This window comes from Hypanus sabinus, chromosome 1 (assembly GCF_030144855.1).
Source record: "Hypanus sabinus isolate sHypSab1 chromosome 1, sHypSab1.hap1, whole genome shotgun sequence".
NCBI lineage: Eukaryota > Metazoa > Chordata > Chondrichthyes > Myliobatiformes > Dasyatidae > Hypanus > Hypanus sabinus.
Genome location: NC_082706.1, coordinates 30,089,567 through 30,233,745, shown reverse-complemented (window position 1 = coordinate 30,233,745; position 144,179 = coordinate 30,089,567). Strand labels below are relative to the sequence as shown.

The 144,179-nt window shown below is 40.6% G+C and overlaps 1 protein-coding gene, 1 long non-coding RNA gene and 1 pseudogene across 2 annotated transcripts; all 3 read right to left on the bottom strand.

Moving 5' to 3' along the window:
* Window positions 1-34,238: 34,238 nt before the first annotated feature.
* On the bottom strand, window positions 34,239-90,887 carry LOC132397529 (scavenger receptor cysteine-rich domain-containing group B protein-like). Its single transcript, XM_059976378.1, has 6 exons — window positions 90,877-90,887; window positions 89,430-89,479; window positions 88,268-88,579; window positions 45,301-45,314; window positions 37,731-38,034; window positions 34,239-34,372 (listed from the first exon to the last, which is right to left on the bottom strand). The coding sequence occupies exons 1-6, from the start codon at window positions 90,885-90,887 to the stop codon at window positions 34,239-34,241; spliced, it is 825 nt and encodes a 274-aa protein (XP_059832361.1).
* A 415-nt stretch (window positions 90,888-91,302) lies between these two features.
* Window positions 91,303-94,711, bottom strand: LOC132397451 (deleted in malignant brain tumors 1 protein-like; annotated as a pseudogene).
* A 74-nt stretch (window positions 94,712-94,785) lies between these two features.
* Window positions 94,786-98,150, bottom strand: LOC132392644 (uncharacterized). Its single transcript, XR_009511612.1, has 3 exons — window positions 98,021-98,150; window positions 97,439-97,545; window positions 94,786-94,996 (listed from the first exon to the last, which is right to left on the bottom strand). It is a non-coding gene; the product is annotated as an uncharacterized LOC132392644 (long non-coding RNA).
* Window positions 98,151-144,179: the final 46,029 nt, after the last annotated feature.

The following is a 144,179-nucleotide window of genomic DNA, read 5'->3' as shown; positions in this document are numbered from 1 at the left end:
GGCCCACAAGACAGAGCAACAATCCCCTGAATGGCTAACATGCATACCACAATCCTGTTATCTACAGCTATAACCCAAATACTGCAGCTACATAGAAACCGTTAACCTAGCAGTGAATTTTACAGAGAAGCTATTTTATTAGCTTTAGCAGTAAAACATTACAGAGAAGCCATTACATTAGAAATTAATCCTTACAGCGCTTTACAGTATGATGCAGTTGGTAGAGAATTACATTTCATTTATGTTTTTAATAATTCACCAATCCATGATCATATTAATAACAGCATCATAAGTATATCAAACGATATTCTGCCGAACACTTATCAATATAAAGAGAAAATTGCTCAAGTGTAATATGTGATACAACAATCTGCTGATTATACACATACATTTATTCAAGAATGTTATACTTTTAATAGCTTTATTGCTTACAGGTATAGATAACTGAGATAGGTTTGCTGGAGATCAACCACCAATAACTTTCATATATGGATATTTGGATTCATAAATGGGTAGATAGATATCTATAGAGGTGGATAGATAGATAGGTAGGTAGGTAGATAGATAGACAGACAAGCATACATAAAAACACATACACATGCACAGCAAGATTGATAGTAAGTGGGGGAGAGACAAAATGAGCGAGATGGATGACAGGTGGTGTAGAAAAACTATTCATTATCACCGTATTTTTTTCATGTGGCCACGGTTACTGATGAGTGTTGTTATTGAGATGACATTAGAAAGCAGCAGCACAATAAATAAACTGCTTGAAATTGGCAACTGGCCAGGCAAAATTTGGTGAGAGGAAGAATATTTGAGGTTGCACGTCTAATTTCTTTGTTCATGAAAGGCAATAGACACATCCTTTGAAATTGTAAACGAGCGATCTTAGTGGATGTGTATTCAAAATATTGCTAAGTAGTTTTAGAGGGTTTTACTTCACTGGAGCACACTTTAAATATTCAGTTGAGTTCTGGTTAACTCGTGGTAGGAAGAATGCGGAAGCTTGAGATGGGACGCCGGGGAGATTTAAGGGATCATGCCTGGAAAATATAACATTGCGTATGGAGATAGGCAGAGACTTGGCGTTCCCAGGATGCAAATAATGTTTTGATGAAGCATAATTTTAAAGGCATTCGACTATGTATCTCACTGGAGGAGGCAGGACTGTCAGAGCACATTTTATTCTTCAGAGTGGTTGGTGTAACAAAGGCCGGGCAATAAACAGCGGAGTCATATATGTTTGGGGTACGTAAGGTACATTTTTCATATTGTCACATGGAAGATTAAAAAAAAATCAAACAAGATATCTGTATTGGGCAAAATAACCAGTTTCATCTTCGAGTCGATTAAAATCTCATCACAGCAACGTGAAACGAAGCAGTTGTACTCTTATGTATTGTTCAATGTTTGATACTCCATGTTGGCGTTTGTTTCGTTGGTGACAGAACAGCTGACAGTGAAGGTCATTTAAAATAGTTGAGAAGCGTTGCCGATCTTTATGGAAAGAGAATGCTTGTGAACTGTGAGGAAGTAGAGATTGCAGCAGTGGTTCTCTCCTCACTAACGTCCAGCCATTTCCTTTCTACCAAATTCACGTAATTTCAAATAACTCATAGCAGTTAACTATCAACGAACTGGTAGCTTTCCAGGTCATTACGTCATTCCATCTCTGACTCATAATTTCTTTCCCCATTACCAGGACTCGCCTATCACCAGCCAGCTTGTCCTCCTTTCCCATGCCCCCAATCCTCCATTTTGGCTTCTGCTTGTCCCTTTGCAATCCTGAGGAAATGGCTCGAGCAGAAAAGTTGATTGAATATTCACGTTCGCAAGCTTCGCCTGACATGCTCTATACCTCCAGCATATATTCCTCAACATTTTCAGCTTTCTCAGACTATGTGGTTTCCAAGTATCTACTGTATATCTTTTTGTATTGTTATATCAATATTCAATGGATAACATTTGCATCAATCTGTTATAAAAGGGATTGTAAGTGTAAATATACATCTGAATCCCGTGCCTCGCTGCACCGTGAAAGATTCTTAATCACCATAATGGACTCATAAATTTTCAACAACAGAGTCCATGCACTCATCAGTATACTAGCCAAAGAGGGAGTTGGGGTGAACATCTTGAGCCATGAATTTTGACATGAAAGGTTAAATCATTGTGATTAAGCTCTAAACAGAAAACAGAGAAAAAAAGATGGTAATCAAAGTAATTATTCGGTGAGTGTGATTGCTGAATATCGGCGCTGCGTTAATTAATGGCAATTTAATGGTTATTGTGAGCAATATTTTGCATTAAAAAAACAAAATTGTGTGCCTGAGTAGGAGTGCGTTGTCATTTGTCGTTTTGGCATGTATAGACAACACAGCTCTATCGATGGAAAGGTGAATATAATTGCCAGATAGGCGTGTCGTGATTACATTCAATTTTGACTGAAGGCGTAGACTGGGTGAATGTTCCCGAAGCTGGTCACTCACTTTAGCATCTGCAGAGAAAGGTTTTGTCACATTGACTACTTGTTATATGAATCCAAAGTAAGAAATTCCATGTTGGCATATGGTGAGCAATATGCCTCATCTTAATGCAAATTAGCATTTATAATAGAATGACGTGCATTCCTGAACAGGATAATTCTTCTTTCTAAATATCATTTCGACTTGAAATCAGCCTCCCCAAAGAAGAGGTGAAACTTTATTTAAATTTACTCGTAGTTAAGTAAACTGCATTCGGAAAAATGCGGCAAATAAATCCTTATGAATAATAATTCAATATAAAGAAAAATCATGACCACTTCTTGGTAACCGGATTCGCATTATCTTCATCAGAACGAATAACTCAATGATAATAATAATCCCAAGGGTGATGCAGACAGGACCCATAATGGAGGAGATCCGGTTTTCCAAATCTTCTAAAAAAAACGTTCATGTATAAATTATAAACAACCACTGCAGATCAATTGTTAACATATTTGCCGCTTGGTTTATCGCTTTTTTACACCCAAATTGTGATTTTCATCAATAATCTTTGCATTCATTTATCAACAAGAACATCCCAGTCATGTCTCCGATGTCAAGTGTATTTCTGTGAAACATTACTATTGACTGTACCTCACGTGATATCACAACAGCATAAACACGCCCAAAACTACGTTGTCTTTAGAAACGGATAGCAAGTGCAATATTGCAAGTGTAACGTTTGAGGAGGGGTTTTGTGGTTTGATATAGAAATCCTTCACAGAAGAACACTCAAGAAATTGAGGAATAACTAACACTTCTATACTTGTTCTTTTCACTCTATGCTTCTTCTCACAGTACAGCATTAATGGTTCCTGTGAACGCCACTCATGCAAAAGACATAAAACAATAAAATGGTGCTCGCATGATGATGAATATCAATGGAGTCGTGTATGTAACCAACAATTGCGAAATTATTTTCATGCATAATTTGTGTTTGCGGGCCAGGCGCACACTACAATTTTGCTGATATGAATTCAGATGACTACACAGGAATGGAACAACATATCGTAAATATTTCTGCTCGGCATTAGCAATATTACATAACTTCTAGAAATTTCAAATATCATCATTTCCAAAAGTGATGCAGCTTCAACAATATTTCAATTGGGCAGTGGGGCAACTGACTTCATCAAATAGCCGAGCCATTCACGTCATGCTCTCTTGCTATTGCTGCATCAGAAAGGAGGTATAGCTTTCGGTGTCACAACATATTGCTTACTAATACCTTGTACCTCTAACATCAGGCTGCGGAACAAGAGTCGATAACGTTACTGAACGGATTCCCTATGCTTAAACCCCTTTCAAGGTCTCTACAATAGATTTCCATGTATATGTAAGTATATGCATGATGCATGTTGAACTGGAGTACTCTAAGTACTTGTTATCATTAAGAATAAATTTAAGCAGAGCATTAGCACTATACACACACACGCACGCACGCACGCACGCACGCACGCACGCACGCACGCACGCACGCACACACACACACACACACACACACACACACACACACACACACAGTGCATTCGACAGGGTCTGTAAACTGTGTTAATACCTACTTAAATGCATTTCTAATTATAGCAATATTCTGCTATACACGAAGAATACTTACTCCAGGTCTAGACTATCAGTGAGTTGCTCACTCACTAGTGGATAAAGTGAAGTAACTATACATCGTGCTCCTGCCTGATTCAATGAGGTCTTAAATCTAATAGCGAATGGCTGTCTAAGTTTGCTGTTCTTGTGATCGTACTGCTTTTCCGGACATTGTAATCTGATATGCCACAGATTTTATTTAGGGGGACAGGGACAGGATACAAGCAGAAGATCAACACCTGTAGCATTAGAGGTTGTGCATCCTAACACTCTTGCAAAAGTGTTGAAAAGTTGAGAGTAAGTACATTTCATTGAATATGAGGTGAATTGAGTCGTAGTTTAATTGTCAGTCAACCATATATGAATACTCATAATAGAGCCAAACAAAACAACATTGCTCCTGGGTTGAGGTGAAAAACACGGTACCAGCCGGCACACTCAGCACAAACACTTAAAGGATTGGAAGGACAAATAGCTACTCAATTAATAAATAGATTTCAAAAACACGAGCTAACAATTCACTATCGTATCTACATAAGTGCTTTTCCCTTGCTGAGCGAACACGAGGATTCGATGACGTGGAGGGGGCAGCAACTCACAGGCCATATCACAATATCATTTAAATAGAACCACTCAAAATAGTTACATATATTCAAGATCTTTCAGTACATTGAAATATGTAGTCGTACACAACAGGCTGTATTGTGCTTAGAGTTGCCTCCTGATGACAGAATGCCACTGAGTGTTGCGATAATCTGTACTTGGCCACATGGTTTTCAAGGGATATTAGAAATTTGGTTCGGAAAAAGAGGGATGTCTACAATAGATATAGGCAGCATGGAGTAAGGGATTTGCTCGAGGAATATAAAGAATGTAAAAGGAATCTTAAGAAAGTGATTAGAAAAGCTAAAAGAAGATACAAGGTTGGTTTGGCAAATAAGGTGAAAGTAAATCCGAAAGGTTTCTACAGTTATAGTAAAAGCAAGAGCATAGTGAGGGATAAAATTGGCCCCTTAGAGAATCAGAGTGGTCAGCTATGTGTGGAGCCGAGGGAGATGGGAGATATTTTGAACGATTTCTTCTCTTCGGTATTCACTAAGGAGAAGGATATTGAATTGTGTAAGGTGTGGGAACCAAGTAAGGAAGTCATGGAACCTATGACAATTAAAGAGGTGGAAGTACTGGCGCTTTTAATAAATTTAAAAGTGGATAAATCTCCGGATCCTGACAGGATATTCCCCAGAACCATGAGGGAAGTTTGTGTAGAAATAGCAGGAGCTCTGACGGAGATCTTTAGGATGTCATTAGAAACGGGAATTGTGCCGGAGGATTGGCGTATTGCTCATGTGGTTCCATTGTTTAAAACGGGTTCTAGAAGTAAGCCTAGAAATTATAGACCTGTCAGTTTGACATCAGTGGTGGGTAAATTAATGGAAAGTATTCTTAGAGATAGTATTAATAATTATCTGGATAGACAGGATCTGATTAGGACTAGACAGCATGGATTTGTGCATGGAAGGCCATATTTGACAAACCTTATTGAATTTTTTGAACAAGTTACGAGGAATGTTGTCGAGGGTAAGGCAGTGGATGTAGTCTATATGGACTTCAGCAAAGCCTTTGACAAAGTTCCACATGGAAGGTTAGTTAAGAAGGTTCAGTCGTTAGGTATTAATGCTGGAGTAATAAAATTGATTCAACAGTGGATAGATGGGAGATGCCAGAGAGTAGTGGTGGATAATTGTTTATCGGGATGGAGGCCAGTGACTAGCGGGGTGCCTCAGGGATCTGTTTTGGGCCCAATGTTGTTTGTAATATACATAAATGATCTGGATGATGGGGTGGTAAATTGGATTAGTAAGTATGCCGATGATACTAAGGTAGGAGGTGTTGTGGATAATGAGGTGGGTTTTCAAAGCTTGCAGGGAGATTTATGCCGGTTAGAAGAATGGGCTGAATGTTGGCAGATGGAGTTTAATGCTGAGAAGTGTGAGGTTCTACATTTTGGCAGGAATAATCCAAATAGAACATACAGGGTAAATGGTAGGGCATTGAGGAATACAGTGGAACAGAGAGATCTAGGAATAACAGTGCATAGTTCCCTGAAAGTGTAGTTTCGTGTAGATAGGGTGGTGAAGAAGGCTTTTGGAACGCTGGCCTTTATAAATCAAATCATTGAGTACAGAAGTTGGAATGCAATGTTAAAATTGTAAAAGGCATTGGTAAGGCCAAATTTAGAATATTGTGTGCAGTTCTGGTCACCGAATTATAGGAAAGATATCAATAAATTAGAGAGAGTGCAGAGACGATTTACTAGGATTTTACCTGGCTTTCAGCACGTAAGTTACAGAGAAAGGTTGAACAAGTTAGGTCTCTATTCATTGGAGCGTAGAAGGTTGAGGGGGGATTTGATCGAGGTATTTAAAATTTTGAGAGGGTTAGATAGAATAGATGTGAATCGGCTGTTTCCATTGAGAGTAGGGGAGATTCAAACGAGAGGATATGATTTGAGAGTTAGGGGGCAGAAGTTTAAGGGAAACACGAGGGGGTATTTCTTTACTCAGAGAGTGATAGCTGTGTGGAATGAGCTTCCTGTAGAAGGAGTAGAGGCCAGTTCAGTTGTGTCATTTAAGGTAAAATTGGATAGGTATATGGACAGGAAAGGAGTGGAGAGTTATGGGCTGAGTGCCTGTAGGTGGGACTAGGTGAGATTAAGAGTTCGGCACGGACTAGGAGTGCCGAGATGGCCTGTTTCCTTGCTGTGATTGTTATATGGTTATATGGTTATAAGAGAGGTTGTCTTCTTCCAAGCGACACTGAAAGGCGAGCACTGACTCCGTCTTAGATGCACAACTGGTAATGCTACAGAGTCGTTTGTATGCAGTTGGATATCATTCGTTAAAGTGCTGCTTAACATACTTAGCGAGGAAATTAGGATCCCAGACAATCTGTAAACTTGCACTGTATCCTTATTAATTAGGAAATTCCAATAACTGTAAGTTTGTATGGACATCCGAGATTTCTGATCTAACTGTCAGAGCAATATTAACAGTAAATACCTGAATTTTGGTGGCCGGTAGAAAGCAATCCGGAACCTGTGGACATATTGCAAACAGCTTTCAGAAAACTATTTATTTTTCATTTGATCTCAAGATCTCCCTAGTTACGAATTTAACGAATAAGTTGAAGAAAGGGTTGAATATAACAAAAAAATGCATACCTGAACATATAACAATTACATCTTCTTTGTGATTGCAGTCATGTTGACCGAGTGGTGAGGAGGAACAAATGGACAAAAGTGATTCACTTCCCCTGCATTTTACTTCATCCAGCCAGATGACACCGGATCCCTGGGTAATATTAGATGTATCTGAAGCCCAACGTGGGGGTCCGCACTCTAGCTGTCTGCAGACAACCTGGGAGTCAGCCAGATTCCAGGAGTCATCACACACGGTACCCCAGCTGTTATTGAAAAACATCTCCAGCCGTCCGGTGCAGTTGTCAGTGCCGGCAAAAAGACGCAATGGGAGGTCTACGTATAGTATAATAAAATACATGAAATAACCACTTCTTCAGAATTGATGCACTGCATAGAAAAAGTAAAACGACGTAACCATGGGACGCAAGAACAAAAACTGCTGTACATCATGTTTATGTCGAAAACGATGCCAAACTACCTCTCCTCTGCCTACATAATCCATATTCAAACATTGTCTACAGTTTTTATTGAACCCCAATCTGAAAACCATTTAAACACTGCCCTAATACTTCTATCATTATACCTGATGACACGTTCCAGGCGACAATCTTTCTCCTTTCAAAGAAACAAAGAAAATATAAACGCTTTTAAATATATAACTCTTTTATCCTTCCCTCTCTCACGTGTGAAGTTCTTATTGTGCATGATTTTCCGTTCCTGGCATTGACTCCGACTCTGCACCCTATCTATCCGTCTCATAGTGCCAAACATTTCATTCTGTACACACCCAAAGTTGCAGAAAATAACATAGGTTTTTCCTACACCTCCATCAAGTTTGTACGTTTTCACGTAGCATAATTCTGTATAACATTTTTCTCTAGGTTCCATGTACTTCCGAAAATGTGACGACCAGGATTGTAAACTATGTAAAACCGGTCTTGTGTGTGACCAAAGCATACTTGTATTATTGTTGTAATAATAATGATGATGATGATGATGGTAATAATAATAATAATAATAATAATAATAATAATAATAATAATAATAATAATAATAATAATAATAATAATAATAATAATAATAATAATAATAATAATAATAATAATAATAATAATAATAATAATAATAATAATAATAATAATAATAATAATAACCTAACTAACGAAGACTAGCGTGCCATGGATTTTCACAACAATACGTTATTAATGAACACATACCCGGTCATTTAAGAAGGAGTAATAATAATCTCACTGTCACCCATGTCCTTATCCTCAGTAAATAAGAATGAAAAATACTCGTTCTGCACATCATGCTGTTCTTCCAACAGCATGCTCAAATTCCATTCTTGACTCATATGGTGCCATATGCTCCTTTTAGTTTTCAATGTGTTTCTTTTTTCTTCAATATGTGTATAAAATGCTTTGACATTTTTTTCTCCTATTAATAATTACACGTCCGAATTATTTCCCCTCCCTCAGCAGCCTCATGATGTCTCTGTAGTCCCGTACATTATGTTAGGGAGACAATTGCTTTATTCCCCCAGCCAAGGATATCTATCTCCATTCAAGCTTCCCGTACTTTTCATTCCTGTTTTACCTCCTGACGGGAAAATACCGTTTTAGATCTCCAAATCACTTTCTCTTCAGCCGACTCCCACATATCAAGTGTAGTCTTGTATGATTACACTTAGCTTGATTGCTATTAACTTCCTGGATCTTCTGTCTAACAATGGAATGTCCAAACCTGCTACATCGCTTTGGCAGCGTTGATAAGACACACAGTAAAAATCACGACTCGTAATCATGCTGCCATAATCCATTAGTGGGCAAATGCAGCGAAATATAACCTTTACTGCAGCTGTAACGGCAACATTAATACAAGTTTTCTTAATCTATTAAAGAAGTTTCAGTTTGTCATGTTAATTACCTGTTATCGAGTCAAAGGGCAAATCATTTATTTGTTTGCAGGGCTCCTCATTGATTCGTTCCGGCATGTTGGGTTCTGTTGATAAATTAATTATGTCGGCGGTTTCATGTATGAGTTTTAAAATACAAATAGATGAACTAAAAGCTAAATAAACTTCCATATTTACCTTGGCATGCAACACCTAAATCATCTGAATGGTCACATTTGTGCTTTCCCCACGGCTGCAGTGCACACTGCCAAAGGGTCGACTCGTGCGAGGCACATTCGATGCCATCCAACCATATGGGTCCATCTCCCTTTCCATATTTATATGAGCCAGGATAAACATACTTTAATGGTCCACATTTCATTTGTTTACAGATCACTTCTGCTGACTTGGCATCGGGTTCCGTGGAGCACACTGTTCCCCAGGTCCCATTGTACCAGATTTCTACTCTTCCTTCACATGGATTATTACCGTTCTCCAGGCGCATTTGTTTATACCCTGATTAAGAGCATATGGTACAACGGTCATCAACACATTTCCTTTCACCCAAAAGCAAGATTTTTCTTTTCAGGAAACAAAATGGCAGTTATACTCAGGTTAATCAAAGAAAAACAATTACCGTTGGGAAGTGTCGGTAGTGACCTGTTCATGAGTAGGAACGCACAAACACGGCAAGGTAATGTGGTATATTCTACTGAATTTCTAAAAGTCGGGGCGCTGGTGATGGGAAATTATCGTGGTATAGAGAAATGCATATCTGAAACTGGAATTTTCTTAGGGTTCACAAAAGGGCAAATAATTGAATACGGGGCTCGGTTGGGTGGATGATTTGGACCAAAGAAACATCGTTTTGCCTCTGTTACATGACGGTATGTTACATTAAATAGCATTATGACAAACATTAAGATGTTCGACGTCAGTACTGTAGTAAGGTGGAATATGGAAGAACTGCTTCAGGAGTTCAGACTGAAAGCCAGAGATGTCAACTTTCAAGAAGTGAATCTTCGAACAAGAAAAGAAGAAATGAGGGGTCACTAACTTGACACTTAAATTGCAGTTTGGAGACATTGCAGAAAAAAAATCGAATGGTGTTTGAACGTGAGGCAATAGTGTTACTCTTTTCCAATATACTAAGGTTGTTTTGATGGGTATGGAGGGGAATGAGTTACTCCATTAATTAAGATTTAAAATAAATGTAACTAACGTGAGCCAGTTACTGCACACCACAACCCTGAGTTTTGCAAGAAATTCCTCTTGAAGTATGTTCGACCTGCAAATCTAGATAATCGGTGGAGAAGCCAGGAACAGGAATATACATGGAACGAACATGCTGTTCCTGAGTAACTGAATGGTGATATAAATTGCACAGATCATTCGGAGTCAGCCGTCTCCTTCGATTGAAAATAATACTCTCTGCCTGCTTTGATTATAGCAGATTTTTTAAAAAGTATCCTTACCAGAGCACGTGACTGTCACGTCTTCTTTATGACTGCAGTCCTGTTTGCCAAATGGTTCTGAAGGACAGTCCCAGAGATATGACTCTTTACCTGAACATCTCAATTCATCCAACCAAATTGGGATTGTACATTTTCCGTTGTACTCAGAAGTTTTATCCTCCAAAGCAAATCCACAAGCTAGTTGCCTGCAGACCACGTTAGCGTCACTGATATCCCAAGAGTCATCACAAACCGTGCCCCAAGACCCACTGTAATAAATCTCAAGTCTTCCCGCACAGGGATCCTCACTTCCAGTTAGTCGTATTTGCAAGTGTCCTGAGCAGCAAAAACACTGGAAGTTAATCACAGCACATAGACTGGAGGCATCACACAGTTATCGTTTCTAAGGTTGTCTCTAGAATTAAAAAAAAAATACAGTGATGGCATCGAAAGTATGACATCTTTTTGTTTATTACATATAACCAAAAAGATATAATGAATAGAGCGCGTCTAGAACCATCTGTTTATTTCGTCATCAATTTAGGAGGTATATCAGCATCTGGTGTACGTTGGAACGCAGATGTTGGCAGCCCACCTGCATGACTTTCATAGATAAATGTACGTCGAGGCCCATTCATGGTAGGATGGACGGAAAGCTTTATACATTAGCCATGTTATTGTATCAAGGATCATACATGGTTCTCATTGCCAAACAATGGGTGCTCCGTTCTGAAGGTGCTGCATAAGTTTGAATGAGATATGGTTGCCTCAATATAGAGTGTCTTTGCGATTAAATGCTAGATCACTCCATTTTTTTTCGCAGCTAAATATCTGGTTCAAATGGTGAGGTAGAGAACGTGAACTTCATATGGCTTGCGGCCGAAATCCCGCCTACAGGCATCTTATATGTTTCGGTAGAAATGTAAGATTAGTGAGACCCAGAGGAGGTGATCCCAGCTCAGCTATTGCTCATAAAGGAATCAGATTCCAAAGACCTCCTCAGAGGCTAGCGCAAAACAACATGAACTATCTGTGTTAGTCACATAGTTAACCAATTTGTTGTGCGAGCTGAACGTACTAGCTGAATGTAATTCTCTTGCAGTTTATTAACTGTAGCCACATTTAGTCTTGTTCAAAAAGACTCCGACATGGATTTGCCTGGCAGAGATTTTAACAGTCTCGTTGCTCTTCAATTTTGGCATCAACAGTCGTACGACATTAAGAATATTTCCTTACAGAATCTTTTCCTATCAAACTTTCCCTTCCTGATTGCTTCCTTGCTCAGTTAGATGTTCGATTTCCCTTTTCCACCTTGATATGATATTCGTATTAGTTTACCACCACATAATGAGAGCCGCCTGGAAATTACGTGATAGGTTAATTTAATCGAAAATGTCTATGTTGCAATTTTAGACAGTTTCAATTAATGGAATATATTTCTGCGATACTGTTAGATTGAATAGAATTGGATCATCCTGGTTTTTTTCTGCATTCAGTTTTCCAATCGACGCCCACGTTTTGCAGCCTCGTAGATTAATTGCATTCTGTAAAGTCCCACTGATATCGTAATAAGTTGTGGAATCTGTGGGGCACAACTTCATAACCATTGGGGATGAAGGTATATAATAATATATAAATTGGGCAGAAACGGTATGCATTGCCAGTGCCAACTTGGTGGAAAAAAAATGACTGGATGCCTGTCTGCATGTCTCAGTGACACTGAAATGCTCATTATAATGTTAATGGCCACGCCAAAGTGCCAGTTCCATTTCACGTTTTTAACAATGTTTACCTGAACACAGTACACCAACTCCGGTGGCGCCAGAGGAATACAGATTGACCATGGAATTTCTGCAGTCTCGGAGGTGCGACTCGCTTCCTTCGCATTGAACGTCAATTACCCAGACAGGCTGTTCACTGTCTCTGAGCCTTGAGGAGTTGTAGGCGTATGCAGCGTTGCCACAACGCATTTGTTGACAGACAACATTTGCATCATTGATGTTCCAAAATCTGTCTTGTACTCTGCTCCAAGTGCCATTCGCATAAATCTCCACTCGTCCGTCGCAACGGCTTCCCCCATCGGACAATCTCACTGACCAAGCATCTTCTATAACATGGAAGAAGATGGGTAAAACACTTAATATGAAGCTAAAGTACATCAATTCGACAAATGGTTTTCTGTGCCAACTGCCCGTATGTTACATCGGAGCCAGCAGATTAGTAAACTTCATCACGATACTACACTTATACGAGGAATTTTTGTACCTCAGGAAGCTGGACTTTATGCACGAGGTGGATAGTTAAATTTCATTTCCAAACTTTTTATCATACTGATTAATACTGAGCTTATTCCGCATCCTGACATCTGACGAGTGTTGTTCTATTCTGTTCAAACATACCAGGAGGAATTTACTGTGACGAGGAAAATATTAGCCCACTTCGCTTTCCGCAGGAAAAAAAGAATAAAATAAAATAAACAATGGGATTGCATAGGAAATTGAATTTCTACCCTTGCAAATTCAATTTAAAGTGAGACCTTAATTTCTAATTGCCTTTCATCATCTATTTAATACATCCTGTAACTCGATTCATCTGTGGCAAATATGATATCTCTAACTATTTGGATTTAACGTCGTGCCGCTAAAGATGCTATGATCAAAGAGCCGTTTGTTTCAATCCAATATTCTTTGCGACTCACCAGAACAGATGAGACTAGCGTCATTCCCATGAGAACAGCTGATATGACCCAAGGCGGAGACTGGACAATCAGCTAGTCTCGACTCGCTTCCCAAGCAACGGTAGTTATCATTCCATACCGGCCCGTTTCCTTTGCCAAAATATGCACTTCTGGGAACTGACTTTACTGCACCACACTTCAGCTGTTCACAGATCACGCCAGCATCTTCCAAGCTGAAGTACTCATCACAAAGTGTCCCCCACTGGTCTCCATGCTGGACCTCCACACGGCCTGAGCATCTGCTTTTCGCACCAACAAGTCTTGGACCGTGCTTCCCTGTGTTCGAAATAATTTAAAATAGTTATCTATTATCAGTTAAATAAAGTGCAACCAATACACCGGAAAAATAGTTTCATTTTTTTTTTCACCGTCTGCACGGCTGGACCTCCTTTCAGGCGCATTTCTGCACTAAAGTTCTGCGGATCGTATGATGTGCTCGTTGAGTCCGTATCATTGGGTTATATTACATTACATTTAAGTGCTGTGAAAATCCATTAAGATCCAAATTGGAATCTAGTGCTTTTGGAGGTCATAACAAAATGACCTCCGAAATATCGACCTCCAAAAACAAAATAGCAATGGCTGCTTGAACTTTTCTTTTTTGCCGAGTACGCTTGAAATAAATGATGGTTTCTATTTTCAAATCCAACAATAGAAAACCTTATATCAATATCACAAACTATTAGAAATGTTGCTGACATTTAGATTTTGATATTTTGACATTTTGATATTAGAAATGTTGGAAATTTTGTTAATTAAATTCCTTTGACACTACGTTTGCTTCGTGCAATGACAAAGACAAGAAGTGCTAACTTTAGTTACTTTATTAGCAACTAACCTCTCACGTATGAGTTTTCTGATGCTCTGCTAGACGGACTGGCAGTCTGAGAGTGAAGTATCCATATATTGCCCTTTGTGTTACTCTGTTAGCAATCTGTTATCTCCATGCCTGTCGAGTATTTGCAGATTTCGTGATTCTGAGATGACAGCAAGCTCTTCCGAGCATCTTTATCAAAAATGCGAATTGCGTTACGAAACCATTTAATCACTCCCATCCGACATTCTACTGTGATCAAATTCGCAATGTAGTACATTTCATTTATCGAGTAGGACATCACTTTAGACAATCCAAAGTAACTTTGCTCATTCTACAGTACTCTAAGTGATTCACAGTACATATGGTTATAGATGCAATTGTTCATCCATTTGTTAATGTCAGATGAATAACTAGGCCTTTCTCTGCATTATCTGTGTTCCTATCTCTAAGAGTTAAACAAATGAAGTAACCCTCTTCTCAAAACTCTCAGAGCCATAGTCCTATTGGAATCTGATACCAGCACATCAATTGCAATCGAAGCAAGCGAACTTATGTATATCAATATCTGCATGGAAAATGAGTGTCCTCAGGAACATGTCTCCTGCAGTATTACTTGGAGTATAATTGCATTTGCACCTATTCAATGTGCATTGATTATTCGATATTTTTACAAACCTTGTTTTATTCTTTAGGAAGATATATCTACAAAATTCTTATTCAAATTTCCAGTTTGATCATTGACAATGGCCCGGAAAGTTTAATAAGATACACCCCTTTGCCAGGCTATTATTTTCATTTTCACTTACATCCGCTTTCTTGAAAATCGCTGTTTAAATTCCTCATGACAACTGCTTCTTCTATCAACTTTAATGGTACCCATCCAATTATACGCTTTTAAAATTCAAGAGAAACCGTGTTTCTGACCAACGAACTCAAAATGCCACTACAATCTTTAATTTCTGCTAGCAGACTATTCAGAAGCAAACTTTCTGACAGCCTCTTTGTTGTCATACGGAAGAATTGAAACTAACCTAGCGCTCTTCATTTTGTCTTCTACTTCCGATATGCCGAACGATATGGCATATTCAGATCCCAGCACCGGACGTTTTGGGGTAGTGGCAAAGTGATAATATCCACATACGCGAATAACTGCCTTTACTATAATCCTATTCTTTTTTATCTGCAGCATTCACTCAGAGGTTCGCTCGTTATGTGCCGTATGCTTGGGCAAAAAAAGTATTTCCATGAGCAACTCAGGGACGGCAGTGGTCCAAGATGGCAGCTTATTCCCGCTTTCTCATGGGCAACTAGGAATGGTCAATAAATGCTAGCTTATCTGGCGAAGCCGGCGTCCCGTAAATTAATAAATAAAAGTAATTCTAGAAAGATTGTTCGTGGCATTTCTTTCGAGAGAAGAGGTATGCCATTACTCTGATTGATTGCATTTTGAAGGCGTTTGGCACTCATCCATTATCAATATTCTTCAGACAGTTTTTTTTGGTGTCAGTGGTCGCATAACCAGTATTTCTGACATGCACCACCTGCTCCAATGGTTTCACCAGATCCTGATGCAGGTGTTAAGCAGACGCTACAACTTGCCTGAGGATGAGCTGCAAACTGGAGAAGGAAGAGTGCTTTATTCCTCCTTTGATAGAAATGTATATCTGCACGCCGCTCTGCATTCAGAAGTCAGCATCTTATTTTATTTCTATGTTAATCTGCTATTTATATTTGTTTTCAAAGCCTGTTTATATTTCTGTCTCCTTCCATGTTTCCACGTTTCTTTCCGTACCTTACGATCCAATTCTTATGTTTCCTTGAGCTTCTCAAGATGTGTTATAATGAATAAATTCTTCTCAGAATTCCAGCAGGGAACAGGTATCAATTAACCGACGGTTCCAAGAAAGAAATTTGTCATCTTCATTAGGGACGATGCTTGGGTGTCTGTATTCCGGTGGATGTATACCCCTGAATTGCCTCCTTTCTGATTGGTCAATCCTCATTCAATCAGCTTCCGCAAGTTACAGACAATCGATTTGCAGATTTCCTTAGAGCACAATCTTCTCCTTTGTTAAAATTCCTTTCCTTTCACTTTATTTCGATGGCTTCCTTTAGCGGGCGCTGGCAAAAGCTATCGGCGCAGCTCAGTAGTTTGCTACTGCGATGACAGACGTATAGTCATTGCCAATGCAACGTTCAGCCACTATCGATTTCTCCGCATAACCCAAAATTACTCTGTTCCATGATGCGAGTTTCTGACATACGTCTCGTCTGGTCGATATCCGCTGCACGACATTCTCAGGAAATACTGTAAACGCTAGCTTTCCTGAATCACATGTTATCTTTGACCGCGCTTAAGCTGTGATTTGAACTACCCGATGGTTTATGGAATTCTTCCCTATATTTTAACGGCCTCCACCGGGACCGCCAGAAGCCTGTAGAAATGCCAGATGAATACAATTAATACCATTCGCAAACTCAGTAGAGACTGACGGCATTCTGGTTCCAATGATGAGTCCTTGAAGAGTCTGGACCTTCGCAGAGGCTATAATAATTCCCTTGACATTTTCAGCATCTGACTGAACTGAGCTGTGTTTTGATCGGTTGTCATAATATTGAGAGATCAGAGGCAACGGGATTACTTGTTAAATCGCTTAATTTCAAATGAGTTACAATGCACCCTCAACACTTTAACATTTCATCTGTTTTACATCTATTACCGATGATTTATTGCAATTTAGGCTAATTAGCGTTCGGCAAATTATTTTTTGCTTTTCCTTCCATTTTTATTGCGATATGCTCTCTGGTTTCGATTGAATAATATTTTCTGAAAACATGGGATTTGATTTCCACGTATTATACTGCAAAATGCTAAAGAAAAGTGACGAATCAACGTCTTCTCATTTTTTGTTTTTTCCCTTGCTGAAATTTGTTTATTTTTATGTAGTTTTCTTAGTGTTGGCTAACCGACATTCTTTCCTATAAAGCAATGATTTTACTCTTTATTTTGAATATTTATCAACATATATTTTGTTCGCCTCCCTTTGATAAAGTTGATAATACCGTCTCCCATATGATACTCTCCAAGTTGCATGCCATCCTGGACAATGACTCCCATCCACTTCATAATGTACTGTTTAGGCACAGGAATACATTCAGCCAGAGACTCTTTCCGCCGAGATGTAACACTGAGCGTCATAGGAAGTCATTCCTACCTGTGGCCATCAAACTTTACAACTCCTCCCTCGGAGTGTCAGACAACCTGTGTCAATAGGCTGGTCCAGGACTTACTTCCACTTAACATGATTAACTTATTATTTAATTATTTATGTTTTTACATTGCTATATTGCTTCACTATTCTTGGTTGGTGCGGCTGTAACGAAACCCAATTTCCCTCGGGATCAATGAAGTATCTCTGTCTGTCAATATATTCAAACACCTACTCCGTCTGTACGAGCTGCTGGCCCATAAGTTGTTGTCTTCCTCATTTCATCAGTAGTCTGGAATGTATTGTATTGCGTGGAGCTACATCACGATGTTGAAATACTTTCTAAATACACAAACTCGCGTTGTTCCACGTTATCGTAAACTCTCTCTCTCTCTCTCTCTCTCTCTCTCTCTCTCTCTCTCTCTCTCTCTCTCTCTCTCTCTCTCTCTCTCTCTCTCTCTTTCCCGCTCTCTCTCTCACACACACAATAACTGACCACGCAACAGACACGATATCTGTGATATTAGTGTTCATAACGTCGCAGTTAGTCACGTTTTCATATGTTATTCTTGTTTCGTCTCATTGAACTCAATCACTTATGCTGACCAAGAATAAAGCCTTCAGGTATCCTCCGCCGACTCCCTGGACTGTAGATCGATATCACACCAAAATCATTAGAAACATAACATGAACGAGACAAGTTATATCTCCTTATTCGGAGGCATTATTGCCAACTGATCTCTACCTTCGAAGGACAATCAAAGATTAATATTGATTTGTTCTGAAAGGCGGTACTCACCAGAACAGTTCAGACTGACATCATTCTTGTGATTGCAATGGTGAATCCTTGAAGAAACTGGACATTCGCCGAGAGTATGCTCGTTGCCTTGACATTCAAGGACTTTGTTCCAAACATGTCCCTTTCCCTCGCCAAAATAAGCTCCACCCAGGACAGAAACGGCAGATCCGCATTGAAGCTGATTGCACACCACGTTGGCGTTGTCTATATCCCACCCAAGGTCACACACTGTTCCCCATTTGTCATCAAACTGCACTTCTAGTCTTCCTGAACATTCATCATTTCCGTCCACCAATTTTGCAGCACTGTGACCTGAGAAAAATATGCAGAACAATCAAGCAATGGAAATCGTAACAATGTCAAGTCAAGTTCCATTTTATTCAGCATTTATTGGGTTCTGATATAATTCTGTTTCCGATCTGGTCTCCGTATTTTTTTTCATTTCCGCAGATTTAATTTTAACTGAACTTTTGACATTCTCATGTTGCAAGTTATGTTGTTAATTGACAACGGAGCTGGTAGAATATGTACTGAGAATGTTGAAACAACATTATGAAACAATATATCTACCGCAGTTACACTCTATAGTTTTCTCGACGAACTAATTCTATCCGAGTTCTCGATATTTCGGTACCGGATCTTTGCAGTCATGAAGGAAAATTCTCCTTGCCATCTCTCAACTCCTAAAGTACTTATGCTAAAGTACTAAAGCCAATTCAATGTTTATTCATTGGCTTCAGATGCAGAATTAACATAGCAATTAAAGTGTGATAGCACTAATTGCAATTCCAGCAGAAAAGGAATAATCATGCAAACAAATCAGATTTAGTTTGACATCACTAACGAATGGAGATATGCCTCGGATATTTCAGATCCGATACAGGCCAATCTATATCAGAAGATCGGACAGCAGTGTCAAAGCCTATTTCTTACCTTCGCAGATAACTCCCGCATCCCAATTGTGTGAATATCCAGTGTCACCCCATGGATATGATTTACACTCCCGCAGAGCAGTTTCATCCCCACGGCACTCAACCTGCGTCGTCAAAACGGGTCCGTATCCTTTCCCAAAGTAAGCATCGCCTGGAAATTTCAGAGCGGCTCCGCAACCCAACTCCCTACACACCACAGTCGCGTCCTGTAGGTCCCAAAGATCATGATCTACTGTTCCCCATTTTCCCTTGAAGTAAATCTCGACTCTCCCGGCACAACGACTGTTCCCGTTCACCAACCTTAACTGCACAAATTCTGAAAATGAACGAAAAGTAAATATTATACATCAAAGGTTAGTACCGATTTATGTCGTTGTCAGTCGGCGCTCCACACATTTTTTACGCTGCTGAACGACGCTTCAAATATTTAAACTTCACATGTACATCGAGATGATCAAACGGGATCCCAGACTCTGGCAAACGTGACAGCAGATGAACTTTGCAGTTGCACTACTAATCGTGCAAAATATCACAGCTGCACCTCAGCGAGAAACCACGGAAGCTCAGGCACTAAATAAATTTTGGTGTACATCAGGAAAGACTTGTAAATCAATCACGATGATGGGATCGATCAACAGAGACTCTAATTACCACGGAGCCTATGAGGAACAAATATCCAGTCACATTAAGTCAATATGTAAAAATAAAGGAGTTTAGCCATGTAGGATCTTCGCTTCCCTATTTTAATCTGGGACCTTCACAGTGTTAGGGGTTTAGGTACGGCAGAATTTGTTACATGCATACATGAAGCTGCCCTAAATCAACATTTGGGCGGTCCAACGAGTGAAGTGTCCGTATTTGTCCTGCTTTTGGCTATTGAGCCTGGACAGGTAACTGCTCTTTCAATGAGTGAATATTTGTTGTACAGTATCCACAGCTCCTTACCAGTCATGATAGGTACACATAAGAATTGGTATGACCCTTGTGAGTGAATGACCCTTGTGGGAGCGTGTTTAATTGCAGTAGGTTAACTTAAGAGAAAACTAGGAGGCAGTGACTACGATAAGTAAAGTGGGAAGACATTTGTTCGGGTAAGTGCGCATCATGCATGTGGAGGGCGTTTAACAGTTGCACAGAGTACAGGAAATATATTTTGCTGTGAGAAGAAAGGACGGGGATGGGAAAATAAGAGAATCTTAGTTGTCCAGAGAGTTGGGTTATTCAGTCAGGAAGTAAATGAGAGTGTATGGAAAGGTCAGATTCTTGTGATCAAGGGAAGAAGATGCGCAATTTAAAGAAGGCATGAACGAACGGAAGAGGGGAAGTAGGAACGCCAGGAGGAAGACTGAAAAGTCCTTAGAAAGAAGGATTAAGGTGTATCCCAACCTATTCTATATATGTACAGTAAATACAGATGGATAGCATGGTATAGGCTGGTACCACTAAAATATAATTAATGGAACATTTACTTGGATGCAGTGAATGTTAATGCTGTACTTATGAGTACTTTTACTTCAGTACTTACCAAGAAAAAATATGGAGAATAGGAATTCAGTGCAAAGTGTATTAATATGTTAGTGCTTTCAGAGGTGAAGGAGGAGGGAGTGTGGAGCCTCCAATGAACATCAACGTGGATAAGTCATGAGGGATTTACCGCAGGTCAATGACGGAGACAAAAGCGAAATTTCCGGGAGGTTGAACAGTATATCCGTATCCTCTCGAGCCACGGCCGAAGTCCTAAAAGATGTCGAGTATCTAATCGTGTACCTTTATTTATGAAGGGAACAAAAAACAACCTGGGCATCTATAGACCGAGGAATCCAATGTTACTTGCAGGGAAAATGCTGAAATAATCTCTTAGGGAGAGGATATACGAGGATTTGGAAACTTGATGCCTAATTACAGGAGGGTAGCATGGATTTGTACGTGGCATTTCGCGCCTTATCGACTGAATCGCGTTTTTTTGAGAAGTTGACGAGAGCGATTGATGGGTGATGGGTAGTGGATGTTGTCTACTTGGAGTTTGGTAAGGTTTCTGATAAAGAGGTTAATCCAGAAGATAAAGTGCATGGCGTGTGCAGCAAGTTTGCTGTTTGGGTTCAGAAATAGATTAAAATGGAAGACAAAACCGGGTTACCTGGCTGTACTTTCACTCCCTGAATATAAACAGAAACTGAATAAAATCGCACCATAATGATATCAAGAAAGTATAGCAAGTTAGGTGAAGCTGTGGTTATAGGACTGTTTTTGAATGACTAGACTAGAATGCATTCGGGGAATGTTGACCTCACAACCGACAACATTTGCATTAAAGCTTCTTAGGGTTGAAATATTCAATACCAGACGGCATGCATTCCAGTTGACAAGGGTTATGTTGAAGGTTAATGTGAGAAGATTTTGTTTTACTCAAAATATCATGATTACCATGGATGCGTTGCCTGCTATGGAGATTTTTATTTGGCATTTGGATGGAAGCAAGCATATAAGTAAGATGGAGGGATAACGGACTGTTGTGGGTAGAGGTGTTTCTGTTTGGCTGGGAAGTTTCAATATGAGTTTAGCTACTTCGGCACAACATTGTGGGCTGGCAGGCTTGTTTGCGTGATGTACTCTTTTAGATTCTACGTTCTGACTTTTTGGTGTGCAAGGGTACTGGAGTATTTAGGGCGACAATATTGCGGTATGGGGTATCAGAGTATAGAGAAGAGGTCAAACGCCGCATGTAAGGAGCTCTTATACACTCCCCGTGAACGCGCGGGTTTCCATCCATATCGATTTATAGTATAATTGGTCATTAAAATTGAGCTCATATTACGCTAGGTTTAAACGAATAGATTGTGGGCCATAGTTTTGATGTGCTTGAAAGACCTTGTCACATAAACAAATGAACAAATAAAGAAATATATAGATAAGTAGATACACACATGAATGAAGGAACACGTGGATAAACAGATAGAAAAATAATTATAAAAATGCATAAATACTTTTTGTTGACTCAACAACACCAAGCTATCACGGACGTATGAAAACGCATTAATATACAGGATTGCTTATAGTCCAGAGTTTGATTCTAAACTGCATCTGACGATGAGGCTCTGATTGGGGACTTCTTTTGTTCGCCCAGCGGAATGCAATAGCAAGCCACCGTTGCTAGATATTAGGGTTCTTATAATTTATTTGCTAAGAAAAACTTGATCATACTTACAAAATGTATCGCACATCTGCGTCAAGAGAACCTTCAAGGCAATTTTGACAATGCCTCGCGCGGAAGGATTCCTGCTGTGCGGCAGGATATCCCTGACCGTCATCATGCTCATAAAATTCAAGTAACACAAAAAAAGTTGCCAATTGAAATGTAAGAACCCTTTCTCAAGCAGGAGGATTGGACATTGTGATGAATTAAAAGAAAAAAAAAACAGCAGGTCCTGATGAATTAGTAATAGAACAGATTATCCCCTTTGAAGATTATGGAATTGAAAAGCCTACTGATTGAATCAACGACATTTCAGAGACTGCAATAATACCAGAAGAGATGAAATAGAACATAGAAGATAGAACATAGAACAGTACAGCACAGTACAGGACCTTCGGCCCACAATATTTTGCCGACCCTCAAACCCTGCCTGCCATATAACCCCCTACATTAAATTCCTCCGTATACCTGTCTAGATGGCTCTTAAACTCCAATAACATATCTGCCTCCAACACTGACTCAGGCAGTGCATTCCACGCTCCAACCACTCTCTGAGTGAAAAATCTTCCGCTAATATCCCCTTGAACTTCCCTCCACTTACCTTAAATCCATGACCTCTTGTACTGAGCGGAGGTGCCATTGGGGAAGAGGCGCTGGCTGTCTACTCTGTCTATTCCTCTTAATATCTTGTACACGACTATCATGTCTCCTCTGATCCTCCTTCTCTCCAAAGAATAAAGCCCTAGCTCCCTTAATCTCTGATCATAATCCATGATCTCTAAATCAGGCAGCCTCCTGGTAAATCTCCTTTGTACCCTTTCCAATGCTTCCACATCCTTCCTATAGTGAGACGACCGGAACTGGACACAGTACTCCAAGTGTGGCCTAACTAGTGTTTTATAGAGCTGCATCATTACATCGCGTCTCTTAAACGCTATCCATCGACTTATGAAAGATAACACCCCATAAACCTTCTTAACTATCTTTTCTACCTGTGAAGCAACGTTCAGGGATCTGTGGACATGTACCCGCAGATCCCTCTTCTCCTCCACACTACCAAGTATCCTGTCATTTACTTTATACTCTGCTTGGAGTTTGTCCTTCCAAAGTGTACCACCTCACACTTCTCCGTGTTGAATTCCATCTGCCATTTCTCAGCCAACTTCTGCATCCTGTCAATGTCTTTGTGCAGTCTTTGACAATCCTTTACACTATCTACAATACCATCAAACTTTGTGTCGTCTGCACACTTGCCATCCCACCCTTCTAACCCCACATCCAGGTCGTTAATAAAATGTGAATGTGAATTACAAAGTACCATAACTTTAATGTATCATATCACTAAGATAATTCTAAGAATTTTGAAGACAAGAGCTTAAAGTAATATACAAGCTGAAACAGTTAAAGAACAATATGGTTTTCTGAAGGACAAAGGTATAAGAAACGGGATATTGATGCTAAGCATAATATCAGAACGAACTATTCAAGTGCAAAAATATTGGACTGTTGGTTTTATCGACTGCACAAAAACATTTGATAAAGTGAAGCACAATAAGTTTTTTTTAATATTACACGAAACTCTAGATCTAGATTCGAAAGACCTCCTAAACAGAAATCTGTACTGGGAAGAGAAAAAGAACAACTACTGCTTGAAAAATAGATGGAAAAGTGAGTTAGTTTACGAAAATCAAGAGAGCGTTAATCAAGGGTCTGTTTTCTCCCGGATTTGTTTAATGTGTACAGTGAAACAATATTACAAAAAAGGTGGGGAATCAAAGGAGGGAGTCAAAACATTAATAATATCAGATCTGCCAATGACAGTTTGTTAATTGAAAGTACGGAAGAAGTACGACATAACTTAATTGATATAATTGCTGAAGAAAGTGCAAAAATGTGTCTATCTATCATTTGCAAAAATATAGAATGTATGCTGATATCTATAAAAGAAGGAGAATCCTGTCTGCAGGCTGAGAATAAACGGGTAAGACATAAAACAAGCACAGAACATTTAGTACTTAAGAAGCTGGGTAACATCAAATTGCAGGTGCGACATAGACATCAAAAGAAGAATAGGGGTGACAAAACACACGTTCATAAACAGATATCCAACCCTATTGTCAAACATACATTACGAATTTGGTTTCAATTTCGTAAGTCTTTTACTCTGAAAAACTTTGTTCTCAATAGCCCTATCTTATTTAATTTTTTTTAAACCTTCTTTAACAGATCAAGCTTTTAGCATATGGAAAAGGAAAGGTATAATATGCTTCCGTGATCTTTTTTCTGAAGGTGGTTTGATGTCTTTTGACCAACTTTCCAACAATTTTAAGTTACCTAAATCAATTTTTTTTAGATATTAACAAATTAGAAATTTTTAAAGTTTTACCATCCTTTCCCAATTCAACTTTGATAGATTTTTCAGATATGACTTTTACTTTGAATCCCTGTCAGAAGGGATTAGTGGCTCTTATTTATAATATGATTATGAAGATACAACTAGAGGTATCGGGTAGAATTAAACAGGAGTGGGAAAAAGAACTTCAATACAATATATCAACGGAAAAATGGGAAAAAAATTACAAATGGTTAATTCTTCTTCTATATGTGCTAAACATGCTTTAATACAATTTAAGGTCGTGCATAGAGCTCATATGTCTAAAGATAAGCTTGCTCGATTTTATTCTCATATTAACCCTCAATATGACAGATGTCATTCAGATGTGGCCTCATTGACACACATGTTTTTGTCATGTCCTACCTTACATAACTATTGGAAGGACATATTTGCTACCATTTCCTTAATTTGGAATATTGATTTACAACCTCATTTTATCACTGCAATTTTTTGGTATACCAAATGAGGATGGTAGTCGACTTTCCCCTTCAATTAGACGAATGATCGCCTTTGCAACATTAATGGCAAGAAGGTCTATATTACAAAATTGGAAAGAATTAAATCCTCCTACCACATTTCAGTGGTTCTCTCAAACTATTTCTTGTCTGAGTTTAGAAAAAAATAGAAGTACTATTTACGATTCATCAATTAAATTTGAAGAAACTTGGGGACCGTTCATTCGACACTTTCATATGAATTAATTTGGCTTCTTCCAGACCTTTTCTCTTTTTATTCTTGTTCTGGTATGGAGTTCCGGAGTTTTTGACACTATCACATATATATAAACTATTATTATTGCCCATGTTAGTTCAGGTTTTTTTTAAATATACATTTTTTCTTGCATTTTTATATATTTTTTTCTTTTGATGACTATTTTTATTCTTTTTCATGTATAATCAATATAGGTTAGATTGATTATTGTACGATTTTTTGCTGATATTTTAATAAGATATTGTTATCTTATTACTAATTTAACTTTAAGTCTAATGTATTCATAACCTATTTAATACAATATTATGTTATGTTTTTTATATATGAAATTTAATAAAAAGATTGAAAAAGAACGAAAAAAACACGTTCATGAGAATGAAGAGTATACTGGAGTATACTGACCATTAATAAACTAGGCATGACAACCTGCCTCAGAGGACTGAAACGTTACGTTAATCCAGTTATGTTCGAAGGCCCGGAATGCTAGACAACATCTAGTAATATGAAGAAACGAATCGATGCAGCAGGGATGTGGTGTTTGATGAAGATGAAAAAGGATATCATGGACGAAACGAATATCTAACGAAGGTGTCATGATCGGCGCAGGCAGAAAAAGAGAAATAATTTATGAGTTCATGAAAAGGCAACGTAACTTCATTAGAAATGTGATTATGAACGAGGAGTTAGAATGCAGCATAATAATTTGGAAGATTGAAGGGATGAATGCAAGAGGAAGGCAAATAAAAACGATGATGGAGACAGCAGCCAGAGAACTGGAAATTAATTGACCCACTTGACCCGAAACAGGAGTGGGTTGGCCATGGCAGTCAAAGCACAAACTGGGCATGGCATCTGATGATGACGGTGATGAATGCTTATAGACTCAACTCTGATATTATTCAAGGAACCTGAGGCTCTTATGTCAAAGTAGCTCATCTGTCCGACTACATATAGTCCATTTTAACCATTCCTTCCACCGTGTTATATACAGAATCTTATTACTAACGTTAGCCTCCAGCAAATATGTTGCAAAATACAGTGTTGCAGAGCTTCTGATGACATTATCAGAAATGGGATTGACCTGCGGAGCGCTGCCATTTTTTTATGTACAAAGGTATCATTTGTTTTAAGTCATTTATCGTCACTCTGAAGGCACTCCTGCAACAATTTTACTGATGTATAAAATAGAAATGCAAGATCGTAACATGTTAGTATAGCTGTCGTGCAGATTGTGATGATAAATTGACGAAGTGTTAAGGATCCCGCCTGAACACTGGGTCAAAGGGGCTCTGCTGATAGCACTGGAGCACGACAGCCCTTAAATTCTACCTTCTTTCACCAGGCCATCTGGGCTTTGAACCAGCCCCTTCCCTAATTACCCACTTATCTCCTCAATAACACCTACCTGCTTCTGTTCTCGCTCATTACCCGGTCCACTTAAACCCTGCCTCGACTCACACTCTCTGCCTGTTCGTCGCAGTACTGAACTGAGTCGTTCTAACCTGCGATAGTGACTGCCGCCAACTGAAATTGTTGAGTTCTGTGTTTCCGGATTCTGCCTGTTTGGAACCTGATTCTTGCCTGAAGCACCCGTAATCGGTTGCCCTCGCCGGACAGCCTTTCCCGGGTAAGACCTCCTCCTGCCATTCCGGCTTCGTGCCTGCCTCCTGGTGTTGGAAGATGTTGCCCCTGTGGCCGCAAATAAAATCCTGGTAATGGAACATTGATTGGTCTGCATTTGAGTCCTACCGCAACCGGCCCCTCCTGACAGGAAGACCATCAATGGATTTCTTGGAAGATGCCTTGATCACATTCATGTGGGGTCTGCAAGTCAGTGAAACGGAACTGGTGTCCTGTCAACATATCAAATAAAGCGCTGATATGAAAGCAAATGTACTGGAATTTTTTTTCACTCTTGGCGGCATATCGGGCGGAGATCAGACTCATTGTCTTTTTTTTAATTAAAAAAAATCACAGCCTCCGCCTTGCAGCTGGAAGTACAGAAGGTAAAATTATTTCAAGAGAAGATGGCACAAAAGATTATTTAATGACTGTTATTTGCCTTATATTCGCTTCCTGAGTTGCGCATTTTATTCAGTGATAGAAACAGTTCAGCAGAGAAATACGCTGAACCACTCCTCTAAGCAGTGCCGAAATATTTAAAATGCGACCATGATCGAACAGCAACCGGAAGAGCCAGTGTCATCCATCTGCATATCCAAACTTCTCTTAATATCTGAAATCGACCTTGCATGCATCGCTTGCCCTTACAGCTTATTCCGAACTCAGTAGACCCTCTGAGGGAAGATATTACTGAACATACTCCGCTCAAACTTTTCACCTTTCAACTTTAATCTAATACTTCCAATTGCAGTCCCAGACATCCTCAGACGATAATGCCTGGAAGCTATGAAATCCTAATCTATCGTTTTCGATATTTTCTTTAAACACTGATCATTTAGTCCCGTCAACATTTTTGAACGTTTCTGTGGAGCCCTTCTACCTTATATACATCTTTCCTGTACGTATATGGACAAAGGTGCATAACACACTGCACGTTCGTCCTGGACAGCATTTTAAGCAACTTCAACTTCTTAAGCAATTTAGGGATTTCATATCCTTTATTCAAATTTCCATATCCATCTGCTTTTCCACAAAGGCAAAATAAAACTAACGCTCCGGGTTCAGGTTTGTTTTCTGTTCTTTCATAATATCTGCTTAGCTGAGATAGTACGGATGGCAGACAGGTTAGTTTTAATCCTCCTCTTCCCGGATATGGGAAAGCAATGTGATCTAGAGTATCCCTACCGGCTTCAACTGACAAAATGTATCCAGATTTAGCTCCTAACAAAGGGTGCTATGGTGTTGAAGCTCGAAATAGGTGAATCGCAATCACTGTGAAGGGTGAATGATTCTACATAGGGCATATAGAGAGGTGCAAAACAATATAAACTGAAAGATAGTCACGAAGGGAGAAGGTGTTAGGGAGACAGTGCAGGATGCACCTGTTGACATTCTCCTCAACAACAGGCATATCACTTTGGGTGCTCTCGAGAGGAAGAGGTCAGAAGGTTTTTAAACATTGTGGGTAGAGGTAAGGAATGAAAAGGGTACAAAACACACTAATTGGAGTTTTAGATGGGACCCGAAACAGTAGCAAGGTTTCGGCTGACAAATTACACTGGAAGATGGTAATTGCCGAAATGGCAAAGTTCCCATAGTCATGGAAGACTTCAATAACGAGATAGATTGGGACAATCAGTTTAATGTTGGGTTCTAAATGCGGAGTTTTTAGAGTGCCGACGAGGGTGCTTTGTAGAGTACCTCGTTTATGAGACACTAAGGGTTCAGCAATTCTACATTCTTAAATATGCAATGAATCAGAATTGATTCAAGATTTTCTGGTGTAATAATCATCATATCAGCGTGAAAGTAGGAAGGAGAAGCATACGTGAGATGTATCAGTATAAAAATGGGACTAGAGAAATTAAAGAGGCTTGAGAGAAGTGTTGGACAGAATTGATTGGAAAAGAGTACTGAATGGGATGATGGCAGAGCAACAATTTCTGGAAACAATTCGGAAGGCACTCGATACATACATTACAAAGAGCAAGAAGTACTGTGAAGGAAAGGTGACACCAAGGTTGCTAACAAAAAAAATCAAAGCCAACATGACAGTTAAAGGGTTTGGATACATTAGAGAACACAATAGTGGGAAGGATTGGGAAGGTTTTATGAATGGAAAATTTTCTAAATGGAAAGAAAAAATAAACACAGAAATAAACAAGCAAAAACATAAATCTATAGAGACATAGATAGATAGATGGATGAATTGATAGATATATAGATAGATAGATAGATAGATAGATAGATAGATAGATAGATAGATAGATAGATAGATAGATAGATTGATAGGTAAACAAATAAATAGAATTCCTTTCGAATTTCCTTTCGGCACAGAGTGGTGAATCTTATTACTGACAGCTGTGGTAGTCATATATTTATGCATATTCAAGGCAAAGGATGATAGATTCTTGATGGACCAGGGCATGAACGGTTATGGGAAGAATGCAGGAGATTGTTGGTGGGAGGATAACTGAATCAGCAATGATGAAATAGAATGGAAGTCTCGATGAACGGAATGGTATATTTCTGCTCCTCTGTGTCTGGTCTTATGTACATCTGGTCGTCTGATTCCACCACACTCCTCTGTGTCTAACGTTCACCATGTAAGAGTTACCCAGTTAAGTCCTACCGTAAAGCAACATTTCGCACTTTTCTGCTTTACGTTCTATATGCCATTTTTTCCCTTATTTTCCCAGACTGTCCACATCCTCCTGTCAGCTCTAATAGTTTCCTCGCTGTCCATTTATCACCACACCCCCTACCAATTTTGGTATTATCCGCAAATATATTTTTCAAGGTGTCATCTATATAATTGCCGTAAGTAACAAATATCAATGAACGCAGAACCTTGCCAACTGTCTTGCTAAATACCATACAGGCAGATCTTCTGCCTTATTTTAAACAATTTTCCAGGAAACCATCTGAAAAACGCTACAAGATTTGTTAGACGCGGTTTACCACTACAAAGCCATGCTGATGCTAGAAGTTCTGTGCTAAAACCATTTCAAATCCTGCACTTGCCACCCACAGAGTACAAGGAAACGGCTTGTTAGTACCTAAGGATTTATCCACCTTAGGGTACCTTAGCTTAGAAATCGTCTCCTGCCTAATAATCTGCATAGAATCCATGTACACTGAGTTGTTTTGCCTCTCTTCTGCAGATTTTCTGTCCGTCTTGTTAGTAAGTAAATAGAAATGGTGGGGGGGGGGGGGGGGGGTGCGAGGTGGTGGAGAGCCAATGCAATCCTTTTGCTCTTAACATGTCTGCGGAATCTTTTAAGATTCTCCTTCACGTTGTCTGCTCCAGTACTCAAAGTGTTTACACCTCTTGATTTCTTTATTGCGTGTTCTCTCGCATTCTCTGTTCTTTCTATATGTCTGGTTATTCATAATCATCTGCACATATCATAGAAAAGTAGAAAATCTACAGCACAATACAGGCCGTTCGGCCCACATAGTTGTGCCGAACATGTCCCTGCCTCACACAGTACTAGGCTTACCAATGCTCCTCTATTTTACTGAGTTCCATATAACTAGCGAAAAGACTCTTAAAAGACCTTCTCGTATCAGCTTCCACCACCGTTGCCGGCAGCCCATTCCACGCACTCACGACACTCTGAGTAAAAAGCTTACACTGACATCTCCTCTGTACCTAACCCCCAGCACCTTAAACATGTGTCCTCTTGTGGCAACCATATCAGCCCTGGGAAAAAGCCTCCGACTATCCACACGATCAATAGTTCTCATCCTCTTGTACACCTCTATCTCATCATCCTTCGCTCCAAGGAGAAAAAGCCGAGTTCACTCAACCTATTCTCATAAGTCATGCTCCCCAATCCAGGCATCATCCTTGTAAAGTCCTCTGCACCCTTTGTATGACTTGCACATCCTTCCTGTAGTGAGGCGAACAGAACTGAACACAGTGCTGCAAGTGGTGTCCGACCAGGTCCTATACAGCTGTAACATTACCTCTCGGCTCCAAAATTCATTTCCACGATTAATGAAGGACAACACACCATACGCCTTCTTAACCACAGTGTCAACCTGCCCAGCTGCTTTGAGCGTCCTACGGACTCGGACCTCAAGATCTCTCTGATCCTCCACACTGCCTAAAGTCTTACCATTAATACTATATTCTGCTATCATATTTGACCTACCAAAATGAATCACTTCACACATATCTGGGCTGAACTCCATCTGCCGCCTCTCAGCCGAGTTTTGCATCCTTTCAATGTTTAGCTATAACATCTGACAGCGTTCCAAAATATCCACACCACCTCCAAACTTTGCGTCATCAGCAAAATTACTAATCCATTGCTCCACTTACTTATCCAAGGCACATATAAAAGTCACGCAGAGTAAGGGCCCCAGAGCAGAACCCAGAGGCACTCCACCGGTGACCGAGTTCCATGCAGCCAATGACCCGTTTAAAAACCATTCTTGGCTTTCTTTTCTGTGGCAAGCCAGTTCTGGATCAACAAAGCAATGTGCACTTGGTTCTGATACTGTCTGAATAAGCCTGGCCTTAAGATCTTGCCTCTAAGGATCTACTCCATCAGATTAGCAGACACTGATTTAAGATTCACTGGTCTATAATTTCCTGGGCTATCTCTACACCCTTTCTAGAATATAGCAACAACATCCGCAGTCCTCCAATCCTCCGAAATCTTTCTCGCCCCCATTGATGATGCAAAGATCATCGCCATAGGCTCAGCAATCTCCACCCTCGCCTCCCATAGTAGCCTGGGGTACATTTCGCCCGGTCCCGGCGACTTATCCAACTTGATGCTTTCCAAAAGCTCCAGTACATCCTCATTCTTAATATATACATGCTCAAGTTTTTTTTCTATCTGCTGCAAGACATCACTACATGACAAAAATCCTTTTCCATTGTGTATAATGAAATAAAGTATTTATTAAGTACCTCTGATATTTCTTCGTGTTCCATACACACTTTACCACTGTCACACTTGATAGGTCCAATTATTTCACGTCTTATCCTCTTGCTCTTCACAAACTTATGGAATAGCCTTGGTATTTTCCTTAATTCTGCCCGGCAAGGCTTTTTCATGGCCCGTTCTTGCTATTCTAATCTCCTTCCTAGTAGCCTTATAATCTTCTCGTTCTCTACCATTACCTAGCACTCTGAACCTTTTGTAAGCTTTTATTTTCTTCTTGACTAAACGTGCACCTCGTTTCATTTCATAAATAGTGGTGCAACATCTGTTGAAAGTCAATGTGAATTTCCCCCTTTATTCTGACAGGCACATAGAAGCTTAGTACTAGCAGAACTTCAGTTTTATCAACTGCCCACTTAGAGTGTGTACTTTTGACGAACATCAGAATTTCCTATTCCACACTTCCCAGCTTCTTTCTGACATATAACAATCGATCTTTATGCAATTTGAAATTCAATCGGCGGATAAGAGATTTTTTTTCCATATACACTTTGAAACAAAAAGGTGTTATGATCACTGGCAGTAAATTGTTCCAATCTTCAAACTTTTTTCACCTGCCTTGACATATTGCCTAATTCCAGGTCAATTGTCGCACAGTCACAAATCGGGACCTTAAGGTATTGATTCAGGAAACCTTCATGACAGCATATGACAGATTCTTAATCTTGTCAATATACAATACTGATGCCTCAGTTAGTACGTGGAAAGTTGAAATGACCGACTGCAGCAAAGTTATGTTTCTTGCAAAGGTCTCCGTTCACTACATAACTTTGTTTCTCTAAATCTCCGGGATTGCTGATTGATCTATTAAATCGCCCCACAACGTGATGATAACGTTTGTATTCCACAATTTCACTCATACAGTCTCATAGGTCGAAATATCGTCAGTGCTGACTGCACTGCCATGACGTTTTCTTTCTCCTGTGACAATCACAACTGCCTGATCAATCTCTCACGCTCTGTTGTGCCGGGGGGAGAAAAAACTCTGTCACATTCCACCTCATCATTACTCAGTAATGACGAAAATATCATACGTTCAGGACGTAATTCATGCCCGTCCCTTACCTGACATTTTATTGCATTGACGGGCGTTAAGCTCAGGATATTAGTCGAACAATTCTCGAAATTTCTGTGAGAGATTACCAATGTCTGTCTTAATAACTTTTTGAATAATATCTTTGGTCACTCTGGTTCCAATCCACTTGTAATCCAGTTTATTATAAGATCATAGTACCATAAACATAGGAACAGAATTAAACCATTATTGTCAGAAGAACTGCGATGCTATCCCACACCCAAATACCCTGATCACCTGGCTGTACTTTCACTCACTGAATGTAAGCAAAGAGTTTAGGTCATCGCTCCCGTAATGAGGATTAGGAAAGTAGAGCGTATAGGAGCATCTGCGCTTACAGGACTGTTTTGAATCGCTGGACGAGACTCCATTCTGAGATTCATCTTCACGTCTGAATATGCACGGGTCAGCTTACGTTGTTTACATTGAAACCTGTGCAGATGAGCATGTGCCTACGAGGAAATACTGTACATACAAAAACAAATTTGTGAATGAACTAAAGATCCGTAGTTTGCTGGTGGCTAGATCTGTGACAATCAACACGTGCGACCCAGGTCTGTAGAAAAAAAAACATGTAGGATGTGCAGATGGACATGGCAAGACGCTGGGAGCTATTTCTGACGGAAAGACAAGCTGATTTTCTCCAACTTTACTTTTTTTACAGTATCGTGGGCGAGCTATTGTTCTGATGAGGATTTTTGTACGGCCTCTGTATTTACACAACCTGTTTTTTTTTAATTGATATGGTAAGACAATTCCTGCCGTGTGGCTGATAGGCCGCACAGGAGGCTTAGATGGAACATTATCTCTACGTTAATTTATTTACTTCACAGAACTGCTTATAGGCCTCTCTGTCTGTGCTCTAGTGCATTCAGTCCTCATCAATCGGGTAATCGAACCCCGATATTGTTTGCAGATGTGCAAACAGTCTCGGAAGTCGACGCCAGAGGGAAAAGAACAACGTAAGGCCGCAAATTACGTCAACCACAGTACTAAAAGGATGGAATGACAAATGGTAGTTTAACTGAGCTTCGGGATACGCTCAGAGCGCACGCTTTTCTACTCCATTCCCAGCATTGAGATTGTTAACTGTCGCACTATGAGAAGAGCAGTCACATCTCAAAGAGATCTTCTGTGACAATCAGTTTCAGAAACCAACATCCCCACGCCCCCACCTCCACACAAGCGCTCATCTTAAATGTAGCAAGTTTACCTGACGGCTCGGGATGACCATCAACTGGGCTGCCTGAAATCAGAAAAAAACATGATTAGATCTGGCTGTGGAGTTCCTGGGTAGACTGTGGAAAGATAAGATGTCCGGGTAGACGAGATATCAAATTAATTGATTTACCAGGAATATGCCTTAATGAAAAACAAACAAAAAAAAAACAGATGTGGAGTTCACGGAACCATTAAAGATAGTAATTTTAACTCTTCATCTATTTTAATGACATACTAAACATGCCTCGGCAGCTGGTAATTCGAATTGATCATATTGAACTGATAAAATATTGTCAGTTTGACTGGTTTGCGGGCTCATACAGTCCTTCTCACGTCCAGGAACACAAATGGTGTCTGTTCGATTACCCTGCCCGATCAGAAATACCGGTGGGTGAAAATGGATTATTTGTATCTAGCTTCATAGAAAGTTATGGCACTGTATTTTTGACTCCACTGATTTGTGATCTCTCAGTTTAGGTCATTTTCACTTATTTCCTCTACATTGACGCTAAATGTCTTTGTGCTGCTAATCTGATTATGTATTCCAGTGGGAAAAACGAGCAACATTTTATGCAATCGATTCGAAAGATACGCACCACGACATCACCGACTCAACGGCATTTTTTCTCATCCCCACTTTTCCCCCATCCCCACCCCCAACTGCTCTCCAAGCTTTTTTTTCCCCCCGCTGCATTGTTTATGTTTGTTGCTCTAAAATTGCTGGCTCCGGTGCGCATAAGAAATTTAAATTCAATAAACAAAACGACATGAATTTATCACTTTGACACACTCGTCCATCTTAACTGACTGCTCAGTGACGCCCATCTATTTCCGAATATAGCAAAACGACCCGATGTAATTCTCGTCTCGGGTCCGTGCAACAATGTCCATGCTAATCATTGTGTTCTGCATAAAAGACAACTAACTGGAATGCAGATTTACGAATACATTTGTCTAAGTTAACCTGCTTTACATTCTCTCCCTTTAGCCACCACAAAGCTAATTTATATCTTCAAGATAGCTGGTGGACATTAATAGGATGATAGTCTAAATTTTACAGATGAGTTCGCCAATATAGAGGGTTATCTGGAAGCAAATGAATTTGACTTGCTTTCCTGTCTGATTTCTCAGATGAACATTATTATTGAGGTAAGAACTAGCTGACCGATTGTTATATTCTCGTAGTCCATTCTTAGCATATTATTCGGTTCAGTGTTATTGGTATAGATTGTGAACGCTACTCACGATCCAGTTCAACTAATTTACAGTCCATTCCTCAACTCATATTGTCACTAATAATTTTTCTGAGGCTCAATATGTACGGTCGGTCGGAATATATATAAATAAAGACAACTTGATATAAAATATAATTTAATTAAAGATAATAGAAACTAAATAAACTCCATTACTGATTGAAAGTTTCGATTTTATAATCCTTTGAATAAGCAACGAATAATAGCAAAGTTAATATTGAAATACTCTCTGTATTAGAGAATGACTTCAGTGATATAAAATGAGAAAATTTTCCAATCTTTGCGTCTAAATGCATTAGACAAACTTGTTCACTTGACGGTGCCGCATAGTGTGCCTACGAGTAAATACTGTACATACAAAAACAAATTTGTGAATGAGCCAAGAGATCCGCAGTTTACTGGTGGCTAGATCTGCGTCAATCAACACGTGCGACTCAGGTCTGTACAAGAAAACCATGTAGGGTTTGCAGATGGATATGGCAAGACGCTGGGAGCTTTTTCAAAAAAGATGGCTCGTGAAATCTGATGTACATCAACTCCGGCAGTGTTTGCAAAATATTACTTCACACAAAGTGAAAACTATCATCATGATTGGCTGTGATGCTCCACACCTAGGAGAGCTGTACGTCTTGTATGCACTCGTTAAAAGTGAATATTAAACGTACATTATTGAACTGGATCCTCGACTTACTTTTCAGAGGGCCCAATCTGGGCAGATTAGAAACAGCATTTCCACCCTGGTGATAACCCAGTGTGGCGAACCTCAGGGATGTGTGCTTTTTCCGCCAACATATTCTCACTACACACATAACTGTATGGTTAGGAACAGCTCAAATGTCATCTATAAAGATACTGATTATATTAGTATTGTTGGCAGGATTTCAGGTGGTAAGGAGATGATATACAGGAGTGAGATATATCAGCTAATTGAGTAGCATCATAGCAACAAATCAAGATTCTACATTAGTAAGACCATGGACTGTCTGTGGATTTTAGAAAAGTATAAAACAGGGGAACATCTTATAGACTCATAGAGGGATCACACGTGGAAATGTGAGAAATCTCAAGTTTCTGGTTATTAATATCTCTGAGGATAACAAGAGGGCCCACCATATCGATACAATAACACGGAAGGGATGACGTTGGATATTTTCTGTGGCCAGTTCAAAAGATTTGCTATTTCACCAGAAACAATTGAATGTTCTACATATACCATGGACAGCATTCTAACTCGCTGCATCACTGGTTGGTATGTGGGAAGGGGGATGCTACTGCACAGGATCGAAATATTCTGAATGGAGTTGGAAACTGTGTCGAACCGCCATGAACAGTAGTATCCAGTGCAAAGTAGTTGCCGGAAGGCTAACAAATTTCACACATATGCCGGTGATATTACACATGATATCCTGCGTCTGCATAGCTGTAAAATGTGGTGAATACACATGTTGTAGTCTATGAAGGGTGATAGAAAATATTCCAAATTTCCTTGCAGGACAATTTCTTCACCCAGATATTGGAATGTGTAAGAACGATGTGCAAGAGGAACTGGAGGAGGCAGTTAAATAAAACAATATTTGAAAGCCATTCGGACAGGTAAAAGATAACAAATCTTTGGCGGGGGCTATCGGAGCCCATATAGTCAAACTCACGTAGATTGTCATGTTGCTCGTCAAAGATGAGTTGGGGGCTGTTGAGGACTGTTTGCGTGGTCCACTGCTTTAGTAATCAACCGTTAAGCAAATAGAATGAAACTATTGAGAAACTGGACGGCGTGTGTAACATCTATGGCAGGAAAGAAGTTCTGGATGTTTCGGGTCCCAGGCTTTGGAGTCCTGACGGAAACGTTTCGTTACCTACCAATGCTAGATTTTCTCAACGCTTCTAATAATTTGGCTGTCTATTCAGTATTTATTCATTGGTTTCAAATGTAATCTTGACATCCCAGTAAGGGTGCGATAGATCGAATTGTAATTCCAGCATGTCAGGAATACTCACATTAAAAAAAAAAGAATAATCGGACTTAGTTTGATTTCACAAGCAAAGGGAAATGAGTCTATCATATTTCAGATAGTTGACATTCCTAAACATTTCAGAACGTTGCGACAGCAGTGTCAAAATCCTGTTTCTTACCTTGGCAGACAACTCCCGCATCCCAATGGTGTGAATATCCAGTGTCACGCCATGGGTTTGATTTACACTGCCGCAGAGCTATTTCGTCCCCACGGCACTCAATGTTTGTCGCCAAAACGGGTCCGGATCCTTTCCCAAAGTAAGCATTGCCCGTTGCGTTCAATGCGCCTGCGCAACCCAACTCCCTACACACCACAGTGGCGTCCTGTAGGTCCCAAAGATCGTGATCCACTGTCCCCCATCGTCCCTTATAGTAAATCTCCACTCTCCCAGCACATCGACCGGTCCCATTCACCAATCTTATCTTGACACTTTCTGAAAAAGAACAAGACATATGTCACAAATTAGCACCGATTTAAGCTGTTGTCAGTCGGCGCTTCGCACATTGTGCACGCTACTGAACGGCGCCTAATGTATTTAAACTGTACATGTACATCCAGATGAGCAAACGGGAGTCCAGACTCTGGCAAACAGCAAACGCGCTAATTAACGTGACGAGCAGAGCTCATCACCAAGCGAACTTCTGGAGGATTGGCAGTCATCCGCATTTTCCATGGGAAGAAACGTTTGTCTAACAGAAAGACAAGCAGATTTTCTCCAACTTTACTTTTTTTTACAGTATTGTGGGCGAGATATTGTTCTGATGAGGATTTTTGTACGGCCTCTATATTTACACAGCTTGTTATTTTTTTAATTGATATGGTAAGACAACTCCAGCCATGTGGCTGATAGGCAGCACAGGAGGCTTAGATGGAACATTATCTCTTCGTTCATTTATTTACTTCACAGAACTGCTTATAGGCCTCTCTGTCCGTGCCCTAGTGCATTGTCCTCATCAATCGGGTAATCGAACCCCGACATTGTTTGCAGATGTGCAAACAGTCTCGGAAGTCGACGCCAGAGGGAAAAGAACAACGTAAGGCCGCAAATTACGTCAGCCTCAGTACTAAAAGGATGGAATGACAAATGGTAGTTTAACTGAGCTTCGGGATACGCTCAGAGCGCACGCTTTTCTACTCCATTCACAGCATTGAGCTTATTGACTGTCGCAATATGAGAAGAGCAGTCACCTCTCAAAGAGATCTTCTGTGACAATCAATTTCAGAAACCAACATCCCCACACCCCCACCTCCACACAAGCGCTCATCTTAAATGTAGCAAGTTTACCTGACTGCTCGGGCTGACCATCAACTGGGCTGCCTGAAATCAGAAATACATGATTAGATCTGGCTGTGGAGTTCCTGGGTAGACTGTGGAAAGGTAAGATGTCAGGGTAGACGGGATATCAAATTAATCGATTTACCAGGAAAATGCCTTAATGAAAAACAAAAAAAAACAAATGTGGATTTCACGGATTCATTAAAGATAGTAATTTTAACTCTTCATCTATTTTAATGACAAACTAAACATGCTTCGGCAGCTGGTAATGCGCATTGATCATATTGAACTGATAAAATATTGACAGTTTGACTGGTTTGCGGGCACATCCAGTCCTTTTCACGTCCAGGCTCATCCAGTCCTGTTCACGTCCAGGCACACAAATCGTGTCTGTTCGATTACCCTTCCGGATCAGAAATACCGATGGGTGAAAATGGATTATTTGTATCTAGCTTCATAGAAAGTTATAGCACTGAATTTTTGACTCGACCGATTTGTGATCTCTCAGTTTAGGTCAATTTCACTTATTTCCTGTACATTGTCGCTAAATTTCTTTGTGCTGCTAATCCGAGTATGTATTCCAGTGGGAAAAAAGAGCAACATTTTATGCAATCAATGCTAAAGATACGCACCACGACATCACCGACTCAACGGCATTTTTCCCCATCCCCACCCCCAACTGCTATCCAAACTATTTTTTCCCCCCGCTGCATTGTTTGTGTTTGTTGCTCTAAAATTGCCGGCTCCGATGCGCATAAGAAATTTAAATTCAATAAACAAAACGACATGAAATTATCACTTTGACACACTCGTCCATCTTAACTGACTGCACAGTGACGCCCATCTATTTCCGAATATAGCAAAACGACCCGATGTAATTCTCGTCTCGGGCCCGTGCAACACTGTCCATGCTAAAAATTGTCTTCTGCATAAAAGACAACTAACTTGAATGCAGATTTACGAAAACATTTATCTAAGTTAACCTGCTTTACATTCTCTCCATTTAGCCACCACAAAGCTAATTTATATCTTCAAGATAGCTGGTGGACATTAATAGGATGATAGTCTAAAGTTTACAGATGAGTTCGCCAATACACGGGGTTATCTGGAAGCAACTGAATTTGACGTGCTTTCCTGTCTGATTTCTCAGATGAACATTATTATAGAGGCAAGAACTAGCTGACCGATTGTTATTTTCTCGTAATCCATTCTTAGCATATTATTCGGATCAGTGCTATTGGTATAGATTGTGAACGCTGCTCACTATCCAGTTCAACTAATTTACAGTCCATTCCTCAACTCATATTGTCAATAATAATTTTCCTGACGCTCAATATGTACGGCCGGTCGGAATATATATATATTCAGATTAAGGCAACTTGATATAAAATATAATTTAATTAAAGATAATTGAATCTAAAGAAACTCCATTACTGATTGAAAGTTTCGATTTTATCATCCTTTGAAAAAGCAAAGAATAATAATAAAGTTAATATTGAAATATTCTCTGTATTAGAGAATGACTTCAGTGATATAAAATGAGAAAATTTTCCAAACTTTGCGTCTAAATGCATTTGTCAAACTTGTTCACTTGATTGTGCCGCATAGTGGTAGAAAAATCTGCAACTGATAATTATCAACGATGAGAATGTTTAGTCAAGCACAGCTGCAGTGTAGGGAACTGCTAGCATTCACTGAGCTATACACTCCGGAGTCTCATAGGTTGTGTCCATACAGTACCTACCTTCAAATTCTAATAAACTCCGATTAATAATTTGCTTGAAATTTCAGTTTACAACAGCCACTATTTCGCCGATGGGGTATTTTCGAGATGAAATAATGCAACTCACTTTAGTTGAAATTACACAGTATAAATTGACAGAAGTTCCTTGGGAAGTACATGTAGTATCTATTTTCAACAACACATTTCTATTTTCATTTAATGGAGAAGTATCTGGCTTCTTCTGACCAATACAACCGTTATGCTCTAATTGTCGAAGCACATTAGGTGGGTAGCAGTAGTGAAGACAACTGCAGGAGTCACAGATGCCTCGAAATTCACACGAAACTAAAGATGTATTAAGTAAGTTAACGAGTTAAACAAACTGGAAATCAGGAACATTGTCCAGAGACTTGATGAATAGGAAATATTGGTGATGGACAGAATAACGTGATCATCTGAGTTTCACACGTCTAGGAACCACAACGAGACAACAGAGAGAGGTTAGTATGCTACACTGAAGCACACCCTGTGGCATGTAGCGATTCGGGTATTCAATATAATGTGGTCAATAAATTAACCCAAATTGATGAAAAGTGATATACAAAGAGATAAACAATCCCCATTATCCTAAATTAAACACCTTCAAAACAACATAAGGAAACGGAGTGAGAGCAAAGACAATTGACCCAAGCGATAACTTTTCCAAGGACAACACATACCCATGTGCAAAAATTAACCAAAAATAGATGATAAAATAACTGAGAAAAGTATTAAAAATAAACACTTTCCTGCTTGTGAGACATTAAACCTTAATTGAAATATTACTTCGCATGAGCAAAGTTAAGTTCCTCGTAGTTTTTATCAACTGCAAGATTGAGTTACCACAAAGTTGAAAATGAGATAACCGCACTGTATATTTGTCTCTTAATTTTTCTTTACGTTCCACTCTTCTTTCAGTAACAATGTTGAAAATCTATCCGAGTGTAGACATTAACGATAATGAACACTTCAACTGATTATCGAATCGTTTCAATATTCTGAATAAACTCACATTTCCAGTTCTGCAACACCATCAGTGCCAAGAGAGACAACAGCATTATTTCGGTGAGTATTTAGAGCGATCTGTTCAGCCCGTTAAACCAGCGGGCTCTGAAATCATAAAACGGCTTCTTCAAAATCAGCAGACGCCCCAGACGGTCTGAAGGCAAATCTATATATTTTTCTGCATTCAATAATTCTCTCTTAGCAGCCAATAGATTTTCACTCAGTTGACGTGTGAATTGCAATTTGATGGAAAGCACCAATGGAAAAGGACATGCCCATTAATAGACTTGATAGGCCCATCATCTTTCATTCGCCTTCTCCTGCGAAAACATCGAGTCACGCGAATCTACCAAGGCAATGACTCACCAACCCAAAATCTGCATTCTTAAAAATTTAGTCCCAGAAGCTAACCATGCTGATATAGTCTATTCAGATGATTAATAGATACTATATCGGATCTGTTGGGCTTTCATTGGATTCACATTTTTTTTATCTCCCACTTACTATCTATCATGTAGTTAGGCACTTTGGTCATTTGTTTATCGGTCCTGTCTGAACTCCCACATTTATCAAAGAGAACACAAATTATTGATGGTTCGTGCGTATTAATCAATCAACATTACACTATATCGCACCGAATGGTTTATGTTGCACCCATGCAAAAAGGCTAAATAAATTAGAAGCAAAATGGTATCTATCTCCCGATGCTTTTGATGTAACGTCCTTCACTTGCATAGGCTTTTTAGTTCGATTACTTTGGGCTCTCAGTGCAACTGCCGTTCTTTTTGCTGGATTCATTATCACCCAGAGTTGTTGGTTTCAACGATACTCCCTCTTGCTCAGCATGCAGGTCACGCTAGCTGAAGTTTTTCATATAGAAAATAAAACATTTCGACGTTCTTCGTCCATTTTGTTTCGGATTACACAGCCTAATGCATATAAGGGGGGGGGGGGGAATCAGCGTTTCCTGCAGTGCAGAGAGAGGTCGAACTGCGACTCGGCAAAGTGTTTCCAATGTGCAGTAGAATGGTGACTGAAAGAGAAAATGCAGCAGATATGAGGAGAGAGAACCGGTTGGGAATTTGTTTGCTGTAGCGAAGCAAAATGGAAGACGTACATTTTCCAGGCAGTCATTTTTATTGTGTCAAATTAGAGTTGGATGTGCATTTGAAATATTAGACTGAGGATTTTGAAGATATCAGACTTGACGAGGAACAATATTGTTAGCCAAAGATAAGCTTTTATTGTTTATTTGTGTTTGTTTGTTTGTTTTTCTACTTTTTAATTTTGCAACATCTTAATTTATTGGATGGACAGAAATTGTAGTCAATGTGGTAAACTTCTCCCACTGGCAGATACTGTGCCAAACTCCATGCCGGCTGGAAATGCAGCAGGTGGCAGATCTTCCCATCAAGCGTGAATTGGTTGGAGTGGCAATTGCACCCACTGAAAGGCGTGCAGGTAGTAGAGGTGATAGAGCGGAGATAGTCATCCATGTAGATCGGTGACTGACAGAGGAGGCCTGAATGCATTAACGTAATGTGCAATGGAAGATGGAACAACGCAGATTCACAGAGAAGTGCAGTGCAGAAGGGAAAATTTAAAAAAAAAGAGAGATTTGATCCTAAGTTTAGTATGATGCTTTGGGAAAAATGCAGGTAAACAGAGAAATCAAGATATCATTTAGTATATCCAGAATAAAATATATTTTTATCTATTGTTGGGCATTGCTTCAGACCATATTTTTTACTCTGTGTGACACAACCCGTGACAGTTTCATTGATAGGACGGTGTTATTAAAATCTACTGAGAATTATGACTTCAAAATATTTGGCAGTGGCACACCAACCCTTTACAAATTTCTACGTCAACACACAATGTCTCAAATGTCAGCAAACCATATACAACTGAAAATGAAGCTTGATCGTTGTTTTATTTTATTAATCTTCAGCTCGCTGCATGATTAAGATTTTTTTTCAGTATAAATCTTCAGTGTAAAATTTTAGTCTGAATTGTCCAACATGTCCAGTTAGAATGTTTTCTTTTGGATTTTGGACTCTACTCAGTTCTGTCCTTTAGCAGAAACTGCAAGCAACCACACTCCTGCATTACGTTAATAAAAGTTTTTCAACATAAATAAGCATCGTATTTAGCTTACGGACTATTTGCAAGTAATTATTGAGAAGCAGTAAATGAACATTGTGTTTAATATCTATTCATTACGTTTTCTGTATGCAAAAACTGCTTGCAACGTTCTGTACCAGCAGAGCATCGACTCTATAAAACATTTATCTGCAAAAAAGTGAGCTGACAGGAAACACCTGCTGTTGTGTGCAATCGGCACGAATCTCTCCTTTATCTTGTGCTCGAATTATTGAGAAGCCGAATCTATGTTTAGTAGGATGCTGCATTCTGATTCAGAATGGTTTATACTAGAACACGAGAAGACTACAACACAGTAGAGGAAATTCAGCTCTTGTTGCTGTGTCTGAACCCTATATTCATTAAAAAAGTACCAAACCCACACTAGCCCATAACCGTCTATTTTTCTTTCATCCATGTGTCTGTCCAAAAGGTTCTTAAATATGCCTAATGTTTTAGCCTCCAGCACCACCTCGGAAGATCATTCCAGGCACCCACAACTTCTATGTAAAAAATTACCCCTGATGCCTCCCAAAAATTCCATCCGTTAACTTTGTACATATGTCCTCTGCTGTTTGCGATTCGTGCACTTGGAAACAGGTACTGGCTATCCACCCTATCTATGCTACTCGTAATCTTGTAGACCTCTATCAAGTCCCCTGTCATTCTTCTATACGCCAAACAGAAAAGTCCCAGTTCTGCTAACTTTGACACATCAGACGTGCTTTCCAATCCAGGCAACATCCTGGTAAATTTCTTCTGCACACTATCCTATAATGAGGTGAACAGAACTGAGCACAAGTTTCTTAGTGTGGTCTCACCAGACATTTGTAGAGTTGTAACATGACCTCTCTACTCTTGAACTCAATCTCCCTATTAATAAAGAGCAGCATCCCATAGGACTTCTTATCTATCCTATCAACTTGTGCAGCGACATTGATGGATGTATGGATTTGAACCCCAAGTTGCCTCTATTCATCCACACTCTTACGTAACCGACCATTAACCCTGTAAACAGCCTTCAGGTTTGTCCTTCCAAAATACATCACCTCACACATCTAGATTGATCTCTATCTGCCATTTTTCTGCCAAACTCTGCAGCCTGTCTATATCTTCTTGTGAAATTCGACAACCGGCACCGTCATCTACAACTTCTCCAATCTTCGTGTGATCCGCTAACTTACTCAACTATCCTTCAGCCTCCTCATCCAGGACATTTATGAAAATCACAAAGAGCAGTAGTCCGAGGATAGATCCTTGCGGAACTCCACTAGTGCCTCCAGGCAGAAAGCTTTCCTTCCACTATTACACTCTGCTTTCTTCCTGTAAGCTTTTTTTTATACAAACAGCCAAGTTTCTACTGATGCCATGCCTCATGACTTATCTGGTTGAGTCTCCCGTGGGCGAACTTGTCAAATGCCTTGCTAAGTTCCATGCAGACCACATCTACCGCCCTACCCACATCAATGTCATTTGTTACCTCTTCAAAAAACTCCATTAGGCTCGCGAGGCAGGACCTTCCTGTTATAAAACCATGTGACTATCCTTGAGTAGACAATACATCTCCAAATGCTCGTAGATGCTATGATTAATACTGCTTTCCAATAGTTTGCAGACCACCGACGTATGACAGACCGGTCTATAGCTCCCAGGATTCGCCATATTACAATTTTTAAACAGGGGAACTTAAATTGTCATTCTCCACTCCTCCGGCACCTCCCCTGCAGCCAAAGAGGATTCAAAGATCATAGCTACTGCTCCAGAGATCTCTGCTCTCATTTCCCACAGCAACCAGGAGTATATGAACTCCGGACCTGGGGACTTATCAATCCTGCTGTTCTTATGAAGATCCAACACTTCTTCTACCTTAATCTCCACATTGTTCAGCTCACAGGCCTCTTCAATTTCGACCTCAACCTTATTAAGCTACTTTTCACTTGTGATTACTGAAGGAAAAATATTCAGTTAGGACCTCGCTAACCTTCTCCGCCTCCAAGCAAATGTGGCCTTCTTTATCCTGTAGCGGCCCTGCCTTCATTCCTGTTATCCTTCTGATCTTCCCATATGCATAGAACGCCTTGGGGTTCTCATTAACCCTATATGTCAAGGCCTTCTCATGGCCCCTTCGAGCTCTCCTAAGTCCTTTCCTAAGCTCTTTGCTGGCTACCCTTTATGTCTTATGAGCCTTTCCTGCTTCCTATATCTAACATATTCTTGCTTCTTCCTCTTGGCGAGTTGCCTCACGTGTTTCGACAGCCACGGTTCCATTTTCCTACCACGTTTTTCCTTGCCTCAGTGGGACAAACCTTTCCTGAAAACAGCCCAGCACAAGTGGTTCCTAAACTTCCTCCACATCACCTCTGTGCTTTCACCCTTGAACATCTGTTTCCAAATTACTCTCGCTAGTCCCTGCCGCATCCCTTCATAGTTAACCCTTCCCCAGTTAAATACTTTCCCATTTTGTCTGTTTTTCTCCTTTTCCATAGCAATGCTGAAGCTAAGGGAGGTGTGGTCACTGATCAAAATGTCCCCCACCAAGTGGTCTGCCACCTGACAAGGTTCATTACCCAGAACTAGATCCAGTATGGCCGTTCTTCTCGTCGGTCGGTCCACATACAGTGTCAGGAGACGCTGCACAGTTTAAGAGGACAGCTAAGAAGACCTATGGGATGCTAGGCTTCATTAATAGGGAGATTGAATTCAAGAGTACAGAGGTCATTTGCAACTCTACAATTCTCTGGTGAGACCGCACTTCACGTGTTGTGTTCAGTTCTGGTCAACTCATTATAGGAAGGATGTGGAAACAATGCAGAGGCTGCAGAGGAGATTTACCAAGACGTTGCCTGGATTGGAATACAAGTCTTCTGAGGCAAGGTTAGCAGAGCCGGAACTTGATAGAGGTCAACAAGATTATGAGAGGCATAGATAGAATGGACAGCTAGTACCTGTTTCCCAGGGTACCAATAGTGAACACCAGAGGGCTTATGTACAAAGTTAAGGGAGGGAGTTTATGGGATAAATAAAGATGATTTTTTTTACACACAGAGGATTGTGGGTGCTTCGAATGACTTTCCAGGGATTGTGGTGGAGACTAATACATTAAGGCTATTTAGGAGCCACTCGGACAGGCACATGGATGAATGAAAAATAGAGGGTTACAGGGTAGTGTGTGTTTTGTACCTTTTAAAGGAATATCTGGGTCTGCACTGTATTGAAGGCTGAAGGGCCTGGACTGTGCTGTAGTATTCTAGTGTCTATTGTCTTCTTGAACACTCCTGGCAAATTCAGCCCCATCTATCCCCCTTTCAGTAAGGAGGTACCACTCAATATGAGAGAAGTTGAAATTATCCATAATTACAGCCCTGTATTTCATGCACTAATCTAAAATCTGCATAGCCCTCTATATTCCTTCTTCAGGACCTCTCTATGTCATTGGTCCTCACGTGGTCCACGACATCTGGCTGCTCACCCTCTCTCCTGAGAAAACGGAGAACTCGATCTGTGGAATCGCGGACACAGGCACAGGGAGGCAACAGACCATCCGGGATTCTAGATCTTTCCTACGTAACCTTGTATCTGTTCCCCTAACTATAGAATCCCATATCACTACTGCTCTCCTCTTTTTCCTCCTTTTCATCCTGAGCAGAGGGTTTAGTATCGGTGCCAGAGACACGACCACTGCAAAATTTCCTGGTAGGATGTCCCCACCAACATTAGCCGACACATTATATTTAATGTTGATGGGAACGGCCACAGGGTGTTATGCTCTTTCTGTCTATTCCCCTTTCCTCCCCTTACAGTTACCTAGTTATCTGCCCCCTGACATTTAGGGGTGACTGTGTCTCTTTACTTCCAATCTATTACTGCCTTTGCCTCCGGAATGTCAAGCTTGGGCAACGTGTGTTATCTGATTTAGCCTCCCAACCACGGTCACGTCAAGCCATGGTTTGCAGGTAGTTGGTGGTTTTTACAATCAGTTTCTTCAAATACGAATGAATCGGCTGATCAATGGCCAGGGTTACCCGTCCCTTATACAATCATGAATTCGAGACAACTAGGGTCTCAGCTCCAAGATGTGAATGTAGCCTTCATCAATGTAGCATCATCCGGTAGAGGATCTCATGCGGCACAGATTAACCTCGACCGTTATCCAGTTGCTGTAGGCAGATTAAAAGCAAAGATCAGACTCTTTGAATATTGGAATCAACTAATTTCTACACTCAACTCCTTGTTATATCTAATTCCACTCTCCTTGTTTCTCTGAACCCACTAATTTCCAGACTGTAGTTGCTTGTGGCTCGCATCCACCCACTCTTGAAACAAACAAATAAAAATTTGGTAGGATATTATCCTGATCTCATTCCTACATGGAACACCAGTATGTGTGCAACACTTAGGTTTAATCAATAATACAGACATTTTCTGTCTTAATTCGCAGACTTTATGCTGACAATCTTCGCCGAGGTTTCACGAAAACCTTATCCTTATTTTTCGCATAATTTCAGTCTTCCGCCTTCTGCATTGGTATGCATTAAGCTTTACAATTGTCAATGTATATACGTAAAATTAGTACTACAACAGTGTGCGATACTGTTCCGGCGGCTCAATTAGCGGAAGTACCAGCACAAAGCGACAATACTTCACGCAGGATGGCGACGCCTGTTTAAAATTACAGAAAGGAGAAACGTGCAGAACATTTTTGGGATGGCCATATTGGAAGTAGGTCAGCGCTGAGAGCAAAAGTTTCAGGCTTTGGCTCAAGCTAGGCTTCGGCTGGAAATAGACGTTGCCTCTGGGTATGTTTCTGTTAAGAACCGCATATTATTGCTTCTTACTGTAGCTTGTGTAGGGAAAAAAAATGATGTTCTGTGTTTGGCATGCCGGATCCACATCAGCGTCAAGCATCAGGGTGGTTTTTGTTGTCATTCAGTTGTGATGTGTTTTTCAGAAGGCATGACAACCTTGATATCGAAATCCATCTGAGTTTTTACTATGGTTGCTGCATCTTCATGTTGAACAATGTAAGAATGTAACAGTCGCCTTCCGTAATAATCAAAGGATAACGTTTGATAAAACCAACATTCATCCAATTGAATACCCTCTCAAACTTTTCCAAAACCCCTGGGCTTCATTTACTTCTGTTAGGGTGGCAAAACGCTAATAAAAATGAATGAGAGGAACTACTATATAAGGGAATGTATTCACTTTCCGGAGTTAGAATGTCACAACTCATTCATTCCTCCTGCGACTATGAAGCTGAATAAATAAATTATTTTGCAAGTGTTGCATACGCCGTGGATACCTTGTGACTGCCACATGAACGCGATGTAAATGAGGCTCTGCTGGGCATGATGTAATGGCCTTGTGATGGTGGAGTGATGTAATTTTCCCGCCAGCGAGAGGTCATGTGATGGCCTGTTTTCGCAGGTATAAAAAGAGAACGCTTCCCTGTGACATAGGTCAGTTCGTGGCTGAAGTCGTCAGTGACTCTGGTCTGCTGCAAGTTGAGAAGAAACGAAAAGGTTACTAAGAGTTGAAGAAGCTCGGTGCTGTTGGATCTCTAGATAATTGCAAGTGTGGCAGGAAGGAACTCAAGAATGAAATTTCGAGAGCCAGGAGGGACCACGAGAAGACCTTGGCAAACAGGATAAAGGAAAACCCCAAGCCATTTTAAAAGTATGTGAAGAGTGAGAGGTTGAGCCGTATGACAATCGAGCCCATCGGAAGCGATTGTTGCAACATGTGCATTAAGCCGTAGAAGATAGCAGGACAGCTAAGTAATCAATGCTTTGCTTCAATATTCACCATTGAAAAAGACCATGGAAATTGTGGGTCTTAAAGCAGATCGAAACACCTGAGTTCATTAACATTAGGAAAGAGGATGCGCTGGAATTTTGAATGCTGAACCAAAGATTACAGTAATACGATGTGGTTGTAAATCAATGTTCAATACCGTGGAAATAATATCGACAATGTCATTCCAAATTTTTTTTTCAAAAGCGGACATGACCAAAACGTATGAGTTAAAGAAGCTATCTCAGAATGACATCTGTCACATATAGGATTTATGTGGGAATAAAAACGATCCAATTTATTCTTGGACATATGAACCCTGTGCACAACTTTAAACTGTATCAACGAATGTTTAGCACATATGGATATAATAACGAATTGAAGAAATTTATCCCAATTCTCAATAGGGATAATAAAGTTGTTTTCTTTTCCAATCATTTTTAATGTTATAAAAGGCCTCTGAACGTATATTCATAATTATATTGTAAACATTTGATATTACACCTTTCTGAAAAGGATTTATTTCTAACAATTTCTCCAAAATACCCGAAGAATCAATATTTGGAAAGGTAGGAAGAACAGTGTTTAAGATATTCTTAAACTGTAAATATCTAAAAAAAATGAGATCTTGGCAAGTTATATTTATTAGAATATTGTTCAAAAGACATAAAACAATTATCCAAAAATAGATCAGAAAATCATAGTAATCCTTTACTCTTCCAAGCTGAATATGCTTGGTCCATAATAGAAGGCTGAAAAAAGAAACATCCTATGACTGCAATTTTTTTTTCTACTCATCTATGTGAGATTTTTGGGAACGAAATACTTTCAACCTCGCGCGAGAAAGACAAAACTCAGCGCACTTCAGGGCTTTTGCCGGCCCCAGAACATCAGGCAATATCCAGCAATTATCTGTTTTCATCGCTACCAGACCAACGATCTCCTCATTAAAGAAGCTCGTCGGAGAGGAAACATGGAATATAAGAGTCAACCAATTCGTATTGTCGAGAACTTTGGTCTCCACATTCTGAGACTTCGAGCCAAGTTTAAACGAGTTATTAAAGAACTATTCAATCGCGGATTCAGGCCTTCCCTTCGATATCCAGCACACCTCCGTATTATTCATACTAGTGGAGACAAAAGTTGGTTTAACTCGGCTTCAGAACCTCAGAAATTTATTGATGACCTCCTTGTGGTTTCGACTCCATCTGGTTTGGTGTGATTACATTGGTAGAGAAGTAGATTTTCTTCATCTATTATTTTTCTTGACCGTTCTTACTTAAGTCTTAACTTGTTTTTTTTAAAATATTTTGTTTGCGGGTAAGTTATTGGGTAAAATCTTGTCTAACTAGTATTTTTTCCAAACACTTGTTCATATTATTTTGTTTTGGATTATTACACTGAGGTAAGCTTATCAAATTTTGGTGGAATGTTTTTTTCTTTTCAATATGTATAACTTTAGTTAGTGGTGCCAAAACATTTCCTTTTTCGTAATTGATGCAAAGTGGAGCTGTTCATGATGTTGAAGGAACAGGAAGAGAGATTATGGAGTGATTTTTTTCTTTGTTTCTGTAGAGCTTTCTGCTGCTTTTCGATAGCGTTCTTGCTCTGGGGCTTGAGGGGGTGGGGGGAGTGTACTCTGACGCCAATATTTTTCATATAATCTTTAGACATTTGTATTATTCAGGACGTGTTTCTCTCCAGTTTTTGTTGTTTTATACTTTTGCCCCAGAGCTGTTACTTGAATTTTGGGCAATGATTATGCCTATTATCTTCTACTGCTTTTAAATGGAAATAGTTAGACCGTTGAATTTTGCGAGCTGGAATGTTAAGTGATTGAACCTTAACGGTGAAAGAAGGAAGGTGTTTTCACACCTTAAACAGCTTAACGCAGCAATTGTTTTTGTTGCAAGAAACACACATTCTAAGTACTGATAACTCTCATCTTATGTCAAGATAGGTGGAGCAGCAGATCCTTTCAAATTTTCAGTCTAAGACTATGGGGTTTCAATTCTTCTAAATCAGAATTTTCCCTTTGAGCTTCATAGTAATTTATCAGGTACAAATGGCTGTTTTATTGTTGTTACGGTGAAATTATAAAACACCCCGGTAGTCTTGGTTAATTTACAAGCCCCAATTCGGATGATGTGGAGTTTTCCGATTGTTTCTACTCTTTGTTGCCTGAGCTGAGTTGATATTCACTCATTTTGGGTGGTGATTTTAATTGTTGATTAGATTCAGTTTTGGATTGATCGTCCTCTGTTACTAGATTACCAAGTACATCTGCATTATCATCTCAGTCTTTATTTTCTAATTATGTATCTCTGATGTCTGTATGTATCCAAATGTGAGAGATTACTTTTCACATGTCCATCATACTTTCACTAGAATTGATTATTTCCTAATTGATAATCATTTGATTCCATCTGTTCGCTCTTGTTACTATTGGAATATATTGATTTAAGATCACACCCCAGTCACGCAGTCTGTAATTCTTCCTGGATTCCCCAAATATAAATATTGGCGTGTGAATCCGACCTTGTTGTCAGATAATGATTTGTAAAATTTATGGAGACCAGATAACTTTTTTTAAATACTAACACGTCATCTGAAACCTCTAGGCAGGTTGTTTGGGACGGTATGAAACCATACCTAAGGGGTCAAATAATTTCATATACTGCGAATTTGAATAGAAAGACCGAGAAAGTTATTTGTAATAGAAAGCTATTAATGCTGGTTAATCAAATTAAAATAATAGACCAACTATATGTCCACAGTAAAAATCTGGAGATGTATAAGAAACGAGTGGAACCTCAAAGTAAGTTTCACCTTATTTCCACTCTCGTAATTGAACGTCAACTTTTGGAAAGTAACAGCCGGTTTAATATCCATGGTGTTAAATCCGGCATTTTTTTCAGTCAACCAACTAAGACGCTCTAACGTTAAACAACATATTATGAAAATTTGAATTGACAATGGGAACATTACCTTGAACCACTCTGAAATTAATGTTACATTGTCTGAACCGTTGTTACTGGAGGAAATAACATCAGCTATTACTGTACTGCAGTTTGGTAAATCTCCTGGACCTGATGGATTCTCTGCAGAATTCTGTAAGTCATTTTCCTCACTACTTTCACCTCAACTAATGTTAGTTTTAACTGACTCGTTTAAACATGGTAAATTGCCAGCATCATTTAAGGAGGCAAGTATCATTCTTTTAACGAAAAAAAGGTAAAGATCAAACAGAGAGTTCCTCGTTCAGGATTTCTTTGCTAAATTTTGATGTTAAGATTTTAGCTAAAGTTTGGGCCCATAGATCGTGGAATTTTACCGATAATTACTTCTGAAACAAAGCTGGTTTTAATTAAAATCGTCTTACTTTTTTTTAGTGCACGGCATCTATTTAATATTTCATGCTCACCTTCAGCTGGGATTCCTGAATGTGTCAATTCTCTAGATGCAGAGAAAAAACATTTGATCATGTGGAGTGGAATGATCTTTTTGCGGTTTTAGACAAAAAAATAAAAGATTTTGGACAAAGTTTTAATACGTGGATAAAATTGTTACATTCACAATCCACTGCTTCTCTCTTCTGCAATTCTCAGCAATCCAAACGTTTTAATCTTAAACTTGACACCCGGCAAGGGTGTCCTTCAAGTCCCTTACTTTTCGATTTGGCTGCAGAGCCACTGGCGATTGCGTTTTCAATTTCTGTGGAATTGACAGAGATTTGGGGGGGGGGGGCAGAAGGACGTTGAGCACAACATTTCTCTTTATGCTGATGATCTTTTACTTTTTATGTCAAAAGTAACTAACAGCTAATCCCCAATCTCCTTAACAAATTTAGCTAGCTTTCCAGATACCATCTTAATTTACATAAGAGCTAACTTTTTCCAAAAATAGTGAAGCACAATTACTAGAATTTTATGACATATCTTTTAAAGTAGTAAATCATTAATTTATTTACCTTGACATTATATTAACAAGAAATTATAAGCGTTTTTATGGAATAAAATCACTAATTGTTTAAATCATACAAAACAGTGTCACCGTCCCTTCTGGCAATCGACCACCTGGCTATTTTCCTCAAGTATTCGGCCACAATTACTATGTTTAATTCCCAATCATTCCTAGGTTCCATTAATGAGAATCACCTGCTTTCCATCAGCAAATGCTGTATAAAAATCCGGTGACCACAACAAGGAGCTGCCATTTGGTTGGTCGACTCATGCACGGGTAACCTCGTTCCATGGTTCTTATGTCTATCAGTTATCGTCTAGCATTGTTCCCGAATCCTCTACTGAAACTAAGACTCCGGGTACAGACTCCCTTGGCACCAATTCCGCGCTCGCTACGACCGTAACCCCCCCCCGCCGCCCTCCCGACTCAGCCTCCGCGCCCGTGTCCAACACTTGTGTTTGTTCCACCGCCACGTCCTTGCAATAAACAGAGGTCACAGTCGTCTCCCTTGTGCATGTCTTTGATAGGTCGAATTAATGTTGTTAAAATGTATATCATTTCTAAATTTTTGTACTTATTTCAATTCTTCCCAACTTTTTTTTTGTTTGATTCGGTAGATTCTATTATTTCGTCCTATCTATGGAAGGGCAAACATCCCAGACAAAATAAAGCTCAGTTTCAAAAACATAAAAAGCGTAGGTAGTCTGGCCTTGCCCAATTTTCGTTTATATTTCTGCGCAACCCAAATACGTTGTCTTATCTTTGGTATTACGTTTAAAATCAGTCTGTCTGCTGAATATGTGTAACAATGGATTTGAACTTTAGTAAGAATCTCTCCATCTCCGCAATTCATGGATCCGCACTTCCTTGCTGTTTGCCTGAATCAGTTGTTAATCTAGTTATCAGACACAATCTGAGAATATGGGCTGAGTTCGGAAAATATAATGGGCTTCACAGCTTTTCTCTCTCAAGTCCTGTTCTACATAATCATCTTTTTCAGACTTTTATGCAGGATATAACTTTTCTAGACTGGCAGAGAGAGGGTATTCGGTGCTTTGAAAATATTTTCATAGATAAGCGCTTTGCAATGTTTGAGCAATTTTCTGTAACGTGTTGCTCACCTAACATTTATTTCTTCAGATATTCCCAAAATAGTCATTTTATCAACCCGTTAATGCTAAACTTCCCTGAGGTTCCCGGTAAAAATGTGGATTTGTTCCTTCGTTTGAATCCATTGGGTAATGGTTCAATTTCTACTTTTCAAGATATTTTAACGATGTTGAGGCGAGACTCCCTTGACTAGATTAAAACTGCCTGGGAGCATGATTGAAATTTTTCTTCCGTCCGACGATGTTTGGAATTCAATTCTCCAGTCAGTTATTTGAATTTCTGTATGTGCTCGCCACTGCCTTTAACAGTTCAAGGTAGTACTCAGGGCTCATATGTCTAAAACTAAATTGTTCCGGTTCTATCACTGTTGCGATAAGTATCAAGGGGGCGCGGTCTCTCTTATTCATATATATTGGACTTGTCCTAGCTTGGAGAAATTGTGTAGAGATGTTTTTTAAAACTTTATCTCATGAAATTATTTACTATTTGGTACCTAACACTCTGATTGCTCTTTTCGGTGCTTTCGGAGAGGTAGGCATGAATTTGACTCCGACTTTGTGTCATATACTGTCATTACCCTCTCTTTTGCAGACATGCAGTCTTTCTTCGGTGGACAGACTTTATTCCACCCACTCATGCTCATTGGCTTCGAGATATTATGTCCTGCTTAGACCTTGAAATGGTTCATTATTCACTTCTTAAGTCGGACATAAATTTCCAAAAGGTATGGGGACTTCTTCTGAATATTTTCAAAAGTCCCGTTTATATTAAGGGATCATACTTCCCATTTATTATTTTGCATTTTAATTCCTTACTTCCAGCTTCCTACGGTTAAGATTTACATTTTTTCATGTGTAAAGATATTTTAGATTAGGTAGTAGGCAATATTCCTACTTTTTACAAATGCAGGTCTGTGGTGATGCAGTTCTGATTAACCTTTTCAAATATCGTAAAGTTGGCTTGGAGTTGGAACAGGGAGGATGGGTTGGTAACTTACTTTATACGACTCTACCATGGATGCTTTTCTTAACTGTTATTAACTGTACTTTCATATGTTTATTTTGCACTGCATAAACATTTTACTCTATTTTTTTGTTTTGTTGCATTGTGAATACATAAAAAATAAAAAAAAATATAAATTGTATTAATTGAAGGTATTAAAAAGCAAGAAATCCGAACCTAAATTAAAGTAGAAAGAGAGAAACTGTGTAAGAGAGAAATGCATATATAGTCACACACACACACACACACACACACACACACACACACACACACACACACACACACACACACACACACACACACACACACACCGTGCGCGCGCAGGAAAGTAATGAACATTCAGGGGTGAGCGAGCGAAAACATCCCAACCTCCAAAACCATACACGACACTCCAGTACTCCAGCTTTCAATTCTTCTGGGCCAACGTATAAACTGACCAAACCCTGAGTAGTACCACTTTGGAGACCCGGATCAGGGCTCAGCCGGAAGCCTCTCTCGATCTCAACAAATCGGTTCTGCGCTTGAAGTGATCCAGTCTCTCACCTGCGTTACGTATTTGGGCATTGAAACTCTTCTGCATCGGCTCCTTTCCAAATCACTCACTCCAAGTCCAGCACATCTTGGATGATGATATGCAAATCAGAATAGCTCTCATTCAGACATGTCCATGCAGGGCCTTCTTGACTGTTGTGATGAGCCCACACTCACTTTGGAGGAGGAACAACCCCTTTTCTGTTTGCGTAGCCTTCAAACAGAGAGCATGAACATTGATTTTTGAAACTTCAGGCATAGCCACTCTTTCAGAATTTTCCAACCGCATTTCCTTCTTTCACCTGATCCCTAGCCTTTCACCCGTTTCCTCTAATGCTCTTTACCATTTTCCTTCTTCCATGGTTTTTTTCCTCTTTAGATGCCCCCCTTCCCCTGCTATATATCTCTTTCTCCAGTTAACTCCCCAAATTATTAATTCACCATTCTCTCCGTTTCACACATCAAACTTTGTTTCTCCTTCTCCAACCCACATCTTCCAACTCAGACTCCACCTCTTTCTTTTTTTAACTCTATTCATCTCGAAGGTTCCCGGTCCAAACCATAGACTGTATTCTTCTCCATAGGTGCTCCCTGGCCTACTGATTTCCTCCTGCATTTTATTTATGTTGCCTGGATTTCCGGCCTCTGCAGGTTTTCTCCTGTTTATGTTATTCTATTGAATCCCCTTTGCAGCACTTGTAATGACTTCATATTGGAACAGATGTTTTTCACTTTATCTCGTGTTCTTGATACTTGCTTCCTTATTTTATTATTACTGCAATTTCACCATCTCAAGCTGGTGAAATCTGATGCACGGACAAAGACAAGCACACTGAATTCAAAATTTATATGGAGCAATACATTGACTCTATCCAGCAGAGAAGAACACGCAACGTTGATTGTATCAGTGACCTTGAGGTAGAGATGGTTGAAAATATGAAGTTTCTAGCTGTCAGTAATTTGTCCTGATAAAAGGAATTTGAAGTGGAAATTCAGAGATGTCGTAGAATTTAAAATAATTGAAATTGTGTTTCAAGTAAAAACTGGACAGTTGCCACAAAATATCCAACGGTTGTTAAAAATAAGAGAAATTCAATAAGATTTGAGAGGAACATGTATATTTCAAAAACAAAGGAGAGGAACAAGTGTAAAAAAAAACATTGCATTTCAGTCAGAGGGGCGAATCTAAGGAACAGTTACAGTGAGAATTTAAAAACATGGACCACACATAATGTTTAAAACTTTATTTAAAATTTATTTAATGAACAAATATATTTTAAAAAGCACGATTTAAAATGAATGTGAATAATGTAAATAAATTATATTTGGAATTCGATTTTGTGTTAGAAATTATGATTTTTTTTGATGTGATAATTGACGCCAAATATGTTGTTGTATAAGTAAGAGGGGTGGGCGTAATAAGCTGTAGCTTTAGCCTACACCCTTTCGGTATGTTTTAAAGTATAGCTATGTTGTCTGTTGCAATTTTGTACAATGAAATTATCGTTATGACATCCTCGTTGTAAACGATACTTTTGGTTATGATTGTACTGACCGAAATAAATTAGTTTCATTAATTTATTCAAAAAAATCTGCAGTAACAGTCCGGAGAGTTGAGGCAATACTGAAATTCTCATATTATGGTTTCTAAAAGTTCTTAATTCAGACTGAAACTGCTGTACTGTTTTGAACTTAAACGTTCAGAAGCACCTAACGTTGTTAAGAATGAATTAGCTAAGTATACTCCGGATAGTTCCCTTGGGTAGCATACAGAAGGTCCTATTGGAGAGCTAACAAAACTCGATGTACTCTTGTATTGCAAATTGCTGTGACGACTGTTGCAAAGCGTTTTGGGATCAATGACCAGGGCTCAAACTGTTTTAAACTAATTATAGTACGTGTCGATACCGTTGTATATGCTCTTATTCTAAATTCCGGCAACTTTCGATGACATGTGGAAATATTTTCACGCAGGTTAATTGGAGTAGGTTGCTTACAAGAAAAGGGGATGACAGGTAAATGGAAGACCTGCCTTTTGAAAAGTGAAATCGAGGTGGATCAACGGAGGCATGTTCCTCTTGGATTGAGGATAGTTCTATTGGTAGTAAGGATAGCTTTGACTAGAATTAATAGGTCCCTGGCCGGGAAAAGTAAAGAGAGGCAAAGAAATGGTACCGGCTGTCTGGTATTAAGTAAATGACTAAGAAAACTGAGAGATATTCAAGAAAGACAATAGGGGAACTACATGCGTCAACACAGCTATAACAGGGAAGGTTATGGTGTCATCGGGTATATCACTGTACTATGTAATACATCAGAGAGTGCATTAACTTCCTCTGCTCCACTACGTGGAGCGTATTATTATTGATATGACTATTGTTATGAGTTCTAAACAGATCTGATGGAAATGGGGTTCAGAGTTAACGCTCCCGCCCCTTCCCAGGAATTATGCTGCCTAAGAGAGAGAGAGAGATGAAGAACAGAGGGAGAGACATCTGCTACAGATACGAATGAGACGGAGACAATTGATTCATTTATTATGGCTCTTCACTAATTATTTACTTTTCGCTACAAGGACATTTCTTTGCTCGTTAACATTGCTGAGGAGACAGCAGTAGTGGCCCAGTTTGATGGACATAGACATATTGAGTTGATGGATGGCTGATGCTCCGTCAATGGGGATAAAAGACAGGAATGGGGAGACACCCCTCAGACACACCAGTGGACACTGGAAGAGTGTTGTTCACCCACAGCAAGGTGGGGTCTCAGAAGACCGAATAAGGTGATCGATCTCAAAGATCACCATGTGACTGCAGGGCCGGTAGGGGCTTCTGTGTGTGTTCACTCATGCCAGAGTGACGAGTCCACCACAGAAGAACGGTCTAACCGAGAATGGAGGGGTCATAACCGAATGACCACAACGGTACGATGAAACAAGAAGATAACCGAATGTTTGCCTACTGCAGCTGCTTACATCTCTCTCGTTCTCACTCTGTCTCTGTCTCTCTCTCGCTCTCTCCAACATTTGCAACACAACAACAGCTACCTCGACGCGAACTGAACTGAATTTTATATTCTTCTATGACAATTCGTTTACCCCTAGAGTCTAGGGTTGGGCAAACTACGGCCCGGGGGCGAAATGCGGCCCGTTAAGCTTTTTAATCCGGCCCGCAGAAATTGATGAAATTATATTAATAAACCTTGTTAATGTTTTTCCCCGCAATTCTGGCATTTCCCAATAGATGACGCACGCTATATACATTTGTGGCGACCCATTTCCTGGCACATCCGAACCGGCTCACAATTAGCCAGCGTTCCGGCTAAGGGACATATCCTGCGGGGATTTGCGAGCACAGAGCTTTGGAGCCTCTGCGCCACGGGGGGCAGGTTGAGGGAGGCTTAAAAGTGAGGCTGGGGATTTCGAATTAAGTTTTTTTCTTTGACTGCAGTTACCGACTCCGTGTCGTAATTTTAGCGCTGCATGTAGCACACTGCTACACATTGACCTTTGTTGAGGTGCAGCGTATTACTCCACATTTGCGCTTTACTCTTAGATCGGCTCGAACTATTTGTGTGAACAGGCGTTCAGCGTCATGAACATCAACAAAGCCAGCCACAGATCCAAGTTAACTGACCAACACCTCAGATCCATCCTGAGAATCGCCACAACAAAACTAAATCCAGACTTTGATGCGCTGGCTAAAAATGGAGACCATTAACACTGTTCCCACTGAAAATAAAAATAAGTTTCTTCGTTATGTTATGTAAAAAATGCATTTGAAAGTATTTTTGTCAATAAGCCTTACATGTTACATGTCATTTCTGTTAAGTGATGGACATGAGTAGTGCGCAGGTGCACGTACGTTCTCAAAATAAAAAAATGTGCTCCAGATCAATTAACGCGCTCTGCATACTGGCGCGCTGTCACTGTTCTGTCCTTGTGCTGGTCGTTGTTGAGTTTTGGCACAGGGGACAATTGAATAAGAAGGAGCAGAACAAGTAGACCTGCATCTCCTACCGTTTTTGAAATAAAGACAGGCAGGAGGAGAGTGATGATGATAATATCTTGAAGGATAACAGAATTTTCAGTGCTTTAAAATAATAACTGTTACTATTAAAAAAGCTGTATTTTATTCAATTAATTCTCAGTGTTTTAAAAATCATTTCAATAAATAGCTAAATACCATGGGACTTTAAAGACAGATATTTTGTTGTAATGCATTTGTTCATTTTCAATTGAAATTAAAACACATGTTTTCTACATATCCCATGATATTTTATTTTCTCTTATGAGGTGTATTACCAAAACACTCCGTCCATCTGCTCCTGGTCCGGCCCCCCTGTCAAATATTAGAACACTTTGTGGCCCACAAGTCAAAAATTTTGCCCACCCCTGCCCTAGACATTGATAGAGCTTGTTACTTTTTGTTGATTATTATTCCTACTCTTCTATGATTATTATTGCTAACCTGTGTTATATGTATATTGGCATTTTTGATACTGTATTGTTTAGTTTACTAATAAAAACCTTTAGTTGCACTGCCACCAGACTCCAAAGTATACTTCCATTTCTGCTGGTCTGTTAACCCAGTTACAAGATACGTAACAAATTCGGGGCTCGTCCCCGATATCATTATAAATTTGCTAGGCCGGTGAATCGGAATAGAAGTCCCTTATCTGATCTGGTTGTGTGGATAACCAGACGGGAAAACAGCAGATATGGTGATTGACAATTTTGTAAGGGAACCATCTTCGGGGGCATTGGATTATGCCAGAAAGGCGTAATTGTTGTGTATTTCGATACAGTTGAATCTCTCGGGAGTAAAACCGACGATGAGAAATTTGGAGATACAGAGAACAATAGCTGCGTATTATGTATCCCGGGATGTGTTCCCTGAGAGTAAACCAACCGAGAGGGAGCTTCAGCTATGGTTGGAATCATTAAGTTTCGCCGAGGAGGATCAGAAACGAGAGCATGAGCTATGGATAAGGAAGCTGGAATGGTAGGAGGCAGAAAAACAACGACAGTTCGACAGGGAGAAATGGGAACGCGTGGATAACGGGTAGACCGTGGGGAAAAGTTTAATGTTCGTCAGAAGATTAGGTTGGTACCTCCGTTCGAGGAGACGGTCGTTGACCGGTACTTGTTGCACTTTGAAAAAGTGACCACAAACTAGAAGTGGCTTAGAGATAAGTGGGTGGTGGTGTTATAAAGTGTACTTAAAGGTAAGGCTCAACGAGCATATTCGGCATTGTCTACGGAGGTTGCAGAGGATTACGAGGAAACATAACAGGCTATCCTTCGGGCCTATGAGCTGATACGCAAAGTGTATAGACAAAAGTTCAGGGTCTTAAGGAAGCAGTGGAATCAGACGTTCACAGAGTTTGTCTACGAGATGTGTGTGTACTTTCATAGTTTGTGCGTTGCAGAAGGGTTGGAGGAGGATTTCTACCGCCTAAGAGAGTAGATTCTGATCGAAAAATTTAAAGGATGTGTTTCGGATGGTATCCAGACATACCTGAAAGAGAAGAAGAATAAGTCTATCAGATTCTGCCAAACTAGCAGATGAATGCGCCTTAACCCACAAGATAAAATTTCCCCCAACTAAGAGCTACCAGAGCGGTAAATGGGACGGTAGAGAAAGCCCACCGGCTAAGTCAGAGAATAAGCTGGGAACTAGCAGAAAAGGCAAGGAGGAGGAAAAACAGGCTGGCAAGTAGTTTTCCAGCTTTACGTGTTATACCTGTGGGAAAGCAGGACACATAGCATCTAAGTGCATGACTCTGAAGAAGGAGACATGAAAAGGAAAGGTGACAACGCCGACTGGCTGCATTGAGCCGGTAAACAGATCGATGAGGAAGGTGAGGTCAGATAGAGCCCAAAAGGGGCGGGAGAGGTTTATTTCGGAGGGGATTGTATCTGTGAAGGAAGGAGAAACCTCAGCTTCCTTGCGGATCTGGAAGTACTGGGGCTGTTCAGTCATTGATTCTAAGCAAGGTGTTAGACTTCAGTGCTGAGACCGAGACTGGGGAGGTAAATGTGTTAAAAGGTATCAGAAAAGGGACTGAGGCCGTACCTTTGCACGAGATCTTTCTGAAATGTGACCTGGTATTTGGACCAGTCGAAATAGGGGTGTGCTCGGAAATACAGATGGACGGTGTAGACGTCCTACTCGGTAATGATCTTGCAGGTGGAGATGTGTATTGAGCAGTGAAGCTGACGAGCGAGCCTGCAAGTGCTGAGGACCCGCGCATGGATTCCAAGTTTTATCCCGCCTGCGCAATAACTCGCAGCATGTCTAGAAAGGCGGCTCAGACAGGAACACGTTTAAATTAGTCCAGTTTTGATTTAGCAGAGACGTTTTTACCAACCTTGTATCAAAAGGGGTTACTCAATGAGGAGAAAAAGGATACTGGGGTTCTGGTTGAGGAGAGTAAAGGATAGGAGGTGGATTTACCATCAGCTAGGAGGGAATTTATAAAGGAACGGAGACGTGATGAGGAACTTGTGATATTGAAAGAGACAGCTCTATCCGAAGCAGAAATTGATATGGAACTAGTGGGCTAATACCTGAAGGAGGGTGTTTTAATGAGGAGGTGGAGGCCGACGAATGTGCCAGTAGATGAGGACTGGATGGTGGTAGATCAGGTGGTGGTTCCGAAGGTTTATAGGGTCAAAATTTTGAACCTGGCCCATAAGATACCCCTAGATGGAGACTTATGAGTGAGGATGACAGTAGATAGAGTTGTGAAGGATTTTTACTGGCCAAGTATGAGGAAGAATATTATCGACTATTGTAGAAGGTGTCACACCTGCCAGGTGGTAGGAAAACCAAACCAGGTTATCCCTAAGGCACCCCTCAGACCGATAGCCGCCATTGTGGAACCTTTTCCCCGAATCATCGTGTATTTTGTGTGTCGCCTGCCTAGGAATGCGAGTGGGCGGCAGTAGGTGATAACCATGATGTGTGCTGCCACTAGATACCAGGAGGCTGTACCCCTGGGGAGCATTGAAACTCCCGCCGTGGTAAAAGCACTCATTAAATTCTTCACCATGGTAGGTTTCCCTGGAGAGATACTGTCAGATCAGTGGAGTACCTTCACATCCCTTACATTCCTGCGGCTGTTGACTCAAATGGGGGTTAAACAAATTCTGGCCTCGGCATACCACCCGGAATCTCAAGGAGCATTGGAAAGATTCCACGCGACTTTAAAGACCATGATTAAAACATATTGTCAGGAAAATACTCGAGACTGGGATGATGCATTACCACTTCTGTTATTTGCAGTGAGGGAGACAGTTCAGGAATCTCTGGGGTTCAGTCCATTCGAGCTCGTTTTTGATCACAGGCCCAGAGGACCCCTAACCTTACTCAAAAAGAAATGGTCTAGCACGACCGTGCAATTCAACTTGATTGACTATGTTTTGAAGTTCCGTGAAATGCTCCACAAGGTTTGCGACCTCGCAAAGAAAAACCTCAAAGACTCCCAAACTAAAATGAAGTAATATTATGATATAATAGACGGAGAGCAAGAATTTCAGGTGGGCGATAAAGTTTTGGTCCTGTTTCCTGTAGTTACCAACCCCTACAGGCGAGATTCCAAGGGCCGTACAAAGTGATCAAGAAAATAGACTCTCTCAATTATATGATCGAAACTCCTGATAGACGAAAGCCGAGCCAGTTGGTATAAGTTAATATGCTGAAGGGTTATCATGACGCTAAACCCGTGCCAGTCGTTGCCGTTACGGAAACGAATGAAGCTGTAAGGATTGATAAGGAGAGGCCCGAAAGTTTTGTAAAGATAAACATAGCGCCCACGGGACTAGAGAACTCTGTTATTTTGGCCAACTTTTCTGATAAAGTCAGTCATTTGGAGATTGGGCAAAGAGAGCAGCTGGCAAAGCTAATTAACCGGCATGCAGATTTATGTCCAGATGTGCCAAGGTGGTGCAAAGAAACAGTGCATGATGTTATTATTACTTCAGCCCAGTCTATTAAGCAGCCCGCTTATCAGATGAATTTGGAAAAGAGCAAACAAGTGGAAAAAGAAATTGAGCATATGCTACCTGCCGGTGTTATCTGAGAATCTTCCTCAGCATGGACATCTCCATGTGTGATTGTAGCGAAGTCTCATGATAGTATAAGGTTCTGTACAGGTTACAGAAAGATGAATGTTATCACACAAGCAGATGCATAACCTATTCACAGGGTGGATGATTGTATTGATAAAGTGGGTAAGGCTAGATACATCACCAAGATTGACTTGCTGGAGGGATACTGGTGTGTTCCTTTGACAGGGCTCGAGAAATTTCAGCATTTTCCACACCATCAGAACTCTATGGCTAAAATGTTTATCTTTTTAGAATGGAAAATGCTCCAGGGACATTTCGGAGAATGATTGACTCAGTCATTAAAGGGTTAACGAACACAGAGACTTATATTGATGATTTAGTGGTTTGGACTGATACGTGGGACGAGCACATTGCGGCTGTGGAGAAACTGTTTAAACGAATGTCTGCAGCCAATGTCACAGTGAACCACGCAAAGAGTGAGTTCGGACATGCCACTATCACGTACCTGGGGTATGTGGCAGGACAGGGGCAGCTGGCTTCTGTGCAGTCCACAATACAGGCTATTTCCGAGGTGAGCACTGAGAAGGTTTTTGGGAATGGTGGTGTACTACTGGAAGTTTTGTAAGAAACATTGCGGACATTGCCCTCCCACTTACAAAACTCCTGCAGAAGGATGAAAATGTTGTGTGGAGCAATTCTTGCCAAAAAACCTGAGAGGTTGAAAACAACACTGTGCTGCCACCCTGTGTTAATAGCAGCTGACATTTCGAAACCTCCCTGGTAAACGACGCAAGTGATGAGGCTGCAGGGGCAGTCCTATTGCAGAAAGCTGGGGTTGAAATTGAACACCCGAAGGCGTATTTCTCTGGAAAGTTCAATGTGTACCCGAGAAATTACTCCACAGTAGAAAAAGAATTACTGGCACTTATCCTGGCGTTGTAACATTTTGAGGTCTACATTTGTTGGACACAGAGGCCACTGATAATTTATACTGCTTACAAGACCTTGGTATTTTTGACTAGCATGAGGAATAAAAATAGACGTTTATTAAGTTAATAATTCTATATAAAAATACAACATGTAAAGGGGACTTACAATGTAATTGCAGATTGTTTATCCAGGTGTGAATTTTCGAGTATATCTGTGTTATTCTTGTAGTTAATGAGCACTTCTGTATTGTATTAGACTCTTGAATATGCCTTACTAGTTAATTTTAACCCTGCTGAAAATTCCTCGAAGGATGAGGGTGTTATGAGTGCTGAACAGAACTGATGGAAATGGGCCCACAGTTAACCCCCAACCCTCCTCCCCGGGAACTATGCTGCTAATGAGAGAGAGATGAAGAACAGAGGCAGAGACATCTGCAGCAGATATGTGAGAGAGAGAGAGAGAGAGAGAGAGAGAGAGAGAGAGAGAGAGAGAGAGAGAGAGAGAGAGAGAGAGAGAGAGAGAGAGAGAGAGAGAGAGAGAATTGATTTATGTATTATCGACTTCACTGATTATTTACCTTTTGCTACAAGGATGTATCTTTCCTCCTTAACATTCCTGAGGAGACAGCAGGCCTAGTTTGATGGACATAGACATATTGAGTTGATGGATGGCTAATACCCCATCAATGGGGATAAAAGACAGATCTGGGGAGACACCCCTCAGACACACCAGTGTACACTAAAAAGAGTGTTGTGCACGCACAGCAAGGTGAGAGCTTAGAGGACAGAATCAGGCGATCGATCGGAAAGCTCACAGTGTGACGGTAGGGCCCGTGGGGGCTAGTGTATGTGTCCAGTCATGCCAGAATGACGAGTCCACAATGGACGAACGGTCTAGCGGAGAAAGGAGGGGTCATAACCAAATGACCACAACGGTATGACGGAACAAGAAGACAACGGAATGTTTGCCTACTACAGCTGCTTACATCTCTCTCTCTCTCTCTCCAACAATTGCAACAAGCGCTACCTCAGCACGAAATGAACTGAACTTTATATTCTTCTATGACAATTCGTTTACTCCTAGACATTGATAGAGCTTGCTTCTTATTGTTGATTATTATATCTAGACTTCTATGTTTATTATTGCTAACCTGTGTTATATGCATATTGGCATTTATGATACTGTATTGTTTAGTTTAGTAATAAACACCTTTTGTTACAGTACCACCAGACTCCAACGTTTCCTTCCATTTCTGCTGGTCTGTTAACCCAGTTGCGGGGTACGTAACACTATAGAGGGATAAAAAGTTGTAACAAAAGCACGTTTATTTATTGTGAGAATGATTTGGCCCTGAGGGTTATACTGAGAGATTAATCTCATTAAATATTTTGTTATACGTGGAAAATAAGCAGAAAAGGACGCAAGCGTCAATTTTATACAAGGGTGGTTGGCGAGAAAAATAATCATAGCAAGAGCTTTTTGAAGTAACTGATATTTTTTTAAAATGTTATTTGAACAAATAATGATACGGCCAATGGCAGATGCATGTTCACCCTGAAAGTAAAAGTTATAACCCATTCAGTGACCCACGGATGCAAGATATCCCTTGGACTGAAATATGTAATGAAAGTAGGTAGCCTATATTTTATTCAAATTTACATGGGGAATAAACAAATGTAACTCATTGCATCAGCGAAATGCAGACTGATTTTAAATCCATATAGTGCTTGGATCATTTTCGTTTTTAATACATTTCAAAATATACTAGTCTATTGAAAATAAAATCTGTTGTTTCCTCGCGAAAGAAAGCAAAACAATGTACATTTTATTTCACTTGTTACCATAGAGTATCGCAGGATCCATCCACGCCCACACCAAATGCATTATTTGAACACACAAAGTACACTGCAGATGCCGTGGTCAAATCAACACGTACAAACAAGCTGGATGAACTCAACAGGTCGGGCAGCATCTGTCAAAATGAGCAGTCAACGTTTTGAGCCGAGACTCTTCGTCAGGTGTATTTATATACACCGTCGCTGACATTAGAACACAAGCCTCCTCGTAATGCAGGAAAGAGAACACATTTTACTCAGCTTCTTAGACACTACGCCACACCAAGTTTAAAATAATATACAGTATATGCAAATAATAACAACGCTAATAATTGAAGGTAATATTATTATTATTATCATCATCATCATCCCTGTTGTACGGCACTGTGTTTAGTTTCCTTGTTGTCTCTACATGAATCATGGATAGAAGGGAACGGATCTGACGATGCCGAATATCGTTGTAAACCTTGGATTTGAGACCTTGATGGAGTGAATGTTATGATTATCCGTTGCAGCGCAAAGAGCTGAGTTCGTAGAATTAATTGGTGTTGTCTGTGCGAATGAAAATCGATGTCACCGATACCGATGCCCAAGTGACAGCATCATGCGATACTGATCAGTGAGGAATGCAATTTTAATTTGGTGGAATTGCCGCTCTCCGGTGGTTGATAATACGTTCTGTTTTACCTTTCCCTTTCCCTTTACTATTTCCATCCACTGCTTTATTAAACACAACATAACAGCAGAGGAGGAGCATGAATTTAAAATGCACTTGAATGACATATTGCCTAAGTGAGCAGAGATCAGCACTTGGAACACTTTCCCAGATTGTACGACTTTCTTTTCGAGGGAGAATGGGAATCGACAGGTTGTAAGCAAAAATGAAAAAAAAACTGTTTAATACGAAATCTCTAAATATTGTTTGTTTAAAACAAATTAATGAGACCCTAACATTCAATGCTGTACCAGGTGAACAGAGAATGGGCATCATTGCAAAAATTCGTAAAAGATGAATTTAACCCATGACATCGTATCGCATGTAATAAGAGCCTTCTACCAGGTTAGCCCATAGTGACGACTGTTTCTATCTATATCTGCATTTGATCAGTAGCTCACTAAATCATTCCTATCCATGCAGCTGTCTAAACGTCTTTTAAACATTGTGAACACACGAATTTAACAAGATTTTCATGTATTTCTCTTTATGTCCTTTTCTCTCCACTCTAAATTTATACTCTCCAGTTTTAGACAGTACTTCCTGGTAAAATTCTGAGTATTAATCTTATCAATGTTCTTTTTGATTTTACTTCCATTCCTACGTTATCAATTGGCTCTGTTGTCTTCCAGAGAACCCTGCTTTGTATATCATCTCTCATTATATAACACAAGTACTCTGGTCAGAGTAATATTCTTGCAAATATTTCTCCTGAGATACTCTTTTAATGGCATCAGCCAGATAGATAATACTCTAGAGCTCCACATAATACTTGTGGATTTACCGATTTCTGCTTCCGCTGTTACGTTCTGGAGGATTTTTGGCCACCTGGGGTCGGATAATTACCTTTACGAAGCAATGGGACTGTGTGACTTAAATAAAGATTCTGCTTATGATCTCCTGGTTCTCAGATGTGCGTGGTAAAGGATATTCCCTAACAATTTGGTGACGTTGATGGGACCCCTATATACGAACCCAACTGACCTCTGTCCGAATAATTTGCCACACTGAAAGGAATCTAAACCCTGCCTCTAAGTCTGACTTGAAAGGCGGGAATCAAGACAATGACCTGCGTAAGGTGAGAGACATGTCGCCCCTGAGCGTCCAGTGACCGGTTCCTGCGCTCACGTAAGAATAAAGAGGAAACTACGAGAGGGAGATCAGACCTAATATTCAAAATCTTTTCTTGTCAAATAAAATGGAACACAAGTATTCATACATGGTAATCATCTGATTATAAAGCGCGGTTGGTATAGAAATTAATAGCTAAAAATAAAAGTATAAATTAAATGGGAAAGCGGGCGGATAAGTCTCTGAACAACTGAACCAAAAGGAAATAGAACAAAGAACACACTCCCTTCCCTCCCCCACCATGGAAGACACCCAGCTGATCTGATTACAAAGGCCCCAGTGAATGAGAATACGGAAAGAGATACAGCAGATTACAAGAGGTCAAAGTAAATGCTGAGTGAACAGTAGGCTTCCTCGGGTTCTTCCACTGTTAGGCCTTGGTTGGAAAGAGGGACCAATGTACTCTGTTAACCGTTGAAGTAATTTATATGTTTGTAGTATTGGAGACTGGCCCGATGAACATGTTTTCGATTTAGTAAACACCTTATATTGGTAGGCAGATACTGAGGGTGGGTTTTGATATCTTAATTGGGAACTAAATTGCATTGATTGGTGTTTTAATAATTAGGAAGCGTTGGCAAAGTAGCAACAGCCTCTAAGGTAAAGGCAGATAAAAGGGAAAATAACAGTCCAACGGCAAATTTAGCGTCAGGCCGAAGTTCCCATTGGGACGCTTGGACCCTCAGTTGCCGCCCGATAACGCTCCAAGTGATGCTGTGGAGGTTATCGATTTGGCTGTCGGGCTGCACCAACCCAGAACAGGCAAGCTGATTACGCTGTTGTGGAATCAGTGGCTTCACTCGGCTAAGGCCACGTCCATGTGCCCGATTCTTCCGGAGCCTACCGGTGTGTTTGGATTTTCTGTTTACAGTCAGTCAAATTTCCAACAGTCAGAGCAGAGGGTCAAAACTATAGGCCCACAAGAGTAGGGACCACTCAATTCCCGTGGATAATGGAAAGAGATATCCCTTCTATACAATGTTGTACTCTGGCCGAGGTACACAACATCATCAGCGACGATCCTTTCACCTCTCATAATTGGTTTACTCAGACCTGTCAAATCTTTAACGATGCCGCGAGATATATCCGGCTTCTCTCTACCATCATGGGCTAGGCTAGAGGCTAGAGGCTAGAGGCTAGCTTCCCACCCGTCAATGCTGCACCTGAGAGATACTGGCGACCGCCCACTGTCGAAGATGCCCGACAGACGATGGAACCGTAAGTGCGCGACTTTTAAACCCTTATCCTTGCCATAGCCCGACAACATGAGGACTTCGATGAAGTTACCCTATGTACACAAAGGAAAGCAGTTAAGACATGGCTAGTTTAAAAGACACCTGGGAATCAAATGCAGAAATATTCCTGGACCAGCTAAAATGTCCCATTGGCTATAGAAGCATAAAATAACTGCCACCAACCCAAGTTTGCCCAGACCTTTAACTTGACAAATCTGAACTAGCAGCCTGAGCAGTAGAATGAGAGAACCGAGACCATGACGATCTTGGAGCGAATTGGTCTGTTTAATATCACAGGAGAAAAGGGGCAGTATATGTAAAGAAATGAGTGGAGGCTGGTGTTCGGCAAAGGAAGAATGATCAGAGACAGGTCATGTTTAGGAAAAATGGACGAAAAGGACATTGGGCCAGAGAGTGCAGAGGCGACGTGGTGGAAATATAGGAGAGGGCAGGGAGTAAGTAAGCCCTGAGAAAATACCCGGGAACTGACATCTTTCATTCTGCGTAGTGAGGCCACATGGGGAAGACGATACATTTTGCTATGACCAAGATCTCGGAAAACCCCAGGAGGATCCACTCCTGGAGATATAAATAGCTGAGAAGAGACTACATGTCGTCATCGATTCCTGTGCAACCATACCATTCATCAGCATCTCTGTGGCATTGCCTAGAAACACTAAGTCTATGACAAAAATACATGGGGATAACCAGAGTTCCCATGTTTGTTCCTTATAGCAGCCTGTAGAAATTTGAGTGGCAGGTAGAGGTAGAGGAAACGTTTGTTATAGCGAAGGCCTCAGTTGTTGATAGATTAGGAGGGAAGGCATTATGCAAACTAAAAGGCGTAATCCTTTGCACTCGCGAGGGAGTGTACCCCAAGCTGCCCAATGAAATGTCCGATCATTGCTCTGTGATGCATCAGAAATGGAGGTGGCTTTATACGCTTGCGGAAATTGGCCATAGCAAGGAATAATTACGGAAGTGGACGATTGTTGGATTAATGGGAGATTTTGTAAATGTCTGCAAGTTGCCAACTGCATTGCACTGAAGAGCAACCTTTCATCATTCTGATCCTGATGATGATTATCGTAAAAATGCTTCTGAATTCGAAGCCAAGTTAGGATCAATTTGCTTCACTGGGCCATATGTTCTGGACATGAGTGATTAGCTGGGAAGTCCATTAAGACTCGGTTATTTTGAATGCCCAGGCACAATTATTCCTCGAGACTCAGACGATCCATGTCTCTACCAGCCTGAAAACTCCTTTCACATCGAAGATCTTGGGCCCAGTGATGGAGAGTGTACTAATCGAACAAATGCCATATCTCAAAGCCACGGAATATAAGAAATTAGGGGAATGTTCTTGTTACACTATTACAGATCTGGGTATAGTGTTGTGGCCATCACGGAATCGTGGCTAATGGATAGTTGCAGTTGAGAGCTATATATCTAATGTTGTATCGGAGAAATAGGAAGGAAGCCAGTGGTGGTGTGTGGCTCTGCTGGGAAAGGATGGCATCAACTCAGTAGAATAATCTGTCATAGGATCTGAAGATGCTGAAACCTTGTGTGTTGCGTCAAGAAAGTGCAGGATTAGAAGGACCCTGATGACAGTTATATTCAGGGCTGCCCGCAAGAGCCTGGCTATAGGCCACCGGTTACAAAAGGGAAAGAAAAGGTGTGTCTGTAGGGAAATGTTCAGATAATTTTGTTGGATTTCAACATGCAGTTCGATTGGGAAAATCAGGTTCGAAATCGATCACCAGAGATTGAGGTTGGTGAATATATACGAGGTAATTGTTTAGAGAGTTTTATTAATGAGCCTATTAGGGATCAGCTATAGTTAATTGGGTGTTAAATAATGAACCGTTGGTGACTAGGGAGCTTACGGTACCCTTAGGAGCCAGAATCATATTATGAATGAGTTCAACCTGAAACACAATAGGGCTGAAGTAAAGACTGACGTAATAGCATTTCAGCAGCATAAAGGTAATTATAGTTGTATAAGAAAGGTGCTGGTTAAAGAAAGTCGGAGGGAGATGCTGGCAGGGAAGACGACAGAACAGAAACTGCGCGAGTTTCTGGACAAATGAGACAGGATAGATGTATTCCAAAAACGAAGAAGTTATTAACTTGCAAAATAGCAAAGTCGGTGCTGACAGGGGAAGTCGACGCTTGCGTAAAAGCCAACGAGAGGACATTCAAAAACGCAAACAAAAGGTGGAAAGAGAGAAGGTTAGGAAACTTACAAACCCAATAGATTGTAACTAAATAAATCATTAGGAGGGAAAAGATGAAATATGAAAGCAAGCTAGAAAGCAATATCAAAGTGGAGAGTTAAAGCTTTTTCAATTAGATAAAAAGTAAGAAAACTGAGAATGAATGAAAGACCATTAGAAGCGGTCCCAACATCGAAAGATCTCTAGAAAATGAAGTCAGATAATTTATAACACCCTCCTAGGAATCGGCAGATAATCTAAATGATCAGTCTTTACTGTTAAAGTTACTATCAGTGTGCAGATGTTGAAGGGTGTGAGGGACGATTATTGAGTGCAGTTACTATTATATTGTCCTCAACTTTCTGGAAGACCTGAGTCAGCGGAGCAGAGGGATTTCACCCTTGTTTTCCGAAAGAGGTAACAGTTGAGTTATGGAGTAATTAGCAATAATCTTTCCAAAATTATTGGATACTAGCATGGTGCAAGAAGAGTGGGGATTTACAAATGCTCTTCAAATCTTTAAGAAAGGAGGAACGGAGCAGAAAGGAGATTATAGACCAGTTAACCAAAACTGAGTTTAATGGTTAGAAAGATGTTGGAGTCAACTGTTAAGGATGATATTGTGGTATATCTGGAGAAACAGGACAACAGAAGATAAAGACAGCATAGCTACTTTGAAGGAAAATCTTGCCAGACTAATATGGCTGAAATATTTGAAGAGTACATAAGTATGATGGATGAAGCGGATGTAATGAATGTCGTATATTTGGACTTACAGTAGGGCGTGTGGTAGAGAGTAGAGGTGTTCCCGCGTTGTCGATGTTGGGACTGCTTCTTTTTACATTGATGATTTAGATGATGAAAAAGATGGCTTTGTTGCCAAGTTTACAGATGATAAGGATAAAGATAAAGATGATCATAGAAAAGGATCGAATCAGAGAGGACAGGAAATTTTTTAATTGGGGAAGGGCATGTGGTCGATGTTTAAGGATCTCTTGCAGAATGTTAGGGACAAATTGTTCCCGTTAAGGAAGAGAAAGAATGGTAGGGTGAAGGAACCATGGGTGACAAGTGAGGTGGAAAATCTAGTCATGTGGAAGAAGGTAGCATACATGAGGTTCAGTAAGCAAGGATCAGCTGGGTCTATTGAGGAATATAACGTAGCAAGAAAGGAGCTCAAGAAGGCTGGGAAGAGCAAGAAGGGGGCATGAGAAGGTCTTGGCGAATAGGGTAAAGTTAAACCCCAAGGCATTCTTCAATTATGTGAACCACAGAAGGATGACAGGATTGAAGGTAGGACCGAATCGAGATAAACGCGAGAAGTAGTACCTGGAGGCTGTGGAAGTGAGCGCGGTCCTCAATGATTACCTCTCTTCGGTATTCACCAAAGAGAGGGAACTTGATGACGGTGAGGACAATATGACTGAGGGTGATGTTCTGGAGCATGTTGATATTAAGGAAGAGGAGTGTTGCGGTTGTTAAAATACATTAGGACGTATAAGTCCCCGGGGCCTGACGGAATATTCCCCAGGCTGCTCCACGAGGCGAGGGAAGAGTTTGCTAAGCATCTGGATAGAATCTCGTTGCCCGCGGGAATGGTACAGGAGGATCGGAGGGAGGCGAATGCTGTCCCCTTGTTAAAAAAAGGTAGTAAGGATAGTCCGGGTAACTATAGACCATTGAGTCCTAGGTCAGTGGTGGGAAAGCTGTTGGAAAAGATTCTTAGAGATAGGATCGGTGGGCATTTAGAAAATCATGGTCTGATCAGGGACAGTCAACATGGCTTTGTGAAGGGCAGATCGTGTCAAACAAGCCTGATGGATTTCTTTGAGGAGGTGACCAGGCCTATAGTGTAGCGCAGTGGATTTGATCTACATGGATTTAATAAGGCCTTTTACAAGGTACCGTAAGGTAGGCTTTTTCAGAAAGTCAGAAGGCATGGGATTGAGGGAGATTTGGCTGGGTGGATTCAGAATTGTCTTTCCTGCAGAAGGCAGTGGGTCTTGGTAGAGGGTGTGCATTCAGATTGGATGGTTTTGACTAGTGGTGTCACACAAGAATATGATCTGTGACCTCTAATTTTCGTGATTTTTATTAACGACCTGGATGTGGGGCTAGAAGGATGGGTTGGCAAGTTTTCAGACGACCAAAGGTTGGTGGTTTTGTGGATAGTGTAGATGATTGTCGAAAATTGCAGAGAGACATTGATAGGAGACAGAAATTCGCTGAGGACAGGCAGATGTAGTTCAACACGGAGAAGTGGCAGATGGAGATCAACCCGGAGAAGTGTGAGGAGGGACAATTTGGAATGACAAACTCCAAAGCAGAGTACAAAGTATGTGGCAGGATACTTGGTAGTGTGGAGGAGCAGAGGGATCTGGGGGTACCTGTCCACAGATCCCTGAATGTTGCCTCACAGGTAGATAGGGTAGTTAAGAAAGCTTGTGTTAGCTTTCATAAGTCGAAGGATAGAGTTTAAGAGACGCAATCTAATGATGCAGCTCTATAAAGCTCTAGTTAGGCCACACTTGGAGTACTGTGTCCAGTTCTGGTTGCCTCACTATAGGAAGAATGTGGAAGCATTGGAAAGGGTAAAGAGTAGATTTACCAGCATGGTTTATAGAGAACGGATTATGTTCAGAGATTAAGGGAGCTAGAGTTTTACTCTTTGGAGAGAAGGAGGATGAGAGGAGACATGACAGAGGTGTACAACATATTAAAAGGAATAGGCAGAGTGGACAGCCAGCACCTCTTCCCCAGAGCACCAATGCTCAGTACAAGAGGACATGGATTAAAGGTAAGGGCAGGGAAGTTCAAGGGGGATATCAGAGGAAGTTTTCCATTCAGACAGTGGTTGGTCCGTGGAATACACTGCCTGAGTTAATGGTGGAGGCAGATACACTAATGAAGTTTGAGAGATCACTGGACAGGTATATGGAGGAATTTAAGGTGGGGCGTTATATGGGAGGCAGTGCTTGAGGATTGGCACAACATTGTGGGCCGAAGGGCCTGTAATGTGCTGTACTATTCTATGTTCTAAGTTCTATAAGAAGCTTGGTGGCTGGAGTGGCAATATTCATAATACAGGTAGGCTGCAGATTGACTAAGACAGACAACGAAAACGAGAAAATTGATATAAAATTAAATACAATGATAGAAAGTCCGTGGCCGTACTCATCTATAGTAGAAATAAATGTTTATACTACTTTCCAAATCTAAAAAAATATGAAATTCAATTGAAGTTAGGAGTCATTGTGCAGAACACACTAAAGTTTGGTGATGAAGAAGGTAAATACAAAGTCAGCATTCGTTTCAAGAGGTCCGGAGTACAAGAGCTGGTGTATGATGTTGATGATTCATAAGGCACTGGTGAGGCCTCAACTTTAATGTTGTAAACAGATATGCCTTCACCGTTTATGTAATAATGGCTGACATTGGAGAGGGTTCAGAAGATTTTCGTTAGGATGATTCTTGGCAGTGTGGAAGTTCAGAGGGATATTGGGGCGCGAATCCATAGGACACTCAACGTTGCTGCGCAGCTTGATTCTGTGGTTAAAAGATCAGCCGGTGCATAAGCCTTCATCAGTCGTGAGATTGAGTTTCGGAGTCTAGAGGCAATGTTGCAGTTATATCGGATCCTGCTCAGAACCGACTTGGAGCACGGCGCTCAATTCTGGTCGCCTCAAAGGAGGAAGGATGTAGAAACCATAAAAACGGTGCAGAGGTGATTTACGAGGAGATTACCTGGATTGGGGAGCATGCCCTATGAGAATAGTTTGAGAGGAATCGGGCTTTCTTCCTTGGAGCAACGGAGGACGAGTGGTGACCTGATAGAGGTACACAAGATGAAGCGAGGCGTTGAACCTTTGGATTGTGAGAGGCATTATCACAGTGCTGAAATGGTTAGTACGAGAGGACACAGTAAAGGTGCTTGGAATTGGGTACAGAGTAGATGTCAGGGGTAAGTTTATTTGTGCAGAAAGTGGTGAAAGCGTGTAATGGTCTGACAGTGACGCTGGTGGAGGCCGGTATGATACGATTTTTTTTGAGGTTCCTGGACAGGTACATGGCGATCAGAAAAAAAAAACCAGAGTGCTATGTGTAACCCTAGGTAATTTCTAAGGTAAGGACATATTCGGAAGAGTTCGCCGGCCAACCGGCCTCCATTGCGTTGGAGATATTCTGTGTTTCTGTGTTACTCGATTGGAGGAATGAAATGGTTATTGAAAGCACGTTTGTTAGCTCTCAGTTTTGCTGGAATTGGAAAAATGAGGGATACCCCACAGCAAACATTTCGAGTGTCGGAAAGCCTTGATAGTGTAATTGTGGAGACATTGTTTCCTATGGTGGAGGAGAGTAGGACTCGAGGGGACAGCCTCAGGATGGAGTGGCTCCCATTTAATTCAGAGATGCAGAGAAATGACAGTAGCCGCAGGGTGGTGAATTTCTAGAATTTGTTACACAGGCAACTGTGGAAGACATATCGCTAGTTTGAATTTAAAAGATTGTTTGATTGGACACGGCATCAAAGCTTAATGGGAAAAGGCCGGGAGGTCGGTGAGTGCGGGTAGTATTAGAAAGAACAGCCATGACTGAATGGCGGAGCCGACTCGATGGCCAAATGCTCCAACTCCACTCCTATGTCTCATAGAACTGTCCCTATGCCAGGAAGCCGGGGGACAATTCGTGAACCACAGAACGGGTGTTATAATACTAATGATCATGCGAGATGAAGGGAAATATTCTCCTCGTTATCCCGCGCCCAAAAATCCAATTATCGTGACCTGACGATATCCACTAAGTTAACAACATAAAGCCACATCGGCGTTGTAAAGACAGTAACTCCCAACGGGCGACTTTAACGCTGCCTAGCCACTTCCTCGATACAACAGTATCGTCTATCGCTGGACATACTTCGGGCATCAGATGAGTGATCAAGACCCTGCTACAAAAAGTGGTTATTTGGCCTAGTCAGAATCCTTGCAGCACACCTATTTTGCCAGTCCCTTAAGCGGGAAAACCTGTGGAATGGCGAATCGTAAAAGATGTACTGGCCATTAAACAAATCGTGCAACCGATTTCGCCCTTTGTGCCAGACATCACTGTTGAACGGCCCATAATTTCCTGCAAAAGCTGATGGTGCACTCCAATCGAATTAGGTCCTGCATTTTTCTCCATCGCTCTGCCCGAAGGCAGTGAGTAACTATTTATATTTACTTACAAGGATGAACAATTTGCCTGAACTCGCCTTCCTCAGGGATATACCGAATTTACGGCTGTCTATGCCGCTGCTGTTAGGGACGATATGACTGGCAAACCCCTCTCAGCAGAGAGCGCTCTGTTAGAGAACGCCAACAACTAACTATTTCTCAAACTCTCGCCGCCGGTGAGAAAGGACACTATTACGCTTTAAAACTATATAGCAGCTAAGAGTCATCGAGCCTCTGTCGAAATTTCAGTACTGCCAAACGTTTGTCACCTATTTGGGATATGTAACGCAGATGGTTAGGTGAAGATTAGATCGCAAATGTATTTAATTATCACAGGGGCTCTTTAGTCACTAACCACAAAACAGATATGTCAAATGATTGCGGAATTTGGATCCATGAATACAGGAATTATGATCCGACCCTTTGAACGACTTTGATTCAAAATTCCCCAGAATTCATCCAATGGGCAGAGGGAGTGAGACACGCCTTCAGCACCCTAAGATAAGCTCTGATGTAGGCCCGCTCACTAGGCCAATCAGGATTAATAAGCGGCCTGCAACCGTACAGTGGCCGCCACTGCCTTTATGGTGGACAAAGCCAGCAATTGAGCCTGGATCTAGCCTTCAGCGTGTAGATTCTCCACTCGAAGTTTCTGTTGCTCAACTCAGCAGCAACAAACCATCTTGAGATTCTTCAGAACGAGGGCATGAACCCAGATGTAGTGGTCCATGTAGGGACCAACGATGTAGGTAAGGTGAGTGAGGGGGTCCTGCTTAGAGAGTTCAGGGAGTTAGGAGTGAAGCTACTTAGAGAGTTCAGGGAGTTAGGAGTGAAGCTGCTTAGAGAGTTCAGGGAGTTAGGAGTGAAGCTACCTGTGCCACGAGCGAGTGAGGCGAAGAATAGAATGATTATGCACATTAATACGAGGCTGAGAGCATGGTGCAGGAAGGAAGGGTTCAGGTTTTTGGATAATTGGTGTTTGTTCCAGGGACATTGGGATCTGTTTCGAAGGGACGGTCTACATCTGAACCGGACGGGTACTAACATTCTTGCAGGAGTGTTTGCCAGTGCTGCTCGTGGGGGGGGGGGGGTTAAACTAGATGTGCAGGGGGCAGGGATCCAGATCCAGAGGGTTGGTCAGAAGGAGCATGGGGTTAAATGTGTAGAAGGTTTGGGTGATCTTGAGAAGGTCATCAAAATTCAGGGTGCAATTAGCCCGATGGAAGTTCAAGGAGCTGGGTTAGGTACAGTAGACAGTGTTTTAAGCAAAGAGAGGAGGAATGGACTAAGAATTCTATACTTGAATGCGCGTAGTGTCAGAAATAAGACAGATGAGCTTGAAGCTCAGATGAAAAAGGGGAACTACGATATTGTTGGGATAACGGAGACATGCCTGCAAGGGGATCAGGCCTGGGAATTGATTGTACCAGGGTATACGTGCTATCGTAGAGACAGAAATATGGGAAGAGGGGGTGGGGTGGCCCTGTTGGTGAGGAATTAGATTCAGTCCTTAGCAAGAGGTGACTTGGGAACAGGGGAACTAGAGTCTGTGTGGATTGAGCTGAGGAACAGTAAGGGTAAAGACCCTAATGGGTGTTGTGTACAGGCCGCCATACAGTAGCGTGGATATTGGGTACAAGTTGATTAAAGAATTAACATTGGCATGTGCTAAAGGTAATGCAGTCATTATGGGAGATTTCAACATGCAGGTGAACTGGGAGAATCAGGTAGTTGCTGGACCCCAGGATAGGGAGTTTGTGGAGTGTCTATGGGATGTATTTTTGGAACAGCTTGTGCTTGAGCCAACCAGGAACGAGGCTAATTTGGACTTGGTGATGTGTAATGAACTTGAATTGATAAGTGATCTTGAAGAAAAGGAGCCATTAGGAAGTAGTGATCATAATATGATAAGTGTTTATCTACAATTTGAGAGGGATAAGGGCAGATCAGAGGTGTCAGTGTTGCAATTAAATAAAGGAGACTACGGAGACATGAGGGAAGAGCAAGCCAAAGTTAAATGGGCGGATGCCCTGGCAGGAAAGACAGTGGATCAGCAGTGGCAGATATTCTTGGCATAATACAAAAGATGTAAAAGCAGTTCATTCCAATGAGAAGGAAGGATTCAAAGGTAGTCAGAGATTGTATAGCATTAAAGAAAAAGAAGTATGACAGGGCTAAGATGAGTGGGAATACAGATGATTGGGAAAGTTTTAAGGAACAGCAAATCTTAACTAAAAAAGCAATACGGAGAGAAAAAATCAGCTATGAGCTCAGTCTAGCCAGGAATATAAAAGGGAATAGCAAAAGCGTTTTTCGCTATGTGAAGAGAAAGAAGATAGTTAAGAACAATGTTGGTCCCTTGAAGAATGAATTGGGAGAAATTGTAATGAGAAACAGGGAAATGGCAACAGAATTTAATGCGTACTTTAGATCTGTCTTCACCAGGGAGGACACAAGCAATCTCCCAGATGTATGGATGGGCCAGGGTCATAAGTTATCAGAGGAATTGAGACAGATTGACATTAGGAATGAAACTGTGATGAGTAGACTGGTAGGACTGAAGGCTAATAAATCCCCGGGTCCAGATGGCCTGCATCCGAGGGTTCTAAAAGAGGTGGCTCAGGAAATTGCGGATGCATTGGTAATCGTTTTCCAATGTTCCTTATATTCAGGATCAGCTCCTGAAGATTGGAGAGTGGCTAATGTTATCCCACTTTTCAAGAATGGAGGGAAGGAGAAAACGGAGAACTATCGCCCTGTTAGCCTAACGTCAGTCGTGCGGTAGATGCTTGTGTCCATTATTAAGGACGAAATAGTGGCACATCTTGATGGCAGTAATAGGATTATTCCGAGCCAGCATGGATTTACCAAGGGCAAATCATGCTTGACTAATCTGTTGGAGTTTTTTGAGGGTGTAACTAGGATGTTAGACGAGGGTAAGCCAGTGGATGTTGTGTACCTAGATTATCAGAAGGCATTCGATAAGGTGCCACATAGGTGGTTGGTGGGTAAAATCAGAGCTCATGGCATTGGGGGAGGGTTTCAACATGGATAGAAAACTGGTCGGCAGATAGAAAGCAAAGGTAGCAGTGAATGGGTGTTTCTCGGACTGGCTGGAGGTGACTAGTGGGGTACCACAGGGCTCTGTATTGGGACCACAGCTCTTTACGATTTATGTCAATGATTTAGATGAGGGCATTGAAAACTATATCAGCAAGTTTGCTGACGATACTAAACTGGGTGGCAGTGTGACATGCGAAGAGGACGTTAGGAGAATACAGGGAGACTTGGATAGGCTGGGCGAGTGGGCAGATACTTGGAAGATGTCATTCAATGTGAATAAATGTGAAGTTATCCACTTTGGAAGCAGGTACAAGTGTGCAGAGTATTGTCTGAACAGTGTAGAGTTAGGTAAGGGAGAAATGCAAAGAGACCTAGGAGTCCTAGTTCACCAGTCAATGAAGGTGAATGAGCAAGTGCAACAGGCAGTGAAGAGGGCAAATGGAATGTTGGCCTTTGTTACAAGGGGAATAGAGTACAAGAGCAAGGATATCCTTTTGCATTTGTACAGGGCCCTGTTGAGACCATACCTGGAATATTGTGTACAGTTTTGGTCTCCAGGTTTAAGGAAGGACATTCTGGCATTTGAGGAAGTGCAGCCTAGATTCACTAGGTTGATTCCTGGGATGGCAGGGCTGTCTTACGCAGAGAGATTGGAGAGATTGGGCTTGTACACGCTGGAATTGAGGAGATTGAGAGGGGATCTGATTTAAACGTTTAAGATAATTAAAGGATTTGATAGGATTGAGGCAGGAAATATGTTCAGGATTTGGGAGAGTCCAGTACCAGAGGGCATGGATTGAGAATAAGAGGTCAGTTATTTAAAACAGAGTTGAGGAAGAGCTTCTTCTCCCAGAGAGTTGTGGAGGTGTGGAATGCACTGCCTCGGAAGACGGTGGAGGCCAATTCTCTGGATTCTTTCAAGAAGGAGCTAGATAGATATCTGATGGATAAGGGAATCAAGGGCTATGGGGACAAGGCAGGGACTGGGTATTGATAGTGCATGATCAGCCATGATCTCAGAATGGCGGTGCAGTCTCGAGGGGCCAAATGGTCTACTTCTGCACCTATTGTCTATTGTCTAATGTCTATCTTACCACGGCTCTCCGAACGGGCTATGAAGTATTATTTCTAAGGAACGTAACATCAAAGAGCACCTAAAATACTTCCACCATACTGCCTCTTACTGGTGTTTACAAGCCCAATGATTGCCTGAAAGGTGTCAATGTAGTCAATCCGCCCCAGCACAATCTGCAAGATATCATCCGCTCCCCACATCCCCCAGGAAGACCGTCTATATTTCCACAGAATCTGTTTAATCCTGTGGGATTGTACCCGAATTCCGGACCCTATGGAAAACCAGGGGGTTTCCGACCTTAAATACAACAAGCCAATTTCACCGCTAACCTGGTGGTGCAGCCGCATAATGTATTAATAACAATCCAGTGCGACGTACTTACTTGTGCAAAGGATCCCATAACACAGTGTATTGCGGCACCAAGTACATTGCAGATGCTGTGGTCAAATAAACACGTACAAATAAGCTGGATGAAGTCGGCAGGTCGGGCAGCATCCATTGAAAGGAGCAGACAACGTTTCGGGCCGAGACCCTTTGTCAGGACTAAATATGGAGGGGACAGGGGCCCTATAAAGTGGGTGGTAAGAGGGTGGAATGTGCCAGGTGGGAAAACAATCAGAATAACAGTCTAGGGGCAGCGGAGGGGAACAAGGGAGGGGATAGGCAGGAGATCTCCTAATCATTTCCCACTTTATGATTCCACACCAAATCACTAGTGACAGAGGAAATCACTTTACTCATAAGATGATTTAGGAATTTAGTCACGCTCTGGATTTCTATTGGAAATACCACCTCCCATATGAAACTTGGTGCTCTGGGTTAGAGGAAAGAATGATTAGAGTACGAAAAGATACTCTGGCTAAAAGAATGTCAAGGAACTGGATACGTTTGGCTCGAACCCATCGTCCTGTCCATTTTGCAAAATCAGTCCAACGGAACAAATAAATTGACTTAGTTCAAGATCTTAATGGGATGTCGCCTGCCTGGCGGATCCTGCCCTCCACCGGAGAAGGTAACACCCTTATTGTTTGGATGGATGCAAAAACTATTGGAGCAATGAAAGCGTTATGGGAGTCCGTTAGAATAAACCAGAAACAAGTACAGGCGGCACAACCTCCACTGGAAGAAAGAAACACACAGCCATTAATGTCAGGAGATATAGCATATGCAAAAACGTGAAGAGATTTTTCTCTCTCCCTGGCAGAACGGACCATATCAGGTACTCGTACTGAGTTAAAACCCGAAGAGAAGGCAGATTGGATCCATGATGCAAGACTTCAAATCAGAATGAGGAAATCCTGCTGTTGCTGATAAGACTGAAGGGAGCATTGGGAGGTGGTGGAGCTGAGGTAACAGAAGAACTTAGCAAGCCTGTTACCTAATTCTTTTGTGTAAGTCTTAGGAATATGCCATTTAAAGGAGCGACTCAAGTTTTGGACTTGCAACGCTATTCCCACCCTTTGTGACTGAGGCACCCTCTTAATACCTATCCTGTTCGATAGTATCGAAACAAAGGAGTACAAAATGATTCGGAAAGGGAGATTATCATCATGGTTTGTGGTAAAGCAGGACTTTCCTCGGCCTCGGAATTAGTAACAGCCAAGCATATCGGCCGACCAATTGTCCGGACCTATTGGTGGGTTCCTTTCTTCTGGTTCCACCCAATTACAACGTTGATGGTTTCGTTAAAAATATTAGAGCAATCATTCTCCCACGGCACTACGTGTGACCCCTCAGCGGGTAGATCTGTGCTGTTGTAATTAAAATGGTAAGTGGTTCCTGCGTCAGCGCAATTGCATTATGAAGATTAAGAGGATTATGGTATTTACGGGATTTGTGGCAGCAAGGCCGATCGCTGGCTCCCCTGGAAATGAAATGGGTGCTGTTATCCTGTGCATGTAGTACTCTGATTACTTCGAACCACTTTTATGGAACATAAAGTTCAAAGAGATAGAGAAAAGGGTTATTTCTGAAGCCATAGGGCTTAGAAAGATTATTTTACCCATATATGGGACAGACCAGGAGTCTCGAGAATTGATTAAAATGTTCTCAGTCATGGAACAAATATCTGATGAGACCACGCGACCATTGGAAGTAACCCAGCAAAAAATAGAAGGGAGGGACAGCTCCTTGTCTAACAAAAACGTCCCCTAATAAATACATGGATCTGAGTCTTGTTTGGACAAGCAAATTTCCTAACAAACAGGGAATCGCAGTTCTTATACACAGCATCTTGAAAGATGAAAAGGAAGTGGAACAAATACCATCTTCACTAGTATGTATATTTCGTCTGTTTTAAGAAACTGCATTTACTTCACTTCATTTGATACATCTGTACACATTCTTGTTAAGGCAATATTGAATCAGCCGACCATTTGGAAGCAATTCAATGCATAAAGATGCATTCATGATCCAACGGGTCGGCTTTTCATTCAAAACGTCAAAATTGGTAAGAAATATGACGTTAGTGACATTAATCACGGAATGACTTTATCCCAATTGGGGTGGTTTGAACATAGTACAATGAACATTACAGTAGAGAACCAGACCCGTCAACCCACAATATGGTGCCGGATGAGCCAAATAGTAAAGTAAAGCATACCAAAAAGGCCCTCCTATCCATATTCCTCTATTTTTCTCATATTCATATGCTTTCTTGAACGTTTCTTAAAAGCCTCTAATTATGTGACTCTGCCACCGCACGAGGCAGAGCATTCGAGGCATCCATTGAACTCTGAATTATAAAATAAAAATTGTCCCTCACATCCGTTTGGAATGCATCCCTTCTCCCCCTGAATACATGCCGCTTGGTGTTTGACATTTTTACGCAAGGGAATGGATTTACCCTGTCTTCTCTACCTATACCTCTCATAATCGTATAAAACACTCTGAGGACTCTCGCTCATCAGTCTGCACCGCTGCTGAGAAAATAACCGAAGTTTTTCCAGTCTCTGATGAAAGCACATCTCCTCTGAAGTAGGCAGTATTGTAGTATACCTCTTCTGCAGTCCTTCCAAAGCGTGAATACTCAGACACGAAGGACCAGTGAGACATTAAAAAAAGGAAGAAGAGAGGATCCTGAAAACAACAGACTACTAAGTCTCACATGAAGTAAAGTGAATTTGGTGGAGAATATGTCACAGAATTGTATCGAGCAATTAATTGTTGTGGGAAAATCTTTTAACGTGTTTAGACGGTGCTAAACCGGCGTTCTGAAGGGGCTAGCTTTTGAGCTGCTACTGCTTTTAATTTACCTAAATAATTTGGCTAAGCACATAGAAAATATACTTGTAACACCTGCCAATAACAGCGAACTAGTGGGATGGGCTGATAATATTAGGGCAGCAGAATCAACGCAGTTAGATTTATCTATGTACAGGTGTCAGCTGATAAAAGGGAAATAAAATATAATCTATGGCATATCAGAAGTAGAAGTTTTCAGATATCAACCTAAAATGTGGTAACTTGATTCAGAAAGTGCTAAGTATGACAAGGATTTGTGTGTCCTGGTAGACTCATTGCTACCAATATTCAGACAGTACACAAAAGTGATCAAGAAGTGTTGTAGAATTTAGAATGATATAATACGATCCGTGGAGTTTAAGTATACAGGCATTCCCCTTAAGTTGTATAATGCCATATGAGGCCACAGCCTTGAGTACTGGGTACAATTCTGTATGGTGGAAGAGATGTGAACGCACTGGAAAGAGTCCAAGTACCGGTGACTAGATTCATTCCATATCTGCAGATACGAGGTAACGAAGAAACATGGCAAGATTTAAATCTTTTTAGACGAAGTAGAGACAGAGACAAAACTGACATGATAGAAGGGTTCAAAATCATTAAGGACATCAGCAAGTTCGATGCCAGCTACTACTTTAAAACTATTCCAGCATCAGGGACTCGGGACCGTAGATGGACACATGTTAAAGGGAGATTTCGAGTAAAATCAGAATGTATTATTTACACAGCGAGTTGTTGACGCATGGAAAATACTACCTAATTGTGTAGTTGAGAGACGTAATTTAGAAGTTTTCATATATCATCTCGGGAGTTACTTTAACAAACTTTATGAACAGTATTTTCTCAAACTATGTTGGGCGGAAAGATCTATTTTTGTCAAAAACTTGTTATTATTCTAATGACCTAATATTTTCCAGCATGTTCGAATCCATATTCCTGTATGATCCGGCGGTGCATGGTGAAACTTGTGAAATTTGACCCATTTGCACTTTCGGACTGTTATTATCTCCAGTTTTATAATGTGGATAAATTCCAAGACATCAGTGTTCCCTTTCATGCATTCCCTAACTTGTGTGACCTTTTTGCATATAAATGAACAAGTGAAAAATGTAGGTACTAACCGCAGAAATTGTTCGTGATTGTGACCATTGAGGAACTCTGCAGAAGAAAGAAATGCATTTCTGAAAATTAATTACAGAAGCACAAGGAGGCTCCAAAATAAAGTACATCAGTTGAAATCAATTGCAGCTTTTATTTTGCCTTGCCGACAGATTGGAATTCAAGGAGAAGGGGTACGGTGTTCCTGGAAAGCATTCATAGTATCAAAATGGACACCTTCGATGGAAAGGAAAAAACCTGCAGGATTGTCAGCTTGAGATGTGGGAGAGAACGATGGCGTAACATTAACTAATTATCCAAAGAACAAAAAAGTTTTATTTTATGATTGTGTATTGAGACGAAATCATTTCCTGCCAATGTGATGGCAGTATTCAGTCAGTATTTTTCAGCTTCGGCAGCGGATCCCGCCATCTGAAACAAGGCAGATAGTCAAAGGATAGTTGCGTACCAGCTGCAGCTTATCAACTAGCATTCAAGCGGATATACAATGCATACAATTAAAATCTCCGATTGGTCATCGCAGATGCCATTTTCTAATAGATTACTGGATCATATAAATGCAGTGCAGGACAATTTCCCATATAGCTCTGCGAATGCAAAATAAAATATAAAATAACAGTGATGCGATATCGATTTACTTTTATACTTCAGAAATTTTCAGATAATCTTCGGATTAATGCGGTGAACATATGTCACAGCATATAATATAGCTTAAATGTGGAACTCCTGTCCGTCTTGCGGGTTCGGTTCTACTTTGAAAACAAATTCGCAATGATTTTGAACTCACCTCTTTTTGCTGCCGTTTTCCACTTTATCGTCATCAGTGCCAATAGCTCCGTAATGAGGAGGATTCCAAGAATTATGCATACGGCAACCATGGGGCAATGGTCTCATTTTCTCGTACTAAGAAACAAATTGGCAAAAAAAAACAGAACAAGCAAAGCAATTACAAACGGATGTTGTAATTAAATCAATCGCAACATTTGTTTATGATTGTACATCTTGGGCAGAAGCTAATGTCTCAACAAATCTACACTTACTATCGGATAATGGCAAAGTGATTAAGAATACAGTGTCTCCATTACAATCAAGATCATGCATTGAAGTCTTTAGGTTTCTCCACAGAGAGCATAAAATTCCATGCCAACAGCAGAAACAGCTTAATACATTTTAATAATACTTAACGTCCCTACACTGTACAGGGTGTGGGATTTCCTGAAGAAATCCCTAAAACAGCATGAAAAAATGGTGAACCTTTTAGAAAAGCACGTCCGTGTATTATAGGTTGTTGTTGTTGTTGTTGTTGTTGCTGTTGTTATTATTATTATTATTATTATTATTATTATTATTATTATTATTATTATTATTATTATTATTATTATTATTATTATCATCATAATTGTTGTTGTTATTAATATATTGTAGATTGAAGATTGGGTTGGTTTTGTGAGATTAAGAAGGTTCACAATTTTTAGATCTAATTGCTTTTTTTAACATACGTCTCTACTACATTGAAAGACAGATATCTGTTCAAATCAAAAGCTTTGGCTAATGCGTTGTGTTAGAAATAGCATAGGCGCAGAAAATATCGCGAGCTCTAGATTGACCGAGAACGTTATTAACACTATCAAAATTGTATTCCAGTGGAATGCACACAATGGATGTCATGTGTATCATATTAGAGTAATACCTTGTCTATGGAAGTGAGTATGCATAAAACACAATGCTACCTGCTCCACACACGGTTGCGACAGGTTATTTGACTTTTTTTTGCATAAACCTGGTCATAAATGCCCAATCTACTGTAAATTCTGAATCAACTAAATTTTATGAATTGACATCTCACGTGGGTATCAAATGGTAATAGCATTACATGGACTTTTTATCCAATTAACGAAGTAACTTAATAGCAAAACACTACGAAATTATCCACACAACTTGCTCTCGCACAATACAAGATATATCATTTAAAGATAAACTGCACCTCAATAAAATTGCAGGAACAACACGTAAATAAGGGCGCTGAAGATGCTGTTTGGAATTCTAGCTGCTAAGATTTTGTTAGTAATAAATGTCTGACAAAGATCCAGCCAAATGAACCTGACTTGCGACCAGGATCAGATTTTCCGGCAGAAGCATTTATTTAGGATTTTCCTTTCTGGAAGATTAAACAATGAGGTAAATGAAACCTTTGAGGAAAATGTGATAAGAGACCAGCATACCGGAACAAAGGACAAAGTCATCTTCTTTGTGATCACAATCATGCTGACCGAGTGGTGAGGTATGACAGCTGGATATGAAGGATTCAGTTCCTGTGCACTTAACTTCATCGAGCCAGATATCACTGTCACTCCGAGTAAAGGTAGAAACTCGTGGACTCCAAAGCGAACGTCCGCAGCCTAGCTGTCTGCAGACGACATTAGCATCGGCCATATCCCAGGAGTCATCACAAACCGTGCCCCAGCGGTCAGCGGACAGTACTTCCAACCTTCCAGAACAATTGTTTCTCCCGCCAACCAGTCGTAATGTCAATTCTGAGAACAGGTGTAAAATAGCACGACTTAACATTTACCATTAATGCGATTAGAAACAAGATAACATAAAGTACACTGAAGATCCTGTGGTCAAAGCAATATTTACAACACCCTGGAGGAACTCAGCAGGTCAGGAAGCATCCGTGGAAACGTTGACTGCTCGTTTCCACGGATGCTGTCCGACATGCTGAGGTCCTCTAGCGTCTTGTACGTGTTTCTAGAAAGAATAGAACATCTGCGAATGCTGGAAATCCAAGTTACACATTAAAAGTTCTGGAGGAATTTAGTAGACATGGCCGCATGTGTGGAAAAGACTACGGTTGACGTTTCGAACCCCGACCCTTCAGCAGTACTGCTGAAATGTCTCGAACTGAAACGTCGACTCTACAACTTTCTTTCTTTATTTTTTTTTAATTGAAATTCATCATCAAGCAAACATTTCCAAAAGATGTATTTCAGACATTGTACATATATATCATATAATCAAATATATCACAAATCTCCACAAAGTACCTATCTGAGGTATACACTTATAGAAAAGAGTGGAATGAAAAAAAAAACAAGCAAAAGGAAATAACTATGTACAAGTAGGGAGTGATTTTTTTTTACAACAGATTCATTGATTTGTGCGAATACATCAGGCCTATGAGGCATTATGTAGTTAAACCATTTTCCCAGTATGAATCAAAGAGTGTGTGTGTGTGTGTGTGTGTGTGTGTGTGTGTGTGTGTGTGTGTGTGTGTGTGTGTGCGCGCGTTTGCGTGTGCGTGTGTGTGCGCGCGCGCGTGTGTGTGTGTGTGTGTTGCATAAACCGCAAGCTACATATGGGAAATTTCGCACAAGGAATCACCTGGTAAACGATCAGTTGCAGATCCTTTTCCTCCATTGCAGAAGTTTGCACTGTCGGATCATTCCGGCATTTTGATTTCTGTTAAAAAAAAAACATTTTGAAGGCTAAAACCAACTGCCTTTCATATGTCAGCCATCATTTCTCTCCTACATCTGCCTTTCTTATGTACCACCATCTGTCGCTTTTCTTGTTTTACCTGCACAAGCAACAGCTGCATCCTCTGTCTGGTCACAGTTGTGTTTTCCCCATGGGTTCGATTGACACGGTCAAAGAGTCGACTCCTGTGATAAACATTCCATCTCATCGAGCCATATGTGTCCAGACAGTTTTCCATATTTCTCGGCGTCAATTTTAAATGAATTGAGTGGCCTATATTTTAGTTGTTTACATATCACTTCGGCATCTTGCTTGTCCATTTTCTCGGAGCACACTGTTCCCCAGGTCCCATTGTATTGAACTACCACTATCCCTTCGCAACGATGAGGCCCTTTCACTAGACGCATATCTTTGTGCTCTGTGGATACAACTGAATAGGTATGAGGAAGTGTAATGTTTTTTATATGGAGTCAGTAAATATTCATATTGAAACTAAAAGCTATTACACATGTTCATTATCTGAAAGATGGTAAGAAAATGTTTGAAATATTCAGCGTGAAGTGATTGACTGACACGAATGAGCGGACAGGGGAATCAAACATTGATCATTCCCTTCCGACTGCTGGAACGGTAGGGCAGCAAATTATGCTGCCAGGTTTGCAATCGTGTTTGATGTTTCGGAATGTGTCCACTATTATTCTTTAAGTGCAGCGGTTTCTAAGGATTGATACAAGGCGATGGTATCATATTTTTTCCCCGTCTATGACAAGCAGGTTAAGAGCAGACACCCTGAAAATATATATGATGCTGTGAAGGACTCCATTACCCACATCATTATTTCCAAGTGAAATGGCTTCATGCACTCCTCTTCAGTGCCCAAACATCACTTCCGACAAATGGCACTTTACCATGTTACTGCAGGAGGTCAAATACTATCCTTCTCACTTATGGTTCATCGAACTTCCACGGCCCTATGTAGATTATCTCGGTAAGCAGGGATGTAATTGTACTTACTTCAATCATTGTAACGTTGTCCGTGAAACAATAGTATGTGCTCTACGTTGCGTTATTTCTTTCGGGATGACTTGCGTTCATTCCAAAAGAATGACACTGAGTGCAATTTCAACTTATCACACAGTTGAATTTATCTTGCTGATGCCACTCTATTAACATTGACAGCCTGTACCATTACATTGAAACACAACGCAGGCCTGGGGACAAAGAGTAATTGAGTTCTTGTACAATTCGTTAATTTTAGGAAAGTCAATGCGTTTACGTATCAGATCCACGTCCGTCCACCGTACATTATTTTGTCACAAATCCCACCGCCCCAGCCATTAATGCGACTGACCTGCTGGGCATATTCTGATAGTAATGTCAGCTTCCGGGGCAGGTTTAATCATCATTGTCACTCTAACAGAGGTATTTCCTTTCACCTTATTCATCTTTCTCCCGTATTCAATGTGACTGAAGTATCGAGAGACAATTTTTTCACAATCACTTGAAAATAAACTTGTGACCAGGAACTGATAAAGTTATTTGCATATATACTTATTTTGTGGACGATTAGTGTGTATTATCTCGTCTCCTTTGTAGTACCTGGCTGTACGAAAAAGTATATAAATGAGTCGGTAATCAATATCACAGTGATATTTAGGTTGTTTCTAATGGAGGGTATGATGATATTTACTTTAAATATTTACAGAAATATAAATGTCCTTTGAGAATCGTAGAAATTAGAAAACAAATAAAATCACAGAGTGTTTGTGGCTGTTGACTAACCGAAGATGAAAGGGATAAAAATTTTACAATGATCATCATAGTTAATGATCGCAGCAGGCACTGCAAACTGTTCATTACATCCCCGAAAATAAGTCTTGAAGTTGGGAAAAATCGGCAGATTAAATTTATCCTTACCAGAGCACTGAACGGTCAAATCTTCTTTGTGACTACAGTCGTGTTCGCCCCACCTCGTTGACAAACATTGCCAGAGATAGGACTCATTACCCAAACATCTGACTTCATCCAACCATAATGGACCAGAGCTGCGCCCATAGTAGCCAGGAAGTTTCTCCTCCAATGCATTTCCGCAACCAAGTTGCCTGCAGATCACTTCAGCATTATCCAGATTCCAGGAGTCATCACAAACTGTACCCCAAGTACCACTGTAAAAAATCTCGGGTCTTCCGGCACATGTATCTCCACCCCCAGATAGCCGTATCAGCATGTGGCCTGTTGAGCAATCAGTTAGCGATCAATCTCACATTCAGAACTTGTTCAGAACAGTTGAAGCTATTTCTTTCATTATTACTTTATGACGAAATTCCACAAATTTAGTTATCCAAGAACAAATGCTGCAGATGTTTGAAAGTTAAATATTTGCAGTCAGAAAATGAGATATATTTCAACATGTCAAGCAGCAACTGTGTGGCGGACAACCGTGTTCATGTTTCATGAATTTCGATATGATGAAACCGTAATTATAAATAGGGTATCTTTTGAGCTTCGAAGAAATGATAAGCGGCACAAATACACACACAAAGTATCAGTCATTGTATGCTAATAACTGGAACAGAAACTGTTTGCTGTGAACTATAGTGGAAATATCTTAAAAACAGGTGTTCAATGCAAAGTATATAAAATAGTAGATAGGGCTGTAGGGAAATGGACAAAGAAGAAGAGAATTTACTATGTCCACAATACAGGAATTAACTATTCTTATTTTCGTTTCCGATCAACTGCACTTTGCAAATCTTAAAATGTGTCCTTTATTTAGAAAATCGATCTCCTGAAAGGCCAAAGTCAACAAAAAAGTTGTTGCTGTTATTGTTTTTTTTTTCCGTTTCGCCCTATTCAGTTTCGTCCCGATCTCGAGACTAATACAATTTGTCATTTTACGCTAATGTCGAAGTAGGGTCAAACTCTCCTCCAGCAAGAAAGTTGCCCGACCATTCGAGGACAATTTCAGAATTCCTCCAATAATACAATGCCGTTCCTTTAAAAAAAAACAATTTGCTACTTCTGTATTCAAATATCGACATGCTGAGCAGGTATGGTCTCTAAGTAGGAACTGCACTTTTCGGGCTTCATGCGTTTTACAGATAAAGTCATTCAAATACTGGACTGCACTTTTCGGGCTTCATGCGTTTTACAGATAAAGTCATTCAAATACTGGACAGAGTAGACGCGTTACCTCACCATGTGTTTACTATATTTTTGAGGGGAAACTACTGTAAAACGAGCCCTTTCACGACAAATTATCGCAAAGGAATGACGGGAAAACCAGAAAAAAAAACATTTCTGCATTCTTATTGGCCGAATACATGACATGGGGTGTTTGGGAATTTCCTCCAGAATAATTCAGCATAAAAAAGCGACAGAACTGGCGCTGTTCCTGGAATTGTGAACACATTTGCACAGTACACTGAAAAACGTCGCCGACCCTACTGCACACGTGGAGACATGAGGGAAATTTTCTATGTTCAATTATGGTGCATGATTTAGACTAGAATTGTCAGCATTCACTTTTTGCCTCTACATAGGCTTCCTTGAGCCTTTCTGACTTCCAAGAAAGTTAGGTTTTGGTCGCAGAAAGTTGCGTTTCTATCAACTGCGTCAGAGCCAAGCAAAAACAAGTTAAATGTTGTTACCCTCTTTTATATCATATTATATACATGTTACAGCATACCCTATATGCTGTTACCCAAACATATCAGAAGATACCTGTTTAAAAAAAACACACTGGAAGTTACTGACAACTCTGGCCTCAAGTCTCACACTTAGTTTGAGATACCTAATCACTTTTTCAGCTCACCCATAATGCCTCTCATCAGTGTCACCACTAACAATTAAGTCTCTATCCTCAGTTGGCCTATGTTGAAACGCTAACCCATGCATTTATCGACTCAGAGTTAAACATGTGAATCCTTACTTAACTGAGCGCTCATTCGGCGCTCTTCGTTAACTTAATTACATCCAAATCATTAACTGCTGGATCACAAATGTTAATTTGAAGAAGCGCAAGTATTTAATAATTTGGCATGATCATAAGTTCGGAAAAGGTTGATTTTTCCTCAGAATTCTTTCTCCCCTTTCCAAGCTAGCCACAGTGCATCCCTTCATCCTGACAATTTTTGTTTATATATTTTTCCAACATTATATTCCGAGTACCCACTTGGATATACTGTTTAGAAGGAGACTGCTTTTGCAATTAATTATGCGTAATTTCCTATATGTGACAGATTGCTCAGTTGAAGGGCATGTGGTTAAATAAACGGCTACTTGATATAGCGCAACAGGGTGGAGGAGTCTGCGGAATGTTCTGCGCAAAATAAAATAGAAAAACGACGAAATAAACGCCTAATTTATGTGTGGAAATTATGGCCAAAAAATTGGGTTTTGATTTATGCGACATCACGATGACAATTTTAACAAAATATTAATCTTCATAACTCCTTCACGGAAGGTCAATAAAATGGCTAAGAAAGGAGGATTTCAGCAACTCCCAACTGCACAAAAGGAGAGCACTGCAGAAACGCCAATACCAGCCCGAGAAATTTCGTTCCTGGGAAAGAAAATATATTCGAAGATTTGCTACAATTAGGCATATCAAAAAAGACTGACACAGGATAGAAGACTCCAACGAGCTTCGATAGTCGGTTTTGCCCAACAATTGGTTGGCTTAAGAAAGAAGAAGAATCACTCTGCCCAGAAGCTTACAAATTAATGCTTGATTTTGTGTAATATCAGAACTATTTCGTCACCTGAACACAGAACTCCAACGCTAGTGGCTTCATTAGACAAATGACTGCTTGTGAATCCGCTGCAATTTCGTAGCTGCGACTCGTTTCCTTCACAGTGAACTTCATTCACCCATACGGGAATTTCAGCCTCTCCGTACCTCGAGGAGTTGTAGGCGGATATAGCGGAATGGCAACCCAGCTCTCTGCAGACAACTTGGGAATCCATGATGTTCCAAAACTTATCCTGAACTCTCCCTCAGCTGCCATTGTAGTAAATCTCCATTCGGCCATCACAGCGGCTTCCCCCATTTGTTAGTCTGAGCGACCAATTTTCATCTGCAAAAAATGAGAAATGTTAGCCTGTTCAACGATTGTTTGTAATTGATTTTTCTTTTCTTCAATAAACTGCTGTACCTGAGCAGACTAGACCAACATCTTACTCATGTGAACAGATAAAGCGATTCCAGGCAGAAACTGGATAGTCTGATAACCGTGACTCGTTCCCCCGGCACCTGTAGCGTTCTTTCCATACAGGACCTTTTCCTTCACCAAAGTGCGCACCTCCAAGGCCCGCAGTAACTGCACCACACTTTAGATGTTCACAGACTACGGCAGCATCTTCCAAGGTGAAGTATACATCGCAGATTGTTCCCCACTGCTCTCCGTGTAGAATTTCCACTCGGCCAGAGCATCTGTCCTTTCCATGCACCAGTCGTGGTCCGTGTTTCCCTGTGTTATTTGCAAATACATACACTCAATTACATTCAGTAAAAAAGGTACAGAGGAAATTAACGACATTGCTGCTATGTTTTTCTTTTTTTTTTACTTGCTGTCATGTACGCCGTCAAATGCATTTGCGTGAAAAGTATAATAGTCACGACATCTATATAAGAAAAAGCACGTGAGGTTTATGTTTTGTGATAGCATGCTAAAAGTTTGTATAAATTCTTCTAGGGTTTGGAGTTTTCAGTAAAATTACAATGCTTGAAGTGTTAATTTACTGCGAATACCTCAAAGCTATTAACATGATTTTTTTTAATGACACACACAGCAGACTTTGCTGATTTTTCAAAATCTTGCATATGACTGACATTTCTCTATTCAAGTAAACAATTACACTTTTTCACTTAGTATATTAGAAGCCATTTTGGTCACTTCTGTGGCTCGCATGCGTCTTTCCGCGCAGTACTTTCGCAGGCTTATGACTGCTTACATTTCCACTTGCATTCGCTTGAGCTGTTAAGTCTGCAAATATTTAATGTTCTCAGTGAATGCATCCACATATTGTAGATTATAAATATCTGGCGAAGTACTAACTATGCAGGTACTTCCTGTGCACATTCGGCAGAGTCCGGCTCTCCTTTCTTCATGATTACATCAAATAACGATAAGGTTGTTTGATCCCAAATGGTTTGTTTACTTTAAGTTCATTTTCTCCGTTTTTTCAGCAACCTGCGCTATGGGACTTTATTTCAATTCAAGTAAGAAGTTAAACCTTCCGAGTTTCACCCTCTTGGCTTGCTATATATACCTTCGAATAAATTGCATTGATTAGTTGAGCATGATTTATCTTTTACCAATTCGGCATATCTCCTTGCATATTTTCCAAGTGTTCAATATCACATACATTAATATAGTGCCAATTACACTGGATAACAGTGTTTTTCGAAAGTATAGCTTCTTCAGAATTTTCTTTGTTTTGTTCTCGATAGACAATTCAAGTTGAAAACAAGAATAACTTCAGACTAGGTGAATATTAAGAAAAAGTAAATTAACTTCTGTTGAGTAAAATTTGATTCGGTGCATAACGGCATGACACATTGCCAGTGTTCATCAAAGCTGATAATCTTACATAAGTTATGTTAAATTATACTCATTGTCGGAGGTTTTTCATATTAATGGAACAATGGATTCCAGTTGTCCTGACAGTACTTCTCCATGACCGACATGCCCTCTTGAACAATTTCCACATGATCGTCACTGACAGTTCCAAGATTTGAAGGGAGTACTCTAAATCGAAATTAATGTTCTTGTATTCTTCAAGCACGTTGTCAACCAGCTGCACATAGATTTTTGCTCTGTTGTTGCTAAGTAAAGTTCGAACAATATTCTTGAGAAGCTTCCATTTAATTTCCCAGTTTCCACTAGAAAGTAGTTCTTCGAATTAATGCCTTTGATGGCGTGTTTTACTTGTGATCCAATAAAAACGTCTTCATCAATACTGATTTCAGTTATTCTGATTTGAATTATGAACTGAAATAAAAATAGAGCCGATTTCAAAACGGTGGTTGGTGATGGGGAAATTCCATGGCGAGTTTCATGATCAGTAGCCCAAAATTCACGAGACACACCTAAAAAGAATCAGGAAGCAAAATCTTTGTTGTCCAGTGTTTTTGATAACAGGCCAATTGGTCGATCGTGATCTGCAATTCTGTCCCTCAGAGAGTAGATGCAAATGATTTCCCTGCAAACTGCAAGAACGATTCAGGAACGTGGTATAATTCACTTGATTGACATCATCCCACCTTCTTTGATCTCATTTTTTTTCCAGCCTTCATGAAGGGTGTCGGTCTGAAACGGCAAACAGTAACTTTTCCACATTCGCTGCCTGGCACCCTGTGACCTTCCAACATTTCGTGTATGTTTTACTGAATTATACCAATGGCTGTTATAAACCATTTGCAAACGTATGTATTGTTACGAAGCATGAACAGCTCTGATTGTCAAAAGGGTGCAGAGTTGCCCTTGCCTTCCCGTTTGGAGAATCACAAACAGTTACTGTTGCTATGCTGCTAAAGAGAGAGTGATTTAAAATAAAACATGCTGGAATTGGAACATCTGCTACAGATAAGAGAGAGATAAAGCGAGGGAGAGAGACTTGTTGATTCAGCATATTATGACTTCTGAAATACTTATGGCTTCTGAGAGGGTTATTTATCTTAAACCATTCTGTTCATTAAAATTCCTCAGTGGACAGCTGGAGTGGGCTGGTTTGATGGACACAGCCATTCAAAATTGATGCACAACTGAGTAGGAATTAAAGTGAGGTCTGGGGAGACACCCCTCAGACACCCCAGGAGACATACTATTGAGCACTGGTTGTGTGTTGCAGTCCACGTGAAGGTGTAGGGCATCGGAGACCGAACAAAGATATCGCTTAGTTTAACTCACAGTGTTATAGCAGGGTCGGTGGGAGCTTGTGTGCGTGTGTCCACTCATGCCAGCGTGACGAGTCCACCACAGAAGAACGGTCTAGTTGACGGACAGAGGGGTCATACCTGAATTTCCACAACAGAACGACGGATCAAGAACGTGAAGGAAGGTTTGCTTGCCTGTAACTGTTACTGCTCGCTCGCGCTCTCTCTCTCTCTCTCTCTCTCTCACTCTCTCTAACATTTACAACACAACAACCAACATCTATCTCAGCACATATGAACTGAACTGAAATTTATATTCACATATGAAAATTCATTATCCCCTAGACATCGATAGAGCTTGTTTATTGTTGATTATTATACCCACACTTTTAGGTTTATTATTGCTAACGTGTATTATCTATATATTTGCATTATTGATATTGATTTGAGTATTTTACTAATGAACACTGTTGAAAATAGTACCACCAGACTCCAACGGATTTTTCTCTCTTGGCTGGTTAGACACCCAGTTACGGGGTACGTAAGTATCGATAATTGATTTCTGTCTACATACAATAGAAGTTTGATTATTGCTTGATCTGAAGCTGCTACTCACCAGAACAGATCACAATAACGTCCCTTCTGTTGTTGCAACGATGAGTGGCTGAAGACATGGCACAGTCCGATAAGCTTGATTCATTACACTTACATTCGAGGACATCACTCCATACAAGCCCAGTTCCCTCTGCGAAGAAAGCCCCTCTCCGCACGGACACAGCAACTCCGCATTGAAGCTGATTGCATACCACGTCAGCAACATCCATATCGCAATGCTGGTAACACACAGTTCCCCAGGTTTCACCAATCTGCTCGTCCAGTCTTCCAGGGCAGTGGTCATATACAGACACTAACCGTGGTACTCTATAATCTAAAAAAGATAAATATAGTCACGATACACATCCCTATAAGGACAATTTAGAGAGGAATACCTCTCACCTCCGCGAGTCGCCGTTTGAAATTAGCGTGCTCGCTTTGTCTCACGAAGTTAAAACTTAATGTCTACTTCCATCCCCCAGACACTGCAATGCATTCTGTTCATGCTTGCAATATTGTTTCATCGCCAGATTAAACAGTGTATTGCTCTCGTTTACAAAAAAAAAAAAAAAATAGCTATTTTATGGGCACGGAATACTTGGTAAACTTTCAATATACCAATGTTGATAGAACCAATTTTAGCAATCCCTCTAACATTGGTTCATACTGTCGTATTGTTCTTTTGCCGACTTTACTTTTTTCTAATTTCAACATGCCAGACCTGCACCGTAACCATCACCTTCCCGATTCTTCATTGATTAAGTTAAACTATTATTACTTTTGAACATATCTCTTTGCTTTCCCGTCCTTACTCTTTAGTATATCCCTGCTGGATTTATTGGAAAAAATATGAAAGTCCTGTTCCGTTTCCAGAATTCTCCACTCAAGATTTATTCAATTTGTTCCAGCCAGCTTAAGTCGGGGGCTTTCCCACGTTCACACATGTTCTTGATAAGTAATTATGCCGGCCATATTCTCCAAACAGTTTATTTCAATTTTCCCGCACTACATGTGTATCTCTCTGAGCCTTGCTTACTGTAATCGCAGTTTTAGAAATTTCTTAAATGTATCATCGTATTCCTTTCACCCTTTCATTATGGAGCGCTTTCTAATATTAGTCATGAACTGTTTCAGGAGGGAACTTGCGATCTAATTTTAAATACTTGCCTCCCTGCGTTTGACATCTTTGAGCATAGGACAAATAAGCTGAATGCCATTTGTATCTGAACCTCGAAAGTTTAACAGCTTATTTAGAATAATTTGCATACTTCCCAGAAAATTATCTGAATAATTCAATGAAGTGATGTATTAAAAAACATAGTTTCGGTTGCGCAGGGGATATATCAAAAGTAATTCAGAACTTCGCCTGTACTGCGGCTAGTAAACGATAAGTAGCGAAAGAAATGCAAGTAGCCTGTCCTGTGTTTTTGAACATGGGACAGGTTGAAAAAAGTTCGCCCCACTAGAAACTGCTGTTCCGAACGATGAAAATTCTTCTCTGCAACTTTACAAATCACAGTTTATTTCCTATATAAAATTTAGCGTGGGCGCAGGCCAGCTTCCATTTATTCTGCTTATGGAGTACGTGCTGCTGTTTGTCAAAATCCCCCAAAGCACAGAACATACACTGACTACAATTCTCCTCATCCGAATGTCCTGATGTAGTGGCTTGGCCGGACACAAGGAAACTCATACTTTGCCTGCCGAGCATCATTTTAATGCGTTAAATTTTCCATATATATTCTTATCTTGATCGCAGAACGTGCACTCTTTTGTCCAACCCAAAATTTTCTATGAACATAAATATAAACTGTATGAGTACTAAATTATTTCTGCAAACTTCTGCGTACACGTACCGGAGATAGCGATATAAGCTGTAAATAAAATCAGACAAGTGCTCATAACGGCCACATTGTTGCCACAGGGAGACGGGTGAAGCGGTAGAACTCTATCCAACATTCTCAGAAATTATATAGAAGTACCACACTCTATCTGTAACATGGAATTCACAAATCCGCAGACCATGAACTGAACGAGATCTATCAAGCCGAAAATTTGTTTGAAGAAAATAATTGGCCTGTATGGTACCCCCACTAACCCAAACAACAAGCAAACGGTTCAAACGGATCAGCGTCTGTTTACACCTGGATAAACCAACTATTTTGGTTGACTCCTCACTTACCAGCTTTCATCTTTCCAACTACCGTCTAATAATGCAACCTTTCAATGAAAAATTCTCTTAATTGTATCACGTACCCATTACTGGTACTACATAACTGAGCTGCTAATGATAACTATTAGACAAAAGAAGTCCGGCAAGGGCTTACTGTGATTCGGATTGACATCTCTATGATCTCCATAAATCTCTAGCAAAAATATAACTAACGACGTCACACTGAGAGTCAGTAACCACAATTGCTCTGATAGTCCATCGACGTTCTTTACATCACTGTTCTGTACATTTACGTGGAAATCTGCGCTCGGTGATATATGCATTGACATCCCGGAATCTGTGTAGGCACTGGAGATGTTTTTATTTTGACATAATGTCAGCATACGTCATGGGAGATGTAGAACTTGGTTTTTCGTCCAGGAACCTGCTTCGGGACTAGGGAATAGGTTAGAATAAACATGATATGCAGAGAAGAGAGCACTGGCCGAAAACGTACTCTATTGACAAATGCCCAACTGATGCAGCTTATCTAATGTCACTTCAGGTTTTCCGAACCTCTTTCTTCAAAGAGGCTGATTGACCGGGTGTACAGTACTTGCGCCGTGGAGATACTTATTTAACTGAGAGTCTGAGGATACAAATAGAAATCGTGATTCTGAAATGACAGTAATAATACGGATATTGCATTTAAGTACACATTTCTCTGCAATCAAGGTCAGACCTTAATATGTCAGGTTCAAGGCATTCAAGTGGTAAATAATAAAAAAAATACCAACAACAACAACAACAACTGCGGGTGCTAATAGACAAACGCTCGCTTTTACCGGCGCAGATAACTCCAGCATCGTAGGAGTGTGAGTAGCCATACAGGGACTATGCTTCAGATTTACAGTCCCGCAGTGCGCTCTCGTTCCCGCTGCACTGAACATTCGTCGTTACAACAGGTCCTGATCCCGGTCCGAAGTAAGCTCTACGAGGAGCTTTCAGAGCTTCTCCGCAGCTCAGCTCCCGACACACCACATTTGTATCGTCCAGGCCCCACTGGTAATCCTCGACAGTCCCCCAGTATCCCTTGTAATTGACTTCCAACGTCCCTGCGCATGGACTGCGCCCATTTGTCAGTCGCAACTTTACGATTTCTGGAAAATATTAGATAATATAAAAACCACGTGTTTAATGTGCCTATGAACTGTTTAATCTCAGTCGCGCTTCCAGCCTGGGCTGTAAATGCCCTTGTGTGCCACCTTATTGATAACGGCATAGGGACAACAAAGGGATTGTTACATGTTATTGTTACAATATGTAGTAAGTTGTTTAATAGTCTGCACAATCAGGAATCCGATAATTCCTTAGAGCAATGTGTCTTTAAGGGAGGTAAGAGGAGAGATGATAAGCTGTTCGGTTTTGTAGCTTGCTAAGTTATATCCTTAACCACTATGAAATGGACCCGCAAACTTGATGAAAGGTCAAGGACTATCCTGGACCAGAGCGCAAAGGGCAAAGAAGTCGAATGAATCCTCACGGAAAACTATTCTCTTTGCTTAAAACTGGAAAAATCAGAAGCAGAAGGTTCTGCTGTAGGCTCGTTGTACGGACTAAGAGATCGCCACTCTGTCCTCAGCTCTGAAGAGGAACTGAAGACTTGTAGAAACAATGAAAGTCATAGTTGGGAGCTCAATATCAACGGATATAAATTGCCTTGAACGGACAGGCAAGACGCCAGAGGCGACAGTCTGGCTCTGCTGGTTAGAGGTGGAATTACATCTTTAGAAATAGTGATATCGGATCAGAAAACGTTGAATCTTTGTGGTGGAGTTAAGAAACTGCAAAGATAAAACTAACAAACTAAACAAACATTATTGGAGTCATATATATGCCTCCAAACAGTAGCGAGGATGTAGAGTTCATACAGAAACATAGATGAACTACAGCACAGTACAGGCACATCGGCCCAAGGGCTGTGCCGAACATGCCCTTCCTTAGAACTAACTAGGCTTACACATAACCCTCTATTTTTCTAAGCTGCATGTGCCTATCCAGGAATCGCTTAATAGACCCTATCATTTCCGCCTCCTTCACCCCCGCCAGCAGCCCATTTCACCCATTCACCACTTGCTGCGTAAAAAAAAAAACTTACCCCTGAATCCCCTCTATCCCCTCTGTACTTACTTCCAAGCACCTTAAAACTATGCCCTCTCGTGCTAGCCATTTGAGCCTTGGGGAAAAAAAAGCCTCTGACTATCCACATGATCAATGCCTCTTATTATCTTGTTTACTTCTGTCAGGGCACCTCTCAATCTCGGTCACTGCACGGAGAAAATGCAGATTTCACTCAACCTATTCTCGCAAGGCATATTCCCCAATGCAGGCAACATGATTGTACATCTCCTTTGCACTCTTTCTATGGTTTCCACATCCTTAATGCAGTGAGACCAAATAATTGAGAACAGTACTCCAAGTGAGGTCTGACCAGGGTTCTATATAGCTGCAATATTACTCTCGGCTCTTAAACACATTGGCACGGCTGATGAAGGCCAATGCACCGTAAGCCATCTTAACCACAGAGTAGCAACTTGAGCTGGAGAAGAAAAGTAATAACGGTAAATACAAAATTGTAAAGTTGGACGTCAGTGTGCAAGGGGATAAGGAAAATTAGCTTGACCTCGGTCACAAGAGAGCGAATTAGAGGAATGATGCGTGATACTTTTTTAGAGGTTTTTTAGAGCTTCTGCCAGCTTATAAAGGGTGTTGTGTAATAACTCAGGTCTGATTAGGATACCTAACATAAAGGAATGCTTAGGAAGCAGTGATCAGAATATGATTGAATTCATACTGCAGTTGGAGAGGGAGAAGCTGAATTGACATGCATTGGCATTGCACTGGAATAAAGGGAATTACAGAGGCATGAGAGAGGTGCCTGCACTCGCAGTTTGGAGGAGGATACTGGCGGCGATGATGACAGAGCAGCAATGGCTGACGATCACAAGGCTAAGGATACATGTACAACAGAGGAATAAGTTATCAAATGGCAGGGGCAGGCAACTGTGGCTGATAAAGAAGGTTAGAAACCAAGCCAAGGAAAGGGAATATATGGTGGCAAGAATGGAAAATGGATGATTGGGAAGCTTTTAAAATTCAATGAAAGGAGCCTAACATTTGTTAGGAAGCGAAAGCATTAACTATGAGAGTAGGGTAGCCAGTAATATACCAAAAAATTGTTGTTCTTTTCAGTTATGTAAAGAATAAAAGGAAGATGAGAGCTGGCATTGGATCACTGGAAAATATGCTGGTGTGATGTTAAAAGGGGTACAAAGAAATGGCAGATGAACCTAATGAGTCCTTTGCATCAGCCTTCACTGTGGAAGGCACTAGCTGTGCCAGAAGTCGGTGAGTGTCAGGGAGCAGGAGACAGTGTAATTGCTATGACAGAGTAAAAAGGAGCTAGCTAAACCCAAAGGTCTCAAGGTGGATATGCTACCTATGCAAGCTGGTCGACATCCCAGAGTCCTGAGAGAGAGTAGAAAAGAGATAACGGATATGTTGGTCATGACCCTTGAGGGATCACTTGATTCTGGCATAATCTCAGTGGACTTGAAGATTGCAAGCGTCACCCCACACTAAGATGAATGGAAGGAATAAGAAAGGAAAATATGGGACAGTTAGACTAACCTTTTTGGTTGGCTGGTTGCTGGGGTGTATTATTAAGGATAATATTCCAAGGAGTTGGAGACTAATGATAACATAAGTCAGCATGCTTTCTGTCAATGGAAATCATGCTTCACAAATCTGTTACGTTTCTTCGAGGAGTTAACAAGCAAGTAGTACTAAGCAGAGTTAATGGTTGTCATTTACTTGGATTTTCAGAAGGCTAAGATTCGACATATGAAGCTGCTTGGAAATATAAAATCCTATGGCGTTACAGGAAAGGTACTGGCATGGTTAGTAGAATACCTGACAGGCAGGAGGCAGCCAGTGGAAATAATATAGGCCTTCTCTCGTCGCTTGTGACTTCTGCCGGTGACTTGATGTTTTCCTTGGGAGTCTGCATTGTGACCGCTACTTTTCATATTGTTTTTCATTGATTTAGATAATGGAATTGATGTATCTGTGGCAATATTTGTGGATTATGCAAAGTTAGCTGAAGTGGTAAATAGTGCTGAGGAAGCAATGCGATTGCAGCAAGACTTAGACAATTTGGGAAAATAAAATGGGCAAATATGTGTCAGCTGGAATACAGTGTTGGGAAATGTATGATTATGCTTTCTAGTAAAAGGAACGTTAGTGCTTAGTATTGTGTAAACGGGGAGAATGTTCAAACACCGGAGGTGCAGGGGGAGTCATATGGCTACTTGCAAGATTCTGGGAAGGTTAATTTAACCAGAGAAAGTATGGGAAAAATAGTAAATGCAATGTTGGCATGCATTTCCTAGGGAAAATTATATGAAAAGACGTTATAATGCTGAGCATTCACAGGACAATAGTCAGGCGCAACTTGGACGCTATATCTTAGAAAGAATGTCTAGCCATTGGAAAGGATACTGAGGAATCCTACGGATGATCCCAGAAATTAAAATTTTAACACATGAGAACGGGTTGATAGGTCGGGGAAGGTACAACCTGCAATTTGGAAGAATGCGTGGGGATCTCATTTAAGCTCACCGCATGTTGAATTAAAAAAAAAGATAGGGGGGATGTGGAGAGGATATTTCGTACGTTTGGGATTTCTAGCATTATAGGGCACAGCCCCAAAGCTGAAGGGCGAAAATTTAGAACAGAGGTAAGGAAGATTTTCTTTTAGCCAGAGAGTAGTAAACCTGTGGCTTGCTATGCAAAAGACTGCTATGAAAGCCAATTCCGTGCGTATATTTAAAGCGGAAGGTGACCGTTTCCTAATCGGTCATGGCATTCAAGTCTGTGGCGAGAAAGAAACTATACGCGTTTGATTGAGATTCGCGAAAAGCCTTGATGGACTGGCCGAGCAGACTCGATTGGTTGAATGACCTAATTCAGCTCTTATGTCTTAAGGTCTTATGAATCAAAAGAATCATGCACATAACGCTATAAAAATAAAACCAGATTACCTGATGGGTCGGGCTGACATTCCGCAGGGCTGCCTGAAATGAAAGAAAATATCATAATTCGATATAGCTTTCTCGGGGTTATCGGGAGACCGTGTAGGATTGTAGATAGCGTAAGTGGTTTTTAATTTAATGAAAATGTCAGCGGGAAAACATTCCAACAGTGAAAAGAGACAGAGCGGCTGATCAGCCAAAAATAGTTTTTCTCCCCTTTGTATTCGTCTTCCAGCTGTTCGAGCAAACAACTCTAATTCTCACGGTGCTTTCTATGTAACAAAATTATTTTAAGGTCAAATGATATCAAAATGTCTCTTCTTGGCAAGCTACAAATCATCAGAAATGATGATAGCTGCTGGTGAAAATATTCCATCGGCCATTATGGTACAATATGCTGGAGAAGGCATTGTAACGTTCTCCTTCGCGTGTAACGAACGCCGAATTTAACGTCGAGATAAACCACAGTTAATAAGAAACAGATAGCAGTAAGATTAACCATTTACTGTTCACTCTTCACATTAACATATGGTGAAAACTGTTGATAAAACAATACAAGATTGATACAGTATTTGTTCCTTACTTAATATCACATTTCAATTGTAAATACTTGCAAAGGTGACTATAACTACATTACACTAAGGTGCAGTATACAGGGAGAGTTTACCTGCTCCATTGACTACTTTAAATACACTTCCATGCAAACTATCCGCGACACTTTAACTAACGAAAGCATAAACATTATCGACTGTCGTTACTTCTAACACGATCGGCATTAACATCTTAGTTCAATATATCGATTATCTATTAACTTACAGCGTTGCTCTCACTGTGATTTCTCATGCCTGCAAAACAGCTTCTGCTCAGGTGAGCCTCGTGGTAAGCCCCCACCCTCGCGCTAATTTCAAACCGGTATTTTCGCTCAAGACGAGGCGAAACCGGATGTGACGTCATCGCATGCCGATATATTTTACATGCAATGAATATACTTTAAACACTTCTAATTCTAACTAGAAAATACTATCGAATGAATTACTAAGCAAAAATATTATAAACTAAATAACTGTCGTAAAGACAGCACAGGCATGCTTAGCTCGTCTTGCTGCTTTTATCACCGATCCAACTAATGGAAATTCACTGTCCTTTGCAGCTCATTGTGATGTTGTTCTTCCTATAGGAAGATGATTTGTTTTCCAAAACACAACCCTCAACACTGAAGCCTAGAATCACTGTGACTACAGTGATCAGTTTGCAATATAATAGTCTTTTTTTGAATTCTGTTCTTTAAAAATATAGCATATTTTTTTCAGCCAGAACTACTTATATGATGCCTATATACATATTGTTTTCATTTCACGCAAACATGTGTCCATGTGTGCAATGGGCAATAAACTCCACCGTGACTTAAGTGACAAGTGATTTCTGCTTCTGCTTAGTTGATTCTGTTTTTGACTCTTTAATCTTTCCCCTGCTCCATTCCCAGAAATATCAGAAGGAAACAATTTATAAACAGACATGTTCATCCTAATGTACAGGAGGTTCCTTCCTTTGCAAATCTCCACGATGCAATTGAGTCCACCAAAGCTGCACAGTTCTTTCTTTAAAAACAATCTACCAGATACTCTGACAACAATCAGATGTTTGTGAATTAATAATGTCCTGACCAAAGCTTTTCTATTGGCTTTACATTTTTGTGATTTTGCCGTTATAAGCAGCACGATTATATTTTTTGTGCTCAAATTTATTAATGGGCAAATGCTGAATGATATTCCAACGTTCCTCCATTGTTCCGTTTGCTGATGAATTATCAAGAAATGGCAACGTATAACCTATTTACAATTTTCAGTGCTTATACCTACTTTACTCTTGCTACATGGACCGTTCCACGTATTGGCATTTTTTTCGAAAATGTGTGCAACTATTCTGGAACGTTTGGTTATGTTCAGCAATTCAGGGTTTTTATCTTCATTTCAGCCTTTGTTGAAATGATTGTCTCTAATCGTCTTCCATTTGCTTAGACGTGTAGACAGCGAAATAATCGATCTACTGCAGAATCCGCTTATTATTTCAGGATAATATCTTACTACTTTATCATAGTTACAAATTAAGTCTCTGTAATGAATAATTATGTTGTTGAATATACATAGTCGGACGTACATAACGACTATGCTGATAGTGAATGGATTTCCAAGCCATAGCATTACGCATCCGATTTTCAATCAATTCTGCAACGTGAATCGTGTACGACTAAGCTTGTAATTATTACTCTTATAACCTTAAAATTGCATTGAAATGTTTTTACGCACAGCAAGCCAGGACGAACATCGTCATTCTCCTAATTTCTCACTTTTCCCTTCCGCAAGCCGTTTGTTTTCATCCAGCAGACGCACTTAAATCCCTCTTTGATTGTTTTCCTTAATCAACTCAAGAAGTAAGTTATCACAGCCAATTAATCTTACTATGAGCCTCTGTGGGGCAGGGTGTAGGGGTGATGAAGGTTACTAGAATAGCTCGCGCAAAGCCACACTTGTGGGCATGTCTGTCTGATAACAGCGGAGTCCTACACTGAAGCAGGACATCTGGAGACACTCAGTTGCAGTACTACAATATTAATAAAAATACATTACACCCCTAAATACTCTCGAACCCCAACTGCATCCCCAATTTGGCATGAATCCGTACGGAGTTCTAATGTGCTCCTTGTAATCTTGTGCATATTTTCACGGTACTGTCGTTTCCTTCACGACTGGTGTAGGACACAGATGCAGGTAGCTTTATTTGCTTTATATTTGCGTAAATATGGAAGTAGTTTCTCGACGCCAAATTTGAGTCAATTTGCTGTCATATAAAGGATTTAAGAGGCAAGATAGTTAACTGCTCATTTTCGTGAAACAATTCACGATAACAGCATGAATAGTCAATTCCTAAGTATTTAAATTAATGGGAAAAAGAATAATGTTGCTATTTGTATCAGATTATGGTCAAAGCAAAATTTCTGTAAATAATTAAAGGAAAACTGCAGGGCTATTTTGCTGAATAAAATGATTTGCATATCCAATCGCTTTTCGTATATCAGTGACGGAAAATTTACAAACTCGTCTACTTGTCAAATACTTCACAACTTTGGGTACCTTTTTCCTGCTGGTAAATAATGTGCGTGTTAGATGTCAGTAAATAAATCAGAGGGAAATCGAGCAACTGTAACCATATCACTGGATCCGCAGGAACGGAATCAAATCATGCATAAAATGCATAGAAAACAATGAAATTTCTTCTGAATCTGATTCAAACGAACGAATGCAACAGAATCTGAGCATCCAACGCGTTAAGACAATTTGAATTCTGCTGTTGTTAGAAATTTCTAGCTGAAATAAATGTACTATTGTTAACTTCCAGTCAATGTTCTAGCAACTGACAGGGACACGACATAAGTAAGAAACAAATATATATAATGTAAAAGAAAGATTTAAAAAAATCAGACTCAATATATTTTTCAATCCTTTACAAAACATGGAATGCTCTTCAAAGAGTCGAGAGACAGCTTAAGTCAGCTTCATCACTATTTTCCCCCAAAGCAGAATGACAAACATGAATTTTTCATGGCAATATGGTTTACATATTATATTATCATTGCACAGAAACAACCAAAATGGAATATTCAATGTGATGCAACAATTCACAGATATAAGATAATTGCTACAATTTGAACTCAACCGTCGTTTAATAAAAACAATGCTGTAATCTTTAATGTGTCTATGAAAACACATGCTTGTGAATTAATTTAACTTTGGCCAGATTTGGTTCCGCATTTGAATGGCATTTAATACTGTAAAGTGTATAATGCGTAGTCAGTAGTACGATTATAGATGGTCGGCAAATTTTTCACAGCCGTGGCCGTAATGCGGATAAGCATTCTTTATGTTTTACAGGCTCCGAATAGCATGAGTCTCAAAAAGCCTTTGACAAACAACCGTACATCGTCGTGTTCCCGACTGTCTCACCTATTAAACCGGGCGGAAGCGTTCCTACCGACAGACAAACACGGTTTACTATCGCCTCAAACCAAATGCTTCAGGCAGATGGGGATAGTCAGCCGTGGTTGACAACATATCAAATAAAACCGGAAACCCAGATCTCAAAGCTCCTTCACCTTGCCTATAAAGACATTACATTCAATCAATATATTTGGCAGTATTCGTAGGAATGGGATACATAAGGTATCAGTATATGCAAATGACCTGTTACTATATATCTCAAACCCAGAGAAATCAATTCCTTTAAAAAATCACTGTTTGCTCAGTTTAGCACTTTTTCTGGTTATAAATTGAATCTTAATAAGAGTGAGCGTTTCCGATTATATATTCAAGCTCCAATCTATAGACAATCACCATTCAGACTGATTACTGATTACTTTATTTATTTGAATGTTAAAATTACTAAGAAGCATAAGGGTCTATTTGAAGTTAACTTGTTACGCTTAATTGATCTTATTAAACAACTCCTCACCGAGTTGTCCCCATTGCCCTAATCGTTGATTGTAGAATTAATACTATTAAGATGATTATTTTACCTAAGTTATCTATTTCAGGTATTACTAATTTTAATTTCTAAATTCCTTTTTTGATATTATTGATACTAACCTTTCTTCATATATATGGCAGAATAAAAATCCTAGGTTAAGTTAGAAGTATTTACAGAAATCAAAAAATAAAGAAGGCGGTTTGGCAATGCCGAATTTAAGATGCTATTATTGGGCAATTAATATTCAATGCTTAACGTTTTGGATACAAGAGCTGGATGAAATTTATTGCCCACGATGGGAGAACCTCGAGTGCGAGTCTGTACAGGGGTTCTCATTGGCTTTTATCTTAAGAGCTTTGCTTCCCTTTGTGCTTACTAAACTGAATAAACGAATATCTAATCCAATAACTAAACATATAATAGGAATATAGTTGCAATTTCTTAAATTTTTGGATTGAATAAATTTATCCTATCAAGTCCTATTATATCTATTTATTCTTCCAAACATGCAAAATTAATCAAACTTTTCCTTTATGAAGAACGATGTGAATGGTACGTTTTCGTGATTTATTCATGGATAACTATCTCATGTTTTTTGTACCGTTGTCTAAGAAGTATAATTTGCCTGGAACACATTTTTTTCAGATACTTACAGATTCGAAACTTTTTGAATATTATTTTAACTACTCTTCCGGTATCACATCAAACTGAAATTACAGGGAAAAATAGGTTTAAACCCCTATCAGAAGAGTTTTATAACACATATTTGTGATCTGATTACTAAAATACGTCTTGGTACATCTGTTAAATTAAGAATGAATGGAATAGAGAACTTCAGGTGTTTTTACCTATAGAATAATGGGAGAAAATTCTGCAACTAGTTAAGACTTCTTCAATCTGTTCTGGAGACGCTTTGGTACAATATAATATAGCTCATAGGGCCCATATGTCCAATAATAAGTTAGCTCGTTTTTATTGCCATATGAATCTTGTTTGTGACAGATGTAAGTCTGAGGTAGCTTCCTTCACACATATATTCTGTTCTTGTCCTCTTTTGGGAAAACATTGGAAAGATATTTTTGATATTATTTCAACAGTCTTGCGTATTGATTTAGAACCTCATCCTATTACTGCAATTTTTAGATTACCAGTGATGGACCCGATTCAATTATCCCTTTCAGCTGGCTGCTTGATTGCATTTGTTACATTAGTAGCCAGAACATCCATTATATCTAAATGGAAAGATTCTAATCCTCCTACAACATTTCAACGGTTTTCCCAAACTGTAACATGTGGCACTATCGACTCTTCGGTTAAATTTGAAGAAACTTAGACACCATAGATTGAAAATTTTCATACGATGTAAGTTGACCTTTTCGGAATCCTTCTCAATAACGTTTTGTTCGAGTGTAGAGGAGCGGAGTTAGTGACAAATAACGATTTTAACCGATGAAACAAGGCAGCTCAACATTTTTTTGTTAGTTTAGGTTTTTCTTACACTTGTAATAATAGTTTTTTCTTATTTGAATCTTTCTCATGTTTACTTACTAAGGCATTGGGAGGCTTAGATTACGCATATTACTCGGTGTCTGTATCTGCATGCAATAAACTTTATTAATTAATCCCGATTTCTTTGATTCATTATCATTGTAATGTTTATCTATTTGAAACTTAATACAAAAGAGATTGATAAAGAAAGAAAGACACTGCTTGGAAATTCTGCCTGTGAAAACCACGAAATATAATCCAGAGCTGAGGTTCCGAAGATTGCCCTACGTTGAGTTCAAAGCCGACTGGAAATTTTTGTGACTCTACCCGTGAGAAACTGTACCGGATTCTGCCGTTTTTTTTTTGACTGATCAGCCTTGTGCTGTGGAGTGGGATATCGGGATATCGGACCCACATAGAACCTTAAATGACAAAGACGTTCCATAAAATCATTCAGCTGATGTTATCATAAAGTAAGAGAATGACCTGCTACTTATAATGATACATCACCGGTCAAATAGAGCATACTTAAACATGTAATATCCGTGACCGTGGCTGTCGTTACACTCCCAGTGATTTCATATGTTCCTGCGTCCAATGCACCAGCTTCCAACATTGACTGCACATTCCCTCATCAAAGTCTTTTTTTCTCTCTCTCTGAAGAACACGTCACAAAAGCCATACGCTTGCGGCTGTGGTGATCTGGCTATAAAATATGTACCTGCGTCATTCTGGGGAGGGGTCGGCGCGGCACAGCTTTAAAGGTTCATAGAAACGTTCATAGTTGCGCAGATATGTTAAACTAACACAAATATATTTTCGACGTTGTAAAATATGAACATTTGAATACACAAAAAAGGTAATCTTTGCAAATTACTCAATGAAATATCATTCCCACTAAATAATATTGTTCTCTTTCCGATGACGTTCTTGCGAAAATTAATCAAATAATCATACTTCTGATATACCCAGTACTGGTGCTGTACGTCTGAAAGTGCAACAGAACTTCTAATCTGGCTCTGCGCACATTTCTCAGGCGGAACACGATTTCTCATCGCTTTCATAAATCAATAACATTAACAGCAGAGCACTGTACCACTGAGGTTCTTTTTTTATACGTTCGGCACTTCTGAACATCAAGTAATATTATGCGAATCAACGCGTGAATAATAACAAGCATGCTAATTGGCAAGTAATTTTTCTCACTATACCGAATTAACTCACGTTTCCAAGTCACCAATATAATCATTTTCAAAATATATCGCAGCATTCTTCCGGAACAATGTTGCAGCGATTGCAGCCTGGCTTTAAGCAACACCATCTGTGAATAGAGGATGCTGCCTTGACATTTGTTTATAGTATCTGATAATTCTCTCTAACCAATGGAATTTGACTGAACTAAAATGTGACCAGCAGTCTGTATAAACGCACCAATGAAATAAAATTTGCCCTTAAATAGATTTATCTTCCTGTGATCTTCTCTTGAACATGAGTTGACCTAATTAATCTGAAAATGCAACGAGTCACTGAACCGAGAAATATGCAGTAATACAAATTCACTGTCTTAGAAGAGACGAGTCACCCTATTACACGGTCTCTACTCCTCCGTTGATAGACCTGCAGGGTAACGTTATATCTTTCATCCCACTGCTCCATTATCATTTATGCAATCGAATTTATCATAATCTTTATTCACCCAACCGCAAACCAAGCATCAGAGTGGTATGATTTGACAATCCAAAACAGATCTCAATTCCTCTTCAATTAGATTTATTTAAAAATAATGACGAAATGGTAAATGTAAACACTCAATGAGCTCGATCACGTTTATTATCCTATTCCACTCACTATCTTACCGCATAATTTATGCCTTTCTCTTTTAACTTGTTTTTCTTCTTCTGCGTATTATCATCAAGTAAAGAATGCGAAGGCTGTGTGAGAGCAGGTGGTGCAGCTTGCCCACTACCTTGACACAGCAAATTTGCCTTAGGTTACTTTCATGCAACATATTGCATCGAAATGCATAACGCTGTACGGGCCTTTGGCCAAATAGATTTTTTGACGGACATTGAAATACTCCGTAATCAATCTTATTGTTTCTTCCTTAATTCTCTCACAAACCTTCCCTTCTATTTAGTCGTCTGTCTACCTAAATTTCTGTTAAATACCAATATTCTATCAGCTTCTATCCCGATACCCAACAGTTCGTTTCAGCCACCCACTTAACTGCGTGTAACAAAAATAATCTTCTATTAAAAATCTTCCTAAATATTCCCTCACTCATCTTAATTGGTGTGCACAGTTATTGGATATTTTCGCTCTAGGCAAACAATGCTAGCTTCCCACTCTATGTGTGCTGCTTATGATAAATATATACATTTATCAATGGCTTGCATCCACAGAGAGAAGCCCAAGATTACTCATCGGTTCTTCCCAAAACCTGGTGCCCTATCATCCAGATGGTTGAATGGTAAATTAGCTGCACACATTATAAAGATTCCACATCTATTCATTAATCCAGCGTCGAGAAATGAAGGGAGTATGTGCATCGATTTTTATTGTGCTGCAACCTTGCTGGATTGTGTGGTTCTATGTCATCTTTCACTTCCCGAAAACAGTAATTTCCGAAGATGGGTTTCTTCCGTAGAAACCAGGGCACTGTGCTGCCTATCAGTAAGTCTGAATACTGTTAAAAAATAAGCTTCATCCGATGTGCCTATACTGTAACCTACGGTGAACTGTCAGTTCAATTGCTCTTTACAATAGTTAAAAAATACACAGCACTGTTTTGCAGAGGAGAAATCTGTGGTGTCTCAGTAAAACTAACATTTCATCTACTGAAAATAAGATATCGATGATTTGCTGCCCTTCTCTGAAGAATATTGTTACGTACCCGTGGGTAGATTGAACCAGTCACGTGAGCATGATTTAATTGAAGTTATGCTGGGGATGAGGTAATGGTCTTGTGATGGGGGAATAACGTCATTTCCCGTCAGTGAGAGGTCATGTGGTAGTTTTTTTTTAACAGTGTATGAAAGGAGAACCCCACCCTGTGACGTGGGCAGTTCGTGACTGAATACACCGCTGACTCCATGTTGCTGCGTATTCCGATGTTATGACGCAGTTTCGTTTAAAAGTGGAGTTTTATTTTCTGTTTTAAGTCTCAAAGTTTTTGCCGGCAGTTTTGCTACAATACTGCCAGTTAAAGTAGACGGACAGTGGAGAGCCATCGAAGTTTGGGAGGCTGAAAGATCAAAGAAAGTTGACGTCGGCTGTGACTCAAGTTCAACCTTTGTTTAATCTTCACACAAGGAGTTAATAACCTGTGTCCGTGCTAACTCCTGCTAAAAGGGGCAGAAAGAGTTGGATGCAGAGTTTCGCCAAGAAAAGTTCAGTGCCCTGAAGCTGTTCTATTTCCTTCTATCGTAAATCCCTCGGCATGATTCAGTTGGGATCAGCAGTAACACCATGAAAGACAAGTTATTCTCTAAGGAAATCCTCTCCTTCAGCTGACTGTAAATGATTTTGGACTTTCGCATTACTACTCCAGAGAACTGTTTTTGCATTATCGCTTTAAGAACTGTTTTCACATTCTTGCTTTAAGAACTGTTCAAGCTGCCGTATCGCAGCTGACTTCCCGTTCAGTTAGTCATTCGTTTACTTTTGTTTTTTTTTAATATAATTTGTAACGTACCCCGTAACTGGCTGTCGGACCAGCAAAGACAGAGGTATCCGTTCGAATCTGGTGGTACTATATTCAAAAGAGTTTATTAGTAAAATAAGCAAAACAATACCAACAATGTAAATACACATGTAACACAAGTTAGCAGCTGTCTAGGTGTAAATGAATTGTCATAGAAAAGTATAGCGTTCAGTTCAGTTCATGAGTGCTGAGGTAGTTATGCTTGTTGTGTTGTAATCGTTGGAGAGAAAGAGAGAGCGAGAGATTAAGCAGTTGCAGTCAGCAAACCATCCTGTTGCCTTTTGATTCCGTTGCACCGTTGTTGTGGTGGTCATTCAGCTAAGACACCTCCGTCCTTCAGCTAGACCGTTCTTCTGTATTGGACTCGTCACTCTGGAATGAGTGGACACACACACAAGTCCCCACCGGCCCTGTTGTAACACTATGTTTTACTGACCGATCTCCTAGTTCGGTCTCCTCAGCCCCCCACCTTTCCTGTGGTTCCAACCCTCAATCAGTGTCCACTGGTGTGTCTGAAGGATGTCTCTCCAGACTTGTCTTTCTATCCCCACTCACGGGGTCTCAGCTGTCCATCAACACTGAATGGCTGTGTCCATCAAATCAGGCCACTCCTGCTATCTCCTGAGGAATGAAAGCGAGCTAAATAGCAGAAGGTAAATAATCCTTGTAGAAGTCATAATACAGTTAATGAACAATCTCTCTCCCCCTCGTATCTGTAGCAAATGTTCTTGCCTGGGCTTTATATATCTCTCTCTCTCAATAGTAACATAACAACAACAATACTTCGTAGTTCTCAGGAGGGGGGTTTGGGAATGGTTAACTCTACACCCCGTTGACCATCAGGTCTGTTCATCACTCATAACAAGTGTTTAATAAATGTTTTTTTTGATATATAAAAGAAAAACCTGTCTCAATCTTATATTCATTGTTGCTGGATTGTAACATTTCGGGGCTCGTGGGATCTATATTGGAGTTTAAATGCTTGTTTGATTTTGGATCGATGTTTTGGAAAAGGGAATACTCTATCCTTTTGTTTGATGGGCTTGTGAGTGGTATACGGCAACAATAAGTATTGATGAATTCCTGTCGTCGCCAAATGTGCAGTAATCAGCAAAGATTAAAAAAAAAGATGTATTGGAGATTGCTAGCAGCTTGGAACTTAAGGGTATTTCGAAAGATACGACAAAGCCTGTAATTCAAAGAAAAATCTCGGAATACTATTTGGATTCGGGTGTGTTTGATGTATCGGTTTCAGATCGGTTTCCTGTGAGTAAAGCAGCGATTTGTTTACAGTCGGAACAATTAGCGTTGGACAAGTTAAAAATGGAAACCGAATTAAAGCAGAATGAATTGCAAGCTAATTTGTAATTAAGTCCATTAGAAGCTGAAAATTAAAAAAAAACACAGTCGGAAGCTATTTTTGAATTACGTGGGTTAGAAGCTGAGGATAAACAGAAGGAGTTTGAATTTAAGATAGCGGAATTAGTATAAGAATCAGTCTCCTGGTTCTTGTAAAACATTTGTTTTCAGTCAGGAAATAAAATTGGTCCCTCCATTTAGTGTATCAGAAGTAGAAAAATATTTTCAATATCTTGAAACGATTGCTCTGATTTCAGAGTGGCCGAAGGAGAAATAGTCAGTTTTGTTAAAGAGTGTAAATAAAGGCATAGCACAACAGGCTTATACAGCTTTAACTGCTGAGCAAGCGCTTGGTTATGATATCGTGAAAATGCACATAGGAAATGCGTATGAGTTGGTCACAGAAGCTTATAGAGTAAGAATCACAAATTTGAAGACATCTCTGGAAAAACAAACTTATGTGGAATTTGCCTACGATAAAGCTGTGTGTTTTGAGAGATGGATTTCCTCTAAAAATGTAAATGGGGACTACAATAAATTGAAAGAGCCGATTTTAATGTAGGAATATAAAAGAATCATTCCTGTTGAAGTAACGACATACTTAAATGAGGGAGACACTGATACATTGCAGCACTCTGCTAAATTAGCTGATGAGTATGCATTAATCCAGAAGAATAAATTTCCTCAGCACAAAAAGTTTAAAAGGAAAAATAACAAAGTGAATGAAGGTAAAACAGAAAATAAAGCAGAAGCTAGTGAGAAAGGTAAGGAGGAAGGAAAACCTGTCAAGGAAAGACAATTTGGTCCCATCTGTAATTATTGTTAGAAACCTGATCATGTAATAGCTAACTGTTTCCGATTGGGGAATAAAAATAGAAGGAAGCAGTCCCAGATGCTTGTGTGCAACATACCGAAACTCCAGTAAATCCTTAGGGTTTGATAAACACAAATGAGATTTTGTTAGAGTCTGACCAAGTTAAAAAGGGATATGATTATTTTATAACTGAAACGTTTGTATATTTGGAAGAAGGATCTACTAAGGTGCCAATACGAATTCTTAGGGATACCGGAGCTTCTCAATCACTGATGTTAGACAGTATGTTAAAATTTAATGAAGAGTCTGATACTCGTGAGATAACTTCTATACGAGGTGTTAGGAGTTCTTTTATGCCTGTACATCTGCATAAAAAGAATTTAAAATCAGGATTAGTTACAGGACTTGTTAAAGGAGGACTACAGTCTAGCTTACCTGTGAAGGATATTTCTTTATTGGTAGGTAATGATTTGGCAGGTGGACAAGTCTTCCCTGAAGTGCATTTGACAACAGAGTCAGAGGAACCACGGATAGATACTAACACGGATTTTTCCTGTCTGTGTTGTAACTCGAGCTGTGGCTAAAAACATTGAATTGCAGAATAAGGTTGTAACTCATGACTGTTGAACTCAGGATTCGAGTTTTAAGGATGTGTCAGAAACTTTCTTAACTTCTGTGTTTGAACAAGATTCTTGAAGTAAGTCTGACTATGAAGATTTGTCTCTATGAAGGAATGGGATGATAGAACAGCAGAGTAGAAACCTTGAGATTATTTAATTAAAAGAACAAGCTCTTCCAGATAGTGAAAGTGATAAGTTGCGAGTAGGATATTATTTTGAGAAAGGTGTACTGATGAGGAAGTGGAGACAATCTACAATTCCTGCAGGTGATGAATGTAATGGTGTTTACCTGTTAGTTGTTCCTAAAGTTTATCGAAATGAAATTTTAACAATAGCTCATAGAGTGCCCTTAGTTGGACATTAATGTATAAGGGAAACTGTGAACAAGTTTTTAAAGCATTTTTATTGGTCTGGTTTAATAAAAGATGTGGCGATGTTTTACAGAACGTGCCATACTTGTCAAATTGAGGGTAAACCAAATCAAGTTAACCAGTGGCTCCATTGCCACCTATTCCAGAATTTGGTGAAGCATTTTCTAAAATTATTATATATTGCGACGGTGCATTACCAAAAACAAAAACTGGTTATTAGTACTTGTTGAATATCAGGTGCACGACATCTAGTGTTCCAGAGACAGTACCACATAGGAATATAACAGATAAAACTCTAACAAAGGCTTTTATAAAATTCTTTACTTATTTTGGATTGCCTAAAGAAATACAATCTGATCAAGGCAGTAACTTTATGTCTGGACTGTTTCAACAGTTAGTTTATAAATTGGGAGCTAAACAGATAATTTCGTCTGCATACCACCCAGAATCGCAAGGTGCTTTAGAGAGGTTTCATTCTCCCCTCAAGACTATGATTGGAACGTATTGTGTGGAAAATGAACGTGATTGGAATGAGGGATACACTTACTTCTACTTGCAGTAAGGGAGTCAGTATAAGAATCATACGGTTTCAGTCCACTTGAACTTATATTTAGGCACAGAGTCAGAGGACCTTTAGCCTTCGTAAAGGAACAATGGATTAATAAAGGGGTACACGCTAATTTGCTGGACTATGTATTAAAATTTAGGGACAGATTACATAAAGCTTGTAGCCTAGCCAGGGAAAATTTAAAATGGCTCAGGAGAAAATGAAAACCCGATGTAGTAAAGAGGCTTGGAAAGGACGTTTAGACCTGGAGATAAGGTGCTGGTTCTTTTCCCAGTGCAAACGAATACTTCGCAAGCTAAATTTCACGGTCGTTATGAAATTGTGTCTAAAATCAATTAAGTGAATTGCGTGATAAACACTCAATATCGTAGATGGCCAATTCAACTTTGCCATATAAACATGATAAAGCCATGTTATGAGAAACTGTCTGCTAAGGTGACTGTTGTAGTTAATGATAATGATTCTGATCTCACTTGGAACATAACAGATAATTCATCTGAAACTCATTCTAAAAACTACGCTGTTTATGTCAGATTACCAAACTCAATCATTCTGGAAAATATTGATGAGATATTAGCACATTTACAGTCAAGCAGAAGCAGCAAATGAAGCAATACATTTTTAAATATAAGGATTTGTTTCCAGATGTTCCGAGAAGGACTACTATAGCTTCAATTGATGTAGATGTTGGAGATGCCAAATGATTCAAACAACATCCGTATAGGATGAATATGGAAAAATGTGAATTTGCTGAAATAGAAATTAAATATATGCTAGAGAATAATAGTATTCGACTTTCTAAATCGAATTGTAGTTCACCTTCTGTTATGATGCCAAAATCAGACGGTCATATTAAGATTTCTACGGACTATTGGAAGGTGAATGCGATAACGAAAATAGATGCATATAAAATTTCCAGAGTAGATGATTGTGTAGATAAAGTTGGAAAAGTAAAGTTCCTTACAAAGATTGATTTATCGAAAGGGTATTGGAGCTATCTGCATTTGTAACTCCATCTGGGTTATATGAGTATAACGTACCTCCATTTGGGATGAAGAATGCCGCGGGTACTGTCCAGAGGATGATTAGCTCTGTGATTCAGGGATTAAATGATACAGATGCTTATACTGACGATGTAGTGACAGGAAATTATATTTGGGAAGCACACATAATTGAAGTGGAGAAATTGTTGAAAGGCTTTCCAGAGCTATCTTAACTTTTAACATAGCTAAAAGTGAATTCAGACATGCCACTGTAACTTTCCTTGGTTATGTTGTGGGTCAAGGTAAAGTAGCTCCAGTTCAGGCAAAAGTTCGGGCAAATTTAGAGATGCTCACTTCAACTGGAAAAAAAAATCTCTCAGAGGATTCCCGAAATGGTGGGATATTACCGAAAATTTTGTAAGAATTTAGCGAATTTTGCCCTTCCATTAACCAACCACTTGAAGAAGAATGAAAAGTTTGTGTGGACAGTGACTTGTTAAGAAGCATTTGAGAAATTGAAAATTATCATATGTCAACAACCTGTGCTCAAGGCACCTTACTTTGACAAACCTTTTTTTCATTAGCTGTAAATGCTAGCGATGTGGCTGCAGGAGCAGTATTAACGCAAAGCGGTACAAGTGATGAGTTTGATCATCCAGTAGCTTACTTTTCTAAGAAATTTCATGAGCATCAAAGAAACTAGTCGACAATAGAAATAAATAGTTATCTCCCGTTTTAGCCTTAGAACATTTTGATGTGTATATTGGTACAACTCAAAAACCACTTATCGTCTATACTAACCATAATCCGCTAGTGTTTCTGAGTAAGATGAAAAACAAAAATAGAAGATTATTAAGTTGGAATTTAATGTTACAAAAATACAATATTTCGATAACTCTTATTAAAGGCAAAGGTAATGTAATTGCTGATTGTCTACTTCGATGTTGAATGAACAATGCAATTTTTTATGGAGTGATATTTTAACATTTGTAACACTGCTGTGTAATAATTTGTCAGTTGATGTATGATAATGCTATGTATACTGTGTACATTGTAAATTTTGTATGTTTGTATTTCTTCTCCTGTAAATAGTTAATTGTTAAAATGTTGTTCTTGACGGACTAATTTTTTTTTTGGAGGGAGGTGTTTCGTACCCGTGGGTATCTTGTCCCTGTCACGTGACCGAGATGTAATTGAGGCTATACTGGACACTGTGGTAATGGTCTGATGATGGGGAGTGACGTGATTTTCCCGCCTGTGTGAGGTCATATGATAGTTTTTTTTCAACCGGGTATAAAAGGAGAACCCCACCCTCTGATGCGGGCAGTTCGTGGCTGAATTCGCCACTGACTCCATGTTGCTGCGTATTCCGATTTTATGACGCAGTTTTGTTTAAAAGTGGAGTTTTACTTAATGTTTTAAGTCTCAAATGTTATTGCCGGCAGTTTTGCTACAATACTGTCTGTTAAAGTAGTCGGAGATCGAAGATTCGTCAAGGTTTAGGAACTGAAAGATCGAAGAAAGTTGGTGTCGGCTGTGAAGCAGGTTCGACCTTTGCTTAATCTTCACATAAGGAATTGGTAACCGGTGTCGGTGTTAACTCCTGCTAAAAGGAGCAGAAAGTTGGATGCAGAGTTTCGCCATGGACAGGTCAGAGCCTTTAAGGCATTTTATTTCCTTCAATCGTAAATCTCTTGGCAAAGCATGCTTCAGTTAGGATCAGCAGTAACGTCACGAAAGAAGATTTATTCTCTCAAGGAAAGTCTCTTCTTTAACTGACTGTAAATCATTTCGGACTTTTGCATTACTACTACCGAGAACTGTTTTTGCTTCATCGCTTTAAGCACTGTTCAAGCTGCCGTAGTACAGTTAATTTCTGGTTAAGTTAGAAGATTGTTTACTTTTGCGTTTTTTTATAGTGTTTAATAAGTGTTTTATTTGTTATAAAATAAAAACTCTGTCTCAATCTTATATTCATTGTCGCCGGATTGTAACAATATACTAAGCTGCTACTTTTCCCTCAATGTTGACGGGGGTCATCCAGAACATGAAAAAAAAAAATTCTCGTAATTTTCAATGTCCTCTTTTGAATTGTATTAAAACTTATCAGAGAGGAAGTTCTCTGTAGTTGTCGGATATCAATGGGTCCAGCTTTAAAAACAATATCCAGGATGTAATCAAGGGAGTGTTATAAACTAAGTAAGTTGAACGTGTTCATCAAGTACACCCGTTCATCAGAAGGTCACAATTACTTAAGTCAAGTTAAGTCAAGTCAAGTGTCATTTTTATTGTCATTTCGACCATCACTGCTGGTACAGTACACAGTAAAAATGAGACCGCGTTTTTCAGGTCCATGATACTAACTGAAACAGTGCAAAAACTACACTGAACTACGTAAAAACAAGACACACACACAAAAAAAAACAACTACACTAGACTTATAGACTTACCCAGGACTGTATAAAGTGCACAAAACAGTGCTGGAATTACAATAAATTGTAAACAAGGCAATATAGACAGCAGAGGGCAGTATCTGGTGTCAGTCCAGATTCTGGGTATTGAGGAGTCTAATGGCTTGGCGGTAGAAACTGTTCCATAGTCTGGTCCTGAGAGTTAGAATGCTTAGGTGCCTTTTTCCAGATGGCAGGATGGAGAAAAGTTTGTATGAGAGGAGCGCGAAGTCCTTCCTAATGCCGTTGGCTTTGCAGATGAAGCGCGCAGTGTAAATATCTGTATTTGTGGGCCGAGGGACCCCGATGATCATCTCAGCTGACCTTACTATCAGCTGTAGCGTCTTGCGATCCGAGATGATGCAATTTCCAAACCAGGCAGTGACGCAGCTTCTGCGAATTCTATCTATACAATTTCTGTACAATGTGATGAGGGTGTGGGTGGGAGATGGAATTTTCTCAGCCTTCGCAGAATTTGCAGAACGCTGCTGGGCTTTCTTTGCTGTGGAGCCGGCTTTGAGGGACCGAATGAGATTCGCCGCCAGGTGATCACCAAGAAATTTGGTACTGTTCACGATCTGGACCGAGAAACCGTCTATGTTCAGCAGAGAGTGGTCGGTCCGTACCCTCTTGAAGTCAACAAACATCTCTTTGTTTTGTTTACTGTCAGAGACAGGTTGTTGGCTCAGCACCAGTACGTTAGCCGCTGCACCTCCTCTGCATGCTGACTCCCTGTTCTTGCTGATGAGACCTATTGCGGTCGTGTCATCGGTGAACCTGATGATTCAAAAACTTTTATTGTCATTCTGACAGTACATCTGCTCTGCAGGGCAGAATGAGACAGCGTATCCCAGCAGCAGTGCAATCATAACATAGCAAACGCAACACTAAATAATAAACATAACAATAAAGAGTAAAACGCAACAGAGTTAAAAACAAGTTATGTGTCCAGAGTAAGTTAAAAGTGTCCAAAAGAGAGTCAGGGAGAGCAGCAATTTAGCAGTCTGACTGCCTGTGGGAGGAAGCTGTTTAGTAGCCTGGCGGTTTTAGTTTTTATGCTCCTGTAACGTTTACCTGATGGCAGAAGAACAAACAGTTCATGGAGAGGATTTAATGATGTACCATGTCTTCTGGAGGCATTGACTCTGAAAGAGGTCTTCGACGGAAGGTAGGCAGACGCCAGTAACCTTCCCTACTCCTCTAACCACCCTATGCAACGTTTTTGTGTCGGCAGCATTGCAGCTGGAGTACCAGGTTGTGATGCAAAAGTACTGCACACACTCAACCACGCCTCTGTAGAATGTAGTTAAAATGTTTGTGGGGTGAGATGCTTGTTTAAGCTTCCTCAGAAAGTACGATCTCTGCTGGGCTCGTTTCACAATTCCAGTGGTGTTACTGGACCATTTGAGATTGTTCGAGTTCTGCACCCCAAGAAACTTGATGTTTTCCACTCTCTCCCCTTTGGAGTCGCTGATGCTGAGGGGTGTGTGCTCCAGCTGAGACCGTCTGAAATTGACGATCATCTCCTTGGTTTTGGTGACATTAAGCATCAAGTTGTTGTCACTGATGCATCTCTCTAGGTGTTTGACTTCCTCCTGTACATTATTTCATCATTTTTGCTGATGAGCCGCACCACTGTGGTGCGATCAGGTTCTCGTTGAATCTGGCTTCACAGTCATGTGTGAACAGTGTAAACAGCAATGGGCTAAGAACACTGCCTTGTGGGGATCCAATGCTCAGTGTGATGGAGTCAGAGATGTTCCTGCCAACACGGACTGACTGTGGTCTCTCTGTGAAGGAATCCAGAATCCAGCGACACATGGCAGTGTTAAGGCCAAGCAGCGACAGTTTCTCCAATAGTCTCTGCGGGATGACGGTATTGAAACCTGAACTGAATTCAATGTACAGGTTTCTGGCATAAGTCTCTTTGTTATCCAAGTGAGAGAGAACTGTGTGCAGTGTGGTAGATATTGCGTCCTCCGTAGAGCGATTTGGACAATCAGCAAACTGTACAGGATCCAGCGATGAGGGGAGGCTGGATGTGATGTGATGATGTGTTTCGAGCTGTGTGTTGCAGCACAATCGTGGGTCAGCAAAGTGAGCAGCAGAGGACTGAGCACACAGTCCTGAGGGGCCCCCATGCTCAGTGTAGTGGATTTGGAGATGCTGCTCCAATCTGGACTGACTGAGGTCTCCCAGTCAGGAAGTGTAGCATCCAGTTGCAGAGAAGAGTGTTCACGCGCAGTAAGCTCTGCTTTCCAATCAGTTTCTGAAGAATGATTGTGTTGAATGCTGAACTGAAGTCAATGAACAGCTTTCTAAGTTACGTGTACCTTTTCTTTTGACCAGGTGGGTTAGGACCAGGTGGAGGGTGATGGCAATAGCGTCATTTGTTGAACGGTTGGCACGGTACGCAAACAGCAGGGGGACTAATGCGGGGGGGGCGGCAGGTTCTTGTTGTGCCTTCTGATGAGCCTCTCGAAGCGCGTCATGATGATGGAAGTGAGTGCAACGTGACGGTAGTCATTGAGTCAGGACACTGCAGAAGTCTTCGACACGGGGACGATGATTGCGGCTTTGAAGCACGTTGGAACGATGGAGTTGCTCAGGGAGATGTCCAAGATGTCAGGGAGAACATCTGCACATGTTGGTCTGCACATGGTGGTCTGCACACACTCTAAGCACTCTGCCAGGACTCTGCACAAGGTTCTCCTTATACCGCTCACGGTGAGACACAGCACCTGGTCATTTGGAGGAGGAGTGGAGTTCTTCGTTGCCACGTCATTTTCCGCCTCAAAACGAACGTAGAAAATGTTCAGCGCATCTGGGTGGGAGGCATCACCCGCACAGTCAGATGATGTTATCCTGTTGTTTGTGATGTCCTGAATACCCTTCCCCATGCGCCTCGTGTCGTCGCTGTCCTGCAAGTGGTTGTGGATTCGCTCTGCGTGTGCACGGTTTGCCTCTTCGATGTCCTGGGACAATTTGTCCCTCGCTTTTGTTAGGGCTATCTTGTCGCCTGTTCTGAAGTCGGAGTCACGGGCCCTCAACAGCGCCCGCACCTCCATGGCTTCGTTTAGCAAGTGTAGTGATGGACTAGGACATAGTGACGTCATAAATGCACTTGCTAATGTAGATATTCACTGATGCCGTGTAGGCCTCTAAGCTGGTAGAGTCGCCATCAGTTGCATCCTCTCTGAACATTGATGGTCAGCGTCCTCAAAGCCGTCTTGAAATGCAGGGATGGCTCCTGCTGGCAAGATTTTCACTTGCTTCTGAACTGGTCTGGAGCGCCTGATAAGCGGTCTGTATGCTGGGATTAGAGTAATAGAGATGTGGTCTGAGTAACCGACGTGGTGGTGGGATTCCGTCCGGTACGCGTCTGGGATGTTTTCGTATACAAGGTCCAACGCGTTCGCCCCGATCGTTGCAAAGTGCATATACTGCTGGAATGTGGGGAGCACTGACTTGAAGTTCGCGTGGTTAAAATCTCCGGCGACAATAAACAGTCCATCAGGGTGTGCGTTCTGCAGTTCGCTTATATCCCCATGCAGTTGACGGAGCGCCTTTTATCATTAGCGCTGGCTGGAATGTAGACACCAACCATAACGAAAGTGGTAAATTCCCGTGGTAAATAAAATGGTCAGCATCTAACAGTCACCAACTCCACTAGCGATGAGCAGTATCTGTAAAACAGCGCAGAGTTCTTAGCACAGCACAGAATTCACATCGCTGTAAAAGCAAGCCACCATCGCGAATCAAACCCGAAACAGCTGCATCCCTGCACGCTGGGAACAAGGCGAGCCCGTCCAGCTGAATGGCGGCTTCCGGGATTCCGTCGGTGAGCCATGTTTCCGTGAAAACTTACGCACTGCAGTTTGTATGCTCACGACGAGTATTTTGTTGGAATCGGATAGTCCATTTTTTGTTCAGGGAGCCGATATTGGAGACCAGAATAGAAGGGAGTGCCGCCAGCCATGGTTTGCCTTTTGCTTGGCATGGACCGCTGCCCGTTTCTCTTGCTTCCGCTTCCTCACACAACGCTTCCGATGTCTACACCTCCGGCTACCAGAACCAGGCGACTCCGAGGACTGTAGGCCCCATTCCCTCAGTTAACCGAGGTCGGGTAATTTAACCAGCAGATCTTCAAAGGTTTGTTATTGAGCGATCTATGTAGTTTAAATGTATCTAGCGATTGTAGATAGTCGGTCTGTTATCCAGCTGCCCTGATAATTGCACATCTTTTCTGTCTAAGTTAACCTGAGAAACCGACCCATATCTTATGTCTAGTGACATTACCGATTATGAGTATTATCATCAAATTTAAGAACGTAGAAACATCCCCTTCGAACAGGATCATCGTCCTATGTCAGAGCTTACGTGTATGCCAGCTTTCTTCTCTTCACTTGTTTCGAGGTATCAAAACTGTTTCAGCATGAAAGTACATAATCTTGATGGCTTAATATTCCCCACGTTTCACTGATTTTCATTCTATTAGAAGTTCCTGGCTTCACCAAAATTTCGCCTCTCGCCACACAAATTCATTTCACTTTTTCTGATATCCGCATGATGGTGAATCATTTGACATTCCAATTGCTTCTCTATCGACAGGTTCTGGATAAGTAACATTTGTAAGCATATTTCGTTTGCATGTACTATTTTGTTACTGTTTTTTTTATCTCTGCTAATGATGGTAAAACCTCATCAACAGGCATAGCCAAGCACGGTTATTTCTCAAATACAAGGAACTTACAGACCATTCTCGCAGAGATTTATTTTGTGACTTTCTGTAGAATTATTTATTTTTGCTGTGTAGTCCTAAATTTTAATGTCATAATGTGGATACTGCAGTCGAGGAGAGATACTGTATTCTGCATTCACGTTCTGAAGGATTTCGATTTGTTTTAATTCAGCATAATACGGATGTCTTTCAGTGTTCATTTATATAAGTATGTTTATTTGTAGTCATAATCTCCATTAAGTAAGTTTTTTTCTTGTTTGTTGATCATGTATTATTATATCCGGACGTGTATTATGGATTGCCCTATCAGTAGTAACTGATAGGGCGGAATATAACATGGGATTTTGACTCATCTGCGAACAGTGTCTTGCCTTTTAGTAAGGTACGGTTTTGGTTATGGTTTTGAATTTTAAAGCAACGTTTTCTTGAACGATATTTGCCACTTGTTTGTGTGTGTGTGTGCACGTATTCAGATTGAGTTAAATTTTTATAAATCTTTGTGACGTGTTGGATTGTTTTTGGATCCCCTTTGAATGTACTGCATATAGTATTGAATTGATTGGTGTTTGCAATGGATTTTTTATATTTTGATAAATCACCCATTTCTGTATCGCCACAAGGAACCCTTCCTTTCTGGGAAGAGGTTCCAGACTCCAAGTCGGGGTTTTGAAACTTCATTGTCAACAGTTTGTCTACTCAGATCTTGGGAATATTTTCCCATGGAGATCATGGTCTTTCATTAGTTAAACTTTTCTTCAATTGTGATAATTTCTGAACTTTTTCTCGGTTGTGCACTCATTTAAGTTTTAGTGCTGCGGACTAGTTCTGTGGCGGAATATAGCAGTAATCAGTATAGCAGTAAAACTCCTGACAGTATGGAGGATAAGCATTATCTTGGGGTCCGAGTCCAGAGGATACGCAAAGCTGCTACTCAGGCTGACTCTGTAGTTAAGGAGGCACACAGTGGATTGGCGTTCATTAATCGTGGGATACAATTTAAAAGCCGAGAGGTAATGTTGCAATTATATAGGACCTGGTCAGACCACACTTGGTGTATTGTACTCAGTTCTGGTCGCCTCACTACAGGAAGGTTGTGGAAGCCATACTATGTGCGCAGAAGAGATTTACAAGAATGTTGCCTCGATTGGGGACCATGCCTTTTGATAATAGGTTGTGTGGACTCGGCATTTTTTCCTCGGAGCGAAGGAGGATGAAAGGTGACCTGATGGAAGTGTACAAAATACTGAGAGACATTGGTCGTGCGGGTAGACAGAAGCTTTTCCCAGGGCTGAAATTGCTAACACGAAATGGCATAGATTCAAGGTAATTGGAAGTCGGTACAGAGGAGAAGTCAGGAGTAGGTTTTTTTTGATGCAGAGTTTGGTGATTGCGTGGAATGGACAGCCGGCGGTGGTTGTGGAGGGGGAAATGATAGGGTCTTTTAAGAGACTCCTGAATGGCTACATATGGGTATGAGAATACGTATAAGAATATGCTAATATGGGTATGGAGGAAGGAGAGGGAGGGAAAGATTATGTTTACATAATATGATCCCATACGAGCTTTTTTCAGTGGTAGACCAGTCACCCAGACAAGGGTGGACACACAAACAAATCTCCACCGGTCGCACCTTTGCACACTGTGAGCCACTGGTCGTTGGGTGCACAACGCTCTTTCAGTGTCCAGTCGTTCGTCTGCTTGTCTCTTAGCAGACCTACTTTTTATCACCCTTTTCAGGGCACCGGCTGCTCATCAACCCAGTTCCGCCTTGCTGTCTCTGAAAGTCTCTTACAAGTCGGCAAAAATGTCCTTGGAGCAAAGATAAACAATCAGCCAAGGAGTCATAATATTAAATCATGTCCTTCTCTCTCTCATCTGCGCGGGATGTCTCCCCACTCTTTTTCTTTCTCTCTCATTAGTACCATAGTTGACGGGGGGGGGGGGGTCAACTCTAGACCCCATCTCAGCTTGGTTTACTCATCACATCCCCACCCTTTTAGGAATTTTTAACGGGTAAAAATTTAAACATTAATATACATTACAGATTCTAACATAATGCATAGGTAGTCATCCATTAACAGAGTAAAACAGACAGAATTTAGATTATTCAAAAGTCCAGTAACACTTCTTTCAACATCTTCTCTAAAATTCACCTCACCAGCTTTGATCTCATCACTAATTTTTAGAACACATTCTCACACAAGTGACTGAGAATCCTCACTTTCCACTGGTGCCAGGGTTTACCCCTTAATCACTGAACCAAGTCCATCTGACACCGAGGGACTGCATTCCTTTTTAAGCAAGTCAGACACCTCAGACCTCTCCTGAGTCTCAACTCAAGGTACAGTACCCTGTGAATCCACAAGTACTTTAACAACCTGAACACGTGACAGATGCCCCTTCTAGGCTTTCAATACCAGTGCCAGTTTCAAATTCCAAGTTACCCTCATAATCCCACCTACTTTCGCGGCAGCTTGCATCCGGTGTAGACTCAACTTTGTTGGTCAAAACAACCGCGTCTGCATCCTTTTCATCTCGGAACGCCTTCACATAATCGGGAACACACTTCTTAAATTCTCCAACTGCAGACAACTCTTTCAAGCTATATAAATCATCAGTGTCCAACACTGGACCTTCCAGCTGCCACATCTGTTGCAAATCTTTGTTCTGTTCCTTCACAAATTCTTTCCTTGACAACGATAAATCTATCTCGTCCACCTTCCTGCAATGCCTTTACCTTTGCCAGCTCAAATTCTCGCTCTCTTTCCTTTTCCTCTTTCTCCCTCTGTCTCCGCCTTTCGGCTTCTTCTCTTTGCATTTCAGCCTCTTCTCTTTGCTTCTCTGCCTCCAGGTTTCTTATTCGGAACTCATGTTCATACTTAATTTTCTCTGCCTGAAGCTGAACCTTAGCCTCAGTTAGTGCTTTTCCCTCACCAAACGTCTCCAGCACCTCCTCATCAAATTTGCCCTCGCCCACATAATGATGTGCTATCAATAGCTGTACCGGAGCCCTCGTCATGCGAGTGGTCACCATAATCTTTAACTTACGAGCAATTCCCATCAGTACATCCCTCTTAGCCTCGTCCAACGCCTCAGGGCTCGGATACTCCGCAAACCTACTAACCTCAAACTTCATTTCTGCTGTTTCTTCATCAACTGTGACCAGCACCTAATATCCCAGCACAATTAGGGCGGCTCCAGGGGAACTCCTCGCTGAATGATGGATCAAAGATGTATCTTGACGACACAGAAGTCCTCTCCTTCGGGTAGTATACTTCCGCCTTTTCTTTTTTTGTTTTCCTGGTGACACAGACACAGAGGGTGATGCACACCAACAAACTGCAAACAGTGTATACTGGGCCATCTTTTCCACCTCCCTTTTCAGCAGATATAATCTCAGGGGGATTTAAAGATGTATCGACAACAGGCTTGAGGTGGCACACGTGGTAAGTACAGTCATCTGTGATACGGTAGAAGCCAGACACGTGAGGTGTTGGAATGACTTGACGGGCGGTTTGAAAGAATCAATAGACAGGGACTACAATTCCCAGCAGAGTACACAGGGGAATGACTGGAGTAGACAGCCAGACTCGGCCCCAGACCTGCGTACTATGCCTGAGCACAGACAGAGTTTAACTCGTTTCAGTAAGCATAGTTGGCTGCTGGAATAACGCTGTTTGCCCTCCACGAGGACCGGGAAATATCGGCAGCGGGCAAGACCTCCACCGTGGGCGTCTGAGCAGGAATCATCTTATTTTGGAAGCCAGGCAAGAATAAAGGTGCTGTTATACCCCTGGCAGAACCGCAGTGTAGTGTTGTGTAACAGGTCAGACTAAAGTAGATACCTCTTCAAAATGAAGGTTTTGGAAGAGGCAAAGCATCGGTTGACCCTCTGCAGTACTTGATTAGCTCTTTATGATTAAGGATGATAACTGGAGGGCAGATTGATTGAAGCTCAGAGGAGGTAGCAAACATTTCGCACGAAATGGGAGACGAATTATTGATCTCTGTCCGACATAATATCCTGAATGAAGCATTGCAGCCGATCTACCAGTTTGAGAACGAATTCAACCGGCTAAGAGACTACCGAAGTTTGGAGAATAAATCCATTAATGTCATGATTACTGTGGGCAATTGGTAGCTCGGAAAATTTTAATGAATTCCATTGCAATGTTGGATCATGGCCGTCATAAGAACCTTGTAGTTTAGAGACCCCTTCATTGAAGTTATTGAAACGAGCGCTCCGAGTGCAGGTTGTGACGAAGTGAAGTACTTCTGCAATCATGACGGCCCACCAACAATTGCGCCACAGATCATCCACATTCCATCATTTGTCATGATGGGGAAAAGGCCGGGAACTGGGATTGAAATGCAAACAAAAAAAACAAGATCATCTGATTGAGCGTTGGAACAGATTCAATGAGCCAAATGGCCTGATTCTATTCGTGTGTCTCATGGCCTCATGGAGTGGGCGTCGGAGCGCAAGGGAAAGGGATATCGGCCTGAGAATGTTCGCACTGAAGGGCCTAGACGATGGGGGTGAGGATCTCAGAGAAAGGAATGGAATTATGTATTCAGTGCGTTCTCCTTTTCAGCTGCATCGAATTGTCATGATACGGTGTCGGCCTTTGTGTTTGTGGATACAGATCACCATGGGCACATTGAGACTGATGTAACTTGAAAAGGCCGAATTAATGCTGGGCAGGAATGGGATACGAATTTCTGTTCCTTAGCTCAGATTAGGAATGATTCCGTGTTTCCCATCAGCTGATCTGCATTTCTCCATGGCCAAATAATAGCACTACTTGCTCCTGTATCCTACGACGTATAGGCAATGTTAAAGCTTGAACTTGCAGAAGAAGAACTCTTTCTGCCCAGTCCTCAATGCGAGAGAATGGCTTCCGCGACAACATCCCCGTATCCACACCAGCTTTAAAATGTCCTGACGTGTTCGGATGGCGGAGAATGGAAGGGGTGATAAAGCGCGTATTTATTTCAGCAGCGTTTCAGTTCAAATGTAGGAACAGGAAAACACGAGAATACGGAATAAAGAGTTTAATAAAATAAATAAACTCAAGGACATGGGGGATAGAAACTCTCACCTAAACACTCGAAACTAGGAATCGAACCTCACACAGCACAGTGGGGAGAATCGTGCCATTATAAATATATGTCAGGGCGTAGAATAATTCACCGCAACCGACTGTCTCCCAAGAAATACAAATAAAAGAAATCAGCCCAATCGACAAAAAAGAGCGCAATTTAATGAAGGCGTATTGCAGTATAAATGCTCCCCACATAAATGCAACTTACACTAAATTTTCGAACATCATTCGAAAAAAGAAACTATTAAACTAATAATACTTTGCAAGGACATTGCCAACGTTCCTAGAAAATATTATAGTGAATCGTACGAAAAAAATTAAGGTTTGAATCAAAACATCAATTACTTGGTAAATAAATAAATGGCTGCACAAAACGTCGTAAACCCTCAGAAGCTATGATTGTGACCTGAGGTTGTGAAAAATAAACACGGTCCACGGTTATAGACCAGGTTTTCCAATAGGTAGATGACTTGTTGATGGAGGTAAGAAGAGTGCCGATTTAGCTGTAGCTTTTGACAAAACGATGGCAGAGGTTGGAGAAGCACAAGAAGGCCTGAACTCTTTATGTTTGCGTGCGCAACCACACAATGGCGGTGCACTCTTTCTCTGGGTCTGTGGTTATGCCTTGGGATGAAAGACGTATTCCCAGGTAGGAAATGTTCCGCGTGTGGAACTGGCATGACGAATCAGCTTTCGAGTAGACGATGACGTACAGAACAGACGTGACATATATTAACATAAAGGTTCTTAGAGAAGCTAAGGAGATATTTGTGGTCGATAAACATATACGTGCGAAATATGTCGCGAACAATCTGGACAATGAAGGCTTGAAGTATGGCTCGTCTGTGGTAAAGTTCGAAAGGCATCACCAAATGTTCTGAGATTCCTGCAGCTGTTATGAACTCCTCCATCCACTCATCCGCCTTGCGTAAATAACTGGGCCCCAAGGACTGTTTTTCGAATGTTCGATCCATCGAGGCGAGACGGTAGCCACTCTTATTAGTCTCCCAGTTGAGTGTATGCAGCGGAAATGTAAGGGCGAGGAACAACATCTTTCTTTTTTACAGAGAATAATTGTTTGCCCCCACACCATTCAACAGTGCTCTGAATAACCAATCAAATGACGAAACTGATGAGAGAGCCAAAGGTAGCCAAAGATGACGTAGTGTCGACCGAGTCGATCAGATGAATTGGAAGAACTGGTTGTGCAATCTGACGCTCATATGCACCGGTTGTGTGCGCACTATGGCATTAACAGACTTCTGTTAAGTTCAAGCTGTCCAAGCAAACACAGATCTAGAAGGATGTTTGCCGCGCCGTCACTTGTGCAAACAGAACCAATTGCTTGTGAGGGCTGACGGAAAGAGAAGGTGACTGGCGAAAGTGACGATCAATATAATGAGAACAGCTGCAATTAAAGGAGGATTTATTTACTTAAATGACAATAAACAGCTGTGCGCCTCCAACTGCTGTTGAATTTATTCACTAACTAGACAGGACTGTTAAATTCAGCTCTGGTGTGCCTGATCTTACCTTGATTTACTACCTCTGCTGACGTGTTTGAGTCTTCTAAATGTCATCTAGGTATTCGGTACTGAGTCACAGAAGCCTTGGCGTTTGTTGGCAGGATTTTCCGAGGTTCCCAGTTCGATATCCCACAAAACTAGTTACTATTAATGTGTCAAAATTGAACTACTCCAATTTAAGCTGGAGCCGCATTTAACTGCTATAAATGCAATCCAATATTTTTTTCGATAATGCTGCTATCAGTACTTGGACCTCCATCAAAGGTGCAGGCCCATTTGCCAATAGAATCGCCGTTATCCGTTTTTTGCATTGCGGTATCTCCTAAACCCTCTACTCAGACCAAAGCTCCGCAATGTCTGTCAGGGTTTCTTTTTATACCTGAATTATTGGAAACAGTGTTCATCCCTCGACTAGACGTATCTCGACCTTCTGATTCGTATTTAATACTCCCAGTCCTTTGGGTTTACAACTCTGATTCTCACTCACACTTCATCAATCCTACTACTATACACCGATTCAAGATACAGCAATCCCCAGCTAGAGGTGAACATACATCCGCTGGAAATATCTCAAACACAACATCCTCCTCCAGCACGCAAACATGAGGATTATATGCTGCCACTACCACAAAACCATACGTGCTGTTCCCCCACAGGTAACTAAAATCTAAGTCTCACCCTGTTTCACCCTCTTAGCGAAATATTGCACTGATTATACTGAAATCTGCCGACTACACCATTTCAGTTTAGGACATTTACTTATGCATCCACAAACAAGGGAGAAAAGTCATACGTATTCAGCCACAAGTAAACTACTTATGAAAAACAACACAATTAGAATACAGGAATAAAACGACATTTTAACAGTAGTACCAAAAAATAAATAAAAATGAGACATATCGTCCAGAAAACCAAGCAAACAAAGTAAAAACACGCGGTAATCTGCAGATGCTGGAAATTCAAACAACACACACAAAATGTTGATGGAGCACAGCAGGCCTGGCAGCATCTATAAGGAGAAGCACTGTCGACGTGTCGACCGAGACCCTTCGTCAGGACTAAGTGAAAGGAGCTAAGAGATTTGAATGTAGTGGAGGGAGGGGGAAATGCGAAATGATAGGAGACGACGCGAGGGGGTGGGATGAAGCTAAGAGCTGGAAAGGTGATTGGCGAAAGTGATACCGAGCTGGAGAAGGGAAAATATCACGGGACGGGAGGCCTCGGGAGAAAGATAGGGGGACGGGAAGCACTAGAGGGAGATGGAGAATAGGCAGGGTGATGGGCAGAGAGAGGGAAAGGAAAACTAACAAATAATTATGTCAGCGATGGGGTAAGAAGGGGAGGAGGGATATTAACGGAAGTTAGAGAAATCAACGTCCATGCCATCAGGTTGGAGGCTACCCAAACGTTATATAAGGTGTTGTTCCTCCAACCTGAGTGTGGATTCTTCTATACAGTAGAGGAGGCCATGGACAGACGTATCACAATGGGAATGGGACATGAAACTGAAATGTATGACCACTGGGAGATCCTGCTTTCTCTGGCGGACCGAGCGTAGGTGTTCAGCGAAGCAGTCTCCCAGTCTGCGTCGGGTCTCACCAATATATAAAAGGCCAGAACGGGAGTAACATTGGGGCAGCGATCCTCAACAGCACACAGCCTATTCATTCTCTCTCTCTCTCTCTCTCTCTCTCTCTCTCTCTCTCTCTCTCTCTCTCTCTCCTTCTCTCTCCCTCACTCATACTCTCTTTCCATCACTCTCTCTTCTCTCTGTCGCTATTGTTTTTTCTTTATCTAACGAGACATACTCTGATTTGTTTTTATTTTTGCTACGTGCTCTTCAGATCTATCTTAATGCAGAATTTGCTTCGCCCTTGGAGTAAGTGAAGTACAACTTTTTTAACCCTTCAAAGAACATTACTCGTTTAAACCGATACTGTTATCCGATCTCAGAGGAACCCCACTCCGTGCTGATACTGTATTGTCTTACAGACTTCCATTTTATTTTCGCGTAAGCTGAGGAGGAATCACATTTTACTCTTTTTATTGCACCACCCTGGCAGTCGTTCGAAGTACTGAATATTATCTGCTTTAAAAACATAAACAAACAAATAAAGAAGTTCCCTACCGCTGGCTTCCCGTCCACTCTATAATCCTCCAGCTAGCTTATTGATATGTTCTCTCGTGTTAGCAATTACCAGAGAGCGGAGAAAGCGTTGTTTGCTCATTCTGTCAATCCACTATTTATTATTCATTGTGTATACCTCAGCTGAGTCTCCTCTTATTCGCCGTCGCTCCAAAGCGAAAAACACGAGATCGCTAAACTGTTCCGATGGCTATCTATTTCAGGGCGAGTTCTGCTAAATAACTCTTAGATCCCTCTGTAAAGTTTCCACTTTCTTCCTGCAATAAGGAGATCAGAACATAACTGTTTTATAAACAGTATTTTATAGAATTCTAAAGTCACGGAGGGCGGAGCCTAGTACGATGGCGCCAGCGGAGAGTGCTATGGTTACGTCTTTGGAAATTGCCTTCTTTTTATTTTTAATATCTCTTCCTTCCCCTTTTCAGTGTGTTTTTGAAATCCCTGAGGTGGAGTTACACGCGTACATCTGTCCGTTATGAAACTGGGCCGGCTGTCAGGGTTTCATTTGGCGAGGACGCGGCGTGGTAGAACAGAACAACGTCAGGATGGAGGATCTTCGTCACTCTTCAGACGGGCGGATTCGAGGTCGCTGCTGCCGCCTGGTATGTCGTGCGAGTACACGGAAGATCTAAAACTGCGAGCTCGCTGCCTGTTGATTGCCCGGAGACCAGATATGTTTAGGTACAGAGCTCGCCAGCAAAGCGACGTAACTGACTTCTAACACTATAAATCGGCGAGTTGTTTTTGTTAGGTCTCCCCTCTGGTTGTGAAACGGGGACATGTCTTTCTCTCTCATTGGAGAGAGAAGGAGTCTGTGGTGTGTTGTATTACCGGGAGAACGAGTAGTATTTGGGGTACTGCAAGTCTGGGAATTTACTGGTTTTTTGTTGCACCTCTGAGTGGTCGATTAGGGGTGACCAATCCGTTTTAGCTGTTGATTGAGACGGTGTAGGCGCTTTGCCGCTTCTTATGCTTCGCAACCGGGAGCTTGCGGGGCGTGTTTAGGGTTCTAACATTTAACTGTCAATCATTTTTGGGGTACTCCACTGTCTTCCTGGATATATGCGAAGAGAAAATATAATTTCAGGATATTTAATGTATATTTCTCTGACATAAAATGTAACTATTGAAACCTCGCTACTCTTGTACTTAATTCCCCCGACTAATGAAAAGCAGCACATTTTAAGTTTTTTTTACAATCCAACCACTCTGCTAATGAACATATCCTCACTCTCCACTTCACCCCCAATTTTCGCGTCGTCTGCTAATATCTTTATCCTGTTAACCACATTATGATCCATATTAATGATTTTGATAAGAAACAACAAAGGGAACAGCACTGATCCCTAAGGCAAACGTTTCACCACAGACCTGCATGCAAAGTTGCCAGTCTCCTTATCAGTCTCTGGCTTCCCCAATAAATCCAATGTCTAATCCACATTACTTCCTCAGCTTGGATGCCGAACGACTAAGCCTTATTTATCAGCCTTTTATATATTTTCCCTTTAAAAGTCCGCACTAAAGTCTATGTCTGCAACCTCCACTGTCATGTCTTTATCGGCTCTCCTAGTAACCACCCTTGCAATACCTTCAAATAACTTTCCCAGTACTGATAGCACAATCTCAGGCTTCTAATTCTCTTGTTGTTGTTTAAAGCTCATTTTCAGCATCCAATAGTACCTCTGCAGTCCCTAATGATGCTTCAAATATATGTGCCTTGTCATCGGCACTTTCTACACTTACCCATCTTATAGTGCCTGGACACTGTGAATTTATATTGTCAGGCCCTGTGAACTTATCTGCGCTGATTTCCCTCAGGGTAGAAAACACTTCCTCTACTGTAATCTTGGCAGTGTCCATGACCTCGCTGTTACTTGGTTTTATGTTTATAGATTTTCTGTCCGTTTCTCGATTAAAAAAAAAATCAAGCAAGCAAACCTTTAAGATCTCTTCCATTTCTCTTGTCTCTGCGCCCTGGGGACCACCAATTTTGTTCATTGCATTTCCTTTAATCTGAATATACCTGTCGATTTCTTCAGTATGTTCTTTCACGTCGAGTAAATAACGATGAAAAAAAAAACACTGAATCGTTCGCGCCAGCCACATCACCTTTTTTGGCTGCACATGTGGATTACCCGTCTGGTATTGCAAGTTTGTCTTTGGCAAACCTTTTGCTCTTAGTACGTCTCTTGATATTCTTACGATTTTAAATCACCTTGTCTGCAGTAGCAACTTCTTGCCTTATTTTCAACTTCCTGATTTATTTCCGAGTTAGTCTCTTGCATTACCTGCACGTCATTGGCACTTAATTTATTCCAAAATGCCTGTACCTGTTATCACCTCCGTGTTTTCTTAATAAAGGTCTCAATATCTTTTAAAATACATGTCCTAACACGTGTCATTTTTATCTTTTGTTCTGTCAGTCACATATACAAATTCTATTCTCAAAATATCTTTTTTGAAAGCCTCCCAGTTTGCAAATGCATATCTTTCCGAAAGCAGTTTTTCCCGATGAAACATGGAAGATCATAGCTGATTTCATGTAAGCTTGCACTTCTTATATTGAGAATCCGAAATATTGGACCAGACTTACTTTTCTCTATTTCTTTGCATATTGCCTTTGAATTTAATAACGTAATGGTCACTGTATGCAACAGGTTCCCCTTTGCATATTTTGACCTGTCGCGTGTCAGTCGAGCAGCTAATATTTGAACACAAAACAGCAGACGTGTTGTATCAAGCGGACAATTTCTGCATAGAACCTGTAGTTTATTTCATCAGCACTCTAATTATACAAATAGTAATATATTTTGTTCGTGGTTGTTTCGTCCCAGCTTGTGCTTTATCGAAACTACCTAAGCCATTAATTCGTTCATAATCATGCGTCTGTTGCTTTTTCTGGAACCCTTTCAGACTATATTTTAGAAGACAAGAATTCCAAAATTATCCATTTTCGCTTGTTATTTGTCCAGTGTTGGCTCCATTTTGGCACACCCATTAGGGCCATAAGACAACAAGACATAGGAGTAGCATTAGGCTATTGACCCTTTGCGTAAGCACCACCATTCAATCATGGGTGATCATGTATTTAAATGGACGCTACCCTCTCCTGAGGCTTGCCCTTATGTCGTAGACTCTCCCACCTTGAGGAAATTGCAAAGTAGGATTGATAGAGGGGAAAAGAACTTTTCACAACTAACCTATCTCTGCTTTTTAACAGAAGAATGGTTTCAATGAGATACCCCCAACCTCCACACATTTATTTCTATTCCAAAGTGCTGGATGTGCATTTTCCAATTCTGTATTTCATTTGTCAATATCCTGCCTATTCTCTCGATCTGTCTAAATCCGTTTGCAGCCAGCCTGTTACATAGGCAGCACCTGCACTCCATCCGTCTTTTATGATCAGCATTATATGCAAGGCCTTGTATTACATCATGTAAATCATTGAAATACAGCAATAAAGCAAAGTGATTCCAACTCCGTCTCCTGCAAAAGAGCACAAGTCACAGAGAGTCAATCAGACAATGATTATTTTATTCCCACTCATTGCCTACTTCCAAGCAGTCAGTGCTGTAATTATGCCAGTAACTTTCCAGTAATACCATGAGTTCTTAACTTGGTAATTACTCTCAAGTGTGGCACCATGTCAAAAGCATCTAAGATTCCAAATATAGAAAATCCACTGCACCCCTCTATCAATCCTACTTTGCAATCTCCTCAAGGAATTTCAACACATCTGTCTGGAAAGATTTTCCCTGATTGAAAGAATGCTAACTTTGCACTATCGTGTCCTGTGACCCAAACGCTCTTTAGCCCCTTACTTAGCAATTAACTCCAGCACCTTGCCAACCACTGAGGTCAGGCTAACTGGTTTGTAATTTATTTTCTGTAACATTAATTTTTTCCTAAAGAATGAATTGACATTTGCAAATTTTCATTCCTCTGGCACTATGCCAGAGCCAAATGCTTTTAGAAAGATTATTATAAATGGCTCCAGAATCTAAACAGTTGTCTCGTTCACAATCCTAAAAAGGAGTATTTCTGGAACGAGTAACTTATGTACTCTTAGGTCTTTTATCTTGTTGGGCAACTTTCCCTTGTAATAGTAACTGCATTCACTTTTCTTCCCTCACAGTTTTTATCAGCTTTCTCTCTGCTAGATTCTTCCACAGTGAGGACTGATGGAAAATACTGATAAGGTTGTCTGCCATCTCATTCTCGCCTAGACAATAGACAATATACAATAGGTACAGAAGTAGACCATTCGGCCCCTCGAGTCTGGACCACCATTCTGAGATCATGGCTGATCAGTCACTATCAATACCCAGTCCCTGCCTTGTCCCCATATCCCTTGATTCCCCTATCCATCAGATATCTATCTAGCTCCTTCTTGAAAGCATCCAGAGAATTGGCCTCCACCGTCTTCCGAGGCAGTGCATTCCACACCTCCACAACTCTCTGGGAGAAGAAGCACTTCCTCAACTCTGTTTTAAATAACTGACCTCTTATTCTCAATCCATGCCCTCTGGTACTGGACTCTCCCAACATCTGGAACATATTTCCTGCCTCAATCGAATCAAATCCTTTAATTATCTTAAAAGTTTCAATCAGATCCCCTCACAATCTCCTCAATTCCAGCGTGTACAAGCCCTATCTCTCCAATCTCCCAGCGTAAGACAGCCCTGCCATCCCAGGAATCAAACTAGTGAATCTACGCTGCACTTCCTCAATTGCCAGAATGTCCTTCCTTAAACCTGGAGACCAAAACTGTACACAATATTCCAGGTGTAGTCTCACCAGGGCCCTGTACAAATGCAAAAGGACATCCTTGCTCTTGTACTCAATTCCCCTTGTAACAAAGGCCAACATTCCATTTGCCCTCTTCACTGCCTGTTGCACTTGCTCATTCACCTTCATTGACTGGTGAACTAGGACTCCTAGGTCTCTTTGCATTTCTCCCTTACCTAACTCAACACCGTTCAGACAATACTCTGCCCTCTTGTTCCTGCTTCCAAAGTGGATAACTTCACATTTATTCACATTGAATGACATCTGCCAAGTATCTGCCCACTCACCCAGCCTATTCAAGATTCCCTGTATTCTCCTAACGTCCTCTGCGCATGTCACACTGCCACCCAGTTTAGTATCGTCAGCAAACTTGCTGATATAGTTTTCAATGCCCTCATCTAAATCATTGACATAAATCGTAAAGAGCTGTGGTCCCAATACAGAGCTCTGTGGTACCCCACTAGTCACCTTCAGCCAGTCCAAGAAACACCCATTCACTGCTAACCTTTGCTTTCTATCTGCCAACCAGTTTTCTATCCATGTTGAAACACTGCCCCCAATGCCATGAGCTCTGATTTTACTCACCAGTCTCCTATATGGCACCTTATCGAATGCCTTCTGAAAATCTAGGTACACAACATCTACTGGCTTACCCTCGTCTAGCATCCTTGTTACACCCTCAATAAACTCCAACAGATTCGTCAAGCATGATTTGCCCTTGGTAAATCCATGCTGGCTCGGCCTAATCCTATTTCTGCCATCAAGATGTGCCACTATTTCCTCCTTAATAATGGACTCAAGCATCTTCCCCACGACTGACGCTAGGCAAACAGGGCGATAGTTCTCCGTTTTCTCCTTCCCTCCCTTCTTGAAAAGTGGGACAACATTAGCCACTCTCCAATCTTCAGGAACTGATCCTGAATCTAAGGAACATTGGAAAATGATTACCAATGCATCCGCAATTTCCTGAGCCACCTCTTTTAGAACCCTCGGATGCAGACCATATGGACCCGGGGATTTATTAGCCTTCAGCCCTACCAGTCTACACATCACAGTTTCTTTCCTAATGTCAATCTGTCTCAATTCTTCTGATATCTTATGACCCTGGCCCATCCATACATCTGGGAGATTGCTTTTGTCCTCCCTGGTGAAGACAAATCTAAAGTACGCATTAAATTCTGTTGCCATTTCCCTTTTCCCCATAACAATTTCTCCCAATTCATTCTTCAAGGGGCTAACATTGTTCTTAACTATCTTCTTACTCTTCACATAGCTAAAAATGCTTTTGCTATCGCCTTTTATATTCCTGGCTAGCCTGAGCTCAAACCTAATTTTTCTCTCCGTATTGCTTTTTTAGTTAAGATCTGCTGTTCCTTAAAATTTTCCCAATCATCTGCATTCCCTCTCATCTTAGCCCTGTCATACTTCTTTTTCTTTAATGCTATACAATCTCTGACTTCCTTTGTCAACCACTGTGGCCCCTTCCCCCTCTTTGACTCCTTCCTTCTCATTGGAATGAACTGCTTTTGCATCTTTTGTATTATGCCCAAGAATATCTGCCACTGCTGATCCACTGTCATTCCTGCCAGGGCATCCGCCCATTTAACTTTGGCCAGCTCTTCCCTCATGGCTCCGTAGTCTCCTTTATTTAATTGCAACACTGACACCTCTGATCTGCCCTTATCCCTCTCAAATTGTAGATAAAAACATCATGTTATGATCACTACTTCCTAATGGCTCCTTTACTTCAAGATCACTTATCAATTCCTGTTCATTACACATCACCAAGTCCAAAACAGCCTCGTTCCTGGTTGGCTCAAGCACAAGCTGTTCCAAAAATACATCCCTTAGACACTCCACAAACTCCCTATCCTGGGCTCCAGCACCTACCTGATTCTCCCAGTTCACCTGCATGTTGAAATCTCCCATAACGACTGCATTACCTTTAGCACATGCCAATGTTAACTCCCTAGTCAACTCGCCTGTTATTATTTGTTCAGCCTCTTATTCTATATCCATTCCCGTCTCTCTTTTATGCTTTACATACTTGTAGAAGTTTTTACTCCTCAGTTTGTTATAGTTTGCTGTTTTGCTTTCATATGTTATATTTTCCCTCCTACTGTTTGTTTTAGTTGCTGTCTCTTGTGTTTTGAAAATTTCTCAAACCTCTGTTGTCCCACTATTTTTTGTTTCGTTGTATGCCCTCTGATTAGCGTATTTCTATAGTTTTGAATACATCTACTTTTCACCTTCTTTATTTACCCAATTGCTCACACAATTGCTGCCCTACTGCCATCCATGCCTGCATATCCCCCTTCACTCTGCATTTTCTCAGATCATCAATTTGGCCCTCTCTCATCCTCACTTTCGCTCCTTCCCGGGCGCAAGCTCTCTCGCGCACTCTCTATTTCGCCCAACGTGGCACACATTCTCTCTCTCGCACTTGCTTTCTCTATCTTTGTCGCTGTTTTTATCAAGCGCGTTCTCTCTTCCTGCCGGTCAAATGAGCAAATAAATGTAATTATGATTCGTAGCCATTTGTAAAAAGTTTGTATTGTGTTTCTGGAAGATAATTCAATGGAGCAAGGAAAAGGAGAATCTGTAGGTAGAGGAAAAGGAGGAAAAGAAGGTGAGGGAGTGTCTGAAAAATGACAAAAATATACTCCAAGATCCGGCTAGTTTGACAGAATCGGGAAGCAGGGATCACAGGACAGGGACAAGATTCGATTTAATACATACCGCATGAGGTGGAAAAGCCATGTATACGTAATGGTCGGGCTGGTGATGACGTCTCGATCAGTCGTAAAAAAAAACTCTTTTATTATATGGTTCATCACATTACCTCCGATTTATTGCAAGTGGATTTATAGAATAGCGAGTATGAAGGCAGCTGATTTGTCATGGTTCACGGCACTTATTTCTAACGTCTATTGATTTTTAAATTTCGATGCAGTCGGAACTTCACTGACATGAATTTGTGCTGAGACATTGCGTAAATGTGCGTGGTGATGCAGGAACTGAGAATCTGCAGTATTACCTCTGTGTGATAAATAATGTAATTAGTATCCGTGGCAGAATAATTATTACTCTTTGAAATCCGTTCATTGATAGTAATACCACCAGAATTACTCATAAGAATATGAAACTACCAGTTATGCTGAAAAACAAAACAATAGATTTCTGTTGGTTGTACATCTCCTGGACCTTGTAATTCTCACTACTGAGCTGGTGGCGGAGTAAATTGCGGGCCGTACTGCAGCTGGAATCCACTTGAAGTCCTGAATATTGAACAGCAATATCACAACGAATGGGATACCAGGTATGAAAATACGGTGAGAGACCTGAAATGGCGCCCAAGAGGGATATCTTTTGATGATCGGTGTACAAACATAACCCTAGGGAACATCATCAATTGTTACAGTAGGCTCACATATAAAGTATCATGGGACAGTCTACAATCAGGCTAGTCTACCCACTGACCCTATATCCATGAGACCTTCAGAAAATAAGTCTTAGCAACAGATTTAGAGCATTCGGCACATCGAGCATTCCTTAGCATCCAATCGTGTATGATACATTTTTCATCTCCTCATCTCGACTCCCCGGCATTCTTCCGTAAACATTGACGTGGTTTCCATTTCAGAAACAATCAAGTTCCTGTTCAATACACATAACGACTTGGCCTCTGTAGCTGTCTGTCTAAACACCTTCCATAAAATCTCAACTTACTGACTAAAGAAAAATCTCATT

Coding starts and splice junctions, on each gene's coding strand:
- LOC132397529 (XM_059976378.1), bottom strand. Junction 88,580..89,429: donor TGCAACTGATCGTTTACCAG/GTGATTCCTTGT, acceptor ACCTGTTCTCAG/AATTGACATTACGACTGGTT. Junction 34,373..37,730: donor TGCGGGAGTTGTCTGCCAAG/GTAAGAAACAGG, acceptor TTCTGATTTCAG/GCAGCCCAGTTGATGGTCAT.